Raw genomic sequence first — 144,179 nt, 5'->3', positions numbered from 1 at the left:
CGGATTTTTACAGAATAAGCACGGATAATACTGAAGAAGGAACTGGAAATAGTGATTCTGCATATGAAAATATTTAGAATTATCTGGACCTAGCCAAAAATGGAAGAAATAAAAACAGGAGATACCCTCATTTTGGAAGGAACTGTTGTGTAAGGGCCTGAGGCAATTCTTAAACCAAATGCCTGAATAAATCCCTCTCTCTGATTCATTTTACATTCTCATATTAGCAACAAAACCTCTGAAGAGTAGAAAACAACACTCAAGCTGGATTTAAAAAAAAAAATAACTTGCACTAATTGTGAAAGCAATGTTCTTCGATAAATCTTTTCCAAATATAACACCACACTCCACAGTATGGTTTATACAGAGTTCTAAAGATCATCTAAATTTACCACTGATTTTAATAGAACTGTATCAAGTGGATCTGATCTGCTCTCAGCACCCCTAATTCTGAACAATGTGTCTGTTAAATTTAAGACAAAAGTACTTACATTACCTCCAACTTTAAAAACAAGATACATCTTATCACATTGAAAATGAAATTAAACTGAGGGAAATTCATCATATGTGCTTTGATAGGAATTTAAATTTATTTGTTCTAAACCATTACATTTTTTTATAAACTTTAATTTTTTTCTAATTTCTGGAATAGAGGTTAAAAGCATTACACGAATGAAAAATGTTCTCTATTTGTGTGAAATGAATTGAATTGCATTCTGCTATCATATTACTTATTAAAAAATAAAATTTAAGAGTAGATAAAAAGAGCATTACATGAAAGATGATTGATTATATTTGACTAAGTAAAACTACCAAACTTGTGTGCTTCAAAAATGTTATAAATATTGCAAATGTGTGGTCCCCAACACTACAAAAGAAAGATGAATTAAATACAAAATGAAAATTTGAGTAATCAATATTTTAAAAACAATAAAAAATAAGTTTAATATCACTGATAAACAAAGACATCAATAGAAACAGATACTTAAAAACAAAAAGGTGAGTTCCATAGAAACCCAAAGTGTTCATAAAGTTTCCTATGGCCTCAAATTTATATTTATTCAAAAATATTTATTCTGTTCAAGACCTTCAGATAATACCTTCTCCAAAAGAACCTAAGGCTTTGTCTTCCATATCTATGACATTCAAGATCATATACTGTGAGATCTTCGTATTTATCACATTTAAAAGGGAAAATAATTTATCAAAAGTCATTACTCAAATAAATGTGTATTGGAATTGTTTTCCAATTATGGAAATGCATACATATCTGTAAAGAAAAACATTCAACACTGATTCAAGTTCCTAAAAATCCTAAATAAGGGGGGGCTTAGATTGTGGCTCAGCGGTAGAGTGCTCGCCTAGCACCTGCGAGGCCCTGGATTTGATCCTCAGCACCACATAAAAATAAATAAAGATATTATGTCCAGTAACAACTAAAAAATAAATATTAAAAAAATACTAAATAAGGGGAAAACAAAACTGCACCAAAACAAAAAAAACTCAATTAAAGACTTTATTAAATATTTGAACTTCCAGTCATGTCCTAGTAAACTAGTTTTACTATTTTTTATGAAAAAATCATAAATGACATTATAATCTTCACTACACAGCTAGATAAATCCATTTTTAATGTATAACTCATGATCTTTTTTCTTGGAACCAATTTTTAAGTTCCTGCTACATACATGCCAAGCACTGGGTTACATGGGTGCCAGTATTACAATAATGCAGTGTCCTTAGGAGTGCAAGTCTAATGGGATGAAGAGACCAGTTAATAATCATTATCAATAAAAATCAGATAAATGCAATAGACGCAATGCCAGGAAAAGATATTAACTCCCCTTTAACTAGCCTAGACTCATACTGAGCTAGGGAAAAGGACTTTCAGAGAAATTAACACTCAAAAATATTTACAACAAAGATGAAAGCATGGAGCCACATTCATAAGAATTCTAAAGGAGACAGAACTTTACAGAAGTGATTGGAATTGCTTCTGAAACTCCCGCAGGAAATCCTTACTTGTGACCAACAACTCAGCTGCCTTTTGTACTAAAGAAACCTTTAAATAGCTCCCCTTCTACTTATATCCCTTCTAAATTCACTATTGTTACTCATCATGAGTTCACTGATATTACTCAGCACAAGTTGGTTAGTCATCATTTTTTTTAAAAAACCATCCCCCTCCCTTTCTGGTTTTCCTTTCCTTTGGTATTTTGCAACATTTGAGAAGATGAGTAACTATACCCAAGAAATGCTGCTGGGCTTTTCTTGTTTGTTTATGGTCTAAACAGTGACTCTAATCCCATTAATAATAAAACGGGTAGGATTCTTTATTGCTTGCCATGAAAAGGGGACACCTGGGTTTTAGGGAGTTACCTTTGGATTAAAAAGTTGATTGCAAGTGTTTTGTTTGTTCTTTGGTTCTTTTAAACTTAGATATAGCTCACATACTCAATTTTTTATCTCTTTATTCAAATAATGAGTACCTGGGAATCATCCTATCTTCTGGCCAAAATGTTGGCTTTCAAAATTATGTTAGTGAGGCCCTACAAAATCAGCTCCAACTTATCCTTTGTTAAGACTTACCCAAATAACCCACTTGCTGGACTGAAAGAAAAGGCATCTTTGATGTAAACAATCCACAGGGACATCTGAAAGTTCCCCTTACCCTCTGTCCCTCCACTTACAGCTACCACCCCTAACCACTGCCACTTACTCCCTGTTCTGTGGACTCAAGCTGCACTGAAATCCTCATCCTTCCTAATCATCATGTACCCACATCTTCTCTCACAAATAAACTGCTCCTCCTGGAGATACCATCCTTAAGGTTAGCTGTTTTACTCAATACCTGGCATTTGTATGCATGCACTAAATTATCTGCAAAGCCAAATCTCTCACTTCCCCACTTCCTTAAAGCCAGACCCAGAACAAATCAGAGACCCAGAACAAATCCTTCTCCTCTCATCTTGTTTTTTTTTTTTTCTTTTTTGCAGAGCCAGGGGGATACCAGGGATTGAACTCAGGGGCACTCGACCATGGTGCCACATCCTTAGCCCTATTTAGAGACAGGGTCTCACTGAGTTAGTTGCTCAGTGCCTCACCCTTGCTTGAGGCACTGACTTTGAATTTGCCATCCTCCTGCCTTAGCTCACTGAGCTAAGCTGGGATCACAGGCATGTGCCACCACATCCTTCCTGTCTTGGGTTCTTTTACCATTATTCAAGTAGCCTGGTATGATAGTACAGCAACAATTATAATAAACAAATTCAAGATTCCCGAGGAACCAGGAATAAATAAAAATTAACATTTTTTCCTAATGTTTCACCATTTTCCTAATGATCACATATGGTTTACTTAATATTAAAGCAATGTGACATTATGAAAGACTATTTAAATCCATGTGTACATGTAGACACATACCATCATGAATTGCCACAGAATGGTCTATCTGGTTTTATAGAATGGCTATATTGAATTAGAGGAGTGTCGCTTGTTATTGAATATTATATAACAATATTTCTGTTTCTCCTTGAATTTCTTAAGAAAAGACTTAGGGGCTGGAGGTCTGGCTCAGAGGTAGAGTCCCTGCCTACCATGTAGGAGGCCAGACTCAATCCCCAGCACCTGCAAGGGAAAAAAGAAAATAATGGAAGAAACTGGTTGCCAACATGCAAATGGCAAAAGCTAGAAGTCCCTTTTTAGCTAGTTCTTCACAGATGGATCCTAGAATAAACCTTCACCAATTAATGGCTAGATTTTTCCCCCTCCTGTGTGGGCAGAAGAGGTAGGAGAGAGCACACCAAGACTAAGACCAGGAAGATATGAGAATGAACCACATTTTAGAACATAATCTCTGGTCTATCATTCCAACTACCTTACTAAACGTTAATTCTGAAATAATTTATAGAAATTCTGTAATTAGCACGTGCAAGGCCTAGGTTCAATTCCTTGCACTGCAAAAAAAAGAAAAAAAAACAGCTTGGTTTTGTTTAAAAAAAAGTTTGATTTTTATAAAATCTGACAGAAATATAACATAGAATTCCAAAGACATAATCTTAACGGAGCTCACTCACAATTTATGTATCCACTATATGTAAATTTTACTTTGCAAGAAAAGCTGTAAAATAATTTACAATACAAGGCTGGGTTGTGGCTCAAGGCACATGGTTCAGCACCCCATATAAATGTATAAATGGTATTATGTCCAACTACAACTAAAAATTTACAATACAGAAACATTCAGGGAAAGAAATTTACTTTTGGTGCTGACAATTGAACACAGGTCCTTAAGCATGCTAATCAGACACTCTACCACTTTAGCTACACCCCACCTGGGTAAAGTGTGTTTTTTCAATGCACCAAAAAATAAGATCTGATGGGGCTGGGGTTGTAGCTCAGTGGTAGAGTGCATACCTAGCATGTGTGAGCTCTGGGATTGATCCTCAGCACCACCTAAAAATTAATAAAATAAAGGTATTGTGTCCATCTGTAACAAAAAAAATTAAAAATAAGATACTTTAAGGGGTGGCTAAATGGTTAACTAGGTATTTAGACTTTTGCTGAATAAAAGTATAATAAAATGCCAGTCATCTTAAGTGGTAGGCATATTTGTATTCATTGCAAAATTCTTTCAACTTTGCCATAGACTTGAAGATTTTCATTAAATCTTGAGAAAAATATGACTGTGTAAACTTAATTTTTAAAGTCATTTGCACAGATATAATATATTTCTTCTGGAATCAGGTGCAGTGATCACACCTCAAATCCCAGCTACATGGGAGGCTGATGCAGGAGGATCCCAACTTTGCCATCAGCCTTAACAGTTTAACAAGAGCCTGTCCCAAAATAAAATTTTAAAGAAAGGGCTAGAGATGTGGCTCAGTGATATAGTGCTTGCCTAGTATGCTCAAGAAACCACAAACAAATATTATTCTGACCATCTGATTGGCACTACCAAATAGGAAGTTTTGGGCTTACACCTGCCTTCTAAATGGATCCCTCATGTTGGGGGGTAAGATCCGTCATGGCTTGCACCTGACTCCCACCTGAGAACCAGCTGACTATCCTGTCAATTGGCAGGACTCCAGTGTGCTCTGCAGCACTCTGTCAAGAGAGGCAGGACCAAACCACCTGTCACTGCCACAGAATGGTGTACCTGGTTTGACTGCATACCATTCTCAGCCCCATAACTGAAGCATCCAAGGATCTGGGGTCACTAGGAAGCCATTGTCCACAACATGCAAGTATTTCCCCAGATCCCTTGTTAGGTGTTGTCTGACAGCTCTGGCACTTCTTGGAAGCTCTTCCCCTCCCCTCATCCACCCAGTAGTACCCTGTCTGGCTCTCCTAGAACAAACAAACAGCAGAGAAAGGCCAGGCATCTCCTTGCTCCAGCTCTTGAGCCCAGGTGGTGGAGAGGCATTTTCAGCATGAAAATGGAAACAAGATATGCAATCTCAGATCATAGAGAGGTCCTGTCAACCTGCAATGCACAAAAGAGGGACTCGTACCATCTGTGGCTATTCATACTTATCCCAGAATCATAAAAGCAAGAGAGGGTGAAAATACTTATTCTCACAGCTTGAACCTACCAAAGACAGGCAACTGCTGAAACAGAGGCACCTGTGAGAACAGGAAACCCATCATTTTGCTCAGAGGAAGCAACACAGTTAAGAAAAAAGTGAAAGTAACACTCAATGAATCCAATTCTTCCCCACCACTTGTTATTTCAATTCATACCTTTCTCTCTAGGTTTTCTGGAAAACACTTCTTAGACTACAGCCAGACCACAGAGCATATTGGTGCTGTGGTTTTGCTGGAGCTGGGCTGCTTCAACTCTGAGTTAGGGCTAGAAGCCATATAGAAGATGATCTGAGAGAAAAATCCAGAGTCCAGTGGGAAACCCCATTACTAACCCTAATGATCTCATAGGTCATCCATCTTTTCCAGGCTACAAAAACCCCACTCCCACCCTGCCCCTATCCCCTTATCTTGCCCCTCCAGACATTCTAATAAAGCCCAGACAACTTTAGAAGAAAAGGCCACCTTTTATCTTCCTCTCCAGCAAGCACTTGAGCACATGCTTTCATCTATCCCCAGAAGGACAATCCAAGGGACTGTAATTCGAAGAGGGAACCAAATAGGGTATATGAAGAGGGGGGGCAATAGGGGAGTGTAAACCTAAACACTAGGATTTCAGCTGAGGAAATCCCATGTTTTGCAAGTATGAAAGTCTCATATTAAACATCAAAAATTACAATTCTATTTCTTAGCATATGACTCAGATTTAATTTTTCTATGCTCTCTGGTTTGGGTGTTTTACTTCCCAAGAAAACCTTTTATGAGAACACTTTCCACAAAGACACACGACCTTCACAGATCAATTAACAAAGAATATGTGGTGCATTTATACACAATGGAATAGTATTCAGCCTTAAAAAGAAATACTGTACATCTACATTCATATGAGGCATCTAAAGTAGTCAGACTCATGGAAACAGAAAGGAGAATGGTGGTTGCCGAGGGCTGAGGGAAAGGGGAAGAGGGAAGGGGCGAGTTGTTCCAAGTATACACTTACAGTTTGGCAAGATGAAAAGGTCCTAGATCTGTAGCATAACAGTGTGAACATCGTTAACAATATTGTTCTGTATACTTAAAAATGGTTAAGATGGCAAATTCTAAGTTATGTGTGGTTTTGGCATAATAATAAAAAACATACACACGGCACCTTCATTCTACATTTTGGGTCTCCAATTTAACATTCTGGTTATTTAAAACTGAAAACAAATGTTGGGGTGATTTTTCTTTTAGAGAATGAAGCCCCCAATGTCAAATTGCTCTGAAGACTCAAAAACAGAATGATTACAAGGCACTCAAAACCGTTCCTTGGGACAAACTTTGTCATTTTAAGCATGCATGACATTTTCATAGCAGGAAGGATCCTGACATTCTTCTCAAATGGTATGCGTGGTATGCTGAATTGGCTTCTAAATCAAATGAGGCTGCTGATATGTAGTCTTTTAGCAAAAGAAGGATATATCACAAGACAGTCTTGCAGGCTGAACACTGTGGCTATTATAACAAAGGCAGCAAAATGAATCATTCATGCAGAGAGGGAGTGAGAGTATACTAGCTACTGGCTAGTTTTTCAATAGTTCCCCCACTGGTTCCCCCTCTAACAGACCTCTCTTTACTTTCTCATTACTCTAAACATGGCTCCATCAACCATCCCTCTGAAATGTGAACGTTATGCTAAGGAGACGACACTTATATAATAAATGTAAACTGACAGAGCAAAAAAGCAGAGCAAACTTATTCACCCAACATTCTTTTTAGAAAACACTAAACCCAAAGGAAACTGCACATTTCCTCAAGCTCAGGATTTCAACTTCCCTCTGTAAAAATTATTATATAAGGGAATAAATTGGGGTGCCCAAGACTATTTCTCCTGTAACAGAAATGTGATGAACATTTCTGTATCTTGGCCTTTGAGAGTAAAAAACAAGTACTACATAACTGAATTTCAAAGTAGCTCATGACTCCTTGGCTTTAGGGAAATATGATCGAGAAGAACAGTCTCCATTTGCATTTTACCAGAGGCATTATTCAGGTAAGTGAAATCATGAACAAGATGGAAAACATATTTGCTTAGTTTCTCTGTGATTTACATATTCCAACAAATTGTAGCCTATTCAAAAAACTAAACAAAAGGTTAACAGTGGCTAGGAGACTACGGGAAGTTCCTGGCAAGGATATGAATAATCAAAGAGAGCAAAGAGACCAAACAGTGCAAAAGGTTTGTGGGCTCAAGCTGAAATCAACAAACTCTCCAAAGTCCCCAAATTCACATGCTCTTAGGCAGAGCAGGGACTTCAAATGTGAAGTATGCAAAGGCCTAGCTCTGACCTTCTCATACCTCTCATCCCTCCTTAACAAAAGGCCTTCTTTTTTTATTTCTATTGGTTCTTTCCAGTTATAAATAACATTAGGATTCAGTTTGACAAAGTTACATAAACATGGTATATGAATTTGTTCAGTCCCCAGTGCTTCCCCTTTCCCACTCTTGCCTCCTCTGTTCTGATCATTCTGATATTTACTTAGTTTTTTTTTAATTAGTGTCTTGTGGATATACATAATAGCGAGATTCCCTGTGGTATATTCATATATGTACATTGGAAAGTTAGTTATTTCCCTATCCCATCTCTCTTCCCTCCCCTTCAATCCATTTATCTGTCTTCAACTCTTTTATCCTTTTTTTTTTTTTTAATGTGGTTCTGGGGATTGAACTCAGGGCCTTGTGCATGCAAGGCAAGCACTCTACCAACTGAGCTATATCCCCAGCCCTCCTCCTCCTTATTTTGGATTAGCTTCCGCATATCAGAGAAAACATTTGAGTTTTTTGGACTGGCTTAGCATGATTACTCTCCAGTTCCATCTATTTGTTGACTAATGCCATAATGTCATTATGGATGGGTAATACTCCATTGTGTGTGTATGAGTATACACACATACATACTACATTTTCTTTGTCCACTCATCCATTGAAAATGGCCTTCTTGGGCTGGGGATATAGCTTAGTTGATAGAGGGCTGGTCTTGCTTGTACAAGGCCCTGGGTTCCATACCCAACACCACACCAAAAAAAGAAAATGGCCTTCTTGCTCATGCTTCTTGGCTCATCTGCTCCCAAGAACATAAGAGAGTGTGGTATTCTCTTCCTCTCAGAGTGCTACCCTTTTAATAGGAAGTAAATATCTTCCATTAATTAAGTGCCAAGATAGGGCTGCAGTTCAGTAGTAGAGCATGTTTAACAAAGCCCCGGATTCAATCCCTATGAGGAACAGGAGGATGGTGACAACTGGGACACTGAGAAGTCTTAGAGGCCAGAGAGTACTGCTCCCACTGGCCAGTCTGTCCCTATGGGCATCACCAGCTCCTGACAGCAGCTATAATGCACGATGTATGCATTGCTTCTCCCAGATACTGCAGAGTATTGCCTTGTCCCCAGCTTATGTCCCCTGTCAAATCAGGCAGGGTGGGCTGGGAGTCAATTGAACCAGAGCATCTAAGGTCCTCAACTCAAGGCTTCAAACTCAGCACCAAAGTAACACCAGAGCCTGCTTGAACCAGCTCTGTCCTTGTCCCTATCTAAATAAACAAACACAAGAAGCACGTTTAACAATGATCTGGCCCCTCTAGCCTTCTAGTGATCTGACACCAATACAGGGCCTCACTATAAACAGTTCCAGAATTAGAATCAGTGTCTGTACCTATAAGCTGCAAAGAGAGGACAGAGGCTTTGAAAGAGGGCCCTTTGGAACATTATTTATATCTAAGTGGTCTGGAAGAGTCACACTGTACACATAAAACTGACTGGAAGGATTAGGGACAATTCCTACTATTCATCGCCAGTACTCCCTGTGAGGAAAAAACTCCTGAGCTTCAAAAACAAATGGAGGGAGGATGAAGGTAATAACAAATTCCCATTACTGCTTAAGTAATGAATAACCCCAGGTTTCCACACTTATTCGGGAGAATCCACAGGTTACTTATGATTCTTTAAAACTGATTTTTTTAAATTGACAGGAAAAAAAATCAATATAACATGATATTCTGAAATACTGAAATACACATACTACAGAATAGTTAAATCTACCTAAATAACAAATGTGTTTATTTCAGATAGTTATCATTTTTGTGTGGAGAAAACTTGACATCCGCTCTCTTTGCATTCTTCAAGAATACACTATAGTCATAATGCTAATTATAGATTTTTAAATTTATTCCTCTTGTCCAACTGTGATTCTATATTTTTTGATCAATAATTTGATGATCCCCCTTTCCCAGTAACCACCATTCTACTCTCTACTACAGTGATGTGAACTTTTTTCTGGTGGGTAATTTGAGGTTTACAAACCTCACCCCCAAGCCTAATTCTGAATGGTGGGCATCTAGCCCACCCATTTTTCTCATCCTTTCTCACCTGGCCAACAGAGCCAAAAACTACCATGACACAAAGGGAAAAGAAACAATGACCTAAAAGGGCCAAAGGGTATCAGAGTCAACCTTAAGCCACAGATAATGAAGACAGAAATTTTTAAAATAAACACATAAGAAAAAAAGGAAGGGGAAGGAGACTAAGGTCCCTGTGACAGGGGATAATTATGGGCACATTACAGACCTCCCTGTTCTTAAAAAAAAAATCAAATGTTTTATGGGCAATCCTACCTACAATGTGCCTTTTCTCACAAAACCATCTACATCATGTGACATTATTTTGGGAGCAGTGCTGGGGATCAAACCTAATAGGTCTTTTTCTCTCAGTCCTCAAAATCAGTCACCCTAAGAATATGTTTGAGGCTGACTAAAAATCCTACCAGCACAAACTAAATAATCACTCTTTTATATTTATCTTCAAAATGCTTCCTAGTCACACTTTTTGTTAGCCTTGCCAGGCAAGACTCATTCCCTGCTTAAATCCAATTCTTCATCACCACTAGGTCTCTACCCATTCCGTTGGCAGTGATGGAAGAAAAACACACACCCACACCAACTGCTCCTTATATTCATGACCACCAACCTGAAGTGGGCCCCAGGTGCCATCGGGTAACAATCTCACTGACCCAAAACTCAAGATTCTCCCCAGTGACTACTTCATACCCATTTCTCTCTACTCAGGTCTCCAATGTCTCTTCCTCATCTTTACTATCACCTTGACTTTCCACCAGGATCCCATCACATCTCTCCGCCCAGCCATACATGTGCCTGGACCACTCAAGATTGTAGGCCAGGTTCTGCTGTCACAACACAACACAACAACCCTCAGTGGCCTAACTAAATTAATGCCACTAGATATCTGTGTTAGCTTTCCACCACTGTGACAAAATGCCTGAGGAAAATCAACTTAAGAGGAGGAAAGTTAGGTCAGGCATGGTGGTGCTCACCTGTAATCCTAGCACCTTGGGAGGCTGAGGCAGCAGGATTCAGAGTTCAAAGCCAGCCTTAGCAACATAGAGAGGCCCTAAGCAACTCAATGAGACCCTGTCTCTAAATAAAATACAAACAGGTCTGGGGATGTGGCTCAGTGGTCGAGTGCCGGAGTTCAGTCCCTAGTACCAAAAAAAAGAAAAAAAAAAAAAGGAAAGGTTTCATTTTGGTTCATGGTTTTAGAGGTTTCAGTCCATCGATGGTTCCCTCTGATGCTCATGGGAGCACAAGGCAGAGGAAGCAGCTCATGTCATGATAGGTGAAAACAAAGAGAAAAGGGGAAGGGTCCCACACAATCCCCATCAAGGGTACATCCCCAGTGACCTAAGTTCTTTCAATGAGGTGCTACCTCCTCAGGGTTTCATCACCTCTAAATAGTACCAAGCGTTTACTACATGGGCCTTTGGGAGACATTTATCCAAACCATAACAACATCCAACATAGTCAGCTGAGGGCTGGGCTCTATGTAAACCTTATTCAGGAAGGCAGTTGATGAGTAGCCAATTTCTAGAACATTACCAGTAACTACAGCAAAGGAGAAAATAACTTTTGAAGATTTTCATGCTGACAAAGGCTATAGCACAGAAATGTTGCATATCACTTAACAAAAGTCACTGGCCACAATGGGTGTCCTATCTTGTATTCAAAAGGCTGAGCTCTGGGCTGGGGTTGAGGCTCAGTGGTAGAGCTCTTGTTTAGCACTGGGTTTGATTCTCAGAACCACATAAAAACAAGTAAACAAAATAAAGGCAATGTGTCAGTCTACAACTAAATTTTTTAAAAAACAAAAGGCTAGGGCTGAGGCTGTAGCTCAGTGGTAGAGCGCTTGCCTAGCATGCATGAGGCACTGGGTTTGATCCTCAGCACCACATGAAAATAAACAAATAAAATAAAGGCATTCTGTCCATCTACAACTACAAAAGAAAACTTTAAAAAAATTTAAAAAATAAAAATAAAAAAGGCTAAGCTCTGAATATATTTGACACTACTGCTAATGACTTCTGAGTCTTACTCTACCTTTTCTCCTGTGAATATATGCAACTCCTAGTTAAGGTCAATCCACCATGTGCTAGATTCTTCTTACCTCCTCAGAGACACCAGTCCTAACTTTCCCTCCTCTATCTCCTATCTCATAAGTATTTTTCCCTCTACTGGATCATTCTTAGCATTATCAATACACTGACTTGATTTCCCTCACCTTAAAAACTGGACATTAAATTTTTGTCCTTAAGTCCCTTTCAGTCTATAGCTCCATTTTTGTTTATTGTTTATCTATACTAAACTTTCTTCAATAGCACTGCCATACTAATTTCCTTTCCTCCACATTCTTGAACTCACTCCAATAAAGGATGTCCCCTCTCACCATCCCTTCATCACAACAGTGTGTGTCAAGGCCTCCCATGGACCTGGCCTGATGGTGAGCTGCCTATAATCCCATTAACTCAGGAAACTAAGGCAGGAGGATTCCAAGTTTGAGGCCAGCTTCAGCAACTTAGCAACACCCTAAGAAATTTACCCAAACTGTCAAGCACTTTTAAGCAACTAAAAACTCTTTTCTTCTTGAAATACTTCTCACACTTGACTCCAAGATAATCAGTTCTCTTGTTCTCCTCGTACTTTCCTGGACACAGCTGTTCAGTCTTAATTATCCCTTCTGCATTCTTTTACTATCAAGTAGAGTGTCCCAGGGCTCAGACCACTCCTTTTCTTGGCTGTACTCCCTCGCCTTGTGACTTTAATCCAAGTTCATGATTTTGAATGTCATCTATGCACTGATGGCTCCTATTCGTCTACCTTCAGCCTAGAAGGCCACAGAGAAATACTCAGCTATCCAATTGAGTATGCAGTATCACTACTTAGATAACTCCAAGATATGAGAAATTGATTAAGGAATAGACACTTGAACATGAAAGCTCATCTAGTCTAAGCCCTGGTTTGAGAAGAACCCACAGCTCCTAGAAATAAACTCATTTTCGAAAGATTAGATTAGAAAGAGCAGAGAACTCTGGTGCACCAGATGCTTTCAACCACCTCTCTAAACTAATGCTGTAAAGCACTTTTAAATATAAAAATAAAAATAAAAGTGAATTGTAACAAACTAAATTAAAATAACATATATTAAAGAAGAATTCCATAAAACCAGGCTGAGGCAGGAGGATCATGAATTCAAAGCCAGCCTCAGCAAAAAAGCTAGGCGCTAAGCAACTCAGTGAGACCCTGTCTCCAAATAAAATACAAAATAGGGCTGGGGACCCCGAGTTCGATCCCCAGTACCCACCCCCCCACACACACACACATATTAAAAAAGAATGAGAAAACAACTTTACCTCTTTGATTTATGGGATTTTCAGGTCACTATACTATGGAGTCAACTCCATTTTATAGACATTCCATCCACAGCCTAAATACCAGAAACTGATGTTCACAGAGTAGGTGGTCTGGGTCTCCGGAGCTGGTCAGAAGACTTGAAAGACCTGCAACATGCTTTAGGAGTGAGGCTTCTCTAGCAGGGCTGCAGAATGATCTCCTCACTACTGAGATATTTCCACTTTTATTTCCCAGCAGCATAAGGAGAGTTCCACAGCAAGAGAGACATCTCCTCTTTTAAATCCAGATGGACAACAATTTATTAAGAATCTGAGGACTAGCCAGGCTTGGCAGCACCTGCCTGTAATCCCAGCAACTCGGGAGGCTTAGACACAAGTTCAAGCAACTTACTAAGATCCTCTATCAAAATAAAAGCAAAAAATGGCTGGGGATGTAGCACAGTGTTAAAGCACCTCTGGGTTCTATTCCCAGTACTGCCACACAAAAAAAGAAGAATTTGAAGGCACAGAAAAAAAGTAAAGCTAATATGCCTAAGCAAAGATCAACCAGTTATCACTAAACACATCTTGGATTATTTTAAGTTGGGAAACACATTTGTAAATGAGTTACAGTAGTATAGCCTAGGCATTTATACTCTGAATCATGATAAATATAATTCTTAACAAATGAAGTCACAAATTTGTAAATTCAATATATTTTATCACTATTACCCTATATTTCCTTGTATAAAAAATGAAGTAACTGGATCAGATTATTTTTAATAGCATCCTCCACTAATTCATACACAGGAATAGTAAGAGCCATATTCTGAAAAGCAAGGAATTCTTTAGAAACTAGAATATTCTAATGGTCTATTCATGTACAACAATTTAGAAGATGAGGCAAGACACAGAAAGTCAGCCTGGACCAGAACAAATATTAAATTAGAGCTGTGACAAGTTGTTTCTCCAAAATCAACATTAATATATCTCACCTCTATGTATAAAGAATGGATATAAAACCTAAGGAATAAATATAATTGTCCCTCAATTTCTACAAAGGATTGGTTCCAGGATCACTGTGCATACCAAAATCCTGGGTACTCAACTCCCTTAGATAAAATGATATAAATATACATAGAACCAACCTATACCCTCCTGTATGCTTTTAATCACTTATGATACATGATAATATAAACACTATGTAGTTGTTATACTGTATTGTTTAAGAATAAGATCAAGAAAAAAATAGATAAACAGGTTGAATACTGACGTGATTTGTTTTTTGAATATTTTCAACCCTCTGATGATTGGATTTGCAGATTTGTTGGAGCCCATGGATAGAGAACTAACTGAATACAACCTGAAAGGCAAATCAAAGCTAAAAAATTATAGAAACTTTAATTTTTGAAAGGATGGACAAAATAAATGGAATCAACCATTCTTACCAAAGATAATTGAAGAGGCTGAACAAAGTAGAAGAAAAATACAGTTTTTATTTTTTTAAATTTGTGTGTATGTGTGTGTGTGTGAGTGTGTGTGGAGTACCAGGGACTGAACCCATGGTACTCACCTGCTAAACTATATCCCCAGTCTAAGGTCTCAATAAATTGCTGAGGCAGTCCTCAAACTTGTGATCTTCTTACCTCAGCCTCCTCAGTCACTGGGATTACAGGTGTGCACCAAACACAGCCAAGAAAACATTCAAAATTATCAAAGATCTATTAAGATGGTGAAGAACAACTGAGTACCAAGCCTGAAAGTGGATGGAAGAGTGGGGCTGTTCTGGCCAAGGAAATGTTTGCTGGTGCCCCAGGATACAAAGAAGGTAATGATTATTTCTGATGGTCCCTGGGGAGGAAAAAAATTAACTGAGGCTAACAAAAAGTGAAATCACCTCATTTGCAGATTAAAGAAATCTTGGTACATACCCAAAGGAGTTAAAATCAGCATGCTACAGTGATGCAGCCACATCAATGTTTATAGCAACTATAAACTATGGAACCAACCTAGGTACCCTGCAACAGATGAATGGGTAAAGAAAAGGTGGTATATATACACAATGGAATATTATTCAGCCATAAAGAATTACTTTATGATATTTGTCAGTAAATGGATGGATCTGGAGACTATTATGATAAGTGAAATAAGCCAATCCCAAAAAACCAAAGGTCAAATGTTTTCTCTGGTATGTAAAGCAAACTCACAGATAAGGTGTGGGGAAGGGGAAGAAGAAAAGCTTAGTGGATTAGACAAAGGAGAATGAAGGGAAGGGAGGGAGATAGGAAAAGGAAAGACAGTAAAATGAATCAGACATAACTTTCCAATGTTCATATGAATCTCACCATTGTATACATCCACATGACTGGAATCCTAAATAGAATAAGATATACTCCATGTTTGCATAAATGTTAAATTATATTCTAGTCATGTATAACTAAAAAGAACAAATATAATTTTTAAAAAAAACCTATGGGAAACAGAAAATAAACAGCCCTCACTCATATGGACTTAACAGCCATAATGTCAAGTCATCTGGGTGACTCAGATGACCTGGTACACAGAAACATGAGAAATAATGAACTCTAAGTCACTCATTCTTGAAGTGATGAGTATGCAGTAATAGAAGACAACAACAGGTGACAGAGGATTCACTAAGACTATTTAACATGGTTTTGAGTCCCAGAGATAGAGGAATGAGAACATAGGCTGGAAATGGTATTGAAAAAGAAATGGCTGCCAAGTTCTCAAAATTCATTAGACATTTTTACATGTAAGAAACCCTGATAACTAGCTCAAAAGGGAAAATAAATACATTGGAAAGGCATCACACTAAAAGTACAGAAAACTAAAGATGAGGATACAACTTTTAAAGTAGGCAGAGGGGGAAAAAAAAGCAAATTATATTCAAAGCATCAAAATTAAGACTAATAGCTAACTTGCCAAAAGGGAAATTACTTAAGTCAGAAGGCAATGGTATCCTCAAAGTGCTGACAGGACTTTTTTGGCCAACCTAAAATTATATACCAAGTGAACAAATCCATCAAAATAGTAAAGGTGAGAAAGACACTTTCAAATGAACAAAAATTGGAAGAAATTATCACTAGCAGAACCACACTAAAGGATGTAGGAAATATGTATCAAGCATGACCAAATAAACCCCAATGTGTTCAAAATTTAATTAACAGATCTAAGCAACCCATGGATCAAGGAAAAAAAAAAAATCAATGAAAATTTAATACGTTTTAAGTTAAATCGTAAGTTAACATCTAACTTGTGGGATGAAGCCAGGGCTACTTAGAATAATAAATACAGGGCTGAGGATATAGCTCAATGTCAGAACACTGGCCTAGCATGTGTAAGGCCCAGGGGTTTCATCTCCAGCACCACACACACACACACACACACACACACACACACACACACACGTTAGAAAATGACAACAGCACCAGTCATGGTGGCATACACCTGTAATCCCAGCAATTCTGAAGACTGAGGCAGGAGGATCACAAGTTCAAGGATAGCCTCAGCAACTAAGGGAGATCCTGTCTCAAAATACAAAATAAAAAAGACTGGGGATGTGGCTCATTGGTTGAGAACCCCTGGGTTCAATCCTCAGTACCAAAAAAAATAGAAAATGAGATCAGCTAAAGCCTAAAAACCTAAGAGAAAATAAACCCACAGAAATATCAAAGAAGGAAACAGTAGTAAGAACAGAAATGAAGAGAAAATAAGCAGATTATAATCAACAAAGCCATTCAATGGCCATTCCAAAGATTAATAAATATTAATAAGTGTCTGATGAAAACAGGTGAATAAAACAGATAACTTATAAATGCACATTGTAAAGACAATTAAATAGCATATTTGAACCAGCTTTATACCAAAAAGTTATCCTGTTTTGAACAAATTGGAGAAATGCTCAAAAAAGCACAACTTAATTAAAACTGTCCTAATATTTTAAAAACAGACCTATAAGAAAATCAGTAATTTAAAACCATCCCACAGTAAAATAAAAGGCATGCCCAGGTGGCTTCACCAGCAAGTTTTACCAAAAGTTTAAGTACATGGAGACATTTTACACAAAAATTTAAGGATAAATTATACAAATGTTGCCAGAGTATGGAAGCAAAGGGGACTTCCCCAGCTTGGAGATTGGCTGAACCTTTCTTTTAAACACAACTAGAGTTATACAAGAACTAAAACTTATAGGCAAATCTCTTTCACAATCATGGGTACAAAAATCTTGGAAAATATTAGCAGGTGAAATATACATTATCATAAAATCTACATCGACTTTGATGAAACTGGATTGAAATTAGGAATCCCCACTTTAAATTGAAGTTAATCAATACCACTTTTCTATATGAATATTATATTTCTTAAATGTGCATATATGTATAAAAATTTTTGAAAATTCCCAAAGAAGAGTTGGTGTGTGGCTCACTTGCTTCACATGAGTGAGGCCCTGGGTTTGATCCCCAGCACTACCTTAAAAAAAAAAACAAAAAGCTGGGGATGTAGCTGAGTGGTTAAGTACCCCTGGGCTTAATCCCCAGTTGCCCCCCTCCCTCCCCCCCCAAAAAAAGAATCCCAAAGTAGCAGCTATAAAACAGGGAGGGAAATTCATGATAATTAGGTGTTTAAAATATAAAAAGAACCAGGGCTACCATGCCTAGTGCTAAGTTTGATCGTCAGCACCACATACAAATAAAACATAAAATAAAGGTATAGTGTCCAACTACAACTAAAAATATATTTTAAAAAACATAAAGAGAACTAATTTGGAACAATCATTTTGAAGAATACATCTTTGTTTAAAGGCAGTATCCTTTACAGTTAGGTAAGAAGAATTAAGTTCTGGTATTCTATTTCAAACTAAGGTGGCTATAGTTAACAATAATGTATACTTCAAAAATGTCAGAAGCCAGGCACAGTGACACACACCTATAATCACAGTGGCTCCAGAGGCTGAGACGTGAGGATCACAAGTTCAAAGCCAGTCTCAGCAACTTGCTGAGGCCCCAAACAATGTGGTGAGATGCTGTCTCTGGGAAAAAAAAAAAAAACAATAGGGCTGGGGATGTGGCTCACTGGTTGAGTGTCCCCAAGTTCCAATCCCCTGTACCAAAAAAAAAAAAAAAAAGCTAGAAAATTTTGAATATTCTTAACACAAAGAAATGATAAATATTTTAAGCTGATGAATAAGTGAATTACCACCTGATTTGATCATTATATGAAAAGTATGAATCAAAGCACACTGTATCCCATAAATATGTACAATTACTATATGTCGGTCAAAACTGAAATTAAAAAAATGAAAAAAAATTACATGAATACAACAAAGGACTACAAGAAAGATAGGCAATCTCTCTCCAAGACACTGAAGATATGGATTTTATCATCAGAAACTTAAAATGGTGAACTAAAATTGAAACCTTATCACACTGCAGTCTTAAGAGTGTTTTAGCTTAGTCTAGTTTTCCTCACTGCAAAACAAGGATTCAACTTAACCTCATAAGGCTGAAAGAGGACATAGCCAAAGTGTCTTGTCACATAACAGAAGGTCAGTAAATGGAAATTGCCTTTATAATTATCACTGTTGCAAGGGAAAGGTGGGAACCTTCCCATTTGTATTAATAAGTTTACAATCTTGTACTGACATAAAAAATTCTGAGCAAAGGAATTACCGGCCATTAAGTTAATAAAAATTGACCACTAGGAACTATCTCACTTGAAATCATTAAAAAAGGTGACAAGTTCTACAGAACTCTCAAATCATATTTAATACATTCAATAAATATGACTTTACCAGGCTGCTCTAATAGTTTTTTTCTGAAAAAAATTATAGAACCCCTTTTATATGCATGTTAGATGACCACAATATCAATTTATGTAAAAATAACAAAGATCCTTTGCAAACTGAGAACTTTTAAGGACATATATAGGGTTTGGGGGTATAGCTCAGCGATAGAGCACCTGCCTAGCACGTACAGGGACTTGAGTTCAAACTCAGCTCCAAAAGAGAAAGTGGGGGGGGGGATGTCACTCCTCTACCCATCAAGGATGTTCATTCATTTATTCATATTCATCCAAATATCTTTACTGTAGCTGTACAAGCTGCCTACAGGTCTCTAATTGTCCCCTGTTGATAACCCAAATAACCACAGGCCATGAAGGATCCACTGAATGTTTGAAAAACAGTGTGGTAAGATGGAAAAAGAATGTGTCTACAATTCAAATAAATCCGCTTTCCAACCCTGGCTCTGCTGCTTCCTGATTAGAAGGGCTCTGTAAGTCTCTATGTCTCAAGTTGCCCAACTGGAATAAGAGAAACCATAGGTGATTGTTTTTTGGAACTTCTTCAACACCCGATTGTTTCTCCTGAGTGAAGCCACCTCTTTACTCAGAGACTCCATAACATCAGATTGAGCATACTTCCTTGTAAAGGCGACTTCTTAGGTTTCACACCACGTGGCTAGTGCAGTCATTAATGAGACATCTCCTACAGAACATGAATTAGAATCCCAGAAACTCGGACCTGAAGGAGAGCGCCGAGATGAAGACATAACAGAACCTGTAGTCACAACCTACTACAACTACCTGAGTTCATCATTTTACTGCCGAGATGAAGACATAACAGAACCTCTAGTCACAACCTGCTACAACTACCTGAGTTCATCATTTTACCTATCAGTACAAGGTGGTCAACTGTTAAGGATTTGAGGAATGCAGTGCTGGAGGTTGAACCCAAGGATACTCTTTACACTCAGCCCTTATTTATTTTTTTAATTATGAAACAGTGTCTTACCAAGTTGCCCAGTCTGGCCTCAAACTCTCTATCCTCTTACCTCAAGTCTCTCAAGTTGCTGGGATTAGAGTTGTGTGCAACTGTGTCCGATTAACTTTTTTTTGTTTTTTGAGACAGACTCTCATTAAGTCACCCAGGCTGGGCCAACTAAGGATTGGTCAGCATAAGGGATACATGATTTTTAAACTATTATATACAAATATATCATTTCAGGTCAAACATTTCAAGGGTGAACATTTCATAGCTTATTGGTAAATATGCACAGATGCCCCATGATTCTGGCTGGAACCAACACTGCTTCCTTACTTAATTCTTCTGACTCAGTAACTCATTCTACTTCCCCTAAGGATGGCTTTCAAATCTAATGTTGGAAATTTCAGGGGAAAAAATAATGCAATCAAATATACAATTTTTCAGTATTTTTTTCACCCTCATTGTAGTAGCTAGCTACCCTAGAGCAATAAACAGCTACTGGCAACTTTTTCTAGAAAAAGTCTCATGGTAAACATTTTAGGCCTTGCTGGCCACACACTTGCTGTTGCAGTTATTCAACTCTGTCCTTGCAGCACAAAAGAAATGAGAAAAAAGTGAGCATGGCAATTTTTCAATAAAACATTATTTATAAAAACAGACATTAGATATGGATCAGGCTAAAACTGGTCCCACTGGAGTGAAAGGACTACATCTTAAATAGCAATAATCTAGAAAAGGGATCCTCAACCATGGCTGAATTATTACAATCACAGTTTAAACTTGCACACAAGGGCACACACACATATATACAAAGGCCTATGTCCAAAGTGGAGCATGAACATCTATTATTTTATTAAAAAAAAAACTCTCCATGTGATCTTAATATGCAGCTAGGGTTGAGATGGCAGCATTAGAAGATGGTAAAGAAATTATAATTGTTAATATTTCATAATCAAAAGATAACATTAATAACTATGTGACTTTTTTTCTATCCTGAGAAAGAAAACTTAGATGAAGGGCTCCCCAAGAGATTCAGGCTGTTAAAGAATTTCTTGATCAAGAGTTATTTGGTTTAAGGAAATTAAAGAAAACATACAAGTAACTTCTCTAGAACACTGTATTTCAACTGAGGAATTGTCTTTGCTAGGAAAAGAAATGAGATGGCATTGCCTTATCTCAGACCTTTGCCATTTCTCTTACAATTTTAACCAAATTCAACAGTGCATTAGAAAGTCACTCAAAATGTAACATTTAAAATTACTCCATATCATAAAGTTATCGTTAATAAAAGGTAGCACTGGAAGCAAGGCTTTTGTTTTTCTATATACTCCATTTTGTGCAAAAATTATTTCTACCCAAGTTCTGGGGGGTTCTTGCTTTATTCTCCCAATTCCTCCTATAGGAAGTAAGTTGTTACTATAGCAATATTTTCCCACCCTGATATTATTTGCCACTTGTTTCCTTCTTCAGTTTTTGTTTTGTTTATTGGGGTTTTTTTTCTTTTTTTTTTTTTTTTTTGGGCACATAGCAACCACACAAATCTGTTACAAGCCGTTCACAGCACTACGATCCTAGGCAACATCTAGGGATGAATTTATCAAACTATGGAAACATTTAGCTGAATACCATAGTTTCAAATGTCTCTAAAGTGCTATTTGTGCTGTATGTATCCCAGTTCTGTCAATTCTTATGACTAATACATCTCTCTTTATCCTCATTCAAGCAGACTAGTGGAGGCTAGAGCAGAGAAAACTGGCTTGTAACTTTGCTCATTATTGCTGTATTTGGAATCTGAAGACATTAATTCCCTGCATATATAGCTAAACAGATTATTTAGTACTTACTTCTGTATTTTTATGTCCTGACAATAGTTATGAATAAATGGTGTAATCCTTTCTTAAATTTTGAGAATGTTCTAGTCTTTAGAAAAGAATTCAGCTGCTCCTATCATAGCTATTTGAATCAATGAACTATTGGTAGACTGCTGAAATATTATGGAAAATAAAGACAATGGATATACCTCTTTGCAAAAAGGTTCTCCTGTGTGTTTACTAATTCACAAGTGAGTAACCTGCCCAAAGAAAATGGATCATAATTAAGAAAGGGGATATAGACACAGAAAGGGTCTGTAAAGACACAATCACAGCCCTTTCTCTTAAATTCTTTCAGTAATGAGGCTTATCAGAAATGAGAATTGGTTACACACATCATGTGCACACACAGAAAATATATAGACACACATATAGATAATACATACATACATTTTAAAATATACACAACCATATAGAGCAAAGTATGAAGAACAATAAATTAACTAAATATGAATTAAGACAATACGTTTAAGGAGGGAAATAAAAGATTGAGATTCCTTAGACTATGGAATTTTTTTTCCAACAAGTATCCACCAGCAGGTAGTCCCATTCATGTCTTAGGTATATGATGGGGTTTTCTTATGCTAAGCAGCAGGGTTTCCCATGACACGCCTCACAGCAGATTCACGTTCCTTGATGACAAGGCTGTGCAGTTTGTCCCTGAAGGGCTCATGGCCCACCACAAAGCGGCACCTTAGGGAAGGAACAGCCTAAGCTGGAGAGTTCCTAGGGAAAATACTCCTTGGGTTATCTGAGGGAAGTAGTATGTACCCACAAGATAAATAAAAATATACACAGGAGCTTGGGTGTAGTTCTGGGTTCCATCTCCAGCATCAAAAAGAAAAAAGTTTGATGAAATATTGCATCTTGTTTTGTTTTTAATTTTTTTAGTTGTTGATGGACCTTTTTTGTATTAAAAATTAAATTTTTAATTCAATTTGCCAACAAAGAAAAGATTTGTATGTGGTGCTGAGAATCGAACCCAGCGCCTCACGCATGCTAGGTAAGCGCTTTACCACTGAGCCACAACACCAGTCCCAAAATATTGCATTTGTAATGTCAACACCTGTTAAGAGCTTTTATCATTATTAGTACTTTGAAAAGGTTAGATGAAAGACTTAAAAATAGTCCACACGGGCTGGGGATGTGGCTCAAGCGGTAGCGCGCTCACTTGGCATGCGCGAGTGCAGGGTTCGATCCTCAGCACCACATAAAAATAAAATAAAGATGTTGTGTCCACCAAAAACTAAAAAATGTTAGAAAATTCTCTCTCATTAAAAAAAATTAGACCACAAAGTGGCAAAGGTCATTTGACCTATGGTTAGAGTCCTAATGCAAATATGTAATTTGGCAAAAGCAAAAATAAAGATCTATAAAACTAAGAATAATGGTACACGCCTGTAATTCCAGGGACTTGGGAGGCTGAGGGAGGAGGATAGGAAGTTTGAAACAAGCCTCAGCACCTTAGCCAGACTCATCTAAAAGTTAAAACAAAAACAAAATATAAAAGGGCTGGGGATATAGCTCAGTAGTAAAGGGCCTCAAGAGTTCAATCCCCAATACCACACACACACACACACACACACACACACAAAGAGAGGTCTATTAAATGTTAGATGGGTGCCTTTTTTCTCTTACAAGGAAAAAAAAAATCAAGATTTATCATTCACTCTTCGAAATTACACACACATACAAAAAGCTACCTATCCTTTATTAATGATACTGGGGGTGGCTCATGATACTGCTCATGAAAGCATCCATGAACAATTAAGGAAATGAATGGACATGACTGTGATTCCATAAAATTTTATTTATAAACACAGGCACAGATTTGGCCCCATAGGCTACAGTTTTCCCTAAAACCTAGCAAACACCTTATATTGGTTGAACATCTAGAAGTTTGTAAAAGACTTTCAAATACCACCTCATTCAGTATCAATGTCCTTCCAGGGATTTGGATGCCTGGCATACAATATACACAAAAGAAAACTCAAGAACAACATTGCTATCAAAGAACACTGACAAGTGGCAGAAAAAATTCTTCAGTTCAAGAATTATCACTTTGTTTTAAAGACTACAAATTTTACATTTTAGGTTATTTAGGATATTGAGTTTGGTTCTGTAAAATGGAAGAATCAAATAAGTCAAACAAAATGTCATATACCAAGATTGTGCAATCTAGATTAAATCTTCTAGATAACTCTTAGAAGTCCCTGAAAATTCTCCTTCTATATTATTACCATTCTAACTATGCCTATTTTTATTTTTTATTTTTTGATACTGGAGATCGAACCCAGGGGCACGTAAACACTTGTCCCCTTTTATTTGAGATAGGGTCCTGCTAAACTGTTGAGGCTGGCCTGGAACTTGCAATCCTCCTGCCTCAGCCTCCTAAGCCTGTGGTATTCCAGGCGTGTACCACCATGCCTGGCCCTATTTTTAAACACTATATAAAGGATTTTCTTTAAATTTAAGTTATTATTGATTTATTCATTAGTAACATTAAAAGGCAAATAATAATTAAAAATCAAACTTTGGTAAACAGTATGCCTAGCACGCACAATGCCCTAGGTTCAAACTCAGCATGAAAAGAAAACTTTTCTTTTTAAAACATGAGTTCCTAAGGACCATCTATATCAGTGCTGTTCAAACTGTAATGTGGTCTCTCTCCTGGGGATGCTGCTACAATACAGAATCTGATTCAGTAGCTATGAGATGGGCCCCAAGATTCTGCAAGTTTAAGAAGCTCCCGGATGATTTAGGTGTTGATAGTCCCTAGACCAGCCTTCAAGTAGCAAAGAATTCGTAATAATCATCTGAGATATAGTTTTGAATGTTTTATGTCCCTCCAAAATTAGTGCTGAAAAAATCTCCAATACAAATAGTAAGAGGTGAAATCTTTAAAAGTGATCAGGCCATGAGGGGACAAGGCACCATCTATGCAGCAAAGAGCAAGCCCTCACCAGATAACAAATATGCTGGAACCTTGAGCTTGTCAGGTCTATAGAACTATAAACAATAACTTTCTTTTAGAAATTACTCACCTAAGTATTTTCTGGGATGTGGGGCCAAGAAGTTTAAATTAGCTCCCCAGGAATTCCTAGGCACTTAAAAAAATGATCTGGACAAGGGATGGAGCTCAGTGATGGAGCACTTATCTACCATGCGTGAAGTCCTGGGTAAAACACCCAACAGTACAAAAATACAATAAATAAAAATGTGAAAGTAAAAGATTTAGAGTATAATTGATGAACTCAGTGTCTTTCCTTTGATGACTAGAAAATCCACACCATTTTGACTTTTGAGTTAAAAACCAAGATAGTCAAGTGCTACCTAAATAGTGGCACTAAAATAGCACATTTGATACCATGGACTAAAATTATATCTTTTTGGGGAAATGGCATGTGCTGGTAGCCTATCTGTTGCCGCATGTCATGAAATGCAATTTATGCTTTCCATACACTGTTTCTTTTAATCTGTTCATTTCAAAAGTGGCACCTGAACAAAGCGCCTCTACCCAAAGTTAGACTGTGAGTTAAAAACCAACTAGTCTCAGCTGGGTGCCTCTGCACCTGCCTGCAATCCCAGCATCTTCTGTAATCCCAGAGATTCAGGAGGCCAAAGCAAGAGAATTGCAAATTCGAGGCCAGCATGGGCAATTTAGTGAGACCTCATCTCAAAATAAAAGGAGATGTAGCTCAGCAGTAAAATGCCCATGAGTACAATTGATTACAAAAAGGGTGGGGGAGGAAGAAAGAGGAAGACAGAGGGAGAGAGCACACAGGAGAGAGCACACAGGAGAGAGGAGCCTGAGTCGTGCATGATGGTGTACACCTATAGTTCCAGCTATGAGAGGCTGAGGCAGGCAAGTCTGAAGCCAGTTTTAGCAAGATAAGGAAACCCTGTCAGACTGACCAACTCCTTTTTTGGGTAGGGAGTGTCCCTGGGACTGAATTCAAGGGCACTTGACCCCTGAGCCCCATCCCCAGCCCTATTTTGTATTTTATTTAGAAACAGGATCTTACTGAGTTGCTTAGGGCCTCACTTTTGCTGAGGCTGACTTTGAACTTACAATCCTCCTGCCTAAGCCTCCCAAGCTAGTGGGATTATAGGCAAGTACCACCATACCCGGCTATAAAAGACCAGCTCTTAATAGCTGCTACTTTATTTGTTTATATTTTTATGTTCTACTTCTGATCGCCTCATCCTGCTCCATGTTGTAGATGGGATTACCATTCCCTGACTATTCCTCCTTCTCTACAACAGGATTTGATACCCTGCCCATTGGCAAGTGAAGTAAATGTCCCCAGTTCACAGACTTTTGGGTATGACCCTTTGACACACTTTTCAGCATTTCTTTTACTAATAAAATACTTAAAAACAAGCTATAGTCTATTAAATATAATAATTACAATGACATAACATGAGGAAATACATAATATAAAATGAAATGAATATAAAATGAAAAATGTGTAATATGACCGATTACAGCTATGAAAACTGCAGCATGCAGCATATATATGCACAGAGGAAAAGACGACTGAAAGGAAATCTATGTCAACGTATGATCAAGATTTTTTTTGGAATTACTAATATTAATTTTTGTACTCTGTTAATGGTGTCATTATGCTTCAATAATATACAAATTCACCTTCAACTTTCAAAATTCAAGGCAAGACTTCTTAAAATATAGTTTTAGGGAGTATAAAACATGGGCATGTCTTTGCAGAAGTGAAAAAGCCACACCTCAGAATTTTGCTCTTTATTGTGCAATAAAACCCCAGGGTCATCAGTTACTAGCAGTACGACCTTGTATAAGTTAACCACTCTGCATTTCCTCATCCATAAAAGGATTTAATATCTACTTCTTGGGCTATTTAGCACATTAAATAAGGTAATACATATAAAGCACCAAAAAGCACCTGACTCTAATAAGCATTCAATAAAAGTACCTTTCTTTCATTACAGCTAATATCACAGAAAATGGATATAATTATATCTCTTATAAAAAAGACAACCTCAATGAGGCATTAACTAGAGATAATACTCGAGGCAATTTAAGACCCTCAGCACTCCATGCAATCAGCTAGAAGGAGTTCCTATGGCATGAACCACTTCTAAGGACCCTCAGGATTACACTGGGCCTATCAGGATAATCTATTTTAAAATCACCTGAGTAACAAGCTTTATTCCATCTGCAAACTTCAATTCCCCTTTGCTATGTAATACATTCACAGGTTCCAGGGATTAAGACATGGACATCCTTAGAGGGCCATTCTTTATATGTCATACTGTGGTACTTAACAGAAAATAATTCATTACTTAATAAGCCACTGACATGCTAGATTCCCACAACAAAGCACATTCCTCAAAAACCCATCTTTTCTGATCTTGGATCCTCTCCATGGCTGATTAACCAACACTCAGCCATTTAAAGAAAAGTATTTAACTCCAGGAAGTATACTAAAATAAATGCATGTTACCCCTCATTTGTTCAGCACTGACTGAGGGCCAAGTTCCAAAGAGGTAAATCTGACAATCTCAGACCACAAAGAAGTCACTAGAAGCTGGATGAAGTAGAATCCCAATGGCATTGAAATCAGGCTACTAGAAGGACCTTTAAAGTTCTGTGGAGCTGTAACTAAGGTTGTTGGAAGGCTTCCCGGAAGAGGGTGTTTGAGCCAATTGTTTGTGGAAGAAAAGATATTTGAGGGATTGAAAGGACAAGGCTCAGCATGGTGTCGGTGAGCATAAGCACAGGAAGAGGCAGAATGGGGGGAAGACTACATGTTGTTTCTGAATTCTTCTGGAAAATGTCATTTTAAATACTAGATGGGAGGGCTGGGATTGTGGCTCAGTGGTGGAGCCACTTGCCTCGCATGTGTGAAGCACTGGGTTCAATCCTCAGCATCACATATAAATAAACAAAAACAAGATATGAAAAAAACTAGAAGGGAGGAAGAAGCCAGCCTAAATCCTGAGGCTATAAAGGAGCCTCTGATCCCAGAAAGTGTGCAGCAAGATAAAGGAAAACTGAGGCCACTGAGGATTGGGCCTATGAGTTCATCACTGGGCCACTAATGAACAAGGTCATTTTTGGATTCTGTTGTTTTGTTTTTTGGCTGGGGGAATACCAGGGATTGCACTCAGGGGCACTCAACTACTGAGCCAATTCCCCAGCCCTATTTTGTATTGTATTTAGAGACAGGGTCTCACTGAGTTGCTTAGGGCCTCACAGTTGCTAAGGCTGACTTTGAACTCACGATCCTCCTGCTTCAGCCTCCTGATCTGCCGGGATTACAGGCATGCACCACCATGCCTGGCTTGGATTATGTTTTAAAGAGAGGCTAGAATACAAAATGACAACAAATGGTCAGAAGGGGAGAACACAGGACAATAAAAGGGACAAGGAGCTGGGTATCTTGGGAGAATGCCATCCATGTACTTGGGAAGATGAGGCAGAAGGTCCCAAATTCAAGGCCAGCCTGAGCAACTTAGCAAGACCCCAACCTCAAAATAAAATATAATAAAGTGGGGGTATAGGTGGAAGACAAGAGGGAAACATGGAATAAGAGGAGCAAGGCAAGGTGGTAGGTAGGGAACTTCTCTGAGTTCTCACCAAGAACCAGTCACTGTGTTTGTACATTACCATGTAAGGAACGAAGGTGAAAACAAAAGGTGACTCTGCCCACCAGTTTCTCTTTCCAATATTGAGTATCAAGAAGAAGCAGTATGTAAGGTGAAGTAAAAATTCTCTGAGTTTTGACACATTTGTAGACCAAGGAAAATAACCAAGTTAGAAGGAAGACAATATATGACAGAGTATGATAGCTAGAATATGTCCTGACAGAGGCAAAAATGGGTCACAATCAAGAGCACAGCGGGGAGGCAGGGGATGTGGCTCACTGGCATGCATGAAGCCCTGGGTTTGAACCCTAGCACTGAAAAAAAAAAGAGACAATTCTTCCTACTTTGTGTAGGTACCTGTGAATAAATAAGCAAAAATAAATAAATAAAGAATATAGCTGGTGGTATCAGCTTTGGGTGGGAACTGGAGGACCCTCTTCTATGGATTAGGGAGAGGTGCCAGCAACAGAATAGGTAAGGGGCTGTGAAGTAGGAGGCAAGTGACAAACCCCAATTTTTGAAACCAAAGAAACTTCCTTCATTTCTTCTGGTCTGATTAAAATCATAGGAGTAATTGCACAAATCAGGGTTGAAACTAAGAGAAATTCTTAATTATGGTTTTACCTTGAAGCAGCTCTGTTACCTTCAGTGAGTCAGTTAAACTTCCTAAGCTGCATCTTTAAAAGGGAGATTTATAAGATGATCCAGCTATCCCTTCCAGCTCTACATTTCAATGGCTTCAAGGAGACAGTTCAGACCTTGAACAGAGTGCCAGGTTACCTACCAGAAAAAAGAACCAAAAAAAAAAAAAAAGTAAGACATGAACAAAAAGTAAAGGTGTATATAATTTAAATACCCTTGAGCCATTTTCACATCTTGCTTTTGACAGTGACAGCCACAACAAACAGATGGCTACTGCTGACAAGGGTTGCATCATTAGTCCTAATGATAATTGATGTTTTTATAGCTCTTTACTGTTTAGAAAGAGCCTTCACACATGAAGCAGTTTTATTTAACCCCCCACAACAGCCCTATGAGAAAGGTAAGATACTATTCTATTCATTTTCTAGCTGAGGAACACAGGCTTATAAAGGTTGGAGGCCCAAGGCCCTAAAGTAGATGAATGACAAACCTGGGACTCAAATTCAGGCACCCAGAATTAAACATTACTATTTTTTTTTGTTTCCTTGCTGTTTCTTAGACACCGACACATAGCTCCTATTTCCCCATTAGGCATCACAAACATAGAACATTTGAAAGACTCAAAAAAGACTTGCCTAGTTTTACTCTTTTAATTGATGCTGGCAATACAGTTTATTGAAATCCAAATACAGCCTTAATTTCCAAGTGATGAATGATTCATTGGAATCCAAAGGGCAGAGACAGAAAGGATTAGGATTCAGCTACAGTCATGTGCTGCATAAGGATGTTTCTGTCAATAATGGGAGCTGAAAAAATTCCTACCAGTTTTAACCGTAGCACAATGCATTACTCACATGTTTGTGGTGATGCTGGCATATACAAACCATGGTGTTCCAGTCAAATAAAAGTATAGCACGTACAATCATGCACAGTATATGATACTTGGCTATACTAGCTAGGTTTATGTAAGTACACCCAATGATATTTACACAGTCACCAAAAAAACACCTAATAATGCGTTTCTCAGAACTTATCCACTTCATTAGGAGACACGTGATTGCATACTGATGTCCTCATTCTCAGCATGAGGAAACAAGAGGCCCCTTGCAGAAAAGATGACTTATGGGAAGCAGAGCCAACATGAGAACTCAGGGCCTCCACCAGCCCTAGGGCTCTTGGCCCAGCCAAGTCTTACACAGCTTCAAACAACAGACTTGCTCCTTAACAATGAAATGGTTCAACTTTAAGTAATTTGAGGGGCTAGTTCTCTTGTTTTTACATGTGTGAACCATATGGACACTGTCTATTAGTGGTACTAGAATTCTCTGGAGCGAATTCCCCACCCAAATGGGAGAGCTTGTAATGACAGTCATGCCTCATTTTACTACCAAAAAAAAAAAACAGAAAAGTAAATGTGCCCAATAAGGAATCTATTTGAGAGCTTTAAACCAACTGAAACTGCCTCCATTACCATCTTCTACCTACAAAATATTTTCTAGACAAATTTAAATTGAAAAATGGAAAAAGTACGATGAAAATATTTTGAAGAGAACCATATTGTCCTAAGTATTCCCATTTTCCTCCTTTGGAAATATTGTAACGAGTCAGCAGGTGCTTACCACCCAAAACTACTTTTTATCACAAAGCTGAAAAATGTAATGCTTAAAAACAGAAGACTCCATGAGAATAAATGAGAACATGCAAATGATGTACATTAGGAAACTGTAAATCCCATCTGACTTGGTTTACAAAGAAAAATAGTTTGCTGTGGCTTCCATTCCACTATAAAGGACTCAAAGACAGGAATGCCAGACGAAAGGAGAAAAGGAGCCCTACTGAGGTAAACTGATACTCTGATTTCCTTCCCTCTGGGCATCTGGAAACTCTGGGCTCACACTGTTGAGTCTTGCCAAGGGAAAGGATTTTTAGTAAGGAAAAGGGAGCCAATAGAGCTTTATGGTGAACACACAAAGGCTGAGGTGACAGATAGGAAATCCTCCATTTGCTCAGTTCTGGAGCTGGGAAAAGAAGGCTGAAATACTAAGCTGAGGGTTTCTAGAAGGCAGAGTGGAGTCTCCTCCAGATCTACATAAGTATGTTCCAACTGCAAAAGTTAAGGGAACAGGAGGCTAAGCTCAAGCCCACAAACAGAGGTCAACCATAGTTGTAGTGAGTCTTCCTAAAAACCAAACTGGCCTTAATTTAGCTCAATTGTCATCAGAGTGGAAGTAGTCAGTTCCTCATTGTATTTACCTTACAGAGGAAAGGAAGAAATCTGTAAAAGAAGATATAATCTAGAGCTAGTAAGAGTCTTTTAGACATGATGTTCAATATAAAATATATTAACAGAACTGCAACAAAATGTAACCAATACTCAAAGAGAAAAAGAATATGGATGAGACTCACAGATGACCCAGATATTGGATTTAGTACACACAACCTTTATTTCTTTTTTAAATATATTTTTTAGTTGTTGATGGACCTTTATTTGTTTATATGTGGTGCTGAGAATCAAACCCAGTACCTCACACATGTCAGACAAGCACTCTACCACTGAGCCACAACCACAGCCCAAGTTCTTTATTTCTTTTTATTTCTTATTTATTTTTTGTACTGGGGATTTAATTTTGATTTTGAGATGGGGTCTTACTAAGTTACTGAGGCTGGCCTTGCACCTGGAATCCTCAACTAGGATTATAGGCATGCACATACCACACCCATCTAGACAAGACCTCTTAAATAACCATGATTAACTGGGTAAAGAACTAAGGAAAAAAACGGGAAACAGAGGAAAAGTTGAGGAATTTCAATAGACAACTAGAATCCATTTAAAAAGGCAATCCAAAGGACAACCCTGGAAAAATTAAGTATCTGAAATTAAGACACATGCAGGATCTAGGGATATGGCTAAGTGGTACAGCACTTTCCTGGCATCCTTGAGACCCTGGGTTCAATCCCCAGCACTGCAAAACAAAAGAAAATACTGTGATGGAAATTACCTGCTTATTTCCACCTGACCACCAGAATTATTTCATTAACATAATAATACAGTTGCACATTTTACACAAGCAGAATTCTAATCCCAGCGATAGTTTTATGGTAGGATTTCACTGAAATTCAAGAGAGAGGACAAAACCACAGTATTGAATACTGGTGTCAGAAGATGCAACTTCAGAGATCAGCATTCCAACCCTCATGTTAAGATGGTAACACTGAGGATCAGAGCAATAAAAATGTGCCCAACTACAGTTAGAAGATGACTGGGGACCAGAACAGCAGCCTCCTGACTTTTAATCCAGCCTTCTGAGTCGAACTTTGGACCAGTACAAGGACATATCCAGTCCAAGGTCAAAGCTCTTGGTGAAACATTTGGCTTTTATGTAATTTTTCTTTCCACTGAGAATGATGCAAAATTCAGCATAGTAGGTACTTATGCGCTCTTACCATGTAGGTATATAAACCTGCTATCTTCACTGAAAAAAGCACCCCACACACACTCAGCGACTAACATGTGTCAAAGAGGTACTGAAAGGTATGGCCAGAGACTGTCATTTGAACCCCAACAGTCAGTCAGGTTTTTTTCTGGATCCCAGAACTCCCCTCCATAAAATAAAAATGTTATCAACATGAACAATGGAGACTATAGGAAAAGATCCCACATTGCCATCTTTGGAGATAAGGAAAGGACAACTGCTAATCCTATGTGGACTCTGTCACCAGGATACACTGTGTTCCCACAGTACACATGGCATTTGACCCTGCACAGCTGTTTCAAGAAAAAAACATTATCCTGCATAAATCTGAGGAATTGGGATTAACTGAAACCACCATACCCCCTTTCTCTTGAGGAAGCTCTGTAAGACTTCATCATCTTCCTCTACTGTGTTTTTCTCGTCAAATACCTACCAGGTTTTTGCTTTTGTTTTTATTATCGAAGCACAGTCCAAGACCCTCCTGCACACACAGCTGGGCTACTGGATAAGCAAAGTAGTTTCTGTGGCCATGAATGCAGACCTCTGTCTCTGTGCCCAAGCCTACGTTCAGAGGTTAAAATTACTGAAAATGTCACAACAAAAAAAAATTTCTAGCCAGGTGTTGTAGCACACACCAGTAACCCCAGTGACTTGGGAGACTGAGGTAGGAAGATCACAAATTTAAGGCCAGCCTCAGCACTTTAGCAAGACTCATCTCAAAATGAAAGATAAAAAATAAAAGGGACTGGGAATATAACTCAGTGGTACAGCGCCCCCTGGGTATTGCAAAAAAAAAATTGTTGCTAACCTATTAATGAGGAACAAAAGTAGAGTATTTACAAATCATTTTAAAAATATTTTTAATGTAGGATTAGTATTCAAAGGACAGAAGAGTAACTGATTACCATCTATCCCATGTTATATGTGTACTGTTTAAAATCTCCTTGTAAAAGCACCTAAGGTTCCTTCCTTCCACCACTTTGAACTCATTAGTCATTTACCCCAACCTTCCCTCAATGTAAATATACTTTATTAATAATCCACAATAGAACTCAGTTACTGTCCTAGAAGGAAATTTCCATGACATCAGTTCCATATTTATGGTGTGCATAGTTTTTGTTAATAGTTTACTTTATATAAGCAGATGTGTGAATTGTCTCTATGTTTACTTACCTATATAGATGTACCTATGTATGGTATCAGCACATATAGACATACTCATTTGGGTATATATGCATTTATACTGTTTTTATACATCAGAAAATTCCTACTGTGCATCATTCTGAGAATAGCTCTTTCTAAGCATGAGTACCCAAAAATTCTAGCTCAATTAGTGTCCTATACTCTTAAAATCTTAAAATACCTTTATTTGATCAATTATTAAAATCATGAAACATTGATTTGCTAACTCAACTTGTTGCGTGCAGTCTTCTAAAAATACTGAAATATGGCCATCTGAGTTTATGTTGTCATTTTAAGTAAAAACCAAATGTTACACAGGAATCCAATAAGTAACTGATCTATAAATGGGTATCGTGAGATAAGAACAAAATCTTTTGTTCTCTGAAAAATGAAAAGCATGAAAGCATGCCATAAGAAAAAAAATGAGAACATATTTTTTAACATAAGTTAAAATTCTATTTTCATCCTCAAAGAGTGCAGCTTGTTATTTTGGTACAGATTACCCAGGCTGTGGATTTTTCATGCCTCCAGCTGTGCCAATGGCCAATCTAAGAGTGGCAGGAGACAGTGAGAGATAACTGTGCAGTCATGAGGGGTCTTTCAGACCCTAAGTGCCTCTCATTCCTTTCTGCCTTTTGGTCACATCATAGTTCTACATCTCTAGGATTAGTAGAAATGGACACTAATGAGGTAAAATTTGAATCTTTTTTTTCTTTTCCTGTGCTAGGGATGAAACCCAGGGACTCATGTATGCTAAGCAAGGACTCTGAACTAGCTACATTACAGCCCTCTTTCTTTAACTACTTCTAACTAAAATGTACAGATGTGTTCTAGGATATATGATATTTCTATATTTCTGGAAAACCAGGGTCATGTCATGTATGCTTTAGTAGATTTCAATTAAATTTCTACATGTATATGTAACTAATGTACTCTTAATCCACAAAAAGGACCCTTAAATGGGAGGGGAAAAAATCAAACATTTCAATTCATGTTTGCACCTGGAATGCTTTTTAACAGTCAAGGAAGCGTGCAAAAATTTAAACTGGGTAATTCCTGATGGCTCTTTCTCAGTGGGTAGATATCTTAATATGTAGCAAAGAGGGACACAGATGAACAGCCCTCATCAATTGCATCTCTTTTCATATTCTGACACTGTCCCAGAAATTGTCTTTTAAATCAAATGTAGTGAATCAATGGCAAGTACTTAAGGGGGCTCCACAATGACAAGGTCCCTTACTGCCAGGGATAGCCACAGAAGCTTCGATAATTAAGAAGTGGCAAGACAGATGTTTCTCCTTTCTCAAGTACGGAAGAGCTCCTTCCTCATCTCACAGCACCAATGGTTTCCACTTGGCTTGCCCAGAACACTAAAGGCCAAAAGAAAACTGGGGATGCCTTAAATGTATTTTGGAAAAGAGGGTAAGGGCTGAGAATTGGAGAGGAAGGCTGATGGAGGATACTAGGAACCATGAGGCCATCTCGGGCTCATCTTAGGAACAATTAGATCCATGAGTCAGGTCAGAACTGCTCATCCTGCTGGTGACTTGGAATCATCCTTCTAGAGCTAGCCTGATGGAACCTATTTCTGCTCCCAGATTGCTTGAAGAAATGACTGCAATTCTTCTCTCTGCCCATGTTTCTTTTTTTTAATACCTTTATCTTATTTATCATTTTATGTGGTGCTGAGGATCAAACCCAGGGCCTTGAACATGCTAGGCAAACATTATACCGCTGAGCCAGTGCTCCAAGCCCCTCTGCCCATAATTCTTGCCAAGTGACTGCAGCTCCTCCATAAAGAGATGGGATCTGTTTCCCCATCTCCTGAATCAGAGCAGGCTTTGTGACTTGCTCTGGCTAACAGAATTCAGAATTCTCTTGCAAATCTAACTCCCTGTATGGCTCTGTACTCTTTCTTAAGAGTCCTTCCAGTCAAAGTATGAACAAGTCTGGGATGGACTAGAGACCATATAGAACAGAAAAGAACTGAGGTCATCCTAGAAGAGCCAGTTCCCAAACCACCCAGAACTTGGCCATTGTCAGAAGACCTACCCAGACCCAAAGAACTACCCAACTGAGTCTTACTCAAAATGCCAATCCAAAAATACAAAGCTAAATAATTTAGTGGTGGTGATTTAAAATCCCTAACTAAACTGACATGTTAGTTAAGCAGCAAAGTCTCACTGATATAGTCAGGAATGGATTCCAGGGACATTCACTAAATACCTTATGGAGGAATTAATAGGGATACAAAGATTAACACACATTAATGCCTGCAATTATAGTCATTTCCCTCTAACCACACTAACAGATATAAGTAACAAGGTCTACTACTCAAGAGAACAGGAAGGCTCATAGAGGCCACATTTGAGGTGGTTCTTAAAGGAAAAACAGTAATTTTCCAGGTAGACAGGCCAGCATGTCAGAAGTAGAAGAAACAGCATGTGAAAAAGCATAGATGCAGGAAAGAACTCAAGGAATGTTCTAGGAATGGAAAATAGTTTAGGACAGATGGAGTGTAGGGCGGAGATGGCAGATGAAGGAGCAGGAAAAACAGATGGAAGGCAAATAACGAAGGGTCTCATATTGTAAATCATGCTATCGGATTTGAATGCCTCTTGTAGGCAGTGGAGAACCACAAATCATCTTTAAGGAGAAAATGGCATGATTAAATCTGTTTTAAGGAAAGAAAGCTGATGACAAGTGGAAGATGGATTAGAGGCAAGAGTACAAATCAGAGAGACCAGTTGGGAGGCTATTACCACATCCTAAAGGGGGAATTAAAGAACCTGAACCACATGACAATGAAGAGATGTCTTTGAAAAATTTCTCAGAGACTGAAGGAGAAAAAGGCTCAGAAGCCTTGACGACCAACTAAATATGGGCTGAGAGGGTGATGAAAGTTGTGTGGGAAGATCAGGGCCAGTTCCAAGTTTGGTACTTCAGAATCCTAGATTCAGGATAAACAGATTAATGAAGGCAGGAAAGCAGAAGAGCAGACTGAAAAGGTACATCCATGTTTCCTATGAAAGCACTTGTGGGACATCCAGAAGGAAATGTCTAGGAGCCAGTTAAGGATACAGATCTGGACCCTGAGTTGAGGGACAGGTAGTAGAAGCAAGAGATAAGGACCTGAGGGGATCTAAGAACAACATGGGGGAAGAAAAGGAAGGCAGATCAAGTGATGAAAGTGAATGTGAAGCCCACATGGTGGCACATGCCTATAATCCCAGCAACTCAGGAGGTAGAGGCAGGAGGATCATGAGTTCAAAACCAGCCTCAGCAACTTAGCGAGATGCATCTTAGTGATATCTGGGGATATGGCAAAGCACCCCTGGGTTAAATCCCCAGTAACCACCCCCCGCCCCCCCCAAAAAAAAAGTGAATACAAGATATTCAGGGAAAAGATGCAGATGCTGAGGAGAAAAAGCTAAAGAATGGCAAAATCCTAAGAGACATTCAAATTTCAGGGGCTAAAAAATGTAGATCAAATTGGCAGCAATGGTCCTTGGAGGAAGTGTGGATATCCACCCATTTTGCCACATTCTTTCCTATAGCTAAATCTTCACCACACTCTTCCCTGTGATTCATCCTACTCAAGAAGGGCCCAGTGTATAATTGGTGACAGAAGTAGACAGTGGGGGTCACTTTAGTAATAATATCTACATCCATTGATCTTATTGAAAAAACACATATTTTCCCAAACCCATTTTATGCCACCTGCTGTAACAAAGAATAACAAACTTCCATCTGTAGGGCACATATTTGAAATATACTTGCACAAGTTGAGTCTCCCTAATCCAAAAACTAAAATGCTCCAAAATCTGAAGTTCCACACCAACCCTCATGTGATGGGTCAGAGTCAAAATATAGATGCACTAAAAATATTAGGTTCATCTTTTGTTGGTTTTTTTTTTTTTTGACAGTGCTTGGTGCTAGGCAAATGCTACACCACTGAGCTACATCCCCAGTTCTTATACATACATATATATATATATATATTTTGAGACAGGATCACACTAAGTTGTTTAGGGTCTCCCTAATTTGCTTAACCCTAGATCTCATTTCAAAGATAGCTTATTATGCATATGCAAACATTCCAAGCCCTCAAAAACACTTCTGGTCCCAAGCATTTCCAATAAGGGATAGTCAAACTGTAGCTAATTTATGCCATATTCCAAATAAATTGTCTTTATCTTTTTCATAACTAAAAGGGTTTTTAAAAATAACTCTGGGGACTGTAGGTCCAGCAGTCTTCCCTAGCCCCATGGTACCAGCTAGCATCCCAGGCTCAGGGACTGCAGAGGTACTAATGGGTAAAGGATGTAATCGGAATGCTCTCCTTCATACCATCCATGGAGCCCAACCTCTGTGTGGTACGCTGAAAGTTCATCATGGCAGCTGGAACCCTCCACCTGTCACAGGTGTCTGTGGTTAATAGGCAGATGGAAAGGAAATAAGGGAGGGAAAGAAGGGGAGGGGAAGGAAAAAGGGGAGAGGGGAGAGGGAGGGGAGAAGAGGGAGGGGAGGGGGAGCAGGGAAGGGAGGGGAGCAGGGAAGGGAGGGGAGCAGGGAAGGGAGGGGAGCAGGGAAGGGAGGGGAGCAGGGAGGGGAGGGGGAGCAGGGAGGGGAGGGGGAGCAGGGAGGGGAGGGGGAGCAGGGAGGGGAGGGGGAGCAGGGAGGGGAGGGGGAGCAGGGAGGGGAGGGGGAGCAGGGAGGGGAGGGGGAGCAGGGAGGGGTGGGGGGCAGGGAGGGGAGGGGGGCAGGGAGGGGAGGAGGGAGGGGTGGAGGGAGGGGATGGGGAGTAAGGAGGGGAGGGGGGAAGGGAGGGGGAAGGGAGGGGGGAGGGGAGGGGGGAGGGGAGGGGGAGCAGGGAAGGGGGGAGAAGGGAGGGGGGAGGGGGAGCAGGGAAGGGAGCAGGGAGGGGAGGAGTGGAAGGCAAAAAGATTTTCCTAAATACAATAAAAGGCAATAGCCATAAAAATTGACAATTGGGCTTCATTAAAAACACCAAGATACTAGTAACACAGTGAAAAAACAAACCACAAACTGAGAAAATATTTGTTTTATATATATACACACATATATCTAACACAAAAGACTCATGCAGAATATAAAATAATTCCTACAAAGAAATAAAACAATTCACAAGTGGGCAAAAGAACAGGCACTTCACAAAAGAATATACAAATGTTTATTATGAAGTGACATTCAACATCATTACTCACCAGGAAATGCATATTAAACCCACAAGGACCACCTCACACCTATTAGAATGGCTACTATCAAAAAATAAAAAAAAGAAATTAACCTGGATGTTATAACATTTATACACTGCTATTCAAAATGGAAATCATGATGAGCATAGTGGCAGTCTGTATTATCAGCTACTCAAGAGGCAGAGGCAGGAGGATCATAAGTTCCAGGCCAGCCTGGGAAACAGACTCTTGTCTCAAAATTTAAAAAAAAACAAAGACTCTTTGTCTTAAAATTTAAAAAACAAGAAGGGCCAGGGATGTAGTTCAGTGACAATGTACCCTTGGGTTCAATCCCCAGTATCAAAAACTAACTAAATAAATAAGTAAAAAATAAATTTTTTAAAAAGCCCTCCTTATTTCAGTTAAGTGGGCAAATTAGTGTGATAAAAAAAGCAGCCAGGTAGTAAGAGAAAAATGCTGAGATTAAAAACAGGCTATACTGGGCATGGTGGTGAACTCCAGAGGCTCTAGTAAGATAGCAAGTTCAAGAACCATCTCAGCAACTTAGAGAGATCTGTCTCAAAATAAAAAATAAAAAGTGCCGGGGATGTAGCTCAGAGGTAAAGCCCCGTGGTTCCATCCTTGGGACCAAAAATAAATATTTTTAAAATGCACTGGTTGAAAAGAAGCTTCTTCATGCATCTGTATTCTGATGAGTGTGATATCAAGGCAACTTTATTAAATTATATACTTATATTCGTTCAACAAGTTGACCCCTAACCATACCCCAAACAAAATTGGTGAGAACCAATGGGCAGTTTTATATGGATCCAGGAAAAGTATTTTTTTTAAAGTTATCAAACAACTGGTTAAATGCAGAGCCACATGGTCACACTAGGTAAATGATGCTTCTCAATTTAGAATAAAGGTAATATAATGACATGCAATATTTTTATTTAAATACATTGTCTGAAATAGATTATACTTGTTTTCTCTTGAGATTACCTCAAAATGCATTTCACTTCATATAAGTCTATAGAAATGTCAAAATATTAAGCATGAGAGCAACTACTGGAAGGCAATAATTATAAAGCCAAATAGGTGGATTAATTATTCTACATACCTGTGGTTTTCAGATTCCTGTGCTTGCTTACTCATGTACATTCTACTCTTATTTTTCAGAAACTACTTCTGGAAGCTCCCGTTTTGGCTTCTACACTGCCACCTGTAGACATTAAAGAGAAATAAACCGTGCATTATTCATCAACAATGCATCTTTTCCAGGCGTGTAACAGGAACAATTGGGGGGAGAGGCAAAATATTTGCTCCAAAAAATATGTTCTTTCTCCTCTGCGTGGAAATTTTTAAGGCATCCCTCACCCTAAATGGTTTAACAAATTATTTGATTAGAAAGAGTAACATACCTAAATCCAGGGTCATCAACTATACAGCCCTCCGATCAGTTCATTAAGGAAAGAGATGGAGTCACAGAACCCAATTTAACAGCCATTTCAAGACCTGCTGTGTAAAATTAGAAGACAACTTGCTCACTTTGTTAATCGGAGAATTAAGAATTTTGTAAGTACCGCACTGAAACGATGAGAGGAGAGGGACAAGCTAAGACTACTTTATCACAAGGTTGTAAAATTTCTATTTAAAATGGTAATACAGCCGGGCGCGGCGATGCATGCCTGTAACTGTAATCCCAGAGACTCAGAAGGCTGAAAAAGAATAGTAAGTTCGAGGCCAGTCTCGGCAATTTAGAGATCACCTCAAAATTTTAAAAATAAAAATAAATAAGATTGGGGATGTAGCTCAGTGGTAAAGAGCCCCGAGTTCAATCCCCAGTACCTAAATAAATTTTAAAAATGAAATGGTAATACTTCTAGACTGAACTAGAGCTTTGTCCAAGCAGAGTTTGGTGGGGTGTTTTCATCCTAATGTCCTTCCTACCCGATTCGAATGCAGATAAATGCCGAAAGGTCTTCCTAACGCCCCATGGGTTTTAATACAGGTAGAGCTTTTTTCCTTTAAAAAAAAAAAAAAGAAAGAAAAAAAAAAGAGGAGAGGAGCAGAGCAAGAAAAATCCGAGTCCAAGCGGCCATGAGGTGAAAGAGAGATTTGTGTATCAGAGGGAAAGAGAGACGGACAGACAAACCTGAAATTCTAGAGTTAACTGAGAAAAACCCGCACCGCACAGCGCCGCAGCCTTTTACCTTCCTCGCAGCCCCACGGTCTACCTAGGACAAGTGCCCCAGCTCCAGCACCTTAAGCCAAACACACAAGCACCACCCCCCACGTAGGTAAGAGCGCCAGAAGCGCCACCTAGCCAGCGGGGCCGCTACCCCACAAATCCCGGGGCTTCTTTACCGCCACCAGAGATCCAACCCACTTACCCGTAATTCACTTTAACGCCCCGAAAGCCTGTTTAGGCTAATAAAATTGCAGCAAATTCAAGAAAATCAAGTCTCCTTGAAACACTCCCCTCCTCCCTAGGAGGGACACTCACACACAACACTCTCCCTTCCCTCCCAAGCCCGAACACGCGCTGGGCCATCCCAAGAGGGTCTTTGGGGACCCGCCAGTGACTAATACTGCTCCCACGTGCCTCCATTAAACCCTCGCCCAAGCGTGTACAAGCGCCAAGGGCATGTGCACAGCCAACCCTCAGAGATAAGTTCAGCAGACCCATTCCGCCCCCCACCCCCGCCACCTCCACCCTGGCCCAAAAAGCATGAGGGAGCCCACGGGAGAAGGCACGGGCGCCAGTACACAATACTCCTGCAACTCCAACCTTCCCCGCACACGCCCTGGCCGGTCCTGCCACCAGTCTCTCCTCCTAAGGTCCTACAATCACGCGGGCCCGGACCACGGGGAGTCCTGATGGTTGCTGGGTGTGGATGTGAAGACGGGAGCGACCCGCACGCACCACCGAGATTGCGGGAAATGGGGGTCGCAGTTCTCCAAAGCCGCACCGGGGTTGAGCTCCTACCAAGGGGACCGGGTGGGGGTGGGGACAGTGAGACTCTCCAGTGAATCCCAAGGGAGTGGGCTTTCCCACACCTCTTCCCCGCCTAACACGGCACGCGCGCACATTACGGGGCCGTGCACCTTTCTCCTGCCCCTGGACCTGCCCGGCCGTCGCCCACAAGCGCAGCGGCCAGAAAGGAAGGGCATCCGGCCGCCGCCGGCGGCCCGGGGAGCGGGCAAAGCGCCTTGCTTGAGGGTGCCCACCTGCGCGCAGGGTCGCAGCTGCCGCCGGTGCGCCTGCCGGTGCGCCTTCTCCCGCTGGAGGTAGAGGTAGCGGTTGCGGCCGGACTCCTGGACTCCACGCGCCTCCTCGCTCCTTCCGAGCGGCAGCCCTTGTTTCCTCTTCGTCCTCGAGGGCGAGTCGCCCACCTAGCCCGCAGGTTCTGCCACCGTCCCTCAGCCCGCCGGAGCTAAAGCTGTCCTCCCCGCCCCTTTCCCGCCGCCCCGCGCAACGCTGCGCTCCGCCCCCCGCCCGCCCATCCCAGTCGGGGCCCAGCCGGGGGCTGCGGGCCCCGCGCCCCGTGCCGCAGATCCGGGGTTGGGGGAGGGCAGGGGGCGGCCCTGGGATCCGCCCCGACCCCAGTGCTGCGAACCCGCTGGGACTCTAGGGGCCCGCCCTCACCCCGCGGCAAAGGGTGTAGGCACCGCACGCTCTGTGCTCCTTCTTCCGGCGTCTCTTCACTCCCCGCAGGGCACCTTCTAGGGCCCCGAGGGTGCCTCGTGTCTTGGGGGGAGGGGGGTCTTGTGAAGCGGGGTGGAGTGAACCCAAGAAAGGAGGCGAAGAAATTACCATGTCAACTGCCAGGGGATGCAAGTTGCTGCCTGTGCCTTGTTTCTGTTACATTAACTACCTGGATGTGCTGCTGTCCTTGTTACAACCGCAGTAATATTCAGAGGCATGGATATAAGATTCCCAAGCTAATTAGTGTAAGGCTGTTGGGGTTTTTTTTTTTTTAATTTAATGATGGCAAAAGACAACAGATTCACTCTTTTTTAAAAAGTTGCTTTGCATATATGTATTATACATATGTATATAAAGCCACATTTCTAATTTAAAAAATAGCAAAATATAAATAACAGAACAGCTGTGTTTTGCAGAAACAGATCCAGTGTGTATGTGTTATTTAAACCCACTGTAATTATATTAATTGGTTCGTTTTAAAGTGTATTTTAGGTATTTCCTAAAACAGGCTCAGAATTTAGGAATTAGGAACTCCTGAGTTTTAATTTGGCTTTTTGCCTTAGTTTTAAAATGTCATTTTCAGGGCTGGGGCTGGGGCTCAGTGGCAGAGCGCTTGCCTAGCACATGTGAGGCACTGGGTTCAATCCTCAGCACCACATAAAAATGAATATATAAAAATAAAAAGTATGCATCTACAACTAAAAATATTAAAAATGCCAATTTCATGGAAATTACTAAATGTAGTTATTTAGAAAATGGATTCTTTTTCTTCCAGGTTGGCACAGATCAGGCAAAGGATAGATTTTTTTAAGTCAACAAACAATAAAATTCTCATTCATTTTCTGGTTACGAACTATCTGGTGTGGTAGCCTTTTCTTTAGGGTTTTTCAAACAAACTTCCTTTCTGTTTTCTCTTACATTCTTCTTCAAAATTTTCTCCCTGAATAAAGTTATAGGTGCCAGGATTTTTTAGCCTCTACTTTCTTAGAGATAGGAAAATTCATTAATAATTCAGTAAGAAAATAAACCCCAAGCTCATGATATAAAATTTTAGACTGATTAATCCTGTTTTTCAACTCTGCTTTTAGTAAGTTAACCTAATGCTTGAAAACTAAGAGTTTTTAAAGTTTCGTCATTATAAGAATAAAATGTGCACTTTTTAATTAACATTTCAAACCAAATTAAATTCATTAAATTGACTAATGAAAAGCATATCAGTACTGTACGTGTTGTAAATGAGGACAATGGAGATGATAAACATTTCTGGAGAAGAGACTCTGAAGCAAAGAAAACAGTCTTTAGAAAAACTGATGATCCCCTTTTCAAGAGAAGGATGACAAATGCCAGTAATTATGCAAAGAATGACTGCTGCCTCTTTTCTCTTTGCTTTGGTTTTGTGGGTAGGCCTGCATTTATCTCTTTTGATCATCGTAATAAAAGTAAAGTAATTCAGCATTCCGGTGACATTACTTAGTAAATTAGCAATTTGAAAATGCTTTTATTACCTAATTAATCCAAGTAAATGCCTCTGATAAATCCGGTTTCACTCTTACATTTTGTGTGTGTGCCTCCAGAGAAACACTTGCAAGACATAAAAACAGCTAAGGTAAGCTCAACAACAATTGCAAGCCAGATTCCTTGGGTGTATGTGTGTTGCAATAGAGTTAATATAAGTGCCCTTTGGGTCTTAAATTATATATCAGATATTGGTTATAAATTGCTCTTTGGCTGCTTCTTTAATGAGTTCCTATGTGTTTGCTTTGCCCTGTTTATTCCCCAGAAGTGTATTTTGTTTCTTTCTATCTGCCTTATTAAATTTATCTTCACTTAAACTATTTGCATTGAATTTCCAAGAATCAGACCCTAATCCATAGCTCACTTGACAATCATTTTTGTCCTTCAAATGGAGTCTCCCTTGAGGTCTTTGATAAGAATCCGGCAAAATTAAACATCCAAAATTGGAAAGAGTACTTCATCAGGCTTGGTTCTAACTAAGAGATAACAATCAGATTTCTCAAAACCAGGAGGGTGTGACCCATTTGAATAAAAAGAAGCAAGAAACAAAACAGCAAATCCTTTTTGTTCAGGTCAAAACTAAGGCAACAAAATTTCAATTGAACCTCTTTCTAATCCTGAATTGTTGCTACAAGGTATGTAAAAAGCACAATTCAAATAATTTTATCTGTGTTTTCTTTTCACCACTCTTTCACCACTACAAATCCTTTGCTCCACTGACCAAACACCATTACATTTCACATTCCCCTTTTAGTTCCTGTGCTATTGAGAATTTTTCACTGATCTTTAAATAAGAAAGTGCATTGGACACTCCCCCTGTCCCCAAGGAATCCTGTGTCACCCTCCATTGGTTTCAAAAGTTCTTTTGACATGTCTGTGACATCGATGAAGAGAGATCTGAATATCCCATATAGACCCCTGGATAGAGAGCTCTAATGACTAGTCTGAGTTCAAAACAGTAGGGTTAAAACAAAACAAGATTTTTTGTTCTAACAATTTAATCCTATTGGCATCTCCCATTCTGATTCCCATCCCAGAAAAAAAAAAAGTTTCATAATGTGTTAGCTTTCCCCTCTTGAGAAATGTCCTCCTGCTAAGTATTTAAATAGTTTTGTGTTCATTCACTCTTTGAGACCCTAGTCTGAACATAATATAGATTTCTTTCTTTCCTCTGGTATCTGAGAATGGATTTATAGGGAGATGATGGGACAGTTCTTTTTCCATTTTCCTCTTCTTTTTTTTTTTCCTCTAGGAAAAGCATGAACTCAATTTCTTTACTTTGGTTGATTAGGATTAGTGGGTAACATCATTGATTCAGATTTGCAGAATGTCAATTACTTTAATTGGTCTCCTCCTTGTGTTAAGGAAATATGTCACCATTTATCTCACAAGACAATGAGGATAGAGACAATACCACCCATGTAATGTTCAGATTGAAATGTTGATGCTCTAAGCTAAGTTACTTAAAAATATGTGTGTCTTTGCATATATGTAGGTGTGTGTATATATAATTTAAAGCTAAATATAAACCTGAATACTTGTAATAGATCCTTCAGCTACAAAACCTTTGGTAAGCTCTCTTGTGTTTTTGTTCATTTGTTTGTTTTGTTTTGCTTCAGGTATGTGATAAACTGAAAAATAATACCTCACTATTTACCTTACTCACAATTCTGATCCCAATCTTTCCATAAATTCCCAGCATTATTTAACCATATCATTCCATGATTTAAAAAAAAAAAAGGGAAAAAGTAATCCCAGCTACTCAGAGGCTTAGACAGAAGCATTACAAGTATGAGGCCAAACTAGGCAATTTAGTGAGACCCTTCTCAAAATTAAAAAAATAAATAAATAAAAGGGCTGGGGTGTAGCTCAGTGGTAGAACACTTGCACAGCATTTGTAAGCCCCTGGGTTCAATCCCCAGGACCACAAAAATAACAATTTTTAGGGGTTGGGGTTGTAGCTCAGTGGTAGAGTGCTTGCCTAGCATAAGTGAGGCACTAGGTTTGATCCTCAGCACCACATCAAAATAAATAAATAGACAGATGAATAAATAAAGGTATTGTGTCCACCTGCAACTAAAAATTTTTTAAAAAAACAAGTTTTTAAAAATGAAAAGAGGGGTTGGGGTGTAGCTCAGTGGTAGAGCACTTGCCTAGCATATTTAAGTCCCTAAATTCAATCCCCAGCACTGAAAAGAAACAAAATAAAAAAGAAGGAAAGGAGCAAACAAAAGCAAGAAAAGGCAGTATGATAAAATGATTATATGTGATTATATGTATGACTGGTTAGCACAACAGATAAGCACATCAGGTTAGTAAAATCATAATTTCCTCCCACTATGGACAATCTTGCTTTGTTCTGTTTCAGAGTTGGCAATTAAAGACAACGTATGGGCTGGGGCTGGGGCTCAGTGGTAGAGTGCTCACCTAGCACATGTGAGGCTCTAGATTCAATCCTCAGTACCCCATAAAAATAAATAAAATAAAGGTATTGTGTCCAACTACAACTAAAAAATAAATATTAAAACAATGTTTTTAAAAAAAGATAACCTATATGGTTACATATTTCCTTAATTGTGTCCCTCAAAAAGAATAGGTTGAAATTCTACCCTGTGAAACCTACAAATGTGACCTAATTTGGAGAGAGGGTCTATAATTAAGAGGAGTAAAATGGTTCCTTAATCCAAGGTGTGACTTGTATCCTTATAAGAAGTGGAGATGTAGACACAGAAGGAATTTGGCCTCGGGAAGGCAGAGAGACTGGAGTTACATTGCCACAAGCCAAGGAACACCTGGTACTACCAGAAGTCAGACAAGAAAGGATTCTCCCCTAGAGGTTTCAAAAAGAATATGGTCCTTCTACTACCTTGATTTTGGCCTTCTAGCCTTCAGAATTGTGAAACAATACATTTCAGTTGTTTTTGGCCACCCAGTTTGTGGTACTTTGTAGCCTTAGGAAATCGATATACCAGGAAATCATCATCAACTCCTGGTGATGGCAGCCCATCATCTTCTACACCCAGTGTAGAGTAAATGTTTAAGCACAGAGTATATAAGAATGCTAGAGCTGGTGTGGTGGAGCATTCCTATAATCCTAGCAGCTCAGGAGGCTGAGGCAGTAGGATTGCAGGTTTGTAGCCAGCCTCAGCAATTTGGTGAGCCTGTAAGCAACCTAGTGAGACCCTGTCTCAAAATTTAAAAAATAAAAAAAAAAAGGGCTGGGGATGTGGCTCAGTGGCCAAGTGCCCCTTGGTTTAGTCCCTTGTATGAAAAAAAGAATGATAGAATTATTTTTGTAGATGAAGGGCAACGGCAGTGTAGAATCACCCAGGAATCAGAAAGAATCTTTAGAATTTACCTAATCTAATGGCTCCTCCAAAATGAGACTCTGCTGCAATTTAGAATCATAGTGTCACAGAATCTTAATAAGTTCAACGAATCTTGTAGATTTTTCTTTTCTTTTGAGATCACGTGATACCTAGGTGGTATGAGTGTGAAAGATGCAGGGTGGAGTCCACTGTACATATTGTAGCCCCCCTAATACTAAAATATACCCTACTGATTCAATTCTGTCATGAGTTGTTGGCTTGTAATAGCTTCCTTCCTTTAAGTAAGGAAGCCTTTGTCTTCTGGAGTCCCAAATTAAAATATAAATAAGTTTGGAAGATTTCCCAGCCTGAACTTACATCAGTTCTCAACTTCCTAGTTCATTGTTATATCCTCTTCCCCGTTGCCTAGTAGCTCATAGAGTATCGTCCATAAATATCTGACAAGTTAACTGAGAAGCTGAGATTGTCAAGAACTAGATGAAAGATTATATAGGATAATGTCTTTGTTCATGCTGCTATAAAGAAATACCTGAGACTAATTTATAGGAACAGAAATTTATTTTTCATAATTCTAGATACTAGAAAGTCCAAGATCAAGGCACTGCAGATTGTGTATGAGGACCAGTTCCTAATACAGGGCCTTCTTGCTGTGTCTTCACATGGTGGAAGGAAAAGGGCAAAAGGATCTAGTTAGTTGTCTCCAGCCCTTTTATATGGAAGTAATCCTGTCCATGAGGGCAGAGCCCTTATGGCTTAATTACCTCCTAAAAGCCTCATCTCTTAATACTACTGCATTGGTGATCAAGTTTCTACATGAATTTTGGATGGGAAACATGCATTCAAACCATAACAGGTCTCTCCATAAAGGAACAACAAAGAAGTGAAAGAAAAGGAGAGCCCAAAACAAACTTAGTCTTGGAACGTCATATGGGAGAAGTATACATGAAGGATAAGTCCTAGCTGATTCTGATGGTAACATGGTACTATAACATAAGAGAAAAAGTCTCCTGGGAATCTTATTCTTTGCATTCCTCCCAATCCAGATAGCATTTGTGGTCCTAAAGGGGTAGTGTAGGAGTCAAGGAGGGGAGCTATCACCCTCTCAACCTCCACCAACTGTGAACCCCTCTCCAGCCATCCTCCTAAATATATAGACTGGATAAATATGTGTTTGATATGCAAATGCAACTTTGAGTAAGTCCCAAACAGCATGACTCTCAGTGCAGGCCCCCATCTCTGAATTCCAATCAGATGTAGCCCTTCTGCCCTTCCTTAATAGAAATGCTGAAGCTTCCACTGTTAGAGAAAATCTCATTTTGAAATGTGTGCCTGGGACAGACCCCAATCTATACCCATAAGCAATATCAGAAATCCATCCCCTTTGTATATTATCCATAAAAGAGAACCAAATGCTTTTGAAAGACGCCTGTACCACTTGAAGATGAATAGAGTAGTTCTTCAGTCAGAAGTGCCAGGAGAAATAGAAAGTGTCAATTTTCTAAAGAAAGGAAAGCTGGAAATAATTCTCTGTATGTCCATTGTTGGATCTTGATACCTAGACTCTAAAAACTTTAGAAAATGTTTGAAACAGTCAGGAGCTGCTTAGGGCTTCACTGGATTTATTCCCTCATGAAAATGTGCAGAAGTAGTCCAGCTAGAGCCTGCAAATTGAATCAAAGTGTTACAACAGAATGAAAGCAAATTTTATATTAGATTGTTTTTAAAAATTGGGCCCATGAAGAAATTTTGGCAATTTAAAAATTAGTGGTCTACTTATGGTATTTTTGTTAAGTTATCCTCCGTAAAGGGTCCCTTTTTTTCTATTTATTTATTTATTTATTGTGGTGGTAGGGATCAAACCCAGGGCCTTGCACATGCTAGAAAAACACTCTCTCCCCAGGCCAAAAGCCCCTGTTCTTTACAATGCATATGAACTCCATCAATCATTAAACCTACTTATGGAATAAATAGCATAGCTGACTCCATCTCAGGAAATGCCCAGCAATTGGGTCCCAAGGCATCAAAACTTTTCTGGCTTTCTAGGGTGGCAGTAGGCAATTGCAACCAAAAGAACACTGGGTCAGGTAGAATGTTAGTGTAGAATGCTACAAAACTTCTCCAACACTCAAGTCTAGAGTGATTACTTAGATATTCCCTGCACTGTGATCTCAAAGCCACGCTGACATCCAAGCTCCAACAGCTCTATTTGCTGCTTTACATCCTTCTGAAGCATCTGTTCCCATCAAACACCCTACTAAAATACACACTCCCTGAAGGCATGGATTTGGGACAGGAATTGTTGTCCATTTTGTTCACTGCTGTGGCACCAGCACCTAGAATGGTGGCACATTGTAGGTGTTTGATAAATATTTGTTGAAAGAATAAGATATATACTCCATGTTTGTATAAATATGTCAAAATTGATACTATCATGTATAACTAAACAGAACAAATAAAAACATAAAAAAGAGTGATTGATGTTCAAAGTATTTACCCCCTTATTGATGGGAAAGCCAATTTGTTTTTTAACTAATTTTATTTCTTTGAAGCAAAGAATGGTAATAATGAAGGATAGTGCACAACATAAAAACACCCATGATGAGCACTTTGTGTTCTCTTTCTTTTCATTATGTCAATTTTTATTTGTGAATATATTAACATGTATCCACCTGATAATTTCTGAATCATAGAATTTGTCCACCCAAGACCTTCCTTTCACATAATTTGGGCTCTTTTCCTGGTTTCTGTGCAGTAACCCAAGTGTTCCAATGATAGAGACAGGGAAGGGATTCTGACTAAAAGAACACAAGATTCAGCTGACATTCCTCCAGTGGGCAGGAACACTCAAATTGTAGCACTGGGCACCCAGCTCAAAAGAAAACCTAACAGTTCATCCCCCTCCCTCCCCTATGTGGAGAATACAAAGTAAACTATTTGAAGAACACTGGGTCAGGTAAAGGGAAGTACCCATCTCTGTTTCTCTTAACCTGCATCCTAGTGTAGGATGTTGCAGATGTGGTGTTGCAAGGCTCCTTTGAGATAGAGTAAGGGGTAGAGCTCATGATCTGGTAAAGTAGACACTAGCAGCCCTGGACAAAAGCAAAGTCTAATATGGCAGGGGGAATACTGGGAATTGAACTCAAGTGCACACAACCACTGAGCCCCATCCCCAGCCCTATTTTGTATTTGATTTAGAGACAGGGTCTCACTGAGTTGCTTAGCACCTCATCATTGCTGACGCTGGCTATGAACTCACAATTTTCCTGCCTCACCCTCCTGAGCCGCTGGGATTACAGGACTGTGCCTCCATGCCCAGCAAAGTCTCATCTTTTTAAAGGCTCCAGATTTTTGAATCCACAGTGTCTGTGTTTACTAGCAGACTTATGTAAGACTTCCTCACTAATGCACTTGATTCAGTGGTTCTTAAGCTGGGAAGCTAGGCACAGTGGTGCAGGCCTGCGATCCCAGCAACTCCAGAGGCCAAGGCAAGAGGATCACATGCTCCATGCCAGCCTCAGCAACTAAGCAAGACCCTGAATCAAAATAATAATAATAATAATAATAATAATAATAATAATAATAATAAATTAAAAGGGCCGAGGTTATACTTCAGTGGTAAAGTACCCCTGGGTTCAATCCCCAGTACCCCACCAAAAAAAGTTAATGCCCAGACTTAGGGCTTTCTCTATATAATTTGCAGGAATCAGTGAAAACTGAAAATGTAAGGCCCACTTGTTAAAAAATTACTAAGAATTTCAAGATGCTGGAACATTAAAAACAAACGCAGGGCCCCTGCTAAGTGCAACTGCCTAGGCTGCCCGCCCATGAAGCAGTCCTGCCCGCTCCCAGAAATTCAGATTTTATTGGTCTTTAGTGAGATCCTGGCATTGGAGTTATTTTAAAGCTCACTAAATATTTTTCGTATGCGGTTAGGATTAAAAGCCCTGATTCTAGCTCAGGGGAAAATAAAATACAAAAGATTCTTACAATTACAATTGACACCTGCATACAAACTTATCTCTAATGCAATAACTCAAAACCCTCACTCTGAAACATTTTCAGCTTACCCAGGGTGAAATCATCATGACAACACTCTTTAGAAAATGTTTCAACCCATACATAAGTTATAAGCTGTAGTCATGAATCACCTTTTGATTCCCTTTTTAAAAAACAAAAAATGTCATGAAAATGGCATATTTTCTCATATAGAAAATTGATATAATTTGAAGTGTTATTATTCATCATCATTCACATAAAACCTGAAATAAAGCTAAATAAGAATATTGCTAAATGGAAATTTATTATCACATCAATAGAATTCACAATGACACTTTAAAAAATCAAACTAGTGTCAAACAGTTTTCCCTTCCCTTCTCACTGAAGAATGAGTAGGAAGTACGCACTATTCTGAGAATTTCATCTAGAAGAAATGTCCCAGGAAAGGTCCATGGGGAGTTTTTGAGCCCCTGTCCTACTACTGGAACCTCTTGGAGAATATGCATAGCCTTCTCCTATCCTGTGAATCTAAGATCCTCCTTAGAAGTGTACCTTGAAAAATATCTTCCCTACTAACATGGATTATGAAGGTCATGGCTGTCCCTAGAAGACAATTCAAAGTTGAAGCCCTCTCCCATCCTCTTGTACGCTTCCTATACCCCTCATAGACGCTAAATTTCTTCCCAGGTAAAAACTTGTGCTCTCAATGCAGCTCTAGAAACCACCCAGTGCCACATCAGGGAAGGTTCACAACTTTGCTATGTTCACAATTGGTTCTGCTTGACTTAGATCTTCCATGAGACAATAGTTCTTTAAGGAATAGCATGTCAGATACAGGAAGGGTAGTGACCAACCTTCCCAGGTTACCCAAGACCATTCTGGATTTTAGCACTGAAAATTCAGCATCCTGGGATACTGTTGGTCACATTAACCACAGGGGGTCATTCACAGTAATTTACAAAGCCTCCAGAAGTTCAAGATGGGCAGATTAAGAAAGTTTTGCTTGTTTGTTTTCCCCCAGGATTTTGTTTAACTGTGTGTTAACCAGTTGCAGATGTGCTTCTGGTAGGGCTTTGCAAGTGGCTGCTGCTGGTGCTCTGGCCAGATCCCCCAGACTCTCCTTTATGGGTTCTGTGGACCCATCCCCCAGCTCTGCATGCTTTGCTCCTAACACCTCACACCTGCAGCTTTCTTCAGAGTACTACCCTTGGGCTACTGGATTCACTTCACTGGACCTGCAAAGAACCTGGCAACTTTATGTCTCTACCCACACCACCTCCCATTCTGGGAAGCTCATAAGCAATAACTAGCTGGTACAGAATTATGAAAGCTCCCCCTCCCTTATCACAAGGGAAACAAACTCTGAGGTACAATTTACATTTCCAAGGGTAAGGAGGGGGAGGGGTGAAGGATCCCTTGGAAGCCAGGGAAATCACACCCTTGTTTTTTTCCCTTTCTGTGTCCTGCTTCCCCCACTACTTTACTGGTTTCTCCAGACAGCCCTTACTTCACAAACAGCTTATACCTAAATTCTTATCCTGGCCTGTGCTTTGGGGAACCTGATCCAAGACCAACTTGATTCAGGGAAAGCCTATGTGATCAAGATGTAACAAACACTAACAAGTAAGGTGGGTCTTTGCTTAGATGTTTGCCAAGGAGGAAAGGGGGTCTCTGACTTTACAAAGTCAAGGGATGATAAGGAATCATCAATCTAGCAGTGAGTCCTTCTTCACACTGCTAACAGAGAAGATTTCTGAAAAGCCCAAGTGATTTGGATTAAGTCTTTCACTCTTCTGTTGGATTTCCCAATACTATGGTAATTATTTCATGGTGTCATAGTATTTTGTATGCTCAGTTTTGTCATCTTGGCAGATTATAAGCCACTAAAAGGCAGTAATGAAGCATTTCTTCCCAAATCACAGTTCTTACACATTAGGAAGATGATATTATTATTATTGTTGTTGTTGTTGTTGTTGTTGTTGTTTGGTACCAGGGATTGAACCCCAGGGTGCTTTACCACTGAGCCATATCCCCAGCCCTTTTAATGTTTTATTTAGAGAAAGAGTCTCTCTAAATTACTTAGGGCCCCTCTAAGTTGCTGAAGTTGGCTCTGAACTTGTGATCCTCCTGCCTTGGCCTCCTGTGTTACTGGGATTACAGGTGTACACCACCATGCCTGTCCACATTAGGGTGACTTATAGGAACCAAATATATGCTTACACAAAGATCACAGCACCCTTCAAAAATGTTTAGAACCGGGGCGGGGTTGTGGCTCAGTGGTAGAGCACTTGCCTAACATGTGTAGGGGCCTGGGTTCAATCCTCAGCACCACATATAAATAAATAAAATAAAGGTATTGTGTGCAACTACAACTAAAAAAAATTTAAAAAATGTTTAGAACTTTTGTCAACTCTAGGAAACATCAATTTCATTAACTGTCAGTTGGGGGTTCTAGCAACAGGAACACCCAAATGGAATTCTGAAGAAAATTGGGAATATTTGCAAAGGTAAGGGAAAGAAAATGAGGACCAGCAATGGATCATGAAATACCTTGGAACTAGTAAGTGTGGGAAGCTGATATTATCCTTAGGTCTGATGGGACAGGTGGGAGGGGGAAATTGTGGGAAACAGGGACACCCATATCTATTGGAAACAGCCACTAGATAGGAGCTGAAGACTGTGTTCACAATCACTGCCAGTCTACAACTGACTGGGTGGAAGCCCATACAAATAGATAGTCTGGTCACCCCTTCCTCCTGCTCTCAGTTCTCTTCCTGGTGCCTTCTACTGCCTAAACACAGTAGAAGCCAGACAGCAAAGGAACTTGGGTGATGGATTCTAAAGGACTTCAAATCAGAGTAAAGAAGGTTCGAGAATGAACTGGAAGGGCAAATGGGGAGTAACCTGAGTACTGAACAATGCCCAAAACCTCACATGGTGTATGATACTTGACTGCACATAAAAGCAAACCATAAGCAATAGCTCCTATTCTAAGTCTTTTCTCCATAATACTTCATATTTACTATTTCCCATTCATTTATGTTCCTTCCTATCTCTGTTTCTTAGGTTCCTGCCTCTGTATTTTTTCCTGCTTCTAGCTATGATGTTCACAATACCCTTTGGATTTTTCTTGCTTTCTTGGATGTTAGCTTTCTAATAGATTCTTGGCTCTCCATTAATGACTCTCATTTTGCATGTCCTAAAGCATTCAGGGAGAATCTCTCATTGCATCCCTGTGGCACTCTACTGGACATGGCCTGTTGCCCACCAGTTGGAAACCCAGTGTTCAAATAAAGGCAGCTTTTATAGTCACTAGTAGAACAACCTAAGATGGTGACTTCAAGTCTGGTGTGGTGGCTCACACCTACAATTCCAGTGACTCTGGAGGCTGAGGCAGGAGGATGGCAAGTTCAAGGCCAGCCTCAGCAACTTAGCAAGACCTTCTCTTGAAATGAAAAATAAAAGGGGCAAGGGGTTTAGTTTTGGGGTAGAACACCCCAGGTTCAATCTGAGTACCAGAAAAAAAAGGAAAAAAAAATTGTGACTTTGACAAGGAGCATATGCATGAATTATGAGGAGACTTAGCTTTAAGAGGGTCATTTATGAGAAAGAATTCAGCCTAGAAGTCATTTGTGTGCTTCTGCTAGAATCAAGTTTGATCTATAAAACTATTCTGTGCTTGCAGGAAATGGGCATAATTTTTCCAAAGGGCAAATTAATGTGTAGCCACACTCCTTAATTTTCCATTTTTGCGTGCATCCCACCATTAGCAAGTGGAAATAGCTAAGAACCATCAATGGTGTAGACATTGTGCTGTGAATTCTTAACTCTGAGTACTGGTGAATAGCAAATAGATTCTCTGTAATTCACCTACAAGCTCAGATATGAAAAAATGAATAATGCAACATGGCTCAGCATGGGTTGAGACAGGAATTGGCCACCATGGTCAATCAGTGGAAAGAACACAAAGACACAGACAAAATAAGAATAAAGACATTTATTTTAGCCAGAACTGGTCAGGGGGTTCAGGGAGGTGAAATTGAAGGTAAACATCAGAACTATACATCATGTTTAGCTGAGATATTCATATTTGTTTTTCTTTTATAAACACACTATTGGGAAAAGTCCTTTTACATGTAGCAAGTTTTATCATTTGTGATACAGAAATGTAAACAGTCTTTCTTCAGAGGGAGGTCAGTGTCAGATTGCTGCCAGTTGTCTATAAATCTCTTTTATTTACTTGCCAGCATTAACAAACAGCATCCAACAACTTCACTTACCAAATGGTTGTGCTCAGAAAGCAAACACTCCCTCAAGAAAACATGTTATGGGTTATTATTTGTAACATAAAGATATCACTTGATCAAGAGAGAATTCAGACCCGTTATTTTCATTAGTAATATTGATAATCAGTTCATTCAGTATGCATTATTAGAAAATTTACTATGTTATGGGCACTAGGCTGAGGGATGGAAAGGATAATTGTCCTAGAATTTATTTTGCTATGAAGAATTAGGAATTCAGATCAGGAATCTTTTTTTTTTTTTGTACTGAGGATTAAACCCAGAGGTGCTTTAACACTGAGCTACATCCCCAGTCTTTTTTATATTTTATTTTGATTCAAGGTCTTGCCAAATTGCCCAGGCTGGCCTGAAAATTGTGATCCTCCTGCCTCAACCTCCTGAGTTGCTGGGATTGTAGGCATGCACCACCAGTCCTGGCTAAGATCAGGAATCTCTCAAGTCTTGCAATTAGAATTTGTACCAAGCTACCCTAAGGCCATGATTAAGCTGATGGTCAGGGGATGAACATAACATGCAATTTCATTTTTTGGTACTGGGACTCGAACCCAGGTGTACTTCACCACTGAGCTACATTCCGGTCCTAAGTGCTATGCTGCTGAAGTTCTGGCTAAATTGCTGAGGCTGGCCTCAAACTTGGAATCCTCTTGCCTTAGCCTCCTGAGTCACTGGGATTACAGACATATACCAATATGCCCAGCAACAAGCAAATTTTAATAAGAATTTCAGAAACTAAAAGAAACAAACATTGCATCTGATTTTTTTTTTAAGAGTTGCCTTTTAGCCAACAATTGTAACACCCACATCATAAAGCAGTATATAGTAACCACAAAATTCCAAACCAAGTGATTCCTGGCTTCCTGCAACATGGCCATGGTAGATAGAATCATCCCAAAGATGTCCACATTCTCTGGGTACAATGGCGCACACCTGTGAGGCTAAAGCAGGAGGATTGTGAATTCAAAGCCAGCTTCAGGAATAGCGAGGTGCTAAACAACTCAGTGAGACCCTGTCTCTAGATAAAATACAAAATAGGGCTGGCAAATTGGTTCAGTGGTTGAGTGCCCCTGAGTTCAATCCCCAGTACCAAACACACACACACACACACACACACACACACACACACACACAATGATGTTCACATTCTAATTCCCAAAACCCAAGAACATATTACTTTCATGGCATGACATTGTAAAGCGGACTTTGTAGATGCAAAATAAATTAAGAGAGCTTTTTCCTGAATCATGTGTGTTGGTCCAATGTGGTCACAAGGGTTCTCATAAGAAGGAAGCTGGAAAGCTGGAGTCAGGAGGAGATGTCATAACAGAAGCAGAAATGCTTGAGAGAGAGAGAGAGAGAGAGAGAGAGAGAGAGAGAGAGAGAGAGAGAAGAGTTGAAGAGTTTGAGGATGAAATGCTTTTGACTTTGAAGATGGAGAGAGCCAGGAACCAAGGAATTCAGATGGCGTCTAGAAATCAGCAAATGTGGGGAAATGGATTCTCCCTTTTGAGATATGATAGCAGCTTTGAATACTTACTAATCGTAAGGTGCTTCACCATCCATTGCTGGTTCTCATTTCCCTTGTTGGGTGTGTGGGAGACTGCCCCCCTCTCGAGGAACAGCATGGAATCCCTTACCCCTCCCCCTCTTCTCCAAAGGGCGCCAAGCCAGGAGCGCCCAATTCAAAGGACACAGTGTCTGCTTGCAGTTCCCGAGTCACCCTGCCAATCAGCACCCGCCACATCCCTTATGCAACCCTTCTTAAGCCTAAACTTGTAAACACACGCTCTCTCTTCTCTCTTCCCTCCTCCCTCCTTCCTCCTCCCTCCTCCATCCACCCTCCTCCCTCCTCCTCTTCTTTCTCTTTTTCTCTTTGCTTCTCTCTCTGCCCTCTTCCTCTCTTCCTCTCTGCCCTCCTCCTCTTCTTTCTCTGCCCTAGGCCACTCCTTAGGGCAGCCCCCCAATAAAATCTCTTGGTTGAATCTCCGCCTCAGGTGAGTCATTTGCCTTTTATCCCTGCTTTGAGCTTTGTAAATATTCCCTTATATTTCTCCCCTGTGGGGAGCCCCCAATGGAAAGCAGCTGTGTTGATGTCTTAACATTAGCCCAACAAGACCCATTTCAGACTTCCAAACTATAAGATAATAAATTGATGTTATGTTAAGTCACTATGTTTGAAACTGATACAATGGCTGACTGAGGATTGCTCTTGGGAAATGATGATTTACTTGCCTTTGTATTTAGTCTGAATGAATAGTGCCTGCAGCCACAGCAGGCCCACGGGAAGCTTGGAGCCACTGGAATTGATCACCTAGTGCGGCAACTTTTAAAATGGCCACAAATTCATTCATAGACCTTCTTTTGAGAGGTAGGGTCTGTGTCCCCTTACCGTTAAATCTGTGTTCCCTCTTGGACCACTTCAACCCATAGAATGAGGATATGCTGATATACCCAGGTATATCACAAAAAGCCATTTTGTTTCTATCAAGAAACATGACTGTTCTGTTCTTTTTCACTGTGAACAACTATAATTTGATAAATGATCGCATCTTTTAAAGAAAGTACTAGCAAGAATAAACACATTTCATCAAAGAGAAAGAAATTAAGCTGCACTGAGTTTAAGATTTCAATTCAAACAAATTATGGGCAATTTTCATCTGCTTTTTTTTCTTCTTTTTTTAGAAGACATTATAGCAGTCTTTGGGCTCATTTTCTCACCAGGTTTGGGCATATTTCTTCCTTTCACCCTGTGTTTTGCCATTTTTACGTTACAAGGATTATTTTGAGTGCCACTTCCTTCATTTGCCATGCCAAAGGAGGCTGGAGGAAATAGTTTCCACTCTCCAATCTGGAACCTAAGATTCAGGATGGCTCTAGCAATGACAATCATTTAAATGATTATTTCCATATGTTCTCATCATCTAGTCTTTATGATGCTCTCTTTTTACATCTTCCCCTTCTACTTTAACACCTTCCAAATATTTATAAAATTAAGAATTCATCCTCTAACAGCACTTATTGAAACAAGAACACTGTTCTTTATTCATTCCCCACATTCCTTTCCAGCTTAGGGCAGCAATCGTTTTTCCAGGTGCTATTTGGTCATATTCACAAGCAACTCCAAAGTTCATTTCTGATAAAATGTTTGTTCAATTTTGCTTAATTGAAGAGATGTACTTTTCCTGGAGCTTCAGTGAGAATAATAGGTTCTTTTAAAGACATAAAATAGATGGTGGCTCTATATAAGACAAATTACCTGAAACCTCAGATGTAGTGTTCCAGTTCAGTTTAGAAACCACTAAAATGTGATTTTTTTTGTATGTGTGTGTAGTACTAGGGATTGAACCCAGGGATGCTCTACCACTGAGTTACATCCCCAGTACTTTTTATTTTGAAGCAGACCCTCGCTAAGTTGCTGAGGCTGGCCTCGAACTTGTGATCCTCCTGCCTCAGTCTCCTGAGTAGCTAGTATAACAGGAATGTGGCACTGTGCCTGTATCAAATATGGTTTATATAGATAACTTACAACAGTGATTGTGAAATATTTATATTTAGATACATGTTTTGTTGGAAGTTTTAAGTTTTGATATAATTTTAAACTTGAGGATCTCTCAAATACCCTTTCTCAGATTCACTAATAGTTTATATTTTTCTCCATTTGCTTTAACCTCTCTCTCTCTTTCCCTCTCTGTATGTATGTTCTGTTGTTGTTTTCTGAGCAATTTTAGAATAAGCTGATGATATTATAACCCTTTACCCCAAAATACCCCTAAATACTTCATGTTGTTTCCAAAACTGAGGATATACTCTTACTTACCTGCAATATAATTGTCAATGATTTAGACATACTTCTAATGTCTAGTTCTTCATAAAATTCTGAGTATCTTTCAGAATGCGGAAACACATTCCCATTGTGGATTTGGGAGTTACATTCTTTGCTTTCTTTTAGTCCTGAATTCAAAAGCCTCTACATTCTCTCCCCTCCCCTTACAGGGACAAAATAAATTCAGGACAAAATCTGTACATCTATAATAAAGGAAGGAGGACTATTCTATTAATGATAGTGTTGAAATTAGTGGTGTTCTAAATCAGGAAGTAACATAAGCATCCACAGATTTAGATTTATTCCTAGGAGTATATTAGTATCTGAGGCTATTGGAGTGATATTTTTTCCATTTCATCTTCTAATTGTCTATTGCTAGTACAGAGAAGTACAATTTAGTTTTGTATATTGACCTTGTAGCATATTATGTTGCTATACTCGCTTATTCTACTTGATTTTTGTTCTTTATTTTGCGGTGCTGAGGATGGAACCTGGGGCCTCATGCTTGCCAGGCAGATATTCTACCACTAAGCTACACCTCTAGCTCTTCTACTAGATTTATTTTGTACATCCTTAGTGCTTTCTATGTAAACAATCATATCATCTGTGAAGTTTTACTTTTTCTTTTTACTTTTAAGTCTTTTGTTTCTTTTTCTTGTCTTATTTCTCTTGCTAGAAATGCTTAATGTTGAATCAAAGTGTTAAGAGCAAATATCTTTCCCTTGTTCTTCATCTTAGGGTAAAATTTTTCAGTATTTCACCAATAATTATGATCTGAGCCATAGATTTTTTTTTTTTGGTTTATTAGGTTGCACAAGATTTCTTCTATTCCTAGTTTGCTTAGAAGACCAGTTATCTGACACATAGCTAAATAATTACCCAAAATAATGAAAAAGAGAAGACTACTTTGGAAAATAAAATTTGGCAATGAGGATTGAACTAAGAGGCACTTTACCATTGATCTATATCCCCAGTCCTTTTTTATTTTTATTTTAAGAAAGGGTCTCTGTAAGTTGCTGAGGCTGGCCTCAAACTTGCAATCCTTCTTCCTTAGCCTCCCAAATTCCTGGGATTAGACACACACCACTACTCTTGGCTGGAAAATTTTTGAGTGAGGTTTGTTCTTTTTACCTTTTACCTGTGAGTCTTAATCAAACCTAAAACTGTGAGAGCTCTCTTTTTCCTGTCCTCTGAACCTCTTCCTGCCACCTCTCATCACTTTCAAACTATAGACACTTTTTTTAAGCAGAAAGTAACCCCCAGGGATTTTAAATGTGCCCACATGCAGAAAGATGCTATATGCTATTAAAACACCACAAAAATATTATTGAACACCAAAAGCCCTTCTAATTCTTAAAGGTCATTTAATCTTCCTACCAAAAGTGAAGGAAAGGGAAATGAGAAGAATTTTTCAGCTCTTTGCTTCCTAGGTGCCACTCTGTGTAGAGTGAAGTTCATTATGTGGGTCTGCAAATGGGTGGTGAGGACACTGATGATATAGTGAAAAGAACCTGGACTGGCAGTAAGGAGAACTTGGTTTTGTTCTATACTCTATTGCTATTTGGCCATTTGACCTTGGAGAAGGCTCCCTGGTGACCTTTCTGGCTTCTGAGCCCTCATCTGTTAAATGCATGGATTTCTCCAATTCATGAACTCTGGGGGCCTGGTGATATTCTGGACCACTATGATTCTAAATTGGAACAACTAAATATCCAGAAAGACTGATGATTACAAAATGACGAATCTGCTAGATAGCAAATGCAAATACTCTGTGCAATTGTTTACTAGATAACTGGAGTCACATTCACCGCAAGGTTATCAACCTAGGGTTGTGACATTTCTAATCGATTTTTCTGCCCCAAGAAATGTCTCCTCATTTATCTCCTCAGTGGGGTCACAGTTTCCTAGTCAGTAAGAATTCATAGGGTAAGGCCAATTTCTCACACAGGAAACAGGAAATGTTCCCCTTTAGCTTTGACAGGAAACGTGGGTAGAAAAATCTCAAGTTGTGACACTGACCAGGAAAGGATGAGCAAACAGAGGAGGGAAAACTGGCAGCTTAAAGGTCCTCTCACTTTAATGGGGAATAAAGAAAAGGCAGCTCACTGGCATTCATGGAAGTGTTTAATTCAAGGAATTCCCTAGAGATTCAAGATGTCCAATACAGCCAGGTGCTAGAGTATTTCATTTAACCTACCCAAGTCAGCAATTTCAAATTTCATCTTTGGTCTACTGAAGTCCACATGGTCCTAGCTTTCTGGGACAGTGCAGATTTTATGTAATTCAGTGAAGGTCATTAGTGAAAATAGAACTGTGGTAGTTTTAAAACAGGGCTGCAACTTTTTGACACTCCCATTGACAGGTGGGAGTCTGTGTCCCCTCACAGTCTTGGCAGGTCAGTGACTAATTTAACCAATAGAGTCTAACATAAGTGGTGCTTGTGACTTCCAAGGCTAGATCAAAAATGGTGATACAGCTTTTACTTTGTCTGCAGGAATCACACTGTGTGATTCCATTCATATGACATTTAGGAAAAGACAAAACCCTATAGGAACAAAGGCAAAATTGTGACTTATTTTGTTGGGATACTGCTTGGGAAAGGAAATGGGGGTACTGGCCTTGAGCCACCACATGAGATTTCAGACTATTTTGAGTTATCATGTTCTGAGGAAGCCCATATCACCCAAAGAGGCCAGGTATAGGTGCTTTAGTCACCAGTACCAGCTGATCTCAGAGAGATCAAGAGTGAAGAGTGAGAGTAAAGAAGCTTGTAGATAATTCCAGCCTTAGCCAGTCAAATCACTCTCAGCCATCTTGAGTCTTCACAGCCAAAGTCTTAGACATTGTAGAAGAGAGATAAGCCACACCTGTTTTCCCCTGCCTGAATTACTGACCCACAGAATCCACTAACATCATAAACTGGCAATAGATAACCAGAATATAAAGAACAAAAGTGATTGAATGATTCTATCCTTATCTTTTTTTTTTTTGTAGTTGTAGATGGACAGAATGCCTTTGTTTTTATTTGTTTGTATTTATGTGGTGCTAAGGATCAAACCCATTGCCTCATGCATGCTAGGCAAGCGCTCAACTACTGAGCTACTGCCCCAGTCCTCTATCTTTGTAAGACTTTCCATATTCAACAATTTTAAGACTAAGTCTTTGTTGAGAAAGGATCTCCCAGTCTTTTGTTTGGGAAGTAAGGCCACTGTTTTTGGTTATCCATCATGGGCCCTCTCCCTCCAAGTGAAAATTCATCAGAAGATTCAATGAATATGTTGATATGTGAGTATGCTGATATTTACCCAGCACCCACTAGATATACAACCTAGAGAAAGTTTAAAAGCAGTAATAGGCAATGCAAGACACATTGTGTTTCAGGCATTTGCATCTGAATTGGATGGATGAACCAAAATACAAAGACTAGTGGCAAAGTTGCTACAAAAGGGCACACAGCTTAGCTTTAAGCAGTATGGCATTGTATTTACTAGAAGAGGTAATAGTTCTCAACATTCAAATTCAAATTAAGCCAGCCCCGACCTTTTAGTTGTATAACCTCCAGCAAGCTACTTAATCCCTTTGTGCCTTAATTTCCTTATCTGTAAAATAAAGGTATCAATAGTATCTTCTCAAAGAGCATTCTTGAGGATTAAGTGAGATAACAGATACAAAGCATTACAATGGTGCTGGTCACCTAGTAAAGTCTCAATAAATGGTAGGTGTCAAAATTACAAGAGTATTTGAAAGGCTGATCAGGAAATTAGACATACCCCATATAAGCAAATGTAGACTAAAGCAAAGTCTCACTAAAAAGTCATTTAAATAACCTACTGACTAAAAGCTCAGATATACCCCACAACAATGGTCTTCCTGCTGGAATATGAGTGAAAATCCTGCTTCACACATTTTCTCCCCAGTCACTGACTACCAGGACACCCACTTCTCGCCTGGCTGTGGGTGTGATAGAAGTGTTTGGATTCTGCAGTCAAACAGAGGGTGAGTTCTAACTCTACCACATAGGACTGTGACTTTGGGCAAATTAGCTAGCTTTTTAGTTTCCCTGTGGGTCTATTGGAGAAAACAATGCTTATATTTATGGAGTGTTGTGAGGATAAAGAGATAAGGAATCTAGTCTAATACAGACTTGATAATAATTTCTTTTAGAATGGGGCAGGAGGAGGGAGAGTTAATGAAGATATCTCAGCTACATTTTAATTAATTACTTAATGAGTGTGGTACTGGGGATGGAACCTAGGAGTGCCCTACCACTGGGCTACATCCTCAGCCATTTTTATTTTGAGATAAATTCCAGGCTGGCCTGGAACATCCTCCTGCCTCAGTCTCCCTAGCGGCTGGGTTTACAGATATGCACTATGGTGCCTGGCTCAGCTACATTTTTATGAATGTTCATTTATGCACAATTCTGATTAGTCTGTCCTCAAAACAGTTTTATAAGACCTTACCACAGGTAGAATTTTTTCCCATAGTGCTGGGGATGGAACCTAGGGCTTCAAGCATGCTAAATATGTGTTCTACCACTGAGCTACACCCGCTACCCCAGGTAAAATTTAATATGTCCTAAACACACAGTGTTGGTCTTTGTGCCAGGATTCATAAATATGTGTTTTCCTTCTCGAGGTAAAGAGATTCTAGACATTCAGACTTTGAGGCATAAATGCTTCTAATAAGCCAAAAAAAGGAGAAAGTTTTTCTGGTTTTGCTTTAAAAAAAGACAACAAAACTTTAGTGCATTTTAAAGTTGCCCAGAAGCAGCAATATATGGAACTCACACAACGCTGAGTGGGGGAAAGAAAACAACAACACAAAAGAACACACACTGTGTGATTCCATTCATATGACATTTAGGAAAAGACAAAACCCTATAGGAACAAAGGCAAAATTGTGACTTCTTTTGTTGGGATACTGCTTGGGAAAGGAAATGAGGAAGGTTTGAGGGGTACTGGAAATGTTCTTAAACCTTGATCTGGGTCATAATGTGGGTGTGTACGTATCTAAAAATGATAGCATGCTGGAGATTCATGTGCTTTACTGTGCATGTACTGGACCTCGTTAAAAATGTCCCAGGAAAATTGCTGCTATTACTACTTTCCTTTAATTTGTTAGTGGTAGGGATGAGGAAGAAGAGAGTAGTATAGGGCTCTTACCTATGTCTGGTTGTAGACCAAAGCCTTCATTTTGGTAATTACTTTTAATTTAGCAGAAAAGGCTTGATGTAGCAACAATGGTGTGATTCAACTCCCTGCTTTGCACTGCACTCTTTGAAATGAAGGCGCGGCAGGGGGGATATATATAATTCTTTTCTTCATATATAAAGGGCTTATAAATAGTAATACCAACCTCAGTGCTGGCCATTTCCTGGGGAATTAATAGCCAGCTGGGGTTAACGGTCCTTGGTTCGACTTTAGGCCATCAACTCTTCTTGCTGCTCATTAATTCCCAGAAAGTGCCCTGTGCCTTGATGGTTATTGCTTAAATACATTAAAATCAAGTTAAGGGTCTGACTTAATGTTTAGCTGTGATAATGTAAAACACAAGGAAATACTCCCAGCAGACTCATTCACTGTTTTGTGTTTTTATTTAACTAATTTTCTTCTGTATTTTTGAGTAGAGCAATGGAATGATGCATGTGGACATTTTTTGCAGATATTATTGGTGGTGACAGTGGTGGTGGTGGTGGTGTGTGTGTGTGTGTGTGTGTGTGTGTTTAAGGGTGTTTAATGTTCATAACTCATCATACAACACCTGCACTGAAACCTCACTGAAAACTTTACAATGGGTTCGTCATTTCAGTGAATATTTTCTATTCAGGTCCAAGAGGACATAGATCCAAGAGGAAAATATAAGAAAATAGTTTAGGAATACATATGTTAAATACAATATCTGTTCTTTATGAATTTAGCACAAAGACATTTGCAAAAGCAAGAGTTTGTGGTTGGGGTAGGCTCAAGGGAGGCCTGGAACGTGGGGAGGAGTCCTTTAAAAGAACATTTTTTGTGTGCTTCTCTGGAGAGTGGAAAGAACCCTTTATAGGACTTTATGCTCATTGTTGTCCAGTAGTGGAGAATCATATTAAGGTAATTCCAAGCAGCTCTTGGAATAGAGAAGCACAAATATATTTGGTCTTTATATATCCTCTTCATTTAATTCAATAAAATGGATATTTATTGCAAACATCTTATATTCATCTTAAATGGTGAGGGAAAACATAGTAGACTGTGAAGCCCTTACCCTCCATAATTCATGGTCAAGTGCAAGAGATGAATACACAGACCCAGGTTACAGAGCAGAATGTGTTCATATCTATAATCAAGGCAAATATCACGTGCTTCAAGAACAGATGAAGGATTAGGGGTGCATTTGATAGGCATGTGTGAAACCCTGGGTTCGATCCTCAGCATTGTTTAAAAAAGATGGAGAGTTCATTGTGAACAGATAAGAATGCAGAGATCATCCGCGAACTATTAGTGCTCACAGCATCTGGAATAATGCTTACCTTTTTCTATGAATCAGGTTTCCAAAAAAGGGTATGACTAGAGGGGCAGGGCCCACAATAAGATACTTCATTGGAAAATATTTTCAGAACCATTTGAATCTCTCTAACTTATTTGAATACCTGAGTTTAGGGGGATGGGGAGGTTGCTAAAAGTCAAATTCACCGGCCCTAACTGAGAAATTCAATCACAGTACCTTGGGTTAGAGCCCACACATATCACTTTTTATGTGTGTGTAGTGCTGGGGATTGAACCCTGGGCCTTGTGCAGGCAAGGCAAACACTCTACCAACTGAGCTATATCCCCAGCCCCAGGCATCTCATTTTAACCAAGTTTCCATGGTGATTTTTTAGTGTGCTGAAGTTTGAAATCACTGAATTATAGTCTTTCAAATAAAAAAAAAATATTTTTCCCTATACCGATTGAGAAGGATTAAAATCATAAAACACCAGTACCAACAAAAAAAATACCTTGTCTTGAGAAGATCTAAATTCTTAGCATTCAAGTTGCCCACAAACACTTTCTGTTTTATGGTTTGGGAATATTGTTTAGCTTCTTGCAGGCCAGGACCACTTCAAATTCACTGTTTTTTCCATTGTTTTTTTGTTTGTCTGTTTGTTTTGTGAGTTCTCGTTATATTTCGCAGATTGGGCTAGAACTTGCAATCCTCCTGCCTCTACTCCTGAGCAATGGGAATAACAGGTATGTACCACCATGTCTGACTGTAATTCTAATTTGCTCTTTTTTCTTTTTATTTTATTTCTGGGGACTGAAACCAGGGGTGCTTAACTACTGAACCAAATTCCCAGCCTTTTTTATATTTTATTTTGAGACAGGGTCTCATTAAATTGCCCAGACTGGCCTGGAACTTGAGATGCTCCTGCCTCAGCCTCCCATGTAGCTGGAATACAGGTGTGTGACCCCATGCCTGGCTCTAATTTAGTGTTTTCCTTTTATGGCCCAGATAGTTCTTGGCAAACTAGTGATACACTCAGTACATACTTAATAAATGGAGGAATGGAGGAATTAGTGTGGGCAAGTTCATAATTCAGTGGCCAACATCCTCCTTTCAAAATGTTCCCATTATCAAAACACTTGCCTAAAATAGATAATAATCTGGAAATGGTCTGAATTTCATAAGATTGACAACCACTGGGGAATGTGTGCATGTGCCAAGTCCTTGGTTTTGATGCCATACATAGTAGAAGTAAAACCTGGCTACCTCATACATAAGATGCAAGAAAATAACATGGAATACCTTAGTAAAATCGAGAAAGCTGTCTGTGATAATAAGGAGGTATGCAACTGGGATTTGGGTTAAACTGAAATTTAAAGGTCTACATAGACAATTAAAAATAAAAGCCTGTTATGGATTGAATATCCCTTATCTGAGATGCTTGGGACCAGAATTGTTTTGGATTTTTCTCTTTTTTTTTCCTTGAGATTTTGGGATATTTGCATAGACATAATGAGATATTTTTGGGATGGAACCCAAGTCTAAATATGAAATTCATTTATGCTTCATACTACTATGATGCATACATAATAGCTATATGCATAATAGCTTTAGGTTTTTATGCTTATACTCATAGCCTGAAGACAATTTTATAGTGTGTGTGTGTGTGTGTGTGTTTTGATACAGGGTCTTGCTAAGTTGCTGAAGCTGGCCTCAAACTTGAGATCCTGCTACCTCAGCCTCCCAAATCACTGGAATTTCTGACATGCACTACCACACCCGGTAGTACAATATTTTTAATAATTTTGTTCATGAATAAGTTTTCATGGTGTAAGATTTTCCACTTGTGGCATTATGTTGGCACTTAAAAAGTCTTGTATTTAAGAGCATTTTAGATTTCAGATTTTTGGATAAGGAATAGTCAAACCCTCCCCTCCCTCCCCCCCTTCCCTCCCTCCTTCCCTCTTTCCATGTATCCATCTATAAACTCTGGATAGCAGTTAAATATATATATACCTTTTCTACCTCCCAGAGTTGAGTGATACATAATAATGTCTGTGAAATTTAGGAGTGGTATAATGTCACATAAACACCAATTCTTGTTATCATCTCTAGTTTCTATTGGTAAGTATTTCTGTGGTAATCTCTCTCCCCATCCTTTCTCTGATACTCAGTTACCACTGAGCCACTCCCCCAGCCCTTTTATTTTTTACTTTGAAACAGGGTCCTGCTAAGCTGCTTAGGATCTCACTAAATTGCTGAGGCTGGCCTCAAATTTGTGATCCTCCTGTCTCCTGAGTTGCTGGAATTACAGGTGTGCATCACCATGTCTGACCGTGGTAAATATTTCACATGGTGTGAATCTTTCTCTTCATAACATACTCTAAGAAGCTTGGACCCTTCACCACCAGACTGAAGTGTGCCCCTAGGATAAATTAAAATGATTTTTATAGTAGTTGAAGAAAAAACAACAGGAAGATAACTGTTAAGTGGAACAGAATATTTATAAATTCTATTTTTGATAATCCATGTACTTAATTTTCTTAAATAATCAGGAGTTAATTATCAACATGCACCATGTTGAATTTATCATAATAACTTGGGGAGATCTTTACCAAAAAGAAAAAGCTCCATTTAAATGGTACACTTAACTTTCCCCCATTTCCCAGGCGGATTTTTTTTCCAGCTAGCCCAGTTATTTTCATCATATTCTCTTTTATCTTAAGTTCACATAACCCCTAAAACCTGAATCTAGGGCAAAAGAGGAGAGATTAGATCTAACACTATTGATTCATTGATGTGGGCTCTGTTGGTTTTGATTTTAGAAGGTCAATGCCCTGTGGGCCAAATTTGTTCAAAGGACAAACACACAATAATGATATAGTGCTTCCTGCCTTCAAAAATCCAACCACCACTGTTTAAATACAGTTAAGTATCAGTGGAAAAATGTAATGTATACTTTGAAAAGTAAGTCTCTGTGTGGTTTAGAGTCATTCTATAATTATGTTTTAAATAAATGATGACCTTTTAAAATATATAATAATAATATTGTTGATACTTCAGATAAATGGTTCTTGTTTCATTTTTAATATGTCATTAACTTACCATTACTAAAAATTTAACCATGCTTTAAAAAAATCCCAGATGGAAATGAGATTATATCAGTAATTTACAATAGAGCAATACATTTCCATTATGTTTATTTAATAGCACATTTATATCATGCAAATTCCTTTGAATATAAAATTGTCATCTAGTTCTACTTAGTGGTAGGTAGAAAATGAGAAAAAAAATCCAAATTGATTTAGGGAAATATGACAGATATGCAAAGCAGAGTTTATTCTTACCCATAGGACAGAACCTTGGGTAAAAGAAGCTTTGAAATACATGTTGGAAAGAAGAGAGGCTAAAGGAACTCTGTGTGTGCACTGTGTTTAAAACAAAACTAAATTGTAAGAAATAGAATAAAATTGTTTTCAATGTCCAGAATATTCATTTGTCAAAAGAATCACATGGGGCCATTATTTATTGACCAGCTAAATTCACTTTAATGCCACTCTTTACAAGTATACACTGCTCTCAGGTTTTACAATGTACAGAAAATGTCACGCACAGCTACCACCAATGATACTTGTACACATAGTCATAGATATCATCATGGAAGTGATGCTGTATTTCTATTTTCAGCACAGGCTAACAATAACCTTTGTGTGTGGATATCTGAAATTGTTCTGGGTCCCATATGCATTCTAAAGCTCCCTGCCTGCTCTATGATCCAGTGGGATCTTTTAACCCCCATGTTATCTACATACCAGATTTCAATGAAGTTGTTTTTCATGGAAGCAGTTCCTTGAAACCTCTTTATCACTCACTTTATGAAAAGAAGTAGACCATAGGCACTTATCCCAGAAGCTCTTAACTTAGAAAGCTTTAGGCACCACCAATTCTAGGAAGATCATGCTGAATTCTGGGGAGAAGGTTCCTTGAAAGATGGAGCTAATGATAGGGCCAGAGGCAGAGTGAGGAAAAAGGGCAGATTGTGAGGGGACAAAAGGAGAAGGAGGGATAAGAGAACACAGGAGAAAGGAAAAGTAGAAGACAGGAGAAACCAGGGAAGAAGAAGAGAGGGCAAGAATTTAGGACTAAAGAAAAATAGAGGTGAGTCAGAGAAAGGAAAGGAAAGAGGAGGAGAAAGAAAAGAAGGAGAAGAGGGGAGGGGGGATAGGAAGGGGATAGGAAGGGCAGCAGAATACAACATACACTAGTATGGCAGTATGTAAAAAGGTGGATGTGTAACCGATGTGATTCTGCAATCTGTATTTGGGGTAAAAATGGGAGTTCATAACTCACTTGAATCTAATGTATGAAATATGATATGTCAAGAGCTTTGTCATGTTTTGAACAACCAATAATTTTAAAAAAAGAAACAAAAAAGAAGGAGAAGAAGGCTCATCCATAGCCTTCCTTGGAGCTCAGAATGCAAGAAAACTTCCATTTCCCTCAGCCAGGTGTCCCCCAGCAGGCCAGCATCTTATTCTTTTCTATTTCACTCTGTGACTGTTGACTCAAGCATGGTTTTTTACTTGAGCAAAGGTTCCATAAAATGAATTAATGATGATTTCAAAGGACATCACAAGACATTACAGGTACATGCCTGTAATCCTAGTTGCTTGGGAGGCTGAGGCAGGAGGATGGCAAGTTCAGGGCCAGCCTGGGCCAAGCCCTCAGCTACTTAGTGAGACAAAAAAAAATAAATAAATAAAAGGACTGGAAATATGGATCAGTGGCAGAGCACCCATGGGCTCAATCTTCTGTACTGCAAAAACAGAGTGAGGAGATGAGGATTGTCCTGCTTTACCTTTGGGTACAATCAAATAGGCTAAGCAAAATGAACTCTCTTGTGCAGCAACTTGGACTCAAACAAACCCTGGATGATCTTCCTGGCAGACTCAGTGATAAAAGAGACTTGCCGTCTATAGAGTGAAAAACACAAAGGTAAACACAGGTTCTTCACAGAGCTCAAAACCTTTGTGTTTTCAAGAAAAAAATTAAAAATCAAGGTGGAAAGAAAAGACACATTTCCTGAGTTTAAAATATTAATAAAAAATACTGGATTCCAGGATAGACTTTTGAAGCAGAACTTTAGAGACCAAGAGATTAGATTATTTAAAATCAAGTACACAGGGGCTGGGTTGTGCTCAGTGGTAGTACACTTGCCTAGCTTGTGTGAGGTACTGGATTAAATTTTCAGCACCACATAGAAATAAATGTATAAAATAAAGGTCCATCAACAACAAATATATATATATATATATATATATATATATATCAAGTAAACAGAAATTCCCAGTAATGGTTGACATGGTATAGTGGAGACTACTCCATAAGGACATCCTTTTTAGATGTTTACCTTGGCATGCACCAACACTGATGATGAAGCTCTAATATGGTCTCGGAAAAACCATAGAGGAAAGCAGAGGAACTGTTAAACATTTGCCAATGAGACTCAGCTACCATTAAGCTGTTCCAAATGCACCCTATTTATAGGGTGCACATATGATTCATTATCTGAACTGGGAGACTTTGTGGAGTAAAAAGAGATGTCATTAACAAATTAAGTCAGGGCAATAGTCATAAACTGACAAATTGAGAATTATGATCACCCTGTCTCTACAAAACTTCTCACTGCAAAGCAGTGACAAAACAAAACAAAACAGACAAACAAAATCAAAATAACAACTAGGAACAATTGTTAAAAATGTCATGAAGTCTGGTTCCAAATGGATCCCAAAAGAATTCAGAAATGTCAATTATCAGTACTCGTCACTTTTCAAAAAATATTTATTTTTCAGTTGTAGTTGAACACAATACCTTTATTTTTATTTATTTTTTATGTGGTGCTGAAGATTGAACCTAGGACCTCGCAAATGCTAGGCAAGTGCTCTACCACTGAGCCACGACCCTAGCCCCTCATCACTTTTTAATATATTTTTTAGTTGTTGATGGATCTTTATTTTTTATTTATTTTTTATTTTTTTTAAAATTTTTAATATTTATTTATTTATTGTTTTTTTTAGTTCTCGGCGGACACAACATCTTTGTTTGTATGTGGTGCTGAGGATCGAACCCGGGTCGCACACATGCCAGGCAAGCGCGCTACAGCTTGAGCCACATCCCCAACCCCGGATCTTTATTTTTTAAAAAAAATTATTTGTATGTGGTGCTGAGAATCGAACCCGGTGTCTCATACATGCTATGCAAGCACACTACCACTGAACCACAACCCCAGCCCCAATACTCATCGCTTTTGTGGTTGTTGTTTTGCCTTGTATAAAGGAGATATAAAAAAGGAATAAGGCATTTGGATATTCTCTTTCTCTCTTTGTATAAATGGAAGATCCTGGAAAACATGTAATTTAAGCATTGACAGGAAGGAGCCTCCTGATGACTGATGGTGGCCAATTTCCAATAGCAGCAACTGCAGGTGAAGGGAAGAATTGGCAGCTGGGGGCAAAGAGACACAACTGATATCAGGAAATCAGTCTCAATTTTAAGGGAAATTTTTATTAAAAATTTATAACATTCCTTAAGGTGATTTCATGAAAGTAGAAGGGATAACAGTGGAATAGAGGAAAGAGATTGGGGGGAGAGAGAAAGGATGGGAAAGTGGAGGAGCTGTGGAAGAAATTGACAAAATTATGCTATGTGCATGTATGAATATATCATAATAAGTTCCATTTTTTTAAGAGAGAGTGAGAGAGGAGAGAGAGAGAGAATTTTTAATATTTATTTTTTTAGTTCTTGGCGGACACAACATCTTTGTATGTGGTGCTGAGGATCGAACCCGGGCCACACGCATGCCAGGCGAGCGCACTACCGCTTGAGCCACACCCCCAGCCCCATAAGTTCCATTTTTATGTATAACTATTATGCAGCAATTTAAAAAACAATAAAAATAATGGAAATCAAGTAGAGTAGAGGAAGGGGCTGAAGGAGAGAGGATGGAATGGAAAGAAAAAGTACTGGGGATTGAAAAGCAGCAAGTTATGTTATATGTGTCTATGAATATGTCAAAGTGAACCACCATTATCAAATATAATGATAATACACTAATAAAAACATTAAAATTTATAATATTTTAAAAACATGTTAATTAACTATATTTGATTGGTAACTGACTCATGTATTTTTCTAAATTTGTCCTTTTTCACACTTCTAATGAGGCTAAAAAGCCATGTCCTGTCCTGAATTCACAAGGTTTTCTGGAGATGAGAAGAGATAGGGGTAGAAATAAGGGTTCTTCATCAATCTTCTGGGCCATTGTCCATGATTGTTAAAAAATACATACATACCTAATAATCTCTCATTTATTATGTTTTATTCCTGAACTGGCAAGAGCATTGGACAGACATTTTAGTTGGTAGGAAGTGGGAAGCTCTCCAAGAATTTCTCCCAGAAATTGGGTACTACATACTTTGCTAACTTTTATTGATAATTCTTCTTTTTTTTATTGTATTGGGGATTTAACCCAGACTACTTTACCACTGAGCTATATCCCAAGCACTGGTTTTTCAGACAGGGTCTCACTAAGTCACTGAGGGTCTTCCTAAATTGCTGAGGCTGGCCTTGAACTTATGATCTTCCTGCTTCAGTTTCCCTAGTCATTTTGATTATGGGCATGTGCCACCCTGCCTGGCTTTTTAAGGATAATTCTACTGTGTTAGTTAACTTCATGTGTCAGCTTAATTGGGCCATGTGGTGTCCAGACATATGATCAAATATTATTCTGGATATGTCTGTGAGGGTGTTTTTGAGTGTGATTAACACTTAAATAAGTAAACTCAGTAAAGCAGATTGTCCTCCATGATGTTGGTGCCTCAGCATATCAATTGAAGAAATTAATAGAACTAAAAGGCTAATAAGGAAATTCACCTCCCTGACTGCTTGAGCTGGTACATTGGTCTTTGTGTGTGTGTGTGTGTGTGGGGGGGGTTCCGGGAATTGAGCATAGGAGTGCTTTACCACTGAGCTACACCCCAAGTCCTCTTTATTTTGAGACAGGGTCTTGCTAAGTTACTCAGGTTGACCATAAACTTGCTATCCTCCTGCCTCAGCCTCCTGAGTTGCTGTATTACAGGTGTGCACCACCATGCCCAGCTAAGCACTTCAACTAAGCACTTCAACCAAGGTCTTCTTCTGCCTCCAGAATGAAACTTACTCCATTGGATTTCCTGGTTCTCAGGCCTTCAAACTCAGAGTGCAACTATATCAATTGACTGTTCTGGGTCTTCAACTTGCCCATTGCATATTGTTGGACTTCTCAGCTTCCGTAATCATACAAGCTAATTCCTTACAACAGCTATCTATTGATCATCTATATTTATATCTGTATCTATCTCCTATAGGCTACATTTCTCTGTAGAATCCTGCTAAAAGACCTACCTATGGCTATCTGGGTTCAATAATGACTTAAGGTAAAGCAAAGAATCCTACTATTATGTGTATTTATAATGTACCAATAAAATATATGGAAAAAGATACAGCAAAGAACAGGACTGTTAAGAAAATGTCACAGTGTATAGCCCATGCAAGATGACCATAAGGGCATTTGCCTGGCTGTAAGCATAAAGCAGACAGGGCCAGAAATCAATGGCTCCTATGACTTTCAAGTCACTCTTGGTATTTGTATACTCCCCAAAGTCCCATCACTTGTCTGGTACTCTTCATGTTCAGAGTCCAACCCTCAAGAACAAATTTGGGACCAAGGATGGATTTTGAACTCTGAGGATACCTGCTTAGAGGAGGTGATTGAGGGCCTAAGCACTTCAGAGAAAAAGCAACAAGCCATGAAATGATGTAGGAGTGAACCCAGTAAATAAGACAGGGCTCCAAATGGCAAATAAAAGATGGAGAGAAGGTAATATCCTGCACTCTTGTGCTCCTGTCTCTGTGTTCCTTTGGACCTAGTTGTTATGCTTCTGTTGTGCTCAAGTAGGTCCTCAGAGAACCTGGGCCTTGCTGAATATCCCAGAGACATTAGACATTAATTCTCAATTCTACTTTGTGGGTATTCTATCCCCATAGCTTTTTTTCATCCTTGCTTTTAGATGCATCAGCGACATTTCATATCAGTTGGACAAATCCTCCTTATTTCCAGACAATCAGGGTTCATAATTTTTAGCCATTTATTTTAAGGTTGAAAGCATTTATTTTTCTATCCTCACTCCTGTTCATTTCTGAGGTTAAAAAGGCAACTGTAAACTTTGTCTGATAAATTTTCCATTCATTCTCCTCCTCTCCTTCAATATGCCAATCAAGTGTCAGCTTGCTTTCTCTGAAAATTCATAACACTTCACCTTCAGTCTCATTAACTGATTTTCCTTTTGTTTCACATGAAGAAAACTCATCTCAACACTTAAAACCCTGGGAGTTACAATTTAGAACTTCTTCAGCTGTCTTTTGGAGTTTTAGCTCCCACTGCTTGTTTTTTATTTTATGCCTTTCAGAGAAAAAATTTTCCTTTTTTTTTCAACCACCTTTCGTTGACCCCATCATCAAAAATGGAATAAGATTTACACTCATATTGTAGTCTTTATATGTGTTAACTTTCATAAATTTCAAAATAAAGTCAAACTTTACTCATTTGGACTCTATATGGTTTTTGTAAAAATTAAGATAAAACCTCCACTACAGTTTGCATAGGTGTACCCCCTCATTAGGCTAATGACTGCCCTCAAATAGTATATGCACAAAAAATTGAAGATGTAGTCTGTATGTTAGAATACTATGGGAACCCAGATGGCCTTAAAGTAGGGTGTCTTCAGAAGTAAGGAAAGTAAGGGGCTAGGGATGTAGCATGCATAAGGCCCTGGGTTCCACCCCTAGCACCATGGGAAAAAAAGAAGTAAGGAAAGTAAGTACAAATCATTCTGAGAGCATTCATGAGGTAGGTTACCTTTGCTGGTCATACTTCATGAAATTAGTTTAAGTTAATGTAGCTACTCCTGGCTTCTCCATTAATTGTGTGATCTTAAGCCACTTCTTGGGGTCTCAATTTCTTATCTGTAAGACTCTGGGAAACACAGTAAATACCTCCCCAGTAGTCTTCTTTTTCTCCTAAGTAGTCTTGAAGATTAATTGAGATGAAGCATGTCAAATACTTAGTATGTTGCCAGGAAGATGGCACTTACTCATAGACATCTGACCAAGTTGGGTTATCCAGATAGTGGGACAACTATTCAAGTATAAGTCATTTATCTGGCAGATAAGCCTAGAAAATACTGGCAATGAAGCATGGAGATGAATCAGGGGGACTGGGGATATAGCTCAGTTGGTAGAGTGCTTGCATCCTATGCACAAGGCCCTGGGTTCAATCCCCAGCACTACCAAAAAAAAAAAAAAAAAAAAAGAAAGAAAGAAAAGAAATAGGGAAGTGAAGGGAGCCAATAAAGTGTGCTTTTTCAAGTAGGTTACCACTGGGAACAACTGAGGCTCAGACCCACTAGGGACCTTAGAGAGACTGTAGAACACATATCTCAGAGCTATTGCCACACCCTCACCAAGTAACTAGGGATCTGGAATGTTTATTGATCAATTCCTAAAGACTATGCCAGCAGTACTGCCTTGGAAAATGGAAAAATTGACTTAGTTATTGTGAACTGAATGTTTTTTGTTGTTGATTTTGGTACTGGGGATTGAACCCAGGGTAGCTTAACCACTGAGCCACATCCCCAGTCCTATTTATTTATTTATCTTGACACAGGGTCTTGCTAAGCTGCTTAGGGCCTCAATAACTTGCCTAGGCTGGGCATGAATTTTTTTTGGGGTAAGGGGGGTACCGGGGATTGAACTCAGGGGCACTTGACAACTGAGTCACACCCCCAGCCCTATTTTTTATATATTTTTTCATTTATTTTTTTTAGTTATAGGTGGACACAATACCTTTATTTTGTTTTTATGTGGTGCTGAGGTAACGTTTTACCTACCACTGAGCCACAGCCACAACCTGTATTTTTTATATTTTATTTAGAGACAGGGTCTCACTGAATTGCTTAGTGTCTGCCTCGCCATTGTTGAGGCTGGCCTGGCTTTGAACTCTTGATCCTCCAGCTTCAGCTTTCCGAGCTACTGGGATTATAGGCGTATATCACCATGCCCTACTGGCCTTAAACTTTCAATCCTCTTGCCTCAGCCTCCCGAGTTGTTGGGATTCAAGGTATGGCAGTGGACCTTATGTTTTAAGTGGATTTGGGTAGAGCATCTTGAAGTTCTAACCATATACATTTTACAAAATTGCCTGGGTCCTACAGGTGAGGCTGTGGTCACTTAAGGGACATTCATGCCTGTGGATTCGGTGTCAAGGTAGCAGGGTTAGACATGAGTAGAGAATCAAAACTGCTCATAGAGCCAAGTTTGTAGCCAGATTGCCAACCATATATGTTAAATCTGTAGGGCAAGGCAAGACCAGAGTAGGGAAAATGGAGAGTGGGCTGACTCAAGTAGATCAGGGTAGTCCCTGCACAGAGAGGAGCACTGTGATGTCCATAGCATGCCAGACTGGCTTTACAATGTGTGGATTTAGGTTGGGTGCCTAAGTGTAACTCTCTTAAGAAAAGAATTTCTTTTTTTTTTAAATATATTTTTTAAATTTTCTGCGGACACAACATCTTTATTCATACATGGTGCTGAGGATTGAACCCAGGGCCGCACGCATGCCAAGCGAGCGTGCTACCGCTTGAGCCACATCCCCAGCCCCAAGAAAAGAATTTCTTCCCCAAATATTCCTCCTACCTTCTACATAGTCATGGTACCCTGTGAATCTCCTCTGTTGTGCTTATTTTGATGTCTTGATTATAATGATATGATTGTGTCATTGGCAATTTGATGGCCACCTTCCTGAGAGGTCTGTGATCATCATCACCTTATCCTGGGACCTTGCATAGTACAGGCCAGAGTCAGCATTCGGTAATAATTTGTTGAATGAAAGAGCAAGCTTTGTTGTATGAGGTCTGTAAATTATCACATAGGCCCCAGGCATGGTAGCACTTACCTGTAATCCCAGCGACTCAAGAGGTTGAGGCAGGAGGATTGCAAGTTTGAGGCCAACTTCAGGAATTTAGTTAAATCCTAAATAACTTAGTGAAACCCCTTCTCAAAGTAGGGATCTGGAATGTTTATTGATCAATTCCTAAAGACTATGCCAGCAGTGCTGCCTTGGAAAAGGGAGACAAAGTAAAAAAAAAAACAAAAATAAAAAAGGGCTGGGGATGTAGTACAGTGGTAAAGTGTCCCTAGATTCAATTCCCAGTAACAACAACAAAAAATTGATGACGACAATAATAATAAAAATAAAATATCATGTAGGCTAATAAATACCAGCTAAAGAATTGCAAAAACATTTTATCCTGGATGTTTTTTCCAGTGAGCCTTTCAGCAGTGTTTTTCTGCCACTGTACTTGAAATAGGCCTAGCCCCACTCTGTTGCTGGGCACTGCAAATTGCCTTTCTCGGCAACGTCCTTAGTGGGAAATTGCTCAGGAAGTCCCCTTGGTTAGTGCATATAATTCTAAACAATTCAAATTCAAGGCAGTGGTTGAGGCCTTTCTGCCTTCTTAGGGGTCTTCTGCAGGTCACATTGACCACCAAACAATTGCCTCAAGTGAACCTTCTACCACAATTCTCTCAGGAGCAGGCTTTGAGCCTGGCACTTTCCTCTCTTAGGAGCATTCATTCCCAGGTGTCTATAAACCCAAGCCATCTTTGCTCTATTGTGGGATGGAGGGGCACTTGAGTAAGCATTCTGGTGACATCTTGGGCATCTTATGATCACCAAATTATTTGTGCAAATTAAACTCTGACACTAACTCTGGGGTAACACTGTGTACTCAGAGTTATGAGAAGAAGTTTGCGAATCTCATGGTTTTGCTACAGATAGTAAGTATTTGCCTTGCACAGTTTTGATATTCAAAACTTTCAGACACTGCAGTTCCACTTCAGTTAAATTAAATCAGTTCTCTAGCAATATGATTCAAATTGCATCACCCTGATATATTAACTGAGTAATTACATAAAGTGAACACTTGGCTGCTAACTCTTTGGTTCACAAGTCAAGTACAAAATAACAGAAGTGCATCACAGCTGTGGCCAATCAAATCACTTCTTTCAAAGCCTGTCGGTGATTGGTCACTGAACATCTGTTCTTCACCTCATGCAAGGGCAACAAAGGTATACCTGTGGTGCTTCCTTGCCACCCAGAGATAAATCCATATGACATTATGCAAAAATGGATAATTAAAAAGAGAAATTGGCCAAGACAGATGAAAGTGCAGCAAAGAAACAGAAAGTGGTAAAACTGGAAGTTAAAATTACATTGAATATAAATGCAAAAACAGCTGACAGAATATTATAAAAGAAGAGATAGCTGACTGTGGCAATGTTGACTCTATCTCTATTCTCTAGAGACTTAATGAAGGGGAAGGTATCAAACTTGAAAATGAGGGAAGTAGTCATGATGGAAAGAATGAAGCTATCCCTGAAGATGTGAAACTAGCAAAAGTATGTCAAAGGAGCACAGCATGGTGGGGCATGCCTGTAATCCTCATGGCTCAGGAGGCTGAGGCAGGAGGATTACAAGTTCAAAGCCAGCATCAGAAATTCAGCAAAGCCCTAATCAACTTAGCAAGATCCTGTTTCAAAATAAAATATAAAAAAGGACTGAGGATGTGGCTCAGTGGTTAAGCACCCCTGGGTTCAATCCCTGGTACCAAACCAAACCAAACCAAATAAAACCCAACCAAAACATTAAAGGAACTCCAGATATATTTTACAATACTGCAAGTGAATAGGGCAAAATTATGGCAGCTGATTCAAACATAGAAAGGAGTATGACAACTGGGCATGGCGATACACATCTATAATCCCAGTGGCTCAGGATGCTAAGGCAGGAGGATCACAAGTTCAAGACTAGCTTTAGCAACTTAGCCAGACACTAGATAATTTAATGAAACCTTAAATATTTCATTTAAAAAACGAAATAAAAGGGCTAGGGATGTGTCTTAGTGGTTAAGAGCCCCTGGGTTCAATCCCCAGTACCAATAAATAAATAAATAAATAAATAAATAAATAAATAAATAGATAGATAGATGGATGGTACTATGACAATTTGCCAAGAGACAGAAAAGGGTTTGCTCCATATGGAAGATTATATGAAAAGAAGAAGGAAAGCAGGCACTGCTCAAACTACTTTTGATAAGTATTTTACAAAGAAATTTTTTAAGTATTTTACACTTTAGTTCTCAAAGTATCAAATGTTTTAAATTACAGTATGCCAAACACATATTAATTTTACTATTTTTAATTTCCTATATATTTGTAGCTAATAAGAGGAGGAATTTTAATTATTTTAAAACAATTTGTAAAGGTCACAGAACAATTATAAGTTTCACATTGGTTGTTAAGATTACTTTGCATGGGATCAATAGAGGAAAGAGGCATCGAGAGTGGAGAGAGAAGGGGATGGAGAAGTATTGGGGTCTGAATCAAACAAAATATATTCCATGCTTGTATAATCATATCAAAATGGATTCTGCTGTCATGTATAACTAAAAAGAACCATAATTTACAAAAAAAGGGACTATATGTAATTTGTTACAGTGGAATACACCCAGATGTTCTAACAAGTCCTCTGATATTATGACAGTATTAGCAAACTAAAAATTGTGTGGAGCCAAGTATTCACATTCTGACCCCAAGACAGAATATTTCAATGTGGGAGTCTCCTGGAAAAATTAATTTATTCATAAATGATTGCAGAGTATCAGATGTCTGGACCAAGAGATTTTAGTACTTCATTGTCTTAATTTTTTTTTCTAGTACTGGGGATTGAAACCATGGATCCTTAAACACTGAGTTAACATTCCCACCCCTTTTTATTTATTATTTTGATACAGGTCTCATTAAGTTGCTGAGGCCAGTCTTGATCTTGTGATCCTCTTGCTTCAGCCTCCTAAGTTATTGGGATTACAGGCATACACCATGATGCGCAGCTACTATCTCAATTTTGAATGCTACCAAATCTGGTTATCTCTATAACCCCTATTTTTCTATTCAGTCAGTCCCTAAATATTAGTGTGGAAGTTTAAATTCCATTCCTTGATCTATTGCTGAATGAAAAAGGAGACTTGAATACTTTCATCATCTTCCTATATATGTTGCAAGGATTGACAATAAAAATGTTTAGGTAAGTCTGGATAGCATGTGATGCTAGTAAACTGTGAGTATTAAAAGGCATGGAAAAGAGCTGCAAATCTTACAGGCAAAAATACTGTCCCAGTTGGGCATGGTGGCACATGCCTATAATTCCAGCTACTCAGGAGGCTGAGGCAGGAGGATCTCGAGTTTGAGGTCAGCAACTCAGTGAGGCCCTAGGCAACTTAAGGAAACCCTGTCTCAAAACAAAACAAACAAAAGGCCTGGGGATATAGCTCATTTTTAAAGTATCTCTGGATTCAATACCCAGTACCAAAAAAAAAAAAAAAAGAAAAAAAAAGAAAAGAAAAAGAAAAAAAAAAAAAAAAGAAAAACAGTACTGTCCCTATTGCAATAGTTTCCTTCACCTTGCAATAATGCTAATAACATCGGCCTTTACCAAGTTACATATATAAATATATTCATATATATGTATACTTATATATATCTTTATCAAGTTATTTATGTATATATATATATATATATATATATATATATATATATATATACCTGTGTGTATACTTATTAGCTAATTATCCTCATGTGTACATACACATTGGAAACTGAAATTCCTAGCTCTAATTTGAATTGTCCAATGCCTGTCAAACATAGAAATTTCTCAGAGCCGAGTCTGGTCTACAATGTTTCTGGAATTTCTTTTTCTCTCAAATTCAGCATTTCCAGCACAGCTCACAGGACAATCTGTGGTCTTCTCATAGCCATGGCCTAGTCTCTTGAACCTTAGCCGATGTGGAACCCAACAAAACAAGGCTAAAGGACTCTCCCTCCAAAGGATGCAAGTTTGCCTCAGGAAAAACTTTGGTTTTGTTTTGTGTATAGACATTGCTAAATAAATATTTGTGGATTTGACCAAAGTGTATGATTTGCTGCTGGGAGGGAGAACAACAGAGTTACCTGTTCCCCTTCTTGAGGAAAGTGGGGACAAAGAAGCTCATGACAGTGGTCTTAGCTTCTGACCATGATGAAACTACATAAGTTGGGTGGTTAAATGGGTGGTTAAATGGGTTTTAAAAGCAACCACAACTTTATTTCTTCTGAGATATTGTACAGTAATAGATATTAGAAGGCTAAGGAACTCACTAGATTCAGGTTATGATATAGTAATACGGAGGGCACAATAGGATCAGAGAAATAAGGAAAAAGATGGCTACAGAAATGGACATGTTGGTGTGCCCCATGGGGCATGTCATAGAGTATCTACCCTTTAACTTCCCTCCCAACTATTTTTTTATTGTTTATTGCTGGAAATAGAGGTAAAATGCAATCTCAGAGTACCCCTAGATATAACTATTATTTCAACAGTACTCTCCAAATATAAGCATTGCTTCCATTTTGACTCATATTCCTCCAGTCTTTTAAAAATTTTAATATTCATGTATCTTAAAAATTATGGTAAAATACACATACCATAAAATTTACCTTTGTAACCATGTTAAGTGTTCATTTCAGTAAGTTTTACTAGGTTAACATCATTGTGCAACTAATCTCCAGAACTCACTTGATTTTTCAGAATTAAAACCCCATACCCATTTAGCCATCATTCCTCATTTCTACTTCTCCCCATCCCTCAGCATCCACCATCCTATTTTTCTCTACTATAAAATAGGGACAATCTTCCAAAAGGATTGTTATGAGAATTAAATGAGGCAATTGTTATGGACTGGATGCTGTTTCCTCCCCAAATATTTAACCACTAAGTGATGGTAAAGGAGAGGCTTTGAGAGGTGATTAGGACATGAGGGTAGGGACCTAAAGAATAGAATTAGCATCCTTATGAAAGGGACTGCAGAGAATTCTCTAGATCTCTTTGTGTTGTGTGAAAATAAAAGGAGAAATTGGCAGTCTGCAACCTAGAAAGGGGCTCTCATAAGACCCAATCATGCTGGTAACCTGATCTCAGATTTCTAGCCTTCAGCATTTTGAGAAGTAAATTTCTGTTGTTTATAAGCTTCCAGTCTATGGTATTTTAATAGCAACCCAAACTGATTTAATGTATGCAAATTGCTTGCTATAGTACTTCACACACAGTTAAGTGTTCAACAAATGTTAAGTAATATTATTATTTATGATTCTGTCTTCTGATTTTTCTGAAAACATGATCAATTAATATGGATGAAATCCAGTTTATATTAATATAAATGCAGCCTATAATTAGAGAGAGATGAGGGAAAAAGAAGCAGGCCACAAGAGACCACATGTGGAAGAGGAAAGAGAAGGATGAATACTCATCATGGAGATATAAAAATGAAATGGTGTTCATGATCTGCTTTGCTGTGGTTGGTAGCTGTGTTTTATCCTTCATTTTCTTTTGGCACCTGTGGACAAATAGTACACAAGACCTGGGCTATTTTCTATTTGTTCTGGGGCAGAGGTGGCACACAGCAGTGGTTTTTTGTTTGCTTGCTTAACTTAACATAAAATGTGTTACTTGAAAGGCAAATTAGTTTTCAAAATTTATTTATCAGAATATATTAATATAAAATCCATATTTCAGGCTTCATTTACTTGGAAGATCTGCTTTAAAATGGTACTAATTTCATTGGGGCAACAATTCCCTGGACAATGTAGTTGGTTCCATCTTGACCCCATCACTGTCATGTTGCTTATTTAGCCTTTGAAGAAGGTAATCTGTAAGGTTAATTGGATAGCACATTTCTCATATCATCAGACAAACCCATACTGCCAATATAAAATCTCTAACACTATCATGACACAAAATGCTGATCTACCTTTGCTAGAAAACTTGATAGTCCCCACTACAGATGTGTCTATAGATTGGTTAGGTTCTTCCAAGTTAGCACTTTCAATAACCATGAAAGTTCTGAGATTTAACTCCATTTGTAAGTTAACAAATTCACTTACTACAGTTTCATGGGTGCTGGCTTAAGATATGAGACTACTGGGTTAGAGACAAAAGAGCTCAGTAGTAGTAGGCAGAATGTTAGCATATGTACTGGTTCCCTAAATCTCAATTCTTACAGGTGACAACTGCACATTTGTGGGTTGCATTATAGTAGAGGCACCCTGAACTTAGGGAACTCAAACTTTTTATAGCGGTCAGTGAGTAAAATATACTTGACCTTTGCTCTAGAGGAAGACATTACCTTTATTATAATAAAGACATTTCCTTTATTATAACAGTCAATTTCCTTTGCTCCAAAGGGAGATATTATTTCTGTCTTCTAAGGCTGTTTACCATACAAAAAGCCTAGAAAATTTAATCTGAAACAAAGGCAGTCAGTGCCTCTGGTGGCAAAATGTGCAGAAACACACACACACACACATACTTGCACACACACACACACACACACACATACACACACACAACCACAGAGAATTGTCTCCAGACATGCACCCACTATCATTTCTCCTGTCAAGCTTGTTTTCACTTTAAAACAAGTTCTTACTATAAAGGAAAGCCTGTTTTTTTTTTACTCTCACACTTCACATCTGACACCAAATATGGGGAGAGTTTTCCCACACCAATCAATTTTCCAGCTTTCTCAACACCAACTAGGTGTTCTACAACTGAATTATCATACTAACTACCTGAAATTAGTGCACATTTCACAGGTTAAGGGCTTAGTCCCACAAGATTTGCCCCCTCTTCAGATGCCAATACAAAGTAGTGGGTACCCAGGTTAGCTACACTTCTATCCAACTTGGTTACATTCAAGGGTTCCTACAGATTCAGTAATTTGCTATTACAGTTCACAGAACCTGAGAACCATCTACATTTTCTGGTTTAAGGTTATGATAAAGTGTACAGATGAGCAGTCAGATGAAAAGGTACATAGAGGGAGACCTAGAAAGATCCTGAATACGGGAGCTTCTGTCCTCATGTACCCTACGTTCCTGGCATGTATACATGTTCACCAACCCAGGAACTTTCTTAACCCTGTAGTTTAGGGATTTTTATGGAGGCTTCATCATGTAGGCATGATCAATTATTAACCTATCTTTAGCCCCTTTCTTCTTCTTGCAGGATGGGGAATGGGTGGGTCAAGCTTCTAACCATGGCTTGGCCCTTCTAGTGATCACCCATGAGCCCACCAACAATCATCTCATTGTAACAAAAGACACTCCTATCACCCAGGGAATTCCAAGGGATTTAGGAGCTTTGTGTCATAAATCAGGGTTGAGGACCCAAAGTTAGAACAAAAGATGCACTTAGCACTCCCATCACTCAGAAAATTAAAAGAGTTTTAGGAGTTCTGTGCCAGGAACCGGGGACAGAGATCCAATATGTATTACTTAGTGTATCACAAACTTCAATCTTATGCTGGTGATTAATCCAACACTGGTATCCAAAGGAAGCAAAGAACATTATGGATGAAGTATGCTAGGTATTCATTCATTCACTCATTAAGCAAATATTTATTGCATACTTCCAATGATAATACATGTTAGCTCTCAGAAATACAAACTTGAGCTGGGTGCAGTGGCACACACCTGTAATTCCAGTGACTATGGAGACTGACACAGAAGGATTACAAGTATAAACTTAGTGAGACCCTAAGCAACCTAGTGAGACCCTGTTTCAAAATAAAAAATAAAAAGGGCTGGAATGTGTCTCAGTGGTTAAGCACCCCTGGGTCCAATCCCCAGTATCTGCTCCCACAAAATTACAAACTTGGAAAAAACCACTCTTTCCCCTTGAGGTGCTCATAATATACTCCTTGACTTATAATGAGGTTACATAGACTCAGCATGAATTGAAAATATTCTATGTGGAAAATGCATTTTCTGAATCTAATGTATCACACACCCCAGCTTAGCTATATAGTACACTGTAGACTGTCAGTTGTTTCTTCTCATGATTATGGGGCTGACTGGGAGCTGTGGCTCACTGCCACTGCCCAGCATCATCAGAGAGAATCTGACTGCATATCATTAGTCTGAGAGAAGATCCAAATTTAAAATTCTGAGTATAGGTGCTTTCATTTCTTTTTAGTACTGGAGATTGAACCTGGGACACTTTACCACTAACATTATTTTTTATATCCCCAGTTCATTTGTTTGTTTATTTATTTATAGATAGCGCCTTGCTAATTGCTGAGGATCTCACTATGTTCTCAAGGCTGGACTTGAACTTGTGAACCTTCTGGCCTTGAACTTGTAGTGCTTCTGCATGGGTCTCCTCAATTGCTGGGATTATAAGCATATGCTGTGATGCCTGACTTGGGAATGGTTTCTATTGGATGCATATCACTTTCATACCATCCTAAAGTTGAAAAACCTTAAGCTCAACACCATAGGTCAGGGATCATCAGTAGTTTGTCAGTCAGGCAAGTAAACTACAATTATAGTATAGTTTAATGAGTGCTCAAAGAAATGACAGTTAGCAATGGGCATGTAGGGAGAGAAGATGGCTTCCAGGGTGAATGCTCACTTCAGGAGGATACTAAGAGAGAAGTAGGAGTAAAAATGGATGAGAAGTAAGAAGGATGAACCCAGGATGTCAGTCAGAGAGAGCAGAATGAGAAAAAGGATTAGAGAAAAGAAGAGAGGTTATGAATTGTGGGCCATGATAAGAAGAATGTGAGAAAATCCCTGAGGCAGAGAGACCTTTTGAAAAAAAAATGAAAGCAATGTGGGAAAATCCCTGAGGCAGAGAGACCCTTTAAGAGGCTTCTATAATAGTCTAGGCATGAGTTGGTACTGGATGAAAATGACAAAGTGACAGTAGAGACATTAGCGAATAGGACATAGCCTGAATGATATCAAGGAGGTAGAATTGATAAGGCTTGACAATGAACTTAATGAAGTAGAAAGGGAAGAGGAAAGAATGTAAGATCATGCCCAGTTTTTGGCTTGGATAGCTGGATGATTTGTGGTAATCTTAACTGAATTATGTACAGAGAAGGAGGAATAAGTTTTGGGTAAATATGAAGAGCTCACATTTGAACACTCGGAGTTCAAGGTACCCATAATCCAAGTGGAGACAATCAGTATATGAATCATATGCCATATAAATCCAAGGTATTATTTTTAATTGCTAGTATTATATTAATAATCTTTGTAAGTTAAAAAATAATTATTTTACCATATTAAATTATATGCAAATTAATAATTATCAAACAATATTATATGTAGGAAGCATGCAATGTTTTGTAACTGGTAGGGAAAAATACAACTAAAAGTGATATTATGGACATCCATTAAGCAGGAGGTTCACAGGCCTAAATACAAACCCATAGTAATTAATTGTGTGTTCTTCACACTCAAGAAATATTTTAAGGAAAGGAAATAGCATTTCATTTTAAATCAGAGTGCCATTTCCACTGTAATTGCAATTGATATATTGCTAATGCACCAAGACAATTTGTGATTTAAAGAAAAACAATCCAAAACTTTACTTTATCCAAGTTCATGAGCACTAGAAGCTTTCTTTGTGCAGCTCTAGCTTTTAAGAGGCTTACATTTACCATCCAAAAGCTGTGATAAAATGACTAATTTTGCTTGTGACATTGGTATTATATTAGTACCAGAACAAAATTAAAATTCCAATTGTTCATTAACTGAGTGAATCTTAATTTCTATGAGGACATTATAAGAAAGAAACATTCCCCATTAAATATTGCATATTTTGGGGCTGGGGATGTGGCTCAAGCGGTAGCGCACTCGCCTGGCATGCGTGTGGCCCGGGTTTGATCCTCAGCACCACATACATACCAACAAGAATGTTGTGTCCGCCGAGAACTAGAAAATAAATATTGAAAATTCTCTCTCTGTCTCTCTCTCTCTCTCTCCCCTCTCTCTTTAAAAAAAATTAAAAAAATTTAAATATTGCATATTTATTCACTGATCTAAACAAAAGAAGTACTTCCCACCAAATCCTACAGTACATATTTGTCACAATCTGTGAAAATAGAAATGAGTGGGACCAGACATAATTGGATGCCAATTGTCCCTTCACCTATCACTAATGCTTCCAATCTGTTAAAGTGTTTGCTTTTTTTCTGAGCCATCCTATGGCTCATATTTCCCACAGAATCATCCTGGAACAATTGCTAATAGCTTCTATTCATTGCTGTTTGTCCTACCTTAGAGTCAGCACCTAATGAATACCGGGGAAAGGAACACTATTATCTCACTGACATAGCAAGACAAATCATTCCAATCTGATCAAATGCAAGTTATAGTTCAGTCAGAGAATCACTGTCTCAGACTTTTGCTGTTTTATTTATATGATTTTCTTTCCTCTAAATTTCAGCTATATTAGATATGTCTGCATTATTCCCACTACAAGCTTTTTAAAAGTCCCCATGATAGGAATATTAGTTTCCAGGTTGACATCAGAGATGGCAGTTTTTCTCCCCCTGAGGAATATATTTCAAACACTTGTTTACTTGTAGGCTACAATTCTTTAAATCCTTTCTTCTCCATTTTCCATGAGAACATAAAAACAAAGATGAACAGCTCATAGAAAATTAGTGTGTGTTCCTTGGAATATAGTAATGACTGAAGTAAGAGGGGTGAAGATGGTTAATTCTCCTTGCTTATTACTGGGTAATCAAGAATCATTGGGTTGAGATTGGTTTTCATTTTGAAACCAACTGTCCACTCCCTCTTTGACTTTTCTGTTTCCTCACTGAAGTTCAATGCTTCCATAAAGATGGGCATTGTAAAATAACCTGATCTGTTGTTTCAACTGAAGCCAGCAATAATTCTGGGAATATTCCATGTAGAACCTGACAGTATAGAATAAGGCTTCCAAATCAAAGCCATTGTTGTCCCTTTTAGGCTTCAAGGAGTTAGCTCCTGAAATACCCCCATATTTCAGAGGTTTAGCTGTGATTATTGTTCTGGTCTCATTTAAGAGCAGTTTATGTATGGGATGGCCCAGGATCTTCATGACTTGAGTTTAATGGGTATAGGTTATTAGAATAGGTTTCTAAACCATGCTGTAAAAATAGAAGAAAATGGGAAACAGCAGAGCAGAATTTAGGAATAATATCATCACGTGGTCTTGACATTTAATGCAGCATCCTAAAGTCCAATGTAAGGTAGTTTCTCTTCTCCAGCAGGATGAAAAATACATGGGGGAAGGGATAGGTCATTTCAGATTTTCATTCTTGCTATATTTTGCTGGAGATATTATATCCCTGCAGGTATCATCCTTTCCACGTGTCCTGGCACTAGTAGGGTATAGCAAAAAATCCCTGCTCAGTCAGTGCTAAGTGACCTATACAGAAGAAACGTACAGTGGAAATTCAGAAAATGATGTTTGCTAAGGAGAATTAGGTGGATTTAGAAAATTTGGAATCTTAGAAGCCAGTACTGGATGAATTTTTAAGCCAGACTCCCTAAGTTTGAACCTCAACTTTGCCACTTCCTAATGAGGATACATAGAGCAAGTTATTGATGTCTCAAAATCTCAGTTTCTACCTCTGCAAAATGAGACTAACAAAGAGTCCCTATCTAATAGGAGTGCTATGAATATTAACTGGATTCATGTGAATAAATCACACAGTCCTTGGCCCATAGTAAGTGCTATCTTAGAGTTGGTTAAATAATAAAGCTCTCTTACTGCCACTTTGTTAGGTTTCCAGGATAAAATTCTTTGCATATAATGTTGTTGTACACAGGATGGACACATTTTACTGCTAGTTTCAAGTATCCTACTGGCAAGTGTCATAATTTTATGACATCAGAATATTAGAAGGAAGCCCACAGAGAAGGTGGTATGAAGATATAAGCAGAAAAGAAAGCCATAACAGAGGTAAATAAATTATAACTTATATATTTCAGAATCTACACTGATCATAATGGGAGCCACTAACCACGTGGCTATCTAAATTTAAGTTAATTAAAATTTAATAAAATAAAGAAATTCAGTTCCTTAGTTGTACTGGTCACATTTCAAGTGCTCAGTAATCACACATGGTTAATGGCTATGACATTGGACAGCCAAGACCTAGAACATTTCAATTATTGCAGAGAGTTATATTAGGCAGTGCTCATTTCTATTTTTTTTTAAAGATAGATCCATTTTATAGAATTCAACTTTTACTTTAATCAAGTCTGAGTTATCAGATTTTCCATATCAAGAGGCTCCCAAATTTAAATACTCTTTTTTAAGGCCACACATCTTGGTCTGGTGTTCTGAAAATAGTGTGAAAGACCCTTTAAATCCAGTGCTGAAGAGAATACTGAAGCACTTCCCAAGCCCAGAGGTGGGGTGAAGCAATTGTGGTAAAGGTGACTGGGAGATGACCAAAGATGTCCCTATGAAGGTCCCGGAATGTATATTTGACAGGATCACTCTGTACTGGTGAACCAACAGCTCTTCTATTGGGAGAAAGAGCCAGAAATATATCCATATTGCTTCTGTATTTGCTTAGATCTTTATTATTACAATTAAAATGTATATAATTAAAAACATATTTAGGGATCATAGCACAATAGTGCACACTTGTAATCCCAGCTCCTCAGGAAACTGAGGCAGGGAGATTAAAAGTTCAAGGCCTGCCTGGGCAACTTAATGTGACCCTGTCTCAAAATAAAATAAAAAGTGTTGGGGATATACTTTAGTGGTAGAGTACCCTTGAGCTCAATCCCAATACTTCAAAAAAAAAGTGCTTAGGAATTCATATACTTGTGTTAGTCAGCATTTCATAGCTGTGACCAAAATACCTGGTACAAACAATGGAGAAGAGGAAAAAAAAAACATTATTTTGGCTCACAGTTTTAGAGGTTTCAGTTACTAGTTAGGTGGCTTTATTGCTCTTGGCCTAAGGTGAGGCAGAACATCATGTTAGAAGGACATGGAGAAGGAAAGCTGTCAGCTGAGAGAGAGAGAGAGAGAGAGAGAGAGAGAGAGAGGCAAGAGAAGATAAACCCTTCTAGAGAATGCTCCCAGTGACCTACTTCCTCCAACTAGGTCCCACCTCCCAGCAATTCATTCAGCCATCAATGGATTAATCCACTGATATGGTCAGAGGCTTCATGATCCAATTACCTCTCCAAAGCCCTACTTCTGAACAGGACACTTTGTGTTATATTCCAGACCCAAACCATAATATCACTCTATGCCAAAATAATATATTCTGTAACTCAATGAATTTAATCAATCATGGTAGAATTCTAGACACTATAGACACTATGATAGGCCATGGGCTTTATACCATAGCATCTAATTTATATTGCAACAGAAGAGTTCTTTATTCACTATTCAATAAAGAGTGCTTTATTTGGTATAGAACAATCTAGTCAAATATACATTCATACCTTAGTATAAATTGGAGGATGATCTTGATTTGATTTTCTCAGGACTGGGAAGTTTAAAATTCTAAATAAAATGGCATTTCTGCCATTTTTGCTAATTCCAGGTCCTTCAAGAAATGGAAGTAGTCCTTCAAGAAATTTGAAGCTTGAAAAGGGGGTGCAAGTGGATTGCTGCCTGTGGAAGAAGATTTTAGGGAGTCAGGGCAGCAGGAGGTTGGAGAGGGGAGACACATGAAAAGGGAAAGGAGAGAGTATAGAACATGCTTTCCCACTGGAAATTTGTTTATAGACAGCAGAATGTTTTTTTGTGGCATGTCAGGGGTCTAGATATTAAGTGACTAGTGATGTAAGCTGTGAACATAACTTTACCAGGCAATGGAGCTTGTTGATTCTCTCTCCTGATGTCCTACCTTTTCCCAGTATTTCATTTTCTCCAGTTATTCCTAGTAAGGTTACTCTGGGTTCTGTACCTAAGCTTTTGACCACTTAAGAAGAAAATCCAGCTGATCACACAAATAAGCCACTCAAAGCTGGACTGAATTCTCAGACATACACAAATGTTGATGATTTAAATGGGCTTGAGTCAAATTATAAGGAACATTCTCTGGCATTTTTTCAAATATTACCAGATTCGCTCTAGTCTAGAACATTAAGCAATCCATTTCAACTTTGTATTTCTCCCGAGACAGGGCATGTGTCTATAAAAGGCCCCTGCTGCCAAGTCAGGGGAGGGCAACCTCACGGTGTATAGCAACCAATAAAGCACTTTGAGTCTGGCAAACCCCCAGCCCATCATGGCTCCACAGATGTTACTTTTCATTTTAAAAAAAAAGTCAGATGCATTTGCCAAGGGAACAGCAATGTTTTCTATGTTTATTTTCTGTGTGTTGGTCGCTGAGCCCTTGTGTACCTCCAGCTAGCTCTCCTCACAGCTTTTCATGGCCCTACCAGTCTCATATTGTCACCCCCAGTGTGTGCCTCTTTTTCCAGACAGCTTCAGCTCACCCTCCAACCCCTCCCTTGCCCTCTCTTTGCCTTGTCTACCCTAAGTGCTATTAGTCCAACAGAAGATTTCCAATAGGGAAAAGGCAGTGAATATTGTTTTAGCAGAGACAAAACCAGTCCCTCACCAGGAGCTGGGCAGTAAGTGGTGCAAAGGTGGATCTGAAGAGGCACTGGGGTGAGAGGGAGAAGGGAGAACTCATCTAGACCCAGCTCTTTCTCCCAGTGTCAAAGAGGCTTGGGGCAAGCCATTTCCCCCTTGGAGCTTAGGTTTCCTTGTCTGTAAAACAAAGTAGTTCCCTATTTGTAAAAACTCAGTAATATTGCTTATAATCAAAAAAATGAGTTTAAAGGATTGGAGGTATAATTGTCCTGAAAATCGTCCTTTTCTAAAGCCTGAAATTAAAATAGTGTGATTTTTTTACTCACAAAATTTTTGCTCATGGAAATCATGAAAGCAGCACACACTGAAATGAGAAAAGTCATAATTATCTAAAATCTCATCAATCAGAATGCAATTATTCTTTCAGGAATCTGTCAACATTATCTTAATGAATCTTCCTTCTAGAGGCACAATGCCCAGAGAGGGCTTTAGCATCCCAAATGATGGGTAAAAGTTTGCATTGCCTATATTCATTGTGGTAGTGTTCACAATAACCAAGATATAAAAATGACCTACATTTTCATGGATAAATGGATAAAGAAAATATAGTATATGTACACAATGAAACACTATTTAGTTTTATTTGGGATAACTTGCACGTCTTTAATGCTAAGTGAAATAAGCCAAGCACAGAAAGACAAATCTTGCATGATCTCACTTATATATGGCATATCAAAAAGTAGTTCTGTGAGTTCACACAGAAATAGAGAGTAGAATGGTGGTTACCAGGCCCTGGGAAAGAGGGGTGGATCTGGAATGGAGATGTTGTTGGTCAAAGGGTTCAAAGTTTCAGTTAGACAGGAGGAATAAAAGTTTAAGGTCTATTACATAGCAGGGTGACTATATATTTCAAAATTGCCAAGACTGAATTTCAAAACTTCTACAAAAATGATAAATATGAAGTGATGAATGTTAGTTAGCTTGATTCAATCATGCCCCCCTTTGTGTACAGCATTTTACCCCATAAACAGTTGCAATTATAATTTGTTAATTTTTTTGCTTTAGTTTGAACCACCTAAATATCAAACACATTTTGTACAATAAAAATCATCAATAGTCAGATGTGGTGGCACATGCCTATAATCCCAGAGACTTGGAGGCTGAGGCAGGAGGATCACAAGTTTAAGGTCAGCCTGGGCAACTTAGTGAGACCCTGTCTCAAAATAAAATAAGAAATGCTGGGGACGTGGCTCAGTGGTAGAGAACACCTAGTGCCAAAAAAAAAAAAAAAAAAACAAACAAACAAACAAACAAAAAAAAAAAACCCTTAACAAAAATCATCAAGAATGAAGGTAAGGATTCATGCATCATGCTTCCCTTATGTGTAATCGACTGGTTAGTAGAACAAACTTGAGCTCTGAAATCAGAATATCAGGATGGTTGTCCCCACTCAGTCTTTTATTGGCACTGGTCTCTAATTTCCTCTCCCTCCCCCAGCACATGTATACACACTCAGATCTTCCCTCTCCTTTGCCCTGTGCCCCTGGGGACTGACCTCTGTGGGTATGCCCTTTGGTTTTTAGTTGGGTTTCATCAGCAGGAGGCACCAGCAGGAGACAGGTGGGCAGGAGGAGAGACAGGTGCATTTCTTCCCCTTCCTTGATTCCTTTCTCCCTGCTAGGATGTGATTTTTGGCAATTCCTGCGTTCTTATATCTATAGTCACAGCCCTGCCAGGAGGCCTCTCTTCCAAGACTGTAGGTCTCCCCTGGTTCTGGTAATCCTACTTCCTCCCCATGCCCTTGCTGGCCCAGGGGAAGTGAGGAGCCAGCAATTCTCACCATACTCTGTTGGTACCCTTTGGCCTGCTCATATAGATGTAAACAGTCTCTTCGTTTGCTTGACTCTCTTTGGTTACCCTGTTGAGTGCACCATCTGTTTCCTGCCAGGATCCTGCCTGATACAGAGTCTAGCCAGTAAACAGAATCCTCTTGACTGTTTAACTCAGAGCACTTTAATGCAGAGAGCTGGTTTCTCAGGTAAAGAGATTGCTGAGAAGCCAAACAGGCTACTTGGCAACTCAGACATTAACAACAACAGGAAACTACAAAAATAGAGGGAGATAGGGAGGAGGCCATGACATAGGCACTGGGGAACTGGAGTCAACTGGTGAAAGCTGGCATCAGGATAAGTCTGTGCAGCCAGGGGAAAAGACACGGCCCTTGCAGGAGAAGCTACCTTCTCCTGTGGGAGAAGGGCTGGCCTAACTCTTTCTTCCTCCCCCTACGGTTTCCCACCCATCCCTTCCAGCTGACACAGAAGCCTCTGAAGAAAATTGACTGACAGGGCTCAACCCTCCTGCCATACAAAGTGGAATTAGAAAAGGACACCAGAATAGACTGAAAGCAAACAGATCCAGGACCAGAACAATAGCTGGACCTCGGACTAGTTATTAAACAAGTCTGAGTCTTTGTGTCTTTATGTACAAAAAGAGATAGTTAATATTTTACCTATCTCATGGGGGATGCTCTGAAACAAATCTAAATGAGCTAGAGTATTCGGGGGGAGGTGGATAAACTCTGAAGTGCTATATAAAAGAAGATGTCTGAGTATCTTAGAGTTTATGAGTTTGTCAGTTTCAAATACTATCACTTTCGTCCCTGAGCCACTGCTTTTAGTGCAATGCCTCAACCAAAGAAATGCCTTCACCAGATCGATTCTCTTAAACAGCTTAGGAGCCTGTTTTGCAAGGAAAGGCAATTAAAGTGCAGACTCAGGAAAAGCAATCATTTGTTTGTGACTGGGGTCTACTGGCTACCAAATCAAAGGGCCTCCAGGGGGGCCTGGCTCCTGTCTTATGCAGCCCAGCTGCATCCTTGAGGACATGTGTCAAGCCCAGTGTGGCACATGGAGAAAAATGTGCCCCTTTAGTGGTCCCCATGCCAGGCATTTTTAGGGAGGGATAGCAAAGAGCCAGATGGAAAACAGGCACATCTCTGCACAGGATTAGCGTCCATGTCCCTTGGGCTCTGATGAAGCCAGAAGCCACACTGGAGAGTTAGCCGCCTGCACCACCCACCAGCAGGATGCATTTGCTCAGCACCTGCTTCATGAGGACAGTGGAGATTGTCCTCCATAACCTACAAAGTCCTTCCTCCTTCGGCCATGCATTTCTCCTTTGGTCCTCCTTCCAGGTGATTCCTTTTTTCCTTCCATGTTTGCTTTAATATCCATCCTCAGGAGGGATCTGAGGCTAGGCTTTCAGATCACTGTACTTAATCCCCTCAACAGTGGTTCTGGAATCTGGCTGCATTTAGAGCTATCTGGGGAGTTTTTAAAAATCTTGATGCCTAGGTGGGACTCTAAACCAATATCAGAATCTCTAGCAGTAGGAACTAGACAATAATAGCTTTTAAAATTCTTCAGGGGATGCAAATGTACAGCCAAGGCTGAGAGTCACTACTTTAGGAGGAAAATTTAACCTTATCACATAATGAAATAAAGGCACACTCCTCTAGCTGAAGGAATATCAGTGGGAGAGGCCTGTTGTATAACAAAGCACCTTCTGGAATCATAAGTGGGCTGCCTGAGAGAGAGCTTATAGGGTGATTAATCGTCAGGTCCTTCCAGGGCAGGAGGCAATCCCAGGCCACAGTGTTTCTGTAGCAATTGCACAAGCCTACTATTATCACCTAGTCTGGTGCCCAAATTATGATCTTCTCCTGGTCAATACATTCTTGGAATTGGGCAAAAAGAGAACCAACTCTGTCTATAACATGGAAGCTTTTGAGCCTTGAGGGGTGCCTTGCATTTCAGACGTTATCTAAAATGAGAAGAGGAGAAAATGTGGGCCCAAGAAGTTAAGTGACTTTCATGTTGTCCCACAATGGGCTTCTAGAAGAATTGGGGTGGACTCTAGATCTCCTTCCTTAAATCCTGCTACATAATTTATTCCTCTCTCCACACATCCTCATGCTTCAGTTGGAATTTGAGCCCCCTTGGCAAAAATTTTAGATGTTGTAAAAATGATGATTCTTGTATGAGGATCCAAATAAATAAGGCAGGACAGTGAAAATGATTAGGCAACATTTATGTCTTTTGTGCATGAGGACTTCACATGCTGGTTTGTTTACCTGGCAAATAAACTGGAGCCTGTGATGTCACTACACATGGATGAAAAGTTTAAACATTCATTTATGCAAACAAGTAGGGGAAAAATCCTTCTCATTCTATTTATGATAAACAGGCAGCATTATATTAATTTGAAAAAGACTCCCTTTTAAACTGTAACATGTCACTTTGGATAATTTTTCAGCATTTGTGGAAGAGATAATATTTACTCACTTGGTTGAAACGATTATGGAAATATTGTCAAGATTATATTTTTTAAATATATACTGTGCTTTGGTGCTTTTGACAGGTAATATGAAGTGACATCATGAAGACATCTTACAGTTCCCAAGTTTTAGGAAGGGTTCAGTTTGAGGAATGGGCTAATTGCTTTTATTTGTGAGACAGAAATGAGTAAATAAAAGCCTTAAAAGCATTGGAAGTTTACACACTGACCTAGACTTTTGAAATCTGATTTCTCCTCAGTTTTGTGTGCTTAGCTCCAGTAAGACCTATGACTCTCTTTGGAGCCCAGGCTTGTACTAGGTTGCAACAAGGAGGTGCCTAGGACACAAAATGTAACTGGTGTCACTCTAGAGAGATGAACCTGCAACATCCTGGGTGTATGATAGAGAATTTTGCTTTCAAAGAGTAGAATCGACAGCTTACGAGAGTTGCTATAAACGCCAGGATGTAATGCCAGTTGCACACAGAAACATTCATGAAGAAAAGTTTTAATGCCCAAAATAAGTACAGGGAGGGGAGGGTACAGGAAAGTAAAGAGATTGTTTAAGCTCAAGTAGGTAAAGGGCATGTTCAGGGCTGGGAATGCAGCTTAGTGGTAAAGCCTGTGTTCAGCATGTGTGAGGTCCTCAGTTCCATCCTCAGCATCCAAAATAAATAAGTAAATAGCCTTGAATGAAAATTAAAACACCAAATATTAAAATTATGTGATGTGACTGGGGATATACCTCAGTGGTAGCACATTTGCCTAGCATGTGCAAAGACCTAGGTTCAATACTTAGTACTGCAAAAATAAATAAACAAACAAACCAAAAAACAAAACAAAATAAAAAAAAACCCCTAAAGAACCACAATGTATTCAAATACAAATTTTTGTGAAGGATCACCATGAAAATGCAGGGAACAATGATTCTGTAACTGAAGCATGTATCAGTTAGATATGTGCCTAGAAGACTTATTGTTAGACTATCTCTTCTAGAATTTCTAATGCAGCAAGATTGGACTGCTTGGAGAATTTGCATTTCTCTAACTAGCTGCCAGGTGCTAGTGCTGGTCTGGGAAGCACACTTTGAGAACTGCTGTTTTAAATCAATGCCTCTCAAACTAGGGTGCCTAACTGAGAAACTAAGAATGTTTAAAAATATACCCATGATCTGTTTTTAATGGATATGGGAAGGTGACAGGCATTGAACAGTTACCTCTGAAAGAAAAGTTTATTACTCACAGTTTCCAAGAGGAAGGGGCATATTATGCCATGCAGGGCCACACGGGGAAATACTGGTTTATTCCGGAAGCAGAACAGGCAAAGAGAAATGGTGGGCACATTTTTTTTTTTTTTTTTGCAGGAAGGAATGGGCAAGGCAAGGGAAGCAGTTTAGGATTAGCTAATTTTGGATATTTCAGTGGGCTCTGGACTGTAGGGGTAGTCTCTAGTTGTCTAGTAGCTGGTCCTGGGGTGGTTTACAGCAGAGGAAATACTGGCTTGGTGTGTAAGATTTAGATAAAGGAAGTAGTTGGTGCTGTGGGCTCTGGATTGGTTGTTTTGTATATGAAAGAAGCACTGGCAGGAAAGTAGTTCTGTCTGAGAATTAGCTAACCCTAGAAAAGGGGCACAGGGCTGTCTCTCCAGGCCACAAAATGTCAAAGCATCACAAAATAAAATAAAAATTTTAAAACATAATTAATACAAAGAAGAATTTCTATTCTATTTTTATTATAATACTAATTTCTACTTCTTATACTGGTTGTAAAGACCAAATACTTTACTGGTGATAATTCCCTGTTTAAAGATAATTTCATAAAATGAGACTTTAGTTTATAAAGTTATTATCTCTAGATTGAGGACTAGGGATGCTTGAATTCAAAAAATATTTTTAGGAGTCCAAGAGACTTTTTTCAACCATTAGAAATGCCCCATACTTGCTGGGCATGGTGGCACATCTCTGTAATCCCAGTGGCTTGGGAGGCTGAGGCAGGAGGATCATGAGTTCAAAGCCAGCCTCAGCAACTTATCAAGGCTTTAAGCAACTCAGTGAGACCCTGTCTCTAAATAAAATACAATACAGGGCTGGGGATGTGGCTCAGTGGTCCAGTGCCCCTGAGTTCAATCCCCAGTACCAAAATAAGAAAGAAAGGAAAGAAAAAAAGAAAGAAAGAGGGGCTGAGGATGTGGCTCAAGCGGTAGCGTGCTAGCCTGGCATGGGTGCGGCCCGGGTTCGATCCTCAGCACCACATACAAAGATGTTGTGTCTGCTGAAAACTAAAAAATAAATATTAAGAAACTCTCTCTTTAAAAAAAGCTGTAAATTGTTTAAAACAAAAGAAAGAAGGAAGCCACATACTTAATTTTGAGAATAATTGGTATTCATATAAATTATATTAATTCATATTAATTATGCTAATACCCCTCTTTAGTTGATGATACACACTCCAGTTAGCTACCTTTTTATTGTTTTTAAAAATCTAACCTATCAAAAACAATATATATGACATCAGAAATATAAAAAACATCATCAGATTGTTCTTCCTACAATCTCATGTCATTTCTTTGTCTTTTATGTACTCACAAACCTTTTTGTAAACTCACAAGACTCTGTGTATGTGTATGCATGTGCATGCTGACACAAAGACTAAAATACTCTGATGTTACTTTCAGGAATAGTTCTTTGGGTCACTCAACTGATTCAAGAATCCGATAATTTTATTTGTCCATGTGTGGTGGAGGACAGTGCCTTTCATTGTGTCTGTGGCAAGACCAATGGATGTGGTGGGAGGTCTACTTTTCTCTTAGGAGAATTTGGTGTACTTGGAGGATGAAAGTAGCAGCATCTTTAGGCATCCAATACACATTGTCACAGCTCAGTGAGCAGGTGGCTATTTACAAAGTAGCATTCTGCATCAACTCCCTCAGCATTTGAAGAGTTTTCTGAAAAATCACAGTTCCTTCCAAACTTTACTCGGATCATTGAAGCTGAGGTTTCAGTGATACTTGAAATCTTTTCTGGGCTGAAAGGTATATAGAATCCCCCAACAGAACCATAAGAAAGTCTGGAAATTGCTTTCTGGCAGGAGTAGAGTTTTCATAAGGGACTTAAAAAAGCCTTAAGTGTGTGCTTAGCTGGCTATAAGGGAAGCCATGCGCACTCCAGCAAAATAGAGCGATACACAATGAAACATTTCATGGCCCACAAATTGTCCATTACTAATTTGGATAACTGGGGCACAGACTTTATTTTTCCTTATTTTATTTACTTTGGTTTTGCTAAAAACCTATGACCTGCCAAGGCACATTTACCCCACGCTGAGCAATTCTGTTATTTTTCCAGATTTCCTCACGTCTCTTCCTTCTCTAGCACTTCATTTCTCTGACTCCTTGTCTATGTTCCTACAATTTCTTTCTTCTCCTATTATCAATCAATAAACAATTAGATAAGTATTTATTTATATGGACAATTATTTACTAATATTTCCTAATGTACATAGGCAGGAACATAACATCCAGTTCCTGAGCATAAATTGGAAAATCTTCTAATACTGGGTACAGACTCTCCTTTTTGAATCCCCAAGAAGCATACCTTTCTGAACATTGTAATTATTAGCAAAAGCATCAGACAAAAGTTTGCCTGAGGCAACCCTGCAAGGTAGAAAAGCTGCAAGGGCTGGCTATGGTGACAGAACGTGGAGAAAGATTTGGAGGGTCACGGGGGCCAATGGGGGGTATTCTCAGGAGGAAGTTATAGAATCAGGAGCAGAAGCACTGAGGGTCATTCAGAAACGAAGGAAGCATTTTTCTTTGCTCACAGCTGAAAACAGAATAGGAAACTGGAGAGACTGAGAGAGATTGAGTCAGATCTGTACCTATTATGATTCAGGAGACAAAGGAACTTAGATTTATTGAAATTGTACAATATACCTGCACATAATTGCTTTATGTACATTTTCTCATTTAACCTTTTTAACAACCCTGTGGATTAGCTATTATTATTGCCATTTCATATTTGAGGAAATTGTCCAAAATCATATAGATAGAAAATGATGGAATCAGGATTTGCATCATGGTTTCCAATGAGAGCCTGTTCACCTTTAATCCTATCTTGCTGATGACACAGTTTGATACTGATGGGGAACATGTTGTAGGTATTTCTGTCTGCCTCATAAGCCAGGGTCTGTGTTCTTGCATCAACTTGCATATCATCTTTCAGAGAAGTTTTGTGTGTGCATGAATGTTTTATTGTTATTATTATTGTTGTTCTGATTCTAGAGGAAAGTGTCTTTAGAATTTCAAATCACGCATGACTCATTTCCTGATATATGCTGTCACAATGATTTCTTTTATGAAAATATTGAATGCAACCTCTAGAAATAAGAAAGACTTTCTACTTATGCACTGTAGAATAATGCTTAAGCTAAAAAAAGAAGAAAAGGTGACCTTATTAACCCAGTTCCTTCCATACAAAATTCCCACAAACTGTCAGCATCCCACAGGATTCCACCCACACAGAAAATTCTAGTGCAATACTCCGAACAAAGACATCTAACTCAATAACATTCCAGGCAGCTATTGAAATAACCTTAGGGGTAGAGCACTTTCTTGACCAGCTCTGTAATTAGGTGTAAAGCTGTAAAAGTCTCCCAGTGCATAGGAGGAGAATCTTGAATTTAGTGTTGCGGGACCACACAGAGGTAATATGCACATGGTTTCACTCAGTAGGTAAACCAGATGTACGGAAATGTCACACACCCGTTGCTGCCTACTCAATATGCACCTATGGCAGATATCTGGGAAAAATACCAATGTTTCCCTCCAAGCCCCAAAAGCAGGGTTATCCCTTCTTCATGCTAGGCATCTATTGATTATAGGGCTCACTTAAGAAGAAATCCGTTTGCCATCCTTGATCTAAAAACATTCTTTCTGGGGGAAAATCATTCAAATGCATGCTACTATTGTCTTTTAGAACTATGCCGAGTGCCAAGTGCCATGTACTTGACGAAATAAACCTTCCTTCAAGACTTCAACTCCTCCCCACCTCATGTATCACATATTGTTTAAAGCTTCCATTGGCATTTATCATGGGATGTTTTTGTTTTTATTTATTTTCTTATGTGTATAATAGGACAGTGAGAGGTCTCATCACATCTCTTTCTTATGCTGTCACATAATGTTATGCTTTGCTTGTGGTAGGTGCTCTGAAGTGTGCATGTTGATGTTAAGGTAATACTTGATAGTGAGCATTTGGAAGTAGGCATAATAAAAGGAGTAAGATGGGGTAGAGGCCTAACATCAGTTGAGTTCACCATTACTAGAGAACAACTCATCATCTACTCTTTATTTATTCATTTTTAATAGTTTTTTAACCTTTATTTTATCTATCTATCTATCTATCTATCTATCTATCTATCTATCTATTTATTTTTATGTGGTGCTGAGGATCAAACCCAGTGCCTCACACGTGCAAGGCAAGTGCTCTGCCACTGAGCTACACCCCAGCCCCTCACCATCTTCTTTTATTGCTCTTAGGTTGATGTCAGGTATAGGAATTAGAGAGGTTCTGGTTGCTTTGTGTTGGAAAACAAGTAGTTTACCCATGCATGACTAGACCTTTCTTCTCCAAGACTGCTAGGTTAATGGGATATTGTTCTAGTTTGAATCTGGAATGTCCCGCAAAGGCATATGTGTTGAAGGCTTTATCTCCAGTTTGTGGTGCTCCTGGAAAGTGGTAGATACTTTAGGAGGTGGAGCTTAGTTAAAAGACGTGGGTTGCCAGGGGTGTACCTTTATCCCTAAACACTCTCTCTCTCTCTTCTCTTTCTCTCTCTCTCTCCTCCTCCTCCTCCTCTTCTCTCCCTCCCTGCCACCCTAGGCTGCCATAAGGTGACTTATGGTAACTTTCCTCTGCCACACCCTTGTACCATGATACCTCTGCTTCACCACAGGGCTTAAAACAATAGAATCAGATGACCATGAACTGCAACTTCTAAAACCATGTTCCAAAATAAACCATTCCTCTCTGAAGTTGTTATTTTCAGGTATTTTGTCCTAGTAATGGGAAGCTGACGAACACAGGCATCCTTCAGGGATCTCTGAGTTGGAAAAAGATTTGTGAAGTTGATCCTTCTTGGTGGCTTGCTCCAGGTTTTACTCTGCTCTATCAGGTACAGAAGTCTGGGTTAGAGATTTCAGCTGTTGGACTTTTTGCCCAAGGTGGGGTGTCCTATCTTCTCCATCTATCCATGACCCTTTATAATCATCCTCTGTTGTCTTTTTTTAAAAATTACATGTCTGACTATAATTTATCAATTTACCTCTGTTGCCTTGCCTGTCTGCCTTGACATATAGACTCCAAATAGTAACACAGAGACTCTTTCTTTGGGTGATTCCTCAGTTCCTAGCCAGCACTAAGCAGTTCTAGGTAAGAGCTCATTCTATCACTATCTTTGGCAATAAAAAGAAACATAATGGGGCTGGGGTTGTGGCTCAGTGGTAGAGTGCTCACCTAGCATGCTTGAGGCAGTGGGTTCAATGCTCAGCACCACATGAAAATAAAATATTGTGTCTGTCATAACTAAAAACTTTTTTAAAATATTAAAAAAAGAAACATACTTGTAGGGGTAGGGGGATAATGGATAATGGGTACAAAAATGCATTCAGATAGGAAGAATAAGCTCTAGTGTTCTATAACACAGTAAGGTGAGTATAGTTTATAGCACTTTATTGTATCTCAAAATAACTAGAAGAGGGGCTGGGATTGTGACTCAGCGGTAAAGCGCTCACCTAGCATGGGCGGGACCCGGGTTCGATTCTCAGCACCACATAAAAAAATAAAGTCATTGTGCTGTGTCCATCTACACCTAAAAAATAAATATTAAAAAAAATAACTAGAAGAGGGGCTGGGGCTGTAGCTCAGTAGTAGAGTACTTGCCTAGCATGTGTGAGGCACTGGGTTCCGATCCTCAGCACCACATATAAAAAAATAAAATAAAGGTATAAAAAATACAACAAAAAAATTTAAAAAAATATCTAGAAGAGAGGAGTTAGAAAATTCCCTAAAGAAATGATAAGTGTTTGAGGAGAGAAATGCTAACTACCCTGATTTGATCACTATACATTGTATCAAATGTATCATTGTATCAAATTTTCACACTATACTCTGTAAACATGTACAATTATTATGTCAATTAAACATTAATGGGGCATATTTATCATTTACATCATAAGTAGCCAGTATCTATATATGTATGTGAGCATATTTATTTCTTCAAATAACATTCTAAAACCTTTCTGGGGGGGCTGGGGATGTGGCTCAAGCGGTAGCGCGCTCGCCTGGCATGCGTGCAACCCGGGTTCGATCCTCAGCACCACATACCAACAAAAGATGTTGTGTCCGCCAAAAAATAAAAATAAATATTTAAAAAAAAAAAATAAAACCTTTCTGGGCACAGTGGTGCACACCTTAAATCCCAGTGACTCAGGAGGCTGAAGCTGGAGGATTGCAACTTCAAGGCCAGCTTCAGCAATTTAGTGAGACCCCAAAGAACTTAATGATACCCTGTCTCAAAAATAAAAAATAAAAAGGGCTGAGGCTGGAGCTCAGTGATAAAGCACCCCTGGGTTCAATCCCCATAAACCCCTTCACAAAAATAATTCTAAGATATTTATAAACAACAATCCTTCCTCAAATGATACTCCACAGCAATTCTATAGCACAATTAGGATCATTTTTTTAAAAGTTCTGTGAGAGAGAAGGGTCTCCAATAAGTAAGTATGAGCAAATGTATTTTTCCAAACCTTTGTGTATCTCATGTGATATGTTTTTCTTCCTTTTATTATTGGATGTTATGGTTTGGATGTGGTGTCCCCCAAAAGCTCATGTGTGACACAATGCAAGTTTCACAGAAGAAATGATCAAATTACAAGAGCCTTAACTTCCTCAGTGAATTAATCACCTGATAGGATTAATTGGGTGTTGACTGAAGACTAGAGTGTGGATGAAGGAGGTGGGGCATTGGGGGCATGGCTTTGGTGTATATATTTGTATTTGGCAAGTGGAGTCTGTCTCTGCTTTCTGATCATCATGTGAGCTGCTTCCCTCCACCAAACTCTTCCTCCATGATATTCAGCCTCATCTTGAGCCCTGAGGAATGAAGTCTGCTGTCCATGGATTGAGACCTTTGAAACCGTGAGCTCCTAAATATACTTTTCCTCCCCTATAATTGTTCTGGTCAGATCTTTTACTTGCAGCAGTGAAAAAGCTACTTAAACACTGGAAAACATTTTTTTTTGTGTGTGCTGTACTGGGGATTGAACTCAGGGGTGCTCTACCACTGAGCCACACCCCCAGCTCTTTTTATTTGTATTTATTTTTAAATTTTGAGACAGAGTTTTGCTAAATTGTCCAGGCTGGCTTTGAACTGAACTGGGGATCCTCCTGCTTGCTTCAGCTTCCCTCTGACAACTGCCCCATGAGTTGTTGGGATTACAGGTGTGCACCACTGCACCTAGAAGAACACATTTTTTCAGGCAGGCAAAGTAGAAATAATAATGTAATAAACATTTAGGTATAAAAACATATAACTGGATTTTGTCATTTACTTAAGATTTTTTAAATATAAGAAAAATGTTGCAGATGGACTTGAAAATGTCTTTGCCCTTTTTCTCCAGGACCATTTACCTTTCTTCTCTCGACATTATAATTTTATATCTTTGTAGTTTGTGTTCTTATGGTTTCATCACATCATATTCATTGTGTGCTTCATGCATGTGTGTTTGCATAAATGGTATCATACAAAACACATAATTGTACAATTTGCTATTTTTTTCTGTACTGGGAATTGAATCCAGGATCTCATGCATGCTAGGCAAGTGTGCTATCACTGACTTACATTCATGCCAATTTTTTAAATTTTTTTTTTTCAGTTTTCGGTGGACACAACACCTTTATTTTATTTTTATGTGGTGCTGAGGATCATACCCAGTGCCCCGCACATGCCAGGTGAGTGCGCTACTGCTTGAGCCACATCCCCAGCCCCATTCATGCCATTTTTTAAAATATTTATTTTTTAGTTATAGGTGAACACAAAATCTTTATTTTTTTTTAATGTGGTGCTAAGGATTGAACCCAGTGCCTCATGCATTGCTAAATGATTGCTCTAACTCTGAGCCACAACCCAAGTCCCACATTCACACCATTTTAAAAATTTATTATTATCATAATTTTTAGTGCACTGTAGTTATACACAATAGTAGAGTTCATTTTGACATATTCATAAATGTGTATGACATACTTTTCTCCACTTCAATCCCCAGTACTATCCCCTTCCCTCTCCTCCTTTCTCCCACTGATCCCCTTCCTTTACTCTATTGGTCTTTCTTCTAATTATGTATTTATTTTTTATTTGGTGCACTATAGTTATATATAAAGTTGGAATGCATTCTGATATATTCATACATGCATATGACATAATTTGGTCGACTATATTCCTCAGCCCTTTGTAAAAAATGTATTTGAGGACAAATTCTGGCTAAATTCCCCAGGATGGCTTCAAACTTGTCATCCTCCTTCTTTAGCCTTGTGAGTGTCTAGGATTACAGGCATGTACCACCATGCCAGGCTCCAATTTGCTTTTTTTTTTTCAACATATCTCAACCTATTTTTGGAAGAGTTGTTTTATGGTTATGAGGTATCCCCCAATTAACTCATGTGGTAGATAATGCAGAAATGTTTAGATGTGAAATTATTCAACTCTGGGAGTTGTAACCTAATCAGCAGATTAATCTACTTGATAGATTAATAATTTGAAAGGACTGATAGATTAATAATTTGAAAGGACTGCTATACTGGGAAGTAACTGTAGGAGGTGGGGTGTGACTGGAGAAAGTAAATCTTTAAGGCTGTGCCCTTGAGGATCTTGTCCCCCTAACTCCTTCCTGTCTCTCTCTGTTTTGTTGCTACCATGAGGTGAGCAGCTTTCCTCCACCATGCCCGTTTGCCATAGTGCTGTGCCTCATTGCCAGCCCAGAACAATGGAGCCAGCCAATCACGGACTGAACTTCTAAAACCATGAGCACAAATAAATGTTTCCTCTTTTAAGTTGTTATGGTTAGATATTTTGGTCAGAGCAATGAAAGCTGACTAGCACATGATGTTTCATTTATAGCAGCTGTATAGTACTTCATTATATGGATATATCCCAATTTTATGGACATAAGTTGTTACTAATTTTTGCTATCACAATAATCTTGCAATACATAGCACATGTATCCTTGAACACATGAGCAAATATTTCTCCAGTATATCTTAGAGTGGAATTTCTAGGTATGTATATTTTCAACTTCATTTTTAAGTGCCATGCACTTATTCCAATTTATATTTCCATGTTGAGTGTTCCTATTTTTCTAGAGATCCTTCTGCATGATATTTTCTGACTATTTTTTTGCTCTGATAGGTGTGAAATGGAATCTAATTTTTGTCTTTATTTGCATTTTGTCAATTACTTGTGAGGTTGGACCTATTTTATATACTTATTGGCTGTCTGTATGCTCTCTTCCATGAATTGTTAAATTCATATAATTTAACCATTTTTTTCTGATTTGTTCATCTATTTCTAATCAATGTATAGAAAATCTTTATGTATTCTGGATACCAACCATGTGATAGTTGCAAATGGTTGTGATAGTGGTGATACATTACAAATGTCTTCTTTCAAGTGATTTGTTCAACTTTTTAAATGTTTTTTTTAGTCATTGATGAACCTTTTTATCTATCTATCTATCTACCTATTTATTTATTTACTTATATGCAGTGCTGAGAATTGAACCCAGTGCCTCACATGTGTGAGGCTAGCACTCTGCCACTGAGCCACAATCCCAGCCCCTTGTTCAAATTTTAATGCTGTTTGTGATGTGTTCTTTATACTGAAGTTTTAAATTTTGATGCAGTCCAATTTATCAATAATTCCCTCTGGGAGGTATGCTTTCAATGACCTATCCTGACGACATGAAGATATTCCTCAATTTTTTTTCTTATATTTTTTTCTGGTACCAGGGATTGAACTCAGAGGAGCTTCACCACTCAACAACTTTCCCAGTCCTTTTTATTTTTTATTTTGATACAGGGCCTCGCTAAATTGCTGAGGTTAGATTTGAATTTATGATCCTCCTTCCTTGGCCTCTTGAGTTGCTGGGATTATGGGTGTGCACCATCACACCTGGATCTAATAGTTTTAAAGTTCAGATTTTCACATAAGGCACAACCATTTGAAATTTATTTCCTTGACAATGGTATGGGGTAAAGATTTGTTGTTTTCCATATAGGGTTAGTAAAATTTCTTGTTAGTACTCATTGGCTAATTTAGAATTTTCCCAATCATTTATGAGGTTATTTATTATTAATTCTCACATATCTGTTCTGTTTTGGGGGCTCCCTATTTTATTCCATTAATTTATTTATTCTCATGCTAAATATCAGGGGTAAGTTTTCCATTTCTTCTATTTACTTATTTATCTCGAGTCACAATACTGCAGAAGTCTTGTCTTTCCAATTCTACTCTGTGATTTTTTTTAATGAGCTTATCTTCATTGAGAATTGTCTTTTGTAAGAACTCTATAGATGTCACTATTCGTATCAGTTCTTATGATAGTTTGGAGTTTTTTTATCTTATGGATAGTACCAATTGATACGTTATATCATTGAAAGTTAATGGTTAGTGACCCCAGTTCATTATAAGATACCATCATGGCTTTTTATTCCCTTTTTGTTTCTGACACCTTGAGTTGTCCTTTCTATTTTTCAGTTGGGTACATACTTACTTTTTTGATATTTTATCATATTTTATTGAATGTTTATTGTAACTGAAAATATAAATCCCATATATCCTGTTCCATCTCCCTTACTAGAAGTCTTGTTTTTTCTCCCCAATTACATAATTTTAAGACATGCTTCTTATGGTATCTGAAAATTCATGTTAATAATGAAGGAAAGAAATAATAAAGCTGGGCACGGTGGCACATGCCTGTAAACCCAGTGGCTCAGGAAGCTGAGGCAGGAGGATCGTGAGTTCAAAGCCATCCTCGGCAATTGCCAGGCGCTAAGCAACTGAGTGAGACCCTGTCTCTAAATAAAATACAAAATAGGGCTGGGGATGTGGCTCAGTGGTCCAGTGTCCCTGAATTCAATCCCTGGTACCCTTCCCTAAAAAAAGAAAGAAATAATAATGTATTTGTGATATGGAATCAACTCAAATAAGAAGCTCAAGTAAGAACAAACTCAAGTAAGAACAAACACTGGGTTTGTTGCATATACTAGGATGCCCTGGCCCATTCATTCCTAATAAGGACTATTCCTAAGAAGGACTCATGCCAAACTTGGTTTCTCCTATTCCATACTCTTTTAGATGTACAGATTTGACACTGGCTGTTGTCTTTTAGTTTCCCATATTGTTTTGAAGTGAAAACCACAGACACCCACTGTTCTTACCTGATGTTCAAGTAATTTCTCAAGATTAAGTGCTTCTCAATTTCCTTTCTACTTTTGACCAATTCCAAAGCCCTAAAATTGTTGTTGTGATACTTTATTCCAGTTTTATCCTTTCTCTTTGCTGAGAAGATTCACCAAAGTCTTCATGCCACTACAATCTGAAGTCTTTCTCTATTTTATTTTTAGTTTTCTTTGTTCCCCCTTATGCCTTCTGGTGCCAGAAATATCAGAAAAATTTGGCTTGACTAAACTCTAGGTTGCCCTTAGCCAGACAATTCATTCCCATGGGAGCAGAACTACTATCCAATTGAACTCTCCTCACCTGCATCATGGAGCCTGGAAGCTTAGTTCCAACAAAGTGAAATTTCCCCTGTATAGAATGATTTTTTTTTTCACATGGGAAGTCTTCTGCATGATAATGAGATTATTTATAAAGTCACATGGCACATAATGTCTCAGTCAATGATGAACCACATAATATGGTGGTGGTCTCATTAGATTAAAATAGAGTTGAAAAATCTGTATCTTTTACTGACATCATAGCCATCATAATGTTATAGCAAAATGCGTTATTCTTATGATTGTGGTGATGCTGGTGTAAATTCACCTACTTTGCTATCAGTCATATAAAAGCATAGCACATACTATTATGTATAATATATAAGGATTATAAGTGATTGTGATTGGTTTATGTATTTACTATACATACTTTTTGACATTATTTTAGAATGTATTCATTCTACTTATTTAAAAATATTTACTATAAAACAGTATGCTGTGTTACACTGGTGCTAACCTCATGTATCTTGTATTTGCTATGTGTCTTGATTGCATCAAGAGGCCACATCAAATGATTGATCTAGACCATCTAGGTTTGTGTAAGTACTCTAGAATGTTCATATGACCATGAAATTGCCCAACAATGCATTTCTCAGAATGTATCCTCTCTTTTAAGAACATATGACTATATATCTAACTAGTAAAAAATATTTTACTGGAAGCAACCAAAAATTTTGAAATACTTTATCAAAGACTGGAAATCTGGAAACCCTAGGAATGAATGGAAGACAAGTTATTTGGATTACATGGAGGACATAAAATTTTTGGTGGAGTGATTTACAAGGATCTTTAGAAAAGGAGTACTTGAGTCCAAAGCATTCCAGGAGGATAATATTTACCATTGTCTTTAAACAAAGTAAAAAGGAACTGAGATGAGAAAAGTTATTCTGAAGGTATTAGCTACAGAGTTGGAGCTAATTATAAATTGTTTTGTTATAGTGGGGGTCTACTAGATAACTATTGTTCCAATTTAATGGAGGCAATATCACATGGTGGTTTACAGCAAATTCTTTAGTATCAAATGCATTTATTTGGACACACCAGGAAACCAGCAAGATTTCCTCCTAACTTCCCCTGCCCATACTAGCCTTAAAGACCTGATATTTTTGTATAGGGCATCTGGCAACCCCATTCACAGAAATCTATTTTTACTTCCATTACAATGAAGAGATACTTTAGTTCTGAGCAATTTACAAAATTCAAGGACCAGGAATGGATAGGTATTCTCTTTTTTGAGGGTGTGGGGATAGAATCCAGGAGTGAAACTGGACAGTGAGAAATCCCATTTAATTCCCACAGTGCTCAGACCCTACCAAGACACTACTGAGCCAGGAGCATGGTTTTCCTGGGCTACCTTAGTGTTGTAGGGTAGGTCAGAAAGGGAGGAAAACTTCTAAGACTGGGGAGGGCAGGTACTTTTTGAATTTCTTGAAGGCATTCAAAACAAAGACAAAATGAAAGAAAAAAGGAAGGAAAAGAAGAAAAGTATGGTGGAACTATAAAATCCATAAAACCCTTTACAATTATCTCAACAAATTTTTAGATCAGTTTAAGCCTTTCAAGATGGGTCATGTGGCTGATGTGAGTCATTCACAGGAGCACAGAAAGTCTTTAATTAAAACATGCAGGTACTGAATGCCTAGAATCTTTGAATTTTTTCAGAACTTTGCTAAATGCCACTACTACTTCACTACAAAAGTCCTCTTTTGATTTTTGGCATCAGCATTCAAAAGAAACTGTAAAAATATTACAAATATAATATGCCCCATTTTTCTTGCTTCTTGAATCACCAATTTTTCCCATTCTGAAACTGGTATACATTTTTCAATCAAACTATTAATTTAATGAGGTAATATTCTTTATTTCTTTGAAAATCTCTCATTAAGTCAAGACTGTATCTTTTATTCTAGGAGGTCTTAGAACAGAAGAAATAGTGAAAGAGTTAAGAGCATGACCTCTGATCAGACAGAGACAAGTTTGAATTCTTACTTCATCAAGTACTGGTTCCTTAACCCTGGGTTGGAGATTTAATTTTTTTAAGCCTCGGATTTCTCATTTGCAGAACAGGTATAATAAGCCCTAATTTGTAGGTTTTTGTGAACTTAATGAGATAATGCACATTAGATAGGCATGGATCCTCAATTAACTATCAACTATTATCATGTATACCCATTTTTCCTTCTTTTAGACTTTGATGACAACTATTATCTGGCTTATTTCCCAGAAATCATGCTGAGGGAAGATTGATCAAACCACCAGTATATATTTAAGGTCTTTTAAAATACACAACAGCATCCAACAGAAATTACAGAATAAGGTATTGATATCTTCCTTCTGGAACTTTATAACATCATTAAGGACAAAGATAAACTAAAAAAAATGATCAGAGGAGTATACTCTTCTATAACTTATATGATTTAGCATCTAATGATACAATTTAGTATTTAATGATGTAGTTCAGGTTATATCAAAGTCCCTTAGGAAAAGGGACTTTGGTTCATGGGAATAAAACAAAAGCTAGAGTCAGACCAAAGTTCAAATCCTGATTCTACTTCTTAACTATATAACTTTGGGAAAGTTATCTAACTTCCCTGAAACTCCATTCTCTTACTGATAAGTGGTCTGCCTATGCTAACGGTTGCTATGGAAAGTAGAAATAAAGTTCATGGCCTCCAGTTGCTGCTTAATAGGCAATGGTGATTATTTGATACATCTTTGTTTCCTCTATAGCACAGCACCCAACTCAGCAATTTGTACAGAAATATGTAATCAGCAAATGTTTACTGAGCTGAAAAATTAGCATTTGTTCTATATTTTCTTCTTCAGGCTGTTTTATTGACTGCTATCATATGCAGCTTTATGGTGACCATCCAGGTGAAATAAATTGGTGGCCAATTTGTGGGCTGTCATATTTTCAAAATTTCATCTATGATCAGAGAAAAAGTCATGAATTCAGATTAACTGAAAGGTCATTGTTTTCACTATCTCATTGATGAATATTCTAGCAGACAATTCTAGCAGGAAGCATGGAAATTTCCTCTTTGATCTTTACTGTGCTATATGTGTTGTCTTTTGCCAAATACTCCACACAGGCAAGTGTTTTGCTTGCCATATTAGATGTTCTTGAGAAAAACAGCAGATTACAAAGTTAATCAGTGAGTTTTCCTATTAGGCAGATCACCGTCTGGTTACTCGGCCAGAAAAAATGAGTCAAGTAGAGCCTCCCTGTTAATTAAAAAAAATGTCCCAGGCTTAACCTTGCACTAAGTACAGCTGGAAAGGCTTTATCTTAATTCATTTCACAAAAAAAGCATAAGTTCCAACTGTATGCAAGGAATTGTGCTGGGACTATGGGATAACAATGGCATAAAAGCTATTCTCTGTTTTCAAAGATTCTATACCAGAGAGAGACACAAAATAACTATAACATAAGGCCTAAGAGAGATACAACATCCTTGGGAACATGAATTTTGGACACATTAATTACTATGAGAGAAATTACATGTAGAAATGCAACCTAGCTTCAATTCCTGGTACAAACTGAGATCTCCTAAAGCTCTACGAGCTACCAAAGGTCATGAGTCTTATCAAAACCTTACATCTGCCTTAGGTGGAATTATTTCTACTTTTGTGAAATTGCAAAGTTGATCCCCAGCTCTGACATAACAACTTCAGCAAATGCCTGCTTTTTCTTAAACTTCCCCTTTATACCTCTTCCACAGGCTGGCACTCCTTAGTAAGCCAAACCTACTTAGGCCCTGATTAAAATCAAATTCTGTAATTCTGTATTTTCTATGGGTATATATTCCTAACAACCTATTTTACCCCATAAGAAATATCCAAATTCATCAATAAAACAAATTTCAAAAGAAAAAACACAAATATATATTGTTTTAAAATATGAATATTTACGAACATGTAAAACCAATCACTTATAAAGCTGCATTTTAAATGCTCCTTTGGGGAATTTGTGGGAGATAGGTAAGTTAAGTCTTCTTAGAATAAATGTTTAATGAAGTTTGAATTGAATATCCCTTCTTCTTTATTTCCTGATAAATATCCCTCTAGTAAGCATAGGCATTCATAATTAGGGTCATCTGTCTCAAATTTTTTTTCTCTGCTGATTTGTTGTGGATAAATGCTTCTAAAAACCTTTGAAAGGCAAATGCTAGTGGGAGGCAGTTTCCATGGTGACTTCAGAGTTTGTATTGTTGTTTTTAGACATCATAAATATGGGGGTTGCTTTTGCTTTTTGCTGTGCAGATCCTACCGATGGTAAGAAAGGCCACGGGTGAGGAGGGTGTGGTCAGCCTAATGGTCCCAGCATCCTGTAGTATTCATTTAGAATCCTTGTGTCTCCTGTGTCAATGTGCCTGACTATCTTTTGACATTGAATTTAATCTTGAGTGGCCATGCAACTCAGATACCAGACAAGCACACCAGAGAGATACACAAATGGAGCTGGGGGAGGAGGCTTGTCATCACAAGTGAATGAAAGTTGATGGTGTATCTTAATAAAACAGAAAAGACATTACTTATTTTTCTGGAGAAATTTATTCCCTAAGTAAAACTATTTTAATGTTGAGTATAAGAAGAGGAAGAGGAAGCCATGGCTTCTTTCAAAGTCAATTCTGATTCGTTTCCCTTTACCATCATAATGGACATATTTATAAAACATTATTATTAAGACAATGAGAGATTGCATGCTGTAAAATATCTGTAATATCTTCATTTATGATGGTGACTTCCAGATAATATGCCCTTATGGAATTTAAATCTCTATTTTTTCCCCTTTATATGTTACCTGTCAATTTGTGTGGTAAAGAATTTAACCTTGCTCAGAGAGAGGTCTGACTTTTGCCCCTGAATTGTGGGACTTTCTAAGCCCCTGAAATTATCCTGCCTGATAAAAGTGCATTTGTTTATCTGGGGGTTGTTGGGCTATATCAGAGAGGCTAACATGATCTGTGCCAGACCCTTTGTGTCATGAGAGGGACTGGAGACAGAGGTTAGCTTTGTAGGTAGAAAACTAGGTCCATGTGACTGAGTCCCTAGGCTCAGATGAACTTCTCTGGTTGGAAATAGTCTACGTATATTGCTACATAATGTTGTCAGGAGCATTAGTGTTGTCTATGACTCCACTGGGACAGGACAAGTGGAAGCTTCATATATGAAATTTTCCTGGATTCTGTCCCATGCATCTCTTTCCTTGGCTGATTTTAATTTGGATCCTTTCATTGTAATTAACCATGAGTATAACAGTTTTTGGTGAGGTTTGTAAGTCCTATTATCTAAATTATGGTGGTCTTAGGAACACCAGACTTGCAATTGGTGTCAGAATTTTGAGTGGTCTTGGGGACTGTTCCTTAACTTTGCTCATATTTAGCTAAACTAGAACCCTGAAACATGGGGAAATTGGTGAAGTTCCCTTCTGTCACAGGTTGGACTCCCTAGGCAACAGATTTTGAGACTCTGTAATGTATATGCAGGCGGTTTATTGGGTAATACTCTAGGAACAACCCCTGTGAGGGAGTAAGGGAAGCAGGATTTGACAGAGAAAGGAGATGAACTGTGATTTTGTCATAACAGGAGGTCTCAGCCAATGCCAAGAGAAGCTCTGGAGCTGGGATGGCCCTTCAGAGTTGTTATGAATGGAAGCAGATGAACTAGACTTTTATAGGAACCCTTTATCCCCAACCAGTCACTAGATGAATGATGGACATGAAGAGTATGTGTGATGTTTGGGGAAGCAGCAATCATCCGCGGAGGGAAGGGCCTGGGGTGGGTCTCAGCTGTGAGTGAGCAGCAGCCAACAGTCCTAGCAGCTGGGGAAATTAATGCCTCAGGCATAAAGGGAGGATCTGGATGTTGCACCTGATTATTCACTGCACCTCCCTTTTTAATTTTCTCTGGGTTCTACTGAGTGACTTTCAAGGCCAGAGCCAACGTAACTGGCTCTTATTTGTGAGATGAACTTCACAAAAACATGGTGTCTGTGAGGGTCTTATTTGGAAGATCTCATGCGAAATTAAATGCCTTTACAAAATGAAATACTTGAGAAAAAGACCATTTCAACCTGCTGGCAGACAGGAAAGAGATGATGGAAGTATGTGGGAGTGAGGACAGAGAAATGAGGGTAATAAATACAAATTCTAGTTGAAGCACAATTGCAAATGAATGTAAGAAATCACTGAAACTGTCATGTGTGTTTTTGGAGAAAATAGTTTGAGATTTTAGAAAAGTTCTAGAGCTGCAGATGCTGTCTGTACCCTACCTATGTCCCTTTTGTCCATACTGGAAGTTAGCCCTAGAAAGTTCCCTCCATACAGTTTCCTGTGTCTTTCTGCCTGAGGGTGGTTCTCTGACTTTTTTTTTTAAGAGAGAGAGAGAGAGAGAGAGAGAGAGAGAGAGAGAGAGAATTTTTAATATTTATTTTTTAGTTCTCGGCGGACACAACATCTTTGTTTGTATGTGGTGCTGAGGATCGAACCCGGGCCGCACGCATGCCAGGCGAGCGTGCTACCACTTGAGCCACATCCCCAGCCCTAGCTCAGATTTGAGATGTGCTGTTAAGTATAAAATACATACCAGAGTTCAAAGAATTTGTGTGAAAAAACAAGGTAAAATATTTCATTGTTATTTTTATATTGGTTTCATGTTGAAATATTTTGCATGTTGAAATATTTTAGATATAGTGTGATATCAGTTATGACCTGATTCTTGGTGTATGTAACTAGAGTTATGGTCCTCCCCCTCCCTTCTATGAAAAACTTCTCTTGACTCTCCTATGCACATATTTATTGATCCACAGAACTTATGCCATATAAGACCCTTTATCATCTGCCCAAGATATCCTTCACCTTAAAACTGCCTTGCTACATTGTATATCTTTTATGTCACCTTGTTCTTATACATCCTTTTCTACATTATGAAATTTTCTTTCTGTCTTTTCCTCTCTCCTCCTGACAAACTGTTAATCATGTTTCAAAACCCACTCAAGGGCTGGGGATGTGGCTCAAGTGGTAGCGCGCTCGCCTGGCATGCGTGTGGCCCGGGTTCGATCCTCAGCACCACATACCAACAAAGATGTTGTGTCCGCCGAGAACTAAAAAATAAATATTAAAAATTCTCTCTCTCTCTCTCTCTCTCTCTCTCTCTCTCTCTCTCTCTCTCTCTTCTCTCACTCTCTCTTTAAAAAAAAAAAACCCACTCAAATGTTAACCATCATGTTAGATATTTCTAGAGCATGTAATCTTCTGGTATTTTGCTTCTTGGCTATCCCACAATTCCCTAATTCATATACTAAATCATACTGAGCCATATTATAATCACTAGTTTGGGTCTATCTCCTACATTCTGTTTACCATGTTCTCCTAAGAATAGTTTGTTGGTCTAGTAGCAAGTAGGTTGTCTGACATATCAAAAGTGCTTAATGAAATGTGAAATAAATAGGTGCATGGGCCTCATAATAGGACTTCTCAAAGGTTTCCATTCAAAAAGCCATAACTAAAAAGGATGGTGGAATGTGGTGGGGGGGAGTGCATAGCATGAAAATATTCACTAAAATATAAACATGTTAATCTCAGAAACTCAAATGGATTTTGCATTTTACTCTATAATCTATCTCTGGTTTAGAATAAAATGTTTTAAACCAGCACTAGGGACATAAAACACAATTTCTTCCTACTTATGAAAAGAAACAAATGTGCAAGATGCTGTTGAGTTTAATTCTGAAAAAAAAAAAAGCCTAAACCAGAAGAATGAGAAGGTATGCTCTATGTATATATGTATGATGTGTCAAAATGCATTCTACTGTCATGTATAACTAATTAGAACAAATAAAAAATAAAAGGAATAGAAAAAAATGAAGCAAGCAGAAATTACCTGGAAGATTCAGTATTAGGCAAAACACTGAAATGTCTACATAGCTACAGTGTGCTGAAGGTTGATTCAGATGCACTTAAGTATGTGGATATAAATGATGACAGCTTTATTTCCCTTTCTACCTTTCCTTCCTCCCCTTCTCTTCATTTAATAAACCTAACCTACCAAGCATCCTAGCTTAATGACACAGTACACCGTGCAGTATGGGTTGTTTCCCCTCATGATCACAGAAGGTGGCTCTCTGCAGCTGTATAGCATCACAAGAGAGGATCGGACTACATATTGGCAGCCTGGGAAAAGACCAAAATTCAAAACTTAAAGTGTGCTTTCTAGCCAGGCACTGTGGTGCACGCCTGTAATCTCAATGACTTGAGAGGTCGAGGCAGGAGGATCACAATTTCAAGGCCAGCCTCAGGGAGGCCCTAAGCAACTTAGCAAATCCCTGTCTCAAAAAAATTTTTTAAAAATAATAATAATAAAATAAAAAGGGTTGGGGATGTGGTTCAGTGGTTAAGTGCCCCTGGGTTCAATCTCCAGTGCCTACAAAAAAAAAAAAAAAGTATGGTTTCTACTGAATGTGTGTCATTTGCACACCATCATAAAATTGAAAAATAATCTGTCAAACCATCATAAGTCACAGACTGTATATGAACCCACAGACATGTTTTCAAATTTTATATAGATTGTCCTTCTCAGGTGTGTATCCTTTCAGAATTTGCTTTTCCTACTCAACATTTTGTTTTGCTATTTAACCATGAGAATCCATGTGGTTTTACTTCATTCATTTTACTGCTGTATAGTGTTCCATTTTATGGTTACACAACAATTTATCTGTTTTTTTTTTTGATAGACAATTAAGTCGTTACCAATTTTTCAATGGTATGAAACTACTGAAAAAAATCTTATGCAATGCTTCTTTATGCATATGTTGTAGATTGTCTGCAGTGGACTAACCTGTAAGTGGAATTTCTGGAGGGAAGGGTTTGCTCATTTTCAACTTTATTAGCTACCTCTGAATTGAACTCATGCACATCCATCACCAAAGTATGAGATTCCCTCTTGCACAATATCCTCCAAAATTCAGTATCCTCCTTTCTTAACTTTTTGGAGATCTTATAATCCAGAGAAAACTATCTTTTGTGGTTTTTAGTAGACACTTTTTTGATTACTAGTAAGGTTGGTCATATTTTCTCACGTTTATTGTCCATTCAGGTTTCCACATTGGTGAATCTCCTGTTTGTCTTTTGTTCAGTTTTCCATTGGGTTGTCTATTCTTCTATAATTTACTTATTATTTAAAAAATATTTATATATCGTTGATAGTAACAGTGTTTAGTAAGTGGTGCAAAAATATATCTTTTCTTCATGCGTGACTTACATTTTTAACTGTATTTATGTGACTTTCTTTTGACATAATGTTTTAAATATATATATATATATATATATCTTAAAAAATATATATATACTTAAAATATATATACTTAATATATATTCTTTTTTAGAGTTTAAAATTATATATATATATATTTTTTCTTTTTTGGCACTGAGGATTGAACTACTCTGGGACACTCAACTGAGCCACATCCCCAGCCCTATTTTGTATTTTATTTAGAGACAGGATCTCACTGAGTTGCTTAGCACCTCGATGTTGCTGAGGCTGGCTTTGAACCTGTGAGCCTCCTATCTCAGCCTCCCAAGCTGCTGTGATTACAGGCATGTGCCACTGTGCTCGGCCGACATATGATTTAAATATTTATGCAGACAAATGTATTTATGTTTCCTTTATACCTAATGCTCTTTGGGTAATGCTAAAATAATTCTTTCTTATCCCAAGATCATGAAGTTCTATTACTATATATTCTTTTGCAAGTTTTAAAGCTGATTTTCATAGTTAAGCATTGCATCTACCTATAATTTAATTTATATATGAGGTACAAATGTAATTTTTCTCATTTCTATATAGATAGCCAGTTGTCCCACACCATTTATTTTTATTCTTTTCTGCTGAACTGCGATGGTATTTTGTCATAGAGCATATTTCTGTACTTTCGATGTGTCTGTTTCTGGGCACTCTGACTGAATTCACCTATTTGTCCATAGCGACACCAATAATATATAATCTCACTCAATGTGGTTTTATTACAAACCTTAATACCTGGTAGGACAAATCCATGAGAGTCATTCTTCTTCAAAATTGATTTTGATATTCTTGACCTTTGGTTTTTCCAAATAAATTTTAGAATCAGTTGTTCAAATTCTATAAAGAACTCTGCTAGAATTATGAATCTAATAATATTAAATATATACAGTGTCTTGAAGCTGACTTCTTTAAAACATTCACCTTATAATTGATGAGCTGTCTTTTCATTTATTCTTATCTTCTTTTGGATCTTTCTTTAGCAATGTAACTTTGCTGAATTTTCTTATTAATTCTAGTGGTTTGTAGAGTACCTTATTTTTTCTATGTAAAATAATTATATAGTCACCAATGTTTATAGCAGTTCAATTCCCAATAGCCAAGTTATAGAACCAACCTAGGTGTCTGTCAACAGACAAATTGATAAAGAAAATATGGTGAATATACATAATGGAGTATTACTTAGTCATAAAGAAGAATGAAATTATGTCATTTGCTGGTAAATGGGTGGAACTGGAGAACATCATGCTAAGTGAAATAAGTCAAACTCAGAAAGTAAGGGATTGAATGTTTTTCGTCATATGTGGAAGCTAGAGAGAGAAGAAAAAGGAATGATAATGGATCTCATGAAAACAAAAGGAAGATTAATGGAGTAGAGGAAGGGCATAGAGAGGGAGAAAAGAGATGGGCATGGCGAAGTCCTGGGGAACAAAACCTACAAAATGATGCTCCATCCATGCATGGATATACCACAATGAATCCCACTTTTATATATAATTATAATGTAATAATTTAAAACAAAATAGTATTTAGTTCTCGGCGGACACAACATCTTTGTTGGTATGTGGTGCTGAGGATCGAACCCTGGCCGCACGCATGCAAAACAAAATAGTAGAAAGGAAACCAGAAGAGTAGAGCAAGGGGATGAGGAGGAGACAGGAGTGGAGGGAAAGAGGAGGTACTATGGAATGAGATTGATTAAATGATGTGCATGTATGAATATGAAACAATGCATCCCACTATTATATATAATTATAATGCATCAATAAAAAAATTTAAAAAATAATCATCATCTGAGAATAGGGGGATATTGGTCTTTTTCTTTTCTTTTTTTTTTAAAGAGAGAGTGAGAGAGAGAGAGAATTTTAATATTTATTTTTTAGTTTTCCGTGGACACAACATCTTTGCATGTGGTGCTCAGGATCCAACGCGGGCCGCACGCATGCCAGGTGAGCGCGCTACCACTTGAGCCACATCCCGAGCCCCTGGTCTTTTTCTTACCAATTCTTATATATTGTTTCTTTTATACTGAATTGGATAGGACATTCAGTATGACACTGAATAAGAGTGATGATAAAGGCACAATTTTTTGCCTGACTTGATTGAGAATTTTTCTAAAATTTCTTGATTTGTATGTGTTACAATATATAATATACTAATATAATAAGTAACATATCTTATATATAGTGTACTTACATTATATCAGAGGAAGGATATTCCCTTATGTTCATAGTTTGCTACATTTTAATATTACATATCAGTGTTAACTTCAATTGAATAATTTTTCATAGTTCTTTAGTGATTATATGGCTTTTCCCCTTTATTTGGTATTGAAGTGTAATAACTCAGTATATTTTTGTCTTTTAGACATTTTTTGTGGCATTGAGGATTGAACCCAGGGCCTCATACATGCTAGTCAAGCATTCTACCATTGAGCTACAACCCCAGCCCTTTTAAAATTTTACTTTGAGACAGAGTTTCATTAAGTTGCCCAGGTTGGCCTCGAACTTGCCACCCCCCTGCCTTAACCTCTGGAGTTGGCTGGGATTGCAGGTGTGTGTCATGACACCTGGCAGTATGTTATATTTTGAATGTTGAGGCATTCTTGCATTTCTGGAACAAATCCTACTTAGTTGTAATAAATCATCACTTTTTATACATTGTAGATTTTTATTTGTTCATCTTTTATTTCAGATTTGCAAAACTCTTTAGGCAGGTTGGTCAAAAATATTCTTCTTAATTCTCATTGCCATTTTTGGCAACAAAGTTATATGAAGCTCCAAAAATAAGTTGGTTAAATTTCTTTTTCTCATTTCTGAAATTTTAAAGGTTGATAAAACACTTGTAACATCATTTGGACTTTCTGTTCTTTGAGGTTCATTTGTTTGATTAGAGATTAAATTTTTTAATGGTTAATAATTTATTTCAGTTTCCATTTCATCTTGATCCAATTGGAGTAATTAAATAATTTTAGAAAACTATACATTTATTAGATTTCAAAATAAATATATTAATAGTATTTATTTATAATTTTTAAAACCTCATGGGTAATTAAGCCTCTGTATTTTCCCTACTGATATTGATTTTGCCTGTTTTTATATACTAACAAGTTTTATAAGAAAGGTAACCATTTCTTAAGAACTCTGCTTTTGATATTGATGATTCCATTTTTTTCATTTTCATTTTATTGATCTATGCTCTGAATTCTATTGTTAATAAAAGCCTTATATTTTATTTTTGTTTGTTAAGTTTTAGCTTTCTGGAATAAATTTGTAACTCATTTATTTTCAATCTCTTAAAAATTGAGGTTGTACATTTCTCTTCATACTACTTTAGCTCCCATATTTTTATGTACAGCACTTTCATTTTTGGATGGTTTTGGTAAGTTATAATTTCCAGTGTGAGATTCTTCTTTATCATTCAGATATTCAGAACTCTATCTTCAGGTTTTTAAACATATGCAGTATTCTGTTTAGACTACCTTTTTATTATTAATTTCATATTTAATGTTAGCATGATTAGAATCATTTTATGTTTCTTATTTTTGTAAATTTTCACATGTACATTATGTACATATAAAATTTATCAGTTGGCTTTTGAGGCTTTGTATGTATATATGTGTGCATGTGTGTGCATGTGTGTGCGTGTGTGTGCATGTGTGTGTGTGTGTGTGTGTGTGTTTGTGTGGTGCTGGGGAAGAAACCTAGGGCCTTGAGCATGTTAGGCAAGTGCTCTACCACTCAGCAACACCTCCAGCTCTATCAGGTGGGTTAAAATCTTATTAGATAAAATGTACATTTTATTCCTTAATTTTTATTAATATTTACTTATTTTTTGTTTTTTTTATATCTGTTGGTTCCTATAAAGCTGTGTGAAAATCTGTCACTATGCTTATTTGAGGGTTGCTGTCATAATTCTGCATAAAACTACTTTATATGTGAAGACTGTAGAGTTAGATGCACAGAAGTTCATGATTATATTTTCTTGGTGAAATATTTTATTACATAGTATTTTATTTATTTTTATTAATGCCTTTTACTTAAACTCTATTTTGTCTGGCCTTAGTTTTGCTATTTCATCTGTCCTTTTGTTAATAGTTAGTATCTAAAAGATTTTTCCCATCGCTTTATTTTGATAGTTCCTGTATGATTTTATTCTCAGTGTGAATTTTGTAAGCTGCACTTGAAACATTTTATTCAGAAATAATTTAAAATTCAAAAGAAGTCACAAAAAGCATGGTGAAAAACTAACAAAACAAAACAAAGCATAGTGAGTTCTCATGTACCCTTCAACTAGCTTTACCCAATAACAACACATTGCTTTGCTAAAGTGCATTATTAAAATGAGGCAATTAATATTGGCAGAATACTATTAATAAACCACATTTCTTATTTGGATTTCACCAGTTTCTACATGCACCCATTTAAAAATGCATGATATTATAAATATTTATCAAATACATAGATTCATTGCAACCACTACCATAATCAGGACATAGTACCACACCAAGAAACTCTTTCATCAGCCCCTTTATAGCTACACCTTCCTTCCAACTTTAATCTCTGGTTAATATTAGTCTCTTTTCACTCTCTATTAGTCTATAATTTTGAAAACTTGTGATTATGTGCATATGTGTGCATGTGTGTGAGACATATATCTTGTGTTGTATGAAATATTTTGAGGTTGGCTCTTTTTTACTTAGCAAAATGTCTTTAAGGGCCATCCAAGTTGTTATAAATATATATATATCTCAATAGATTTTTTTGGATTTCAACTGCTTTCTGTTTATTTAATTATAACTGACTTTAATAAATGAGTTTAATCCATTAACATTATGTTTAGATTGTTAATGTACTTTTACTTACTTTAGCCACTATTTGTGGTTTTGTTTTTTTTACCATGTCTTTGCTTTTCATTCATCTTTCCTGCCTTCTGTTGGATTAAATTATTTTTTTCCTGTTTTATTGAAGCTATGGGTTGCATTTGTGTCCTATTAGGTAGTTATCTCTTTTTTGCTACAGGGGATTGAACCCAGAGGTGCTTTGCCACAAAGCCACATCCCCAGCACTTTTTATTTTGAGACAGGGTTTACCTAAATTGCTGAAGCTGGCCTTGAACTTAGATCCTCCTGCCTCAGCCTCTGGAGTTGCTGGGATTACAGGCAAGTACCACCAAGCCTAGTTTAGATAGTTATCTTTTTTTTTAAAGAGAGAGTGAGAGAGGAGAGAGAGAGAGAGAGAGAGAGAGAGAGAGAGAGAGAGAGAGAGAGAGAGAGAATTTTTTAATATTTATTTTTTAGTTCTCGGCGGACACAACATCTTTGTTGGTATGTGGTGCTGAGGATCGAACCCAGGCCACACGCATGCCAGGCGAGCGCGCTACCGCCTGAGCCACATCCCCAGCCCCAGATAGTTATCTTTTTAAAAAATACACCTACTTAAATGAATTTTCCCCAGCAAAGTCTGAAGTTATTCAATAATTCTTCCTCTTGAAAACAGCACGGAACTTACTAAATGTTAGTATTTATACTTGAGTGATGTTCAGTCCTGTATCTGTCATTTTATATGTTGTGTGACTCTAAATAAGGAATTGGCCTGAATTGCTGCATTTGAAAAATAAGATGATGATGTAATTATGATGGTGATAATGATGATGATATTTAGCTCAAGGGATTTTATGAAAATAAAAGTAAAAATGAATTGTTTCATGTAAATTACTCAGTGAAGCCAGGTGCCAGGGTGCATGCTCCATAATCCCATGGCTGAGGAGGCTGAGGCAGGAGGATCATGAGTTCAAAGCCAGCCTCAGCCTCATTGAGGTGCTAAGCAACTCAGTGAAACTCTGACTCCAAATAAAATACAAAACAGAGCTGGGGATGTGGCTCAGTGGTGGATTGCCCCTAAGTTCAATCCCTATTACCTCCCTCCCCCAAATTACTTAATGAAGCTGGGTACAGTGGCACATGCCTTTAATCTCAGCAGCTCACAAGGCTGAGGTAGAAGAATCGCAAGTTCAAAGCCAGACTCAGCAACTTAGCAATTCCCTAAGCAACTCAACAAGACCCTGACTCTAAATAAAATACAAAAAAGGTCTGGAGATGTGGTTCAACAGTTAAGCACCCTGGATTCAATCCTCAGTACCACCCCCCAAAATTACTAATGATGTATATAGTACATAATAAATACCATAAATATGAGCCAATATTATGATTGATGATCACTCTTTCCTCCCTATTGCTACCATTATCTATAATTTTAGTTTTCCTTTACTTAGGGGATAACAAGTTATTTTTACAGTAGGCAAAACATTCTATCTTTAAGTACTTGCCCTTTATTCTTTCACTTTATACATCCATGATTTTCTTCACATTTTTGGAGTAATAATTAGGCCAGATATCAACTTGAACACAGTTATTTTTAGTAAGTCATCTAAAGATATCATTAATTTTTTTTCCTGGTAACTGTTGCTGATAAGACATCTGTTGTTTCTTTGTAGGTAATCTGTCTCATTGCTCTGACAGCTTTAAAGGTATCTTAAAAAATGGATGTGGTGGTACATGCCTATAATTACAGGTACTCAGGAAGCTGAGGCAGGAGGACTGCAAATTCAAGGTCAGCCTGGGAAATTGAACAAGACCCTATCTCAAAATAAACAACAAATAATGGGCTGGGGATGCAGCTTAATGATAGAGGGCCCCTGGGTTCAACTTCCAGTACTGGAAAAAGAGAGAGTTAAAAACAAAAAATAAACAGATGGATTCTTCAAATCTGAGATTGTTGTTTTGTTATAAAATTTATCTTGGTGTAAATATGTGACTATTAATGCTTCTAAATATTTGTTAACTTTCCATCTGAAAACTGCTGTCTTTCTTCCATTCTAGAAAGTTCTTAACTCTTAAATGATCAAAATATGGTTTCTTATGTAATTCTATCCATTCTCTTCTATGGTGACATATATCAGTCTTATGTTGGAGTCTTACAATTTGTTTTTAATACTTAAATGTATTTTATCTTTTAAAGAATATTTTTCTTTTTGCTGGCTTCAGTGAATTCTTCTAATTTACTTATTCTATTTTTGAATATTGAATTCTAGAATTTATCTGCTCTATTGAGTTTTTTATTCCAATGATCATATTTTTAATATAATGGTTTTAAAAAATGGCTGCCTGTTGTTTCATTTGTTAGATTCTGTGTTATGACTTTATTAGTGTTTTTAATGGGATATATCCATATTTTTGGTTCCTTGAACATCCAAAATCTATTTATTTTTCTGCATTTATCATATTATTCTGAAAATTAAACTTTATCTATAGAGAATTCCTGTTCCAATGGATGGTTTTATTGATTATCTTGGTATTTCATTTCTCTGTGGGTTAGAAGATGTTGTTCTTCAGACTTATTTATAGTGGCTCCTAATTGACTTTTAGTTTATTCACTGCCCCCACCCTCCACCATTTGTCCCTTTGTGTTTTTGTGGCTATGTGGGTGTTTTCAATTAACCTTGGTGACACTCGGTCCAGAAATAGGTCTTTTAATGACATTTTGAGTCTCCTGACCCATATGATACTGGAGATGTTTCATATACAGCTACTAAAATAGCAAATAACTTGCGGATAAAGAACCCACTCTCCAACTTATCCCACTCTGCATCTTGTCATAACCATAACTCCCATCAGTCTTGATTTACACTTCCAGTCTCCTTCCAAGAACAGGACACTCTATTCAGTCCTCAGTTTCATGTAATAAGTCAAGCTCTGGTCACCCATATCCTTAGGAGAATGGTTTAGTATCCTTTATTTCACAGAGGCCGAACTCTAGGCTTTGAAGACACAGAGCCCAGGTGCCCCTGGTTTCATTTCTATCACTGCTTTCTGGTCAAGGATTCCATCTTATTTTTTTGAGCTCAGGTATATATATATATATATATATATATATATAGATAGATAGATAGATAGATAGATAGATAGATATAGATATATAGATAGATATAGATATATAGATAGATATAGATATATAGATATAGATATAGATGTAGATATATAGATATATAGATATATAGATATATAGATATATATTTCTCCTTTTTAAATATTTCATCTTTATTGGCATGTCCTTAGGGAAAATTAAGTAAACTTCTTGACTGGTATCCTTCACATAATATTTCAAAAAAGCACACTCATGTTTCTGCTTAAAATCTTCAGTGCCTTTCCAGTTTCTAGAGCATAAAACCTAATCTCCATTAGCCTGGCATTGAAGTCCTTTCAGGGACTGAAATATATATTCCCTGCCTTTCCAGTTTTATGTTTTATCTCATAGTAATTGTCTTGTTTCTTTCCTATTAAGCTCCATCTCTTTTATCCAATTTATCCTCATTCTTCACGTTTATCTCAAATACTACTTCCTTAAAGAAGTTACCCTTGGTTTTCTAACATGGATACAATGACTCCTGGCTTTGTTTTTTTAATATTTATTTTTTTAGTTGTACTTGGATACAATATCTTTAATTAGTTAATTTATTTTTATGTGGTGCTGAGGATAGAACCCAGGGCCTCGCCCATGTTAGTGGAGCGCTCTACCACTGAGCTACAACCCCAGCCCTGACTCCTGGCTTTGAATCCTGAAATTTTGCTTGTTTTCACCTCTGCCCTAATTTAGCACTCTGTCTTCTTACTTATTACTGCTTATTATTATTAATTTTTAAACAGACTTGGTATTACTTTTTCCAAACATGCTGAATTATTTCTTCAAAATCAGATATCAGTTGTCTGCAATATTTGCTATTGTCACAATTGCTTGGCTTCCTCTCTTTCTTTCCCTGCTTCTCCCCTTCCTTGAAGCCAGAGAGTTTGCATTTCTGTACTAGTTCTGAGATCCTTTCTGATAACTTGACATTGAGTAACAAAAATAGAGAAATTACTTTCTTGGCTTCAAAACAGGTCCACTTTATTTTTCCTCTTCAGTTTTTTTCCACATTTTTAATTGCTGTTATAGTTGTACATAATGATGGGATTTATTGTTGCATATTCATACATACACACTATATAACAATATACTTTGGCCAATATCAGCCCCTAGCACTTTCCTACCTCTCACCCCCTGGTCCCTTTTGTCTAATGATCTCCCTTTGATTTTCATGAGATCCCTGCCCCCCTTTTCCTTTCTAGCTTCCACATTTGAGAGGAAACATATGACTGTTGACCTTCTGAGTTAGCTTATTTTGCTTAACATAATATTCTCAAATTCCATTGATTTTCCTGCAAATTACATAATTTGATTTTTATTTATGGCTGAATAAAACTCCATTGTATATATATACCACATTTTATTTATCCATTCATTTGTTGATGGACACATAGGCTGGTTCCATAGTTTGGCTATTACGAATTGTATTGCTATAAATGTGGGTGTATGTATGTATCACTGTAGTAAGATGACTTTGATTCTTTAGGGTAAACACTGAGGGGTGGTATAGCTGGGTCATATGGTAGTTCTATGCCTAGAATTTTGAGGAACCTCCATATTGATTTCCATAGGTGCCGTACTAATTTGCAATACCACCAACAGTGTAAATGTGTTCTTTTTTCTCCATATCTTCTGCAGCATTTATTATCATGTATATTCTTGGTGACTGCTATTCTGACTGGTGCGAGAGGAAATCTCTGTGTAGTTTTGATTTGCATTTCCCTAATTGCTAATGATGTTAAACATTTTTTCACATATTTATTGGCCATTTGGATTTCTTCTTTTGAGGAGTGTCTGTTTAATTTATTTGCCCATTTATTAACTAGGTTATTTGATTTTTTGTTGTTTTTTGAATTCTTAATATATTCTAGATATTAATCATCTGTCAGAAGAGTAGCTAGCAAATATTTCCTCCCATTATTTAGATTCTCTCTTCACATTCCTAATTGTTTCCTTTGCTGTGCAGAAGCTTTTTAATTTGATGTCATCACATCAGAATAGGTCCACTTTGAAAAAGGTTCTGAAAAACCTGCTGACCTATCACTGCTTCTTACATTATGTTGATTAGTGCTTTACATGTACTGTAAGTGTTTGCTGGATATAGGTGCTCAGGGAGAGATCTCTCCTAAGGTTAGTGTTCTAATCTGATAGGAAATGTATTTGTTACTGTATTATAACTGGATTATGATTTTTTTTTAATGTGGAAAAGAACAATGCAGCCAGGTACACTTCTGTAATCCCAGCAGCTCAGGAGACTGAGGCAGGAGGATCACTAGTTCAAAGGTAGCCTTAGCAACTTTGTAAGGCCCTAAGCAACTTAGCAAGGCCCTAATCAACTTAGCAAGAACTTGTCGCTAAATAAAATATAAAAAGGGCTGTGGATGTTGCTCAGTGGTTAAGAGCCCCTGGGTTTAATCCCTGGTACTAAAAAAAAAGAAAAGAAAAAAAATGCAAAATACAAAAATCATTTTATAGAGTAGGGTCCTGATATTTTCTCCTCCTTTCAATTTATACAATTGACCAAGGAAATATTTTTAGATTTTTCCACATTATCAATTGACCATAATTTTATGAGATTTTAGTTTTTCAGCATCATTTTATAAAATGTAGTTCTTTTCTCATGAACCCAAAATTCACTACTCTGGTTGCCTTGAAAGAAATCATTGCAACAAGCTTCAGTTGGCTCAGTACATTTAAATGTGTTTAACAGTACCAGAAAGAAATAGTTTCTTGTGATTTAAAATCCAGGCAAATCCAAAAATGTCTGTGGGGAATTAGATGAATATACCATAGGCATAAAGGAAGGGGTCTTCTTAATTTTATTTTAAAATCTGTTTTGCCCTGTCATTCAATCCAGGACCTAGTAACTTTTGAGCTTCTTCATCACCACTACTCAGATCTAAGCTACTATCATCTCTCCCTTGAATTCTTTCAGTCTCCTGGCTGGTCTCCTGGTTCCTACTTTGCCCCCCACTTTACTGCTGCTTGTTCTTTACCCAGACATTAGATGATTTGATAATGTGATTTTTCTGCTGAAAACCTTCCAGTAGTTTCCCAGCTCAGAGTAAAATCCAAAGTTTCCATTATGATCCTTGAAGTTTCACATGGTCTAATCCCCTGAGAAATCTTTAACTTAAAACTCACTGACTCCCTCAACTTCTTCATTCCAGGCTCAATGGCATTGTTATCATTTCTTGAACTCATCATACATACTTCTACCTCAGGTTGTTCACATTTGCAGGAAAACTGTTTTCTCAGATACCCACTAGTTTCATTTAGATATTGTTCCCGATAACTAAAGAGTGTCATGCTAAAACTAAAATACATTTCACCTCCACTATTCTCTATCTCCATACCATGCTATCTTCTGCATTGGCATTGTAGTACTTACCACCACCTGGTTTTATAAATTAACATTTATTAATCTTTGTTCATGTGCATATTGTCTTTCTTCCCTAACTAATATGTCAGTTCCATGAGGGAAGGGACTTTGTCTGATTTGGTCTCTGCTGTATCTTTTAGGACTGCTCCTAGCACATAGTAAGATTTTGACAAATTATTAAATGATTGGCTTGAGGTATAATTAATCTTGCCTAACAGGATTAGCCTGGATCTTCATGAGTATGCATTAGCCTCTAATTTCCTTTGTAATACTAAATAGCGCTGTCTAGTATTTAATTCTTCTCTGAGAGTGTATGAGCATTTCAAGGACAGAAACAAGGTCCTGAGCCACTGGCTGATGTGCAAAGGGTTAAGAATACAGGGGAAAGATTATTTTCTTTTTTTATTTTTTAATATTTATTTTTTAGTTCTCGGTGGACACAACATCCTTGTTTGTATGTGGTGCTGAGGATCGAACCCCGGCCGCACGCATGCCAGGCGAGCGCGCTACCGCTTGAGCCACATCCCCAGCCCAAGATGATTTTCTTTTTTTTCCTGTAATTTTATTATTATTTTTCTTTAATTTTTATTGTTGGTTGTTCAAAACATTACATAGTTCTTGACATATCATATTTCACACTTTGGTTCAAGTGGGTTATGAACTCCCATTTTTACCCCGTATACAGATTGCAGAATCACATCAGTTACACATCCACTGTTTTACATACTGCTCTACTAGTGTCTGTTGTATTCTGCTGCCTTTCCTATCCTCTACTATCCCCCATCCCCTCCCCTCCCATCTTCTCTCTCTACCCCATCTACTGTAATTCATTTCTCCCCCTTGTTTTTTTTCCCTTTCCCCTCACTTCCTCTTGTATGTAATTTTGTATAACCCTGAGGGTCTCCTTCCATCTCCATGCAATTTCCCTTCTCTCTCCCTTTCCCTCCCACCTCTCATCCTTGTTTAATGTTGGTCTTCTTCTCGTGCTCTTCTTCCCTCGTCTGTTCTTAGTTACTCTCCTTATATCAAAGAAGACATTTGGCATTTGTTTTTTAGGGATTGGCTAGCTTCGCTTAGCATAATCTGCTCTAATGCCATCCATTTCCCTGCAAATTCTATGACTTTGTCATTTTTTAATGCAGAGTAATACTCCATTGTGTATAAATGCCACATTTTTTTTTTATCCATTCGTCTATTGAAGGGCATCTAGGTTGGTTCCACAGTCTTGCTATTGTGAATTGAGCTGCTATGAACATCAATGTAGCAGTGTCCCTGTAGCATGCTCTTTTTAGGTCTTTAGGGAATAGACCGAGAAGGGGAATAGCTGGGTCAAATGGTGGTTCCATTCCCAGCTTTCCAAGAAATCTCCATACTGCTTTCCAAATTGGCTGCACCAATTTGCAGTCCCACCAGCAATGTACAAGTGTACCCTTTTCCCCACATCCTCACCAGCACTTGTTGTTGTTTGACTTCATAATGGCTGCCAATCTTACTGGAGTGAGATGGTGTCTTAGGGTGGTTTTGATTTGCATTTCTCTGACTGCTAGAGATGGTGAGCATTTTTTCATGTACTTGTTGATTGATTGTATGTCCTCCTCTGAGAAGTGTCTGTTCAGGTCCTTGGCCCATTTGTTGATTGGGTTATTTGTTTTCTTATTGTTTAATTTTTTGAGTTCTTTGTATACTCTGGATATTAGGGCTCTATCTGAGGTGTGAGGAGTAAAGATTTGTTCCCAGGATGTAGGCTCCCTATTTACCTCTCTTATTGTTTCTTTTGCTGAGAAAAAACTTTTTAGTTTAAGTAAGTCCCATTTGTTGATTCTTGTTATTAACTCTTGTGCTATGGGTGTCCTATTAAGGAATTTGGAGCCCGACCCCACAATATGTAGATCAGAGCCAACTTTTTCTTCTATCAGACGTCGTGTCTTACTTTTTCTTCTATCAGACGTCATGTCTTTGATTTGATATCAAGCTCCTTGATCCATTTTGAGTTAACTTTTGTGCATGGTGAGAGAAAGGGATTCAGTTTCATTTTGTTGCATATGGATTTCCAGTTTTCCCAGCACCATTTGTTGAAGATGCTATCCTTCCTCCATTGCATGCTTTTAGCCCCTTTATCAAATATAAGATAGTTGTAGTTTTGTGGGTTGGTTACTGTGTCCTCTATTCTGTACCATTGGTCCACCCGCCTGTTTTGGTACCAGTACCATGCTGTTTTTGTTACTATTGCTCTGTAGTATAGTTTGAGGTCTGGTATCACTATACCGCCTGATTCACACTTCCTGCTTAGAGTTGCTTTTGCTATTCTGGGTCTTTTATTTTTCCATATGAATTTAATGATTGCTTTACCAAGATGATTTTCTTTATGTTACCAGGTGATAGAAAAGTCCCAGTAATTGTAACTGCATCTGCAGTCCTTTTCCATCCCTCATGATCCATGTTTCTTCCCAACATTGTGGCAACTTAGGGGAATGTTGGTCATGTGTCTTGTTAAAAAAAAACACTTAAGTTTAATTTTTTTTATTAGAGCTTTATGATTATACATAGTAGTTGTGTTCCTCCCAACAAATTCATACATGCATAAAAATTGATTTCAGTTCATGATCCCTCGTTTTTCCTCCTGTCTTCCCTCTTCTTTTGTTTCCTTGAAAGAAATCACTAGACTTCCTTTCACTAGTCTATTTATTTGTATTTGATTGGTTCTTTTCGTTTTAAGGGCAGAGAATTCCATTGGTATATTCTTGGTTATACATTATCTTCCTTATTGTGTGATTTACTGGAAAGTTCATTTTGACAGCAATTTCTCCACAGAAAAAGAGTAGATAAGCAAGAGTAGAAAAATTGGCTGGGGATGTGGCTCAAGCGGTAGCGTGCTCGCCTGGCATGCGTGCAGCCCGGGTTCGATCCTCAGCACCACAGACAAACAAAGATGTTGTGTCCACCGAGAACTAAAAAATAAATATTAAAAATTCTCTCTCTCTCTCTCTCACTCTCTCTCCTCTCTCACTCTCTCTTTTAAAAAAAAGAAAAATTACAGGTACATTATTTTTTGAGGATTATGAAGGATGGCCAGTCATTCTTTCATCTGTTGGCAACAGTCAGGACCTTTTTGGACTTTTTAACTGATGTAACCAAATCTTGTTTTTAAAATAATTATTTTATTTGTTTATTTTTACGTGGTGCTAAGGATCAAACTGAATGCTTCACACATGCTAGGCAAGTGCTCTGCAAATGAGTTACAGCTCTAGCCCACTCACCAAATCTTCAAAAGAGATAGCACTGTTATTAGTATTAAGGAATGAATTCTAAGAAAATTGAAGATTAAAAGTCACATTTTTCCTCACTAAGGTGTTTTGATGACCACAAATCTGTATATCAGCATATATAGTAAAATGCCTTCTTTCCATTTCTAACCAGAATAGGTCAATGGCAAGAATGATATAAAGGTGTGGATATACCAGAAGCTTGTCTAATTTAAGGTCTTGCTTATCATTGTTGACTCATACAGATTCAATGCTACAAGGGGCAATCAATAGGTATAGTGATTCAACGTTCTCCTTGAAAAAACTGAATACTGTGGTGATTTGTATAATAAAAAATAAGTTGGTAAATGCACTCCCTCAATGCTCTGTTTGCACTTACATTATTAATGGCAACAGAGAAGCTTTAAATAAGGACTTGCAGGTGTTGTCTCATGGGATTGGTAATTAATTCACACAATAAAGCACTAGCGTACCTTTTCATGGGTAATTATGATACTGAATCACCAATGAACCCCAGTAATATTTTACATCTTTTAAGTTACTACCAGATGTGTAAGCTTTGGAATAATTCTTCTCAGTTTCTTACCAACAAATGCATGCTGTTTGTTTTATTAATTTCAATTGAAAATTTTTAGTTTATAATGAAAAGAAGTTGAGTGGCAATAAAATAGTATCCACAAAAATAAATCGCTGCTCATTTCACTTTTTTTAGTTGGTGTTGGTCATCATAAAGCATGAGCTACTAGCCCCTCAGACTCATAACTTCTCTATTACACTGAATATCTGAAATTTACCATTGAAAAAATCTTGGGAAGCAATACAGGGCTTTCTTTTCCCTTGAGAAATGACAAAATAGAAAAAAAAATGGCTGCTTAGTGGTATTTCCATGCATTGATTTCTCTTTAAGAAGCCATTCCCAAGTTTTTTTTCCCATTCCCAAGTTTGATATTTATTGCAATAGATATTTACCCAGCCTTTGGACATACAAGAAAGATACTACCATCTTTCACTCTCAAACCCATTGAATTTCATGGGCCTCCAACCATTTAGGAAGGGATCATTTGACAACGCAGGGATGGACTTGAATAGTTTGAATTAATCTTTTTTTAATATACCAGGGATTGAACCCAGGGGAGCTTAACCACTGAGCCACATCCCCAGCTCTTTTTATATTTTATGTAGAAACAGAGTCTTGCTAAGTTGCTCAGGGCCTTGCTAAGTTGCTGAGGCTGGCTTTGAACTTGCAATCCTCCTGCCTCAGATTCTCAAGCCACTGGATTACATGTGTGCACCACCATGCTGAGCTTGTAAAACTTACATAGCCCTTTCCAAAGTATTTATTGTAAGCCTTTACTAAGTCAAAAAACAAACAGTATTAGCCATCCAAGCACCAATAAAAAGTGAAATGGAGTAGAAAATACCAGAGTACAAGGTATGTAGTATGGATAAATATTAATTCAAGAAGGCTTTATGTACACACACACACATACATACACATGTGCACATACATATATATACATACAAGTATGTATCTGGATCACCATACATTTAATACATTTTATTCTATGAATTATGATCCAAAGTTAAAATTCATGGATCTGGGATGCTTTTTTAAAACATACCTAGCTAGGTTCCATATCAGATCTGTGTGTGTGTGTGTGTGTGTGTGTGCGTGTGTGTGTGTGTTGCACTGGGGATTGAACCCAGGGCTTTGTGCATGCAAGGTAAGAACTATACCAACTGAGCTATATCCCCAGCCCATATCAGATCTTTTGAACAGTTTACTTGAAAAGTGTTTTCAAAGGGTCCTTACTTAATCTGAAAAACGCATCTTTGCTAAAGTAATAATGAAAAATGGTTATACTCCAGGATTGTGAATCACTGGACACTACAGTGCTACTCATTTCACTCCATTTATGCCAGTGGTTTTTAGATCTTAGTGTCCAATAGAATTATCTTGAGTGCTCCTTAAAACACAAATTGGCAGACCTCAATCTTAGAATTTCTAATTCAGTAGGTTTAGGATGAGGCCCAAGTATTCACACATCTAACAAATTCCCACATGAAGTTAATTCTGCCAAACTAAAAGCCACACTTTGAGAACCACTAGTCTATATAAGGAACCAGTCATATCTGATTGAAAAACATAATTTAAGACACTCTGCTGCTGGGCATGGTGAGGTACACCTGTATACCCAACGACTGGGGAGGCTGAAGCAAGAGAATAGCAAGTTTGATAGGCTTGGCAAGATCCTATCTCAAAATAAAAAAGGGGGGCTAGAGATGTAGCTCAGTAGTAGAGTGTCCCTATGTTCAATCTCCAGTACCACATGCACAAAAAAGATACACTGCTTTAGATGAACTGTAGATAGGGAAAAGGGGAGGGAGGGGAAGAGAGAGGGCAGGGGTTGTAAAAAAGATGGTGGAAGGAGATGGACATCATTACCCTAAGTACATGTATGAAGACATGAATGGTGTGAATATACTCTGTATACAACCAGAAATATGAAAAACTGTCCTCTATATGTGTAATATGAATTGTAATGCATTCTAATATAAATTACAATTATAAAGACAACACTGTTAACCACAACCAAGTTTGATTTTTTTTCCAGGTATGCAAGGCTGGATCAACATTTAAAAATTAATGTAAGCTATCACATCAACTAGCTAAAGAAGAAAATTATATAATCAATAACTGATGTAGAAAAAGCATTTGACAAAATCTAATACCGTTTGTGATACAAAAACAAAAACAAAAACAAAAAAACTTGGCAACTTCTAAAGGCATGAGTTTAATTTTTTTAATTTGAGAACTTTCTCCTTTTTAATATAGATGCTTAAAGGTCTAAATTTTCCCTGTAAACACTTTTGCTGCCCATGAGTTTTGTTTGTTTTATGTGTTTTAATTTGCATTAACATCAACATATTTTTTTAATTTTCCTGGTGATTATTTTCTTTGACCCATTGGTTATTAAGGAGTATTTTTGCTTCATTTCTACATACTTGTGAATTTTCAAACTTTTTGTCTTTTGATTTCTAATTTCATTTCATTATGATCAGAGAAGATGTTTTGTATGGTTTCAATCCGGTTACATTTGTTAACACTTGTTTATGGCCTAACATATGGTCTATCCTGGAGAGTGTTCCATGTGCACTTGAGAATATGGATTTTGCCACTATTCAGTAGAGTTTTCTAGGAGGTCTGTGGGTTTATACTGACCCATGTAGTTGCCTTTACCATAATTCTTCATGTGAATTTTATTTATTTTTTTGAAACTAAGTACTTTAATTTTTTCTTTGTTGTTTCAAGTTACACATGACAATAGAATGTATCTTCACATATCAAACATACATCAAGTATAACTACCCATTCTTGTGGTTGTGTAGGATATGGAGTTACACTAGTTGTGTATTTATGAACATCAGAAAGTTATTTTAAATTCTTTCTACTGTTTTTAAGTACTTTTATATAATTCATGTGAATTTTAGATGTTGTCTAGTGGCCTTTTTTCCCTGAGGGACTCCCTTTAGCAATTTTTTAGTGCAGGTCTGCTTGTGGCAAATGCCTTCAGTTTATGTTTGACAGAGAAGGTCTTAATTACTTGGATATTTTTTGATGATTTTGACAAAAATAAGAATTTTGCCTTACAATTTTTTTTCTTCCAGCATTTCAAATATCTTATCCCATTGCTTTCTGTCCTCCATGGTTTCTTTCTTAAAAAAAAATCTTTTTAGTTGTAGATGGACACAATACCCTGATTTTATTTCTTTATTTTTACGTAATGCTGAGAATTGAACCCAGTGCCTCATACATGCTAGGCAAGCACTCTACCACTGAGCTACACCCTCAGCCCTCTTCATGATTCCTTTTTTTTAATATGTATTTTTTAGAAGTAGTTGGACACAATACCTTTGTTTATTTATTTTTTAAAGAGAGAGAATTTTTTAATATTTATTTTTTAGTTTTCATATATATATATATATATATATATATATATTTAAAACATTTATTATATTTTTAGGTGTAGATGGATACAACACAATGCCTTTATTTTTATGTGGTGCTGAGGATCGAACCCAGGTCCCGCCCCGTGCTAGGCGAGAGCGCTCTACTGCTGAGCCACAATCCCAGCCCCTATTTTTTAGTTTTCGGTGGATAGAACATCTTTATTTTATTTTTATGTGGTGCTGAGGATTGAACCCAGGGCCTCGCACATGCTGGACCACTGAGCCACAATCCCAGCCCCCCCCATGATTTCTTATGAGATAATTTCATCAAATACCACTTCTATGCAATAAGCCATTTCTCCTTTGCTTCTTTTAAGATTCTCTCTTTTCTCTGGCTTTCAACAGTTTGATTATGATGTTTGTAATTGTCAGTCTTTTCAGTTTATCATACATGGAGTTCATTGGCTTCTTATATATGCAGATTAATGTTTTTACTCAACTTTGTAAAGTTTTTGACTATTATTTATTAAAACATGTTTCTACTCCTGTTTTTATCCTCTCCTCCTGGATTCTGCATTATGCATGTATTGGTATACTTGATGATATCCCACATCACAGAGCAGATCTCTGAGATACTGCTTACTGTTCTTTCTGTTTTTTCACTATTTCTTAGATTGGATAATCTCCTTTGATTTCTTTTCAAGTTCTCTGATTCTCCTGCTTGCTCAAATCTGCTGTTGACTCTCCACCCCCACTGATTATTTTCTTTCAGTTACCATACTGTTGAAACTCCAAAATTTCTATTTGGTTCCTTTTTATTCTTTCTATCTCTTTATTTATGCTCTATTTGGTGAGACATCCTTTCCAAATTCTCTTCTCATTTTTTAGGAATGATTTACTTCAGCTCTTTGAAAATATTTAAAATACCATCTTCAAAGCCTTTATATAGTAAGTCAGTTTTCTGGACTTCCTCAATGACAATTTCCACTGATTGCTTATTTTTCTATTGATTGCAAGAAAGTATATGGATCTTAATTTTTGTTTCTTTGAATGTCTCCTTGTTTTGTAGAAAACTGGACATTTAAAATAGAATAATGTGGCAACTCTGGAAATCAGTCCCCCACTCTCCCATGGTTTGTTTTTATAGTTATTTTAAGCAATTATTTGCTCATCGAGCAAATTTTATTAATTATGCTGAGTTTGTTTGGGAGGGGGGGATACTGCTCTCTACCTCTGAGCTACATCCCTAGTTCTCTTTATGTTTGTTTGATTGTTTGATTATTTATTTATTTATTTTAAGACAGGTTCTAACTAAGTTGCTGATGGTCTTGTTAAGTTACTGAGGCCAGCCTTGAACTTATGATCCTCCTGTCTCAGCCTTCTGAGGTACTGGAAAACAGGTGTGCTCCACTGTGCCTGGTTATTTTGTTAAGTAATTTTGTAAACTATCTTTGTTTTAGCCATCTACTGAAGTCTCTCTTTGCATAGCTCAGTGGTCAGCTAATGATTGAACAGCATTTTTTTAAATGCCTGGAACCAATAAGTCTCCCCATCCTTGCCTAAGGACTCTGAATGTATATTTTGTGACATGTCTGCAACACTCCACCAAGCAGTTTACATCTCCACATTACCCTTCCCTGCCTGCTTGTGCACAGCCTTATGTATGTGAGAGATGAAAGATGACAGCCTTCTTAGGTCTTTCTCGAGCAATGTGAAAGCTCCATGCATGTTTGTGACCTAGATTTCCAAGAATAGGTTGGGACTTTCCAAAGTTCCTATGAACATGTCATTCCTTAGCTTTTCCTTTTAAGTCCCCTTGCTGGTCTATTGTTTGCCTTAATTGCTAACCATTTCTTCAGAAAGCTGTGATGTTAAAACATTTGAGAAATGCCCCTCCATCACCTGGAGAGAAATATTTAGCATTAGGAAAGTTCCAATTGAGTTCTACTAAAGACAAGGCGATACCACTTAATAACGACTCTTAACTTGGGAGTGAAGCTTTGAAAGATCACCAGCCTTCCCTCCTCCAGTACTGGAAAGGCAGGCTGTTATTTTTCATGGTTATGTGGAGCAGGGGAGGAGAAGATTGGGCTAGTGTAGGTTTAAATGCCACAAACCTTGCTATTCTTACTGAAATGCAGCAGTTTTATGTTTTTGTTTTCTCATAAACACTCTCCATGTTGTTACAAGCCTTTAGTTAGTTTCCAAAGTACTGCAAAAAATTATTTTAATAACTTTTGTCAGTTGTGTCATTGCTTTTATGGAGAAGCAAAATTTCACAGTTTCTTACCTCAAGATTTTCATTGTTAGCACCTTTTTATTGGTTTTGACAATTTACCTTATAATAAAAAATCATTTTCTTAGTACTTAAAAAGTTACTATTTGTACCTTTTTAAGGGATGTGATGGTGGTCTTTTACTTTAAAATAGAACTAGGCAGAAGATTCTCCAAGGTGACTTGATTAATATGTAGAATGTCCCAATGGAAGTAATAATTTTATATTAAAAGTAAATGCCAGGTATGTAAAACAAGAAACAATTATATAAATATATAGAGAATAAGTATATATATTAATTGGATTCCCTGGTAAACTTTAAAAAGTTTTAAAAAATATCCCACATCATCCTTTTAAGACAATCTCATGTTACCATAAAATTGGAAGTAACCACATTAAAAGCACTTAAGCTATTAAAAGTAGAAAGAAGTACAACATTTATTAACATGTATATAAACATGCTGGGCACAGTGGTACATGCCTGTAATCTCAGCAGCTCATAAGGCTGAGTCAGGAGAATCACAAGTTTGAGACCAGCCTCAGCAACTTACCAAGGCCCTAAGCAACTTAGCAAAACCCTGTCTCAAAAAAAAAAAAAAAAAAAGGTCTGGTGATGTGGCTCAGTATCATAATTAAATAAAATAATAAAAACAAACAAGTATTTAAATGCAGAATGATATGTACAGGTGGCACATGATGCCAATTTTTATTTGCAGATATAGTACTAAAACTCAAGTTTACAAGTTTATACCTTTCCTACAGCCTTAGTTAAATCATGAACTAGTGTAGAATTCAGCTGTGCTAGAGTGCTGATTTTTGCATGCTTTGATGCAGCATACTCGGTTCTTGATAATCATGTGCTTTGTTAAACCCATGATTCACCATGACCATAGTCTTAGCTAGGTGCTGTAGAACAGGAAGAAGGGACTCTTCATTGTATGACAGGTGATGCTGTAGAGTTGGTATCCATTCATCATTATCCAGAATTTTCAGTGCTAATCAAGACTTTCCTGCCATAATTTGAGAAGGAGTAAAGTGCAGGATATCTTAGTCTAACATATATACATCAGGCATTTGGCCAAAATATAGTGCTCAACATCAATCTCTCCAATCTTAGATGCTCTACAAAGGAAGTGAAGGGAATACAGGGGTAGAGGGTAACCCAGAGCAAAGTTTAAAACTCTTAGAATCTTTATTTCCATCTGAATGATTTGGTGCTTAGTGTAAGTGGTGTTGTTCAAAAAAGCAAAGTCATCCATTTCTGGAGTGTCCATTTCTTCATATTTATTTGTGCTAAACATGGCAGTGACACCAACCAGCTTCAGCATCTTCTGGAGCATATAGCTATTCTACATGAACCAATCAATAATGGAAATAGTTATACACGTGGTGTCCTGCAGCAACCTTAATATCATTTGAATCTGTACTAGTCAGTCAACTAGGATGGCACTCATGCTATCAGAAACTTCCCTACCCAGTAGGTATTCTGGTCTCACTGATTGATCCTCTTTAAGTTGTCTGAAGTAAACGTATATATTTTCTGCAAAGGTTTTGATCAACTCCATCTTTATTTTATTTTATTTTGTACCAAGGATTGGACCCAGGGGTTCTTAACCACTGATCTACATCCCCAGCCCTTGTAATATTTTATTTAGAGACAGGATCTCACTATTGCTTAGGGCCTTGCTAAGTTATTGAGCCTGCCTTTGAACTTGCAATCCTTCTGCCTCAACCTTCCAAGCTGCTGGGATTACAGGCATGTACCACTGCCCCTGGCTTCAGCTCCATATTCTGCATCCACATCATTCACTGCAAGAATTACATCAGAGATGGCCTGTGGTGGTGGCTCAGTGGTAGAGCACTTGCCAGCACATGTGAGACAGTGGGTTTGATCCTCAGCACCATATAAAAAAATAAAATAAAGATATCATGTCTCTCTTCAACTAAAATATATATATTAAAAAAAAAGAATTCACATCAGAGAAAGCCTGATCCTGATATTCTTCTTCAGAGGCACAACCAGATGTTTACATTGGGCTTGGAGAGGGAGTATCAATCAAAATAGGTTCAGGTGAAGGTTTTTCTTCCTTAGGCTCAGGTTCAGATTCTGCCCTGGTTCCAGCTCTGGCTCTGGCACAAACACAGGTGCCTTTTCCAGAGGTCTGGGTAGTTTTTAGCTATAACTTTTCCAGTAGTTAATGTTTTTGCTCCCTTTTTCAAAGGCCTGTAGTGGTTTACCAACTTCATCATCAATGTCTTCAAGAGCTGTTCTTGACCTCAGCCCAGGCTCAGAGGCTACTGCAGTGGTCTTAGGCATCCACTTTGAGCCCTACCATACTGGTCTTGGCCTAATATCCAGCCCTAAATTTCTGTGTTCTTCTTTGTTCCTACATCCTCCAAACTCCCCTACTAGGCAAGGAGCCCTGCTTGGCCCTCTCTTGGTAAGCCCTCTCCCATCCTGCAGGTGGAGAAAAAGTCAGAGGGCACACATGAGGAAGGCTGCATTTGTTCCCAGTCCACAGCTGCTCACCCTGGTGACTTGGAGAACTATGGCCCTCTCTTCACCAGGCAGAGGTTCAGAGGGAAGAAGCAGGAACATACCTTCTTTGTAGTTTTTATTTGCTTGTTTTGGTATCCCAGCTGTAAGCCAGTACATCTTTGTCAATGAAAATCTTTATTTTTGAAGCCAAATTTGATAAACCATATTATTATTCTTTTAGACATTTTCACTGAAAAAGAAACAATTAAAAATCAACTTTTAAAGTGTGAACAGATACAAATAATTGTATTTACACACAATGTTTTTTTATTTTATAAATTTTTTATTTGTTTTAATTAGTTATACATAACAGTAGAATGCATTTCTGCACTTTGATATATCATACATAAATGGAGTATAATATCTCATTTTCCTGATTGTACATATTGTAGAATCATATCAGTCATGCAGCCATATTGAACATAAGATAATAATGTCTATTTCATTCTATTATCCTACCTATCCACATGTTCCCTCCCCCCCCCCATTCACTAGCCTCTACCTAAAGTACCTCTATTCTTCCCTAGTGCCCCTCCCCATATAAAAATCGTTGTGGCCATGACATTGTAGCATGCTGATTTTAAGTCCTTTGGGTATAAACTAAGGAGTGGGATAGCTGGGTCAAATGGTTTTCTGAGAAATCTCCATACTGCTTTCCAAAATGGTTGCACCAATTTGCAGTTGCACCCACAATGTATGTATGTACCTTTTTCCCCAAAATCCTTGCCAACACTTATTGTTGCCTGTATTCTTGAAAATTGACATTCTGACTAGAGTGAGATGGAGTCTTGGAATAGTTTTGGTTTGTATTTCTCTAATTGCCAGAGATGTTGAATATTTTTTCATGTATTTGTTGATCAACTATTTCTTCTGTGAAGTATCTGTTCAGTTCCTTTGCACATTTATTGATTGGATTATTTGTGGTTTTTGGTGCTTTTTGAATTATTTATATATCCTGGAGATTAATGCTTTACCTGAGGTGCATGTGGTAAATTTTTTCCCCATTCTGTAGGCTCTCTCTTCATGTTATTGATTGTTTCCTTTGCTGTGAAGAAGCTTTTTAGTTTGAAACCATCCCATTTATTGATTCTTAATTTTACTTCTTGTACTTTAGGGGTCTTGTTAAGGAAGTCAGATCCTAGGCTGACATGGTGAAGATTTGGGCCTATTATTTTTTCCTATTAGGCACAAGTTATCTGTTCTAATGCCTAAGTCTTTGACCCACTTTGAGTTGAGTTTCATGAAGGCTGAGAGATAGAGATTTAATTTCACTTTGTTATATGTGGCTTTCCACTTTGCCCAGCACCATTTGTTGAATAGGCTATCTTTTCTCGAGTGAATGTTTTTGGCACTTTTGTCTAGTATGTGATAACTGTATTTGTGTGGGTTTATTTCTGTGTCTTTTATTCAGTATCACTAGTCTACATGTCTGTTTTGGTGCCAATACCATGCTGTTTTTGTTACTGTAGCTCTGTAGTATAGTTTAAGGTCTGGTATTGTGATGCCTCCTGCTTCACTTTTCTTGCT

General features: G+C 38.1%; 1 pseudogene; it reads right to left on the bottom strand.

The window, feature by feature from the left end:
* Window positions 1-41,910: 41,910 nt before the first annotated feature.
* Window positions 41,911-142,769, bottom strand: LOC113199728 (G2/mitotic-specific cyclin-B1-like; annotated as a pseudogene).
* Window positions 142,770-144,179: the final 1,410 nt, after the last annotated feature.

The sequence above is a fragment of the Urocitellus parryii genome, chromosome X (assembly GCF_045843805.1).
Source record: "Urocitellus parryii isolate mUroPar1 chromosome X, mUroPar1.hap1, whole genome shotgun sequence".
NCBI lineage: Eukaryota > Metazoa > Chordata > Mammalia > Rodentia > Sciuridae > Urocitellus > Urocitellus parryii.
Note: the sequence above shows the minus strand (reverse complement) of the source record. Positions and strands in the feature narration are given on the sequence as shown.